The following is a 144,179-nucleotide window of genomic DNA, read 5'->3' as shown; positions in this document are numbered from 1 at the left end:
CTAATGACTGTATTCACAGAGTAAATATGATCTAAACAGGACCTGTGTTTTCTGAATCCGTTCTGCTCCTCCACAAGTATATTTTCAGTCTCTAGAAACTGAGACAGCCTGGTGTTTAAGATGTTAGAGTACAACTCACTGGTGAAAGTGGGCCGGAACCGTCCGGTGTGCAGTTCCGGTAAGACTTTCGGTGCCTGAACGCCGTTGGGGGAAGACATCCAGCTGCCTGTCAATCAAAATCCGATTGTTGCAGAGTGCAGTCGATCCATAATTTCCAACAAGGAAATGCATGGCTGACGTTATGTCATTACTAATAAACAACAGTCTCTCTCATAAATTGCTTCTAAATTGTTGTTAGAACTGTTTTAGACCTGGCTGTCAGTGGTTTTTAATCCGTGCTGTGTGTGTAGGCTGATTTGCGCTTCCAGCATGTAGCTCCTGAATGCCGCTGCTGCTGCCTGCACTGGGCTGTGTCAAGTCTAGTCTCGCTTGCGGCTTACCTCCGCTCCGCAAACAAAAACAGTTCCACCAGGATTGCGCGAGTGTAGTTCCCACTGGTGAAAGTGGGCTGGAACCGTCCGGCCCACATAAATTCTGTGCCTGAACGGCGTTCCTGGAAGACACGCAGCTGTTGTCAATCAAAATCCGATTGCGCTGCTGCTCGGCTGTCTGTCCATACTGCGTTATTTCGAAACCCACATAGGTTAAGCCAAAACCACGCCCTGTGCCCGCCTACGCAGCAGTCAAGCGCTGGGATTGGCCAGGAGCGAGTCTTTTGTCTTCTTTTGACAGCTGGAATCTCCCACACCACAACCACTGCACAGCACGCAGCCCAGCGATTTCATGAACCAACTGAATTGCTCTTGAGAGCGGACATTGAAATGAATGATGGTCACATACCTTCCTTAGTGTATTAACGCTATTGAAAACGTAATACAAGCTTTTAACACATTTCCCACACCACAAACACTGCGCCCAGCCCAGCGATTTTACTAGGCCTAACCAAATTGCTCTTGCGCGGACATTGAAAATAAATTACTGTAATATATTAACGCTAATGAAAACGTAGCACAAGCTTTTAACACACAAATGATTTTTAAACATATTTATTTCAAAACATCATTGTAAAATTCAGGGCTTTAGCCAAAGCTTCAATAACAGAGCTCAGCTGACAGTTGAACTTGCAAATGAAAAATATAAAAAAATATAAAATTAAAAATACAATAGGCTACAGCACATAGGCCTAGCTTCTTCTTTTTTTGGCACAGCTATTCATTCCCCCCAGTCCAGCAGTTTGTTCCAGGCCAGTGAAGTCCCAACAATCTACAAAAACATGCAATAATATAAAATCATAGATACAAAGTTGAATCATACACAATCAATAAAGCCAAAAGTAAATGGTTAGCCTTCCCAATGGCATCTGTTATTCTGGCCTCATAATAAGCACTGAGGCGGTGGTCAGAAAGTCAAATAACCGCAACAACACCAACTACAGCAAGGCTGCAATGAGGATATTATTATTGAAAGACAAAATCCTACATCGCACCAAAGCATACAATGTAGCCTACCGCGGTTATTCATAATAGTTCACACAGGAGAGAAACAATTTAATTGTTCAATGTGTGGTAAATGTTTTGGTCAAAAAGGAGAGTTGAAATCACACATGATAGTCCACATAGGATAGTCTGTTGTTGTAATGTTTAAACAGGCCTAAATAATTCACTATAGCCTACATATTGTCAAGTGTTTCTAATTTCTACACCATAGGCTACAGGCATTCAAAAAATTGATGTGTGTGTTCAGGGATGCATGAAGCTGGGGGCGGGAGGAGGGCAATATGAAAGGTTGGGGTAGTATAGTTCCTGTAAGAAATTCAAACCACTTTCACCCCTGGTACAACTTATAAACAGTACTTAAAAGGCTAATGCCCCTGTAGTTAAGTGGGACTCTGGGGTCATTTTTGGATGATTTAGGGATTGGTTTAATGATTGATTTATACCAATCCGATGGAACAATACCACTGTCAAAACATGCTTGGAAGAGACAAGTCAAAAACGGCAACAACTTGGGAGCTTTTAAAACTTCATTAGAAACACCCTCAATACCAGTTGCTTTACGAAATTTAGCATTTTTCACAGCCTCTCGAACTTCCTCTAAGGTAATCTCAGAATTCAAAAAAGGGTTTGGAACATAATTTGCCTGGTCAGACTTCTCTTCCAATGTATTTTTTATTTCACATGTTTGTTTAAAAAAGATTTCATCAAATACATCTGGGATATTGTTCCTTGAAAATAAATCCGCAAAATCATGTTCCCATGTATTCAGCACGAGGGCAGTTTTATGCTCAAGTTCTCCATTTTCTAAGACAATTTCCATGGGGATTTTAGAATCTTTCCTAGAGCCCAATTTATTTATCTCCCTCCAGAAGATTTGAGGGTTATTAGTTTGTAAATGCTCCAAATTAAGTGCATAACCTCGATCAAATCTCCTTTTAAAAAACCGCAATTTTTTATCAAAAAGCGCCTGGCATTGCTTAAATTCTTTTTTAGAGCTTAATCTTTGGGAATGGGACTTGCTCTTAAGAAACCGCTTCTCTGCAGATTTAAGATGTTTCCATAATTTATCTAGTTCACCATTCCAATAGGGTTTATTTTCCTTACATTTCTTACATCTAGACATATTGTTTTTTACAATCAGGTGAGTGTCCATTTCTTTATATAACATATCACAAAACAAACCATATAGTCTATCAATATTAACCTGATTTTTTTGACATGATAAAAGATTATCAATAAGCTGTATCAGAGCGAGACAACACATATCAGAGGATAAAAAGTTTTCTGGGAAATTCCTATGTCTACTTTTCGTTTGATTAGCATGCAATTCCAAAGGAGAGGTAGGCTCATCAGAGTGATAACTGTCAACAGAAAATTTTAAAGAAAGCAAAGAATGATCTGGCAATCTACATTTATCACCAATTAGACCTGTACACTCAGGCCCTATATTTTCCGCCAGTTCAAGAGATGTAAGGTGTTTACATCATGTAAACACCTTAAAATCAACACAATTCCTAAAGCAATCATGGGGTGTTATGATGTAGTCCACAACTGCTTTTCCCTTAGGTGAGACAGAAGTGAAGTTATCATTTGATGGGGATAATCTGCCATTTAGAATACAGCATTTGGAATCTTTTAAGAATTCAAGCAGACTTTCCCCATGTTTATTCATCACAGTGTCTAGAGCAGTTCTAGGTTCAATACCATCGATGTCCGGGATGCAATCTTCCCTGTTCGAGATGCGGCTGTTGAAATCACCGCACAGGTAGACCGCATCATAGTTTATCGAATACAACTGCGCCAGCAGGTGGCAGAAGAATGCCACCGAATCACGACCCCTTGTCGACCCCTCTGGTGACAGATAACACGAAAATATAACAAATACATATTCAGAGTGGCGATGCTCGAAACGCAATCCAATCACGCCGTCAGTGGATTTATCCACAATATTTACTTTATAGTCTTCAAACACAGCGTTCTTAACAAAAATGCCAACTCCCCCTGAAGCTCTCGGGGCTTTAACATGGATGTTCCTATTATATCCAAACCACGTATAACCCTCCAGGTAAATTGTTGGGCATGAGAGGTGCGTTTCATTTAAGGAAATAAAATCGGGGTCTAGTGATCTCAATATCAGTGATCTTAACAGACAATTAGTAGCTGTCCACCCATTTATATTCCAGTGAACAAGTGAAAAGTTAGAGTCGTTTACAGACTGGGTCGAGAATCTTCAATGCTGCCCTCCACGTGCACCCCCAGCCGGGGACATGGACATCTCTCCAGAGGGTGTGCGTTTTATCATTTTGCCATTACTGGCTATAGAAATCCTTACCCACCGCCGGGATCTCACGCAGAAACGCCGGGATTGCACTGGTTGCATTGCGTTGCGTTGCGGCTGAGCTCCGGTTTTGCTCCGTGCTCTGTGCTGCGGCAACACGCCTACATTCCACTAGGTCCGTGTTCGGTCCGTCTGCGCTGCGGTACGGCATCGGAGCCGATACGTTTCCACTCTAATCATTGTGTCAATTCCCACCTACTCCGCTGCGTTGCGTGTCTACTCCGTCCCAGCTCCGATGATCCGGAGCTCTCCGAAAAAGATACGCAAGGGTTCTATTTTTCACGGAGCAGAGCTGCAGCAAGTTGGGCGGAGCCAGGCATGAAATCAACAGGGCAGAGGTGTTTACAGCATTCAATATCAAGCCAGAGGACAAACATGTATGAGGAAAAGTTCATCATTGAAGTGGAAAACCACAAAATAATTTATGACACGACCCATCCTTTTTACAAGGACAACACCAAGCAAGTCCACCCCTCCTCTGCTTCTCCAGTTGGGAACAATGATCTTCTGCCTGTTTGTCGTTGTATTTATCCCACATACAAATTGATTTTACCATGAGAACCTGTCGGTCTCGTCACTCTAGCTGTCTGACGGAGCAGAGCCGTGACGTGCTCTGCACGCAGCCGCAGCAGCACAGAGCACGGAGCAAAACCGGAGCTCAGCCGCAACGCAACGCAATGCAACCAGCGCAATCCCGGCGAGAGCCGATCTTATGTAGACTTTCTCAAAGCTCTGGCTCTTCCGCAGTAGATGTTTCAGCCGAAGAACGGCAACCTTTTCCTGCACGGATCCCAGCTTCACCTTGATCAGACCAGGCCCCCGGACCTCGCGACTTCAGACGCTCCGGGCCACCAGCGCTGGCATCGGGTCACATCGTTCCACTGCAAGCAGCTCCTTTATTTTCCCAGCCGTATCCTCATTCCTTTCAGATGGTAGCCCGGAGACTATAATGGAAACGTCTGGCTCAAATCTGATTTTCTTGGAGGTTTTGGCATTCTCAATCTTTAATTCAATGTTGTCCATCCTTGAGCTCAAAATTCCGATTTCCAGATCAATATTTTCTCTGATTTCCTTCGCATTTCTTTCCATCTCTTTTTTCATTGATACCATGTTGTCATTAGCGAGCTTGGTCATCTGGTCACGTAGACTGTCCATTTTTTTATTAATCTGCTTTTCAAGCGCAGTCTGCATAGTGGTCATTCTCCCGTTGATCGCTTTTAATTCCTCCAGAATGTCTACATCAGGAGATGATCTTGTAACACGAGCATTACCAGGTGCACCATTTGTCCCCATGGTCCCACAGGCTTTGTAGTTGAAGATATAGGTCTTCCGATACTTTCTTCTTGAAAAGCTTATCTTATATAAATCAATTTCATTTACCATTAATATTGTTCATGGTTTTTCGTAGTTTTGTTGTATTTTGCAGCCTTTTCTTGTAGTTTGTTTGAATTGTTTGGAGAGCTGCAGCCGAGCTGTCTGCTTGGTAGGAACACAGCTGCAGTCAATCAGCTATTGTCAGAGCGCGCACGTTACTCCAGGAGTAACGTTAGATATATAGTTAGCGAGTTGCTCAGTGCAGCTTGGACTAGCTTGTAGCACTCCAGCTATCTGGCGTCCCCAGACAGGGTAATGCACCCAGTTGTGGCAGATAGCTAGCGTGCACACGTGCAGTTAGTGTCTGTGTGCTAAGTACTTTAGGCGCCAGCTACCTCTGTGTAGGGCGCGCGTTAAGCGAGAGTAGTACCTAGAAGCCATGCTCTTCAGTTAGCTAGATAGCTAGCTTGCTCCCGTTGTTGGAAAAGCTGAACTTTGGATGAACTTTTGCTCCACCACCTGCGAGGGGGCAAAGCCGACTGGAGGAGAGGAGACTCCTATTTAATCAAAATGCTATTCACCAACGTTTTTCTATATCCTGTGTGCACTGAAGTCACAATGTTATAACCATATGTCACGTGAAACATGGATTGTATTATATCGTTGAAATGCATTGTGTTGACTGAGGGATGTGAACACGTGTCTATGGACTTCCAAGTGGAAAATGTAATCTCAATATGAATGGATTTTAATTGTATGCTGAAATAGTCTGTGTTACATGCACAAAGTTTGAAATGACAATTGTATTAATGCATTGTTGTGTGCTGAAGTAAGCCTGTTACATAACATGTTTTCAGATGAGAGTGGGAAGAGAGTGTCATTGAGTTCAAGACAATAGGAGGTGTCCCAGTAGATGGGCAGGGCCAACATTAGGAGAGGGATCATGTTGGATCCAATCAGAATTGAAGTCATTGAGTCAGCAAAAATATAGACACACCCTCGACAATGACAGATAAAAGAACCGGACCTCAGAGCCTTGGTGCTCTCCTGCATAGGCAGGGAGTCAGACGGGAGACCGTCACTTAGATGCTCTCGAATCCACCAGGGAGAGAGCAGAGATTCTGTAGGCAGGCCATTAGATTAAGAGAAGTTCTGGAATTAGGGAAAAAGAAGCACTGACTGAGTGCCCGTGCAGGAGATCCCCCATGAACATAGCACTACTGTTGGAGCACGAAGAGCAGAGGTCTGTAGGCAGGCCATTAGATTAACACATTGAGTGCCACAGCGCTTCAGTAAAATTGTCTGGAGCCTGTGCCAGATTCACTTCCATTCAGTTGAAAACAGCTATAGAATTGTTTCTATTAGGGCTATATTGAGAGGGCTGGACTCTAATGAAACATTGAACACTCCTGCTTCTTCCAAAGAAGAAATTTTGTTTCTAGACAGTTCCATTATGAAATGACAGCCTCTGTAACAAGTGCACTTTCAAGGGTTTTCTGCCGTTTTTTTTTTACTTTTCAAGATATAGTGACTTTTATGAATACTTTTTGCACTCTAATTTCGAGCACATTCACTGACTCTGGCTGGTGTTTTCTGATGTGGTGGCGTGGTGTGGTTTCTGTGCAGCCTGCTCCCCCCCCCCCCCCCCTCCCCCCTCTCCACCTCTGAGCTGCGGGCTCCTCCCCACACGCACAGAGTCTGTTTTCTCTCACAGACTCCGTTTTTGCCCCGGACGGATCCTAGCGCAACAAGGAAATGCCAAACGCGACTGAACGAAAAGGGCTTGGCCGTTCGGCTTCGGGTGCTGGCTTTCTGGCAGGGAATCGTGTGGAGAAACAGATAGATAGAAGATAGATATAAGCAGAAGAGCTCAGTTGTGGGCACGGATGCAGCCGAGCCAACTGTCCGCTCCGCTGCAGACAGAGCAATCTATACGGCTCTGGCTGAAGCATGCATCGGTTTGCCCTTTGATCACGTCTTTCCCTGCTGTCTCCTGCACAAAGTAAAGGATCTGAGGTGGGTGGCGCAGCTCCCGTGTCGATGTTTAAGGTGGCGCCGTGTGATCCCTTGAAGGGATTCATGCTCACTGGCTAGGTACGACCTTAAACAGCAGAATTATGGAATAATATGAATTATGATTCCTGCGGTCACGCTTGCTTCCCCGTGTTACTCAGGGTAGAGACTCGCTGCACCGGCTTGTGCGCAGGCTTGTGTTAGCGCACGCTTGTCTCTCAGTGCTTACGCTAGCTTAGCTAGTGGCTTGTTCACGCCATGTTCTCGCGGGTTAACAGGTTGTGGGTATTGTTGCCTCCCCTTCGGGCTGGGCCGCTTACGTTACCGTTGCACGCGCACGTTCGCTAGCCTCCGGGTTGCTTACTGTCTAGCCTGTGCTTCTTGCTAGCCTGCTAGCTTGCTTAAACGGTACTCCCGCTAACAGGGTGCGGCCCGTGGGAGCTTGCTATTAGTGATTAGCTTCCGGCTTTCTCTTGCTACTAGCAGGGAAAGTCAGCCAGGGGATGGGCCGTGTGTATCGCTACATTGGCCGAGTATGAACCGGCACGATAAGTGCGTGTTCTGCCTTGGGCATGAGCACGCTGCACAGGCACCTTGAACCCTCGGTCTTGCAGCTGCTGGGCTATCTTCACGAGCGAGCCCTCCAAGGGAGCAGTTCGTGGGGCGATGCCCAGGGCCGCTCTCAAAGGAGTGTGAAAGCTAGCTTGCATACGTGCAGATAGCATTAGTACTGTTTAGCACAGAACGACAGTATTGTTGCAGATAGCTGGCGTGCACCCGTGCAGTTAGTATCTGTGTGCTAAGTACATTGGGCGCGAGCTACCTCCGCTACAATAGAAGTACCGCCCCTTGCTGGCGCTACGCGTCCAGCAGGGGTTACAGCTCGCCAAGGTCTGGGCTCAGTGCCAGCCTTTGGCTTGTAGCTCTAAGGACAAGCCCACCGCCCTTGGTGCCCAAGGCCTGGGGTGGTTGGGAGCTCTCCATGGGTCGCACTCCCTTGTTGGAGCGCCCCCTGCAAGCGCAGGGAGCCTGGCAGGGGGCACAGCGCACCTTGGTCCATGGCCATGGCCTGGCCTCGGTTGGCAGCGCTCAGGTCAAGCCCTCCGGTTGGCTCACCAAGGCTGGGCTCAGTTCCAGCCTGCGGCTTGTAGCTTTAGACCCACCGTCCTCGGTGCCCAAGGCCCGAGTTCGGTCGGGAGCTCGCCCAGGGTCTCATACCCATCATCAAGGCTCGCCTTGGTCCATGGCTACGGCTTGGCCTCGGCTAGAGGCTCCTAGGACAGCCCACCATCAATGGCACCGAGGGCCCATTGCTGGTCGGGAGCTCGCCTGGGGGCCGCACTGTCGGACAAGTCCACATGCGGCCGGTCTCGAGAGAGACCGTTACCTCCGCAGTCCCCCCAGCCTGCGAAAGTCGCACGGCAGGGGGGGGTTACTTCGATACAACACACCCACGGGGCGCGTCAGTGGGCGGAGCTTGCATAATAAATTCTCCCCCAGCATGCACAGCTACTACGGAACTGACCATGCGGCAGGGGGGCGTAGCCTCTCACGTCCCGCCCCCCCCATCAGGGTACCGGATCAAAAGGTCCCGGTGCCCAACAATATGCTCATGACGGGTGCCGCTCCTTTGGCCACAAGAGACCATCTTGTCCAACAGGCTCGATGCCTGGGAGCATCTATGTTCCCCGTCCCCATTACGGCGCACCCTCCAGGAAGGGATACGCTCTACAGTTTGCCAGGCCCACACCCACGCTCGACGGGACCCCCGATCTGGCCGTGGAGGGGGGAGGCCATGGACATACTCCACAAGGAGGTTATTCGTTCCTCGCCAAAGGGGCGATTCGTTCGGTTCCCAAGGCAGATGTGCGCTTGGGTTTTCTGCCACAGGTACTTTGTCGTGCCCAAGAAGGACGGCTCCATGCGTCCAAAATTGGACCTTCGGCGTCTCAACAAGACGCTGAGGAAGTCCCGTTCCGAATGCTCTCTTCCCCGCCTGTTCAACGAGTTGAGACAGGGGGATTTCTTACTTCCGGGGATCTGAAAGATGCGTTCTTCCATGTCCACGTGGTCAGGAGACACAGGAAATACCTGAGTTTCTCCTTCCTGGGGAAGGCTTACGAGTTCTGTGTCTTGCCTTTCGGCATGTCTTTGAGCCCGCGAACCCTCACGGTGTGCGTGGAGACAGCCTTGGCTCCCCTCCGCGCGAGGGGGATCCGCGCCTTCCTATATCTCGACGACGTTCTCTTAGCGGCCAACTCGAGGGTCCGGGCCACGGAACATACCAAGCTAGACTTCCTGCGAACCTTTCGCCAGAGCGACAGGTTCGCACGGTGCGGACAGCAAGCCAAGGACATTAGGTCTGTGCCCTCGGTGTCAGTGCATCAGTGCACAGTGATGTTGGGCCTGATGGCCTCAGCACTGCATGTGCTCCCGCTGGGGAGGCTACACATGCTCCCGTGGTGCAAATCTGGTTTCTCAGGCTTCGCCTGGACTCGGCCGGGGACCGTCATCGCAGGGTTTCTCTGACAGGTCAGGCCTGGCAGGTGCTGGCCATATGGGCGGACCCCCGTTACCTCTCGAGAGGTACTCTGTTGGGCCCTGTCCCGCTCAGGATGGTGATTCGCACAGACGCCCTCCCTTTGGGGAGGGGGTGCGTTTTGCGGGCATTTTTCGGCGAACGGCCGGTGGGACGCTCAGGAGCTTCGCCACATAAACGTGCTAGAGCTGAAGGCGATTCGCCGGGCTCTGCTTCAGGACAAGCCCACCATCAATGGCGCCGTGGGCCCATTGTTGGTTGGGAGCTCTCCTGGGGACCGCACTGCCGGACAAGTCCGCGTGCGGCCAGACTCGGAAGAGAACGTTGCCTCCGCAGTCCCCCCGGCCTGCGGAGGTAACACTTCCAGCGGCTCACACATGGGCACCATGTTCTGATTCGCTCGGACAATATGGCAGCGATCGCCCACCTGAACAAACAGGGCGGTGTGCGGTCGGGGGTGCTGAACCATAGCGGGGATTCACCTGTGGGTGTATCCCCGTCTCCTTTCAGTGTCAGCGGTCTATCTGCCGGGACGGCTGAGTTACGACCGACCTGCTGTCTCGAGGCAATCCCCGTTATACGGAGTGGTGCCTCCACCCTCGCGTGATGGAACAGGTTTGGGCCAGGTTTGGTCGCACCCGCGTCGATCTCTTGCATCGCGGCGCGCGACACACTGCCCACTGTGGTGCTCGATCCAGGAGGACAGCCCCCGTTAGGTCATGACGCGCTAGCGCACGCGTGGCCGAGGGAGGGGCTCTATGCGTTTCCCCCGACCCCCCTGATCCGTCAGGTGTTGGACAGGGTGAGGGAACAGCGCCTCCGGCTCGTTTTAGTCCGTTTTGGCCCAGGCAGACATGGTTTGCGGACCTGGTCTCCCTGGCGCAAGATCCGCCCTGGGCGTTGCCGGTACGGGCCGATCTCCTATCCCAGGCGGAGGGGGAGGTGGCAGGTGGAAGCTAGCAGTCTGGCTCCTGAATGGGACCAGTTGCTAGCCCAGGGCTTGCCTGATAATGTGGTATGCACTATGCAGCAAGTAGGGCGTGGATCCAGTGAACTGCAGTGTGCGACCAGTTCTCTGTTTCCTTCAGAGCCTGCTTGACGCGGGTCAGTCCCCGCGGTCGCTTAAGGTGTACGTAGCCGCGATTTCGGCTTGCCACATGGGGATTGAAGGGACCCCCGTGGGGGCGTACCCTTTGGTCTCGCGCTTCATGAAGGGGGCGCGTAAACTGCGCCCGCCGTTGCGGTGCGTTTTTCCCAAATGGGACCTGGTTACGGTGCTGGACGGGCTAACGGGTCATCCGTTTGAGCCCTTGGACTCCGCCGATTTAAAGGTTCTGTCCTTAAAGACCGCGCTGCTGCTGGCCTTGTCGTCAGGAAAGAGAGTCGGTGACCTGATTGCCCTCTCGGTACAGCAGGCCTGTATGGTTTTTGGGGACGATGGGCGCAGGGTTACGTTGCGACCTAACCCGGCGTACCAGCCCAAGAATATTAATGCCAGCTATAGGTCTATGGTAATAGACTTATCGGCATTCTGTCCCCCGCCGTTCAGTTCGGGTGAGGAGAGACGTTTGCACATGCTGTGCCCCGTAAGGGCGCTCTCGGCCTATGTGGCCAGGACGCGTTCATTACGCATTACAGATCAGCTGTTGGTTTGCTTTGGGCAAAGGGCCCAGGGCGGACCCCTTTCCAAGGATCGCTTATCACACTGGATAGTGGAGGCGATCGCGTTGGCATACTCTGCCGTGGGCAAGGTTCCCCCGGAGGGTATCAAGGCGCATTCTACGCGAGGTGTTGCGACATCCTCTGCGTTGTTGCGTGGTGTGTCGGTGGAGGACATGTGTGCCGCGGCCTCATGGTCCTCTCATCACACTTTCGTCAGGTACTACAGTCTCGACGTGTCCGGTTCGCAGTTCGCGCACGCGGTGCTGTCGGTGGCAAGAAAGTAGTATCGTTGCCACTCTAATATGTCAGACGGTTAGGCATAAACGTTGCCATATGGCCGTGGTTCACCGGTGCCTTTCGGGTCGCCCTGTGGGGTGCTCCCGGCAGCAAGGTCGGTTGAATGGAGGCACTAGTGAGAGCTTGAGTTCGAAACGAAGTAAAACATTAGGGTTGTCCTACAACCCAGGTTTTACGAGTGAGAACGAGAGCTCTCACTACCCAGCCTTGCTGCGTCGATGCGTCTCTGGGTGCGTCGGATCTCAGCTGGCTGGAAGAAATGAGTGGCGGCCCCTGGGCTGACTGGCCGTGACGTAGTCACGGGGGCGAGGTGGGAGGCCCAGTCAGCCCCAGGGGGGCACCACGTCACCTAAAGGGGCGTGGTCAGGTTTTAATGTAAAGTAATTTTTGGAGCAAAAATGACAGTCTTCCATAATGCTGCGTACGCAGCGAAGTAGGCACTAGTGAGAGCTCTCGTTCTCACTCGTAAAACCTGGGTTGTAGGACAACCCTAATGTTTACTGTCTGTAGTAGACCACTTCATCTCTGGTCTGAGCCTCCTACAGTAGGCTACCTGCTGGTTTACTGTCTGTAGTAGACCACTTCATCTCTGGTCCGAGCCTCCTAGCTACCTGCTGGTTTACTGTGTGTAGACCACTTCATCTCTGGTCTGAGCCTCCTACAGTAGGCTACCTGCTGGTTTACTGCCTGTAGACCACTTCATCTCTGGTCTGAGCCTCCTACAGGAGGCTACCTGCTGGTTTACTGTCTGTAGACCACTTCATCTCTGGTCTGAGCCTCCTAGCTACCTGCTGGTTTACTGTGTGTAGACCACTTCATCTCTGGTCTGAGCCTCCTACAGTAGGCTACCTGCTGGTTTACTGTGTGTAGACCACTTCATCTCTGGTCTGAGCCTCCTACAGTAGGCTACCTGCTGGTTTACTGTGTGTAGACCACTTCATCTCTGGTCTGAGCCTCCTACAGGAGGCTACCTGCTGGTTTACTGCCTGTAGACCACTTCATCTCTGGTCTGAGCCTCCTACAGTAGGCTACCTGCTGGTTTACTGCCTGTAGACCACTTCATCTCTGGTCTGAGCCTCCTATAGGAGGCTACCTGCTGGTTTACTGCCTGTAGGACTTCAGACCAGCTGTGGCAGCAACAGGAAAATGGATAATTATTAGGCTCAACTGCCACATTTCATATTGCATTCACCTGGGGGGACATTTCACGTGCACACTGGTGGTCTATGAGTGTGTGAGGGGCACTTTAACAACATGCATGATTTTTAGTTGTGAGAAGTGCCTGACTGTGTCTTGAGTCACATGGACCAGCTTCAACACATTTAAGATGCAGAACCTGGAACAGTCTCAAATATGTTTGCAATGCTTTTGGAACATTGTTTGGTTGCAGTAACAGATTAGGTCACTGGGTGGTGCTGCTTGTTTATACTGAGACTGTGTTACAGCAACAGGTTGAGTCAGTAATTCATGCATTTTACCACAAAATGCAACCCAGTCTCCATTTTTTTTTAAGTAGAAACATTTGTCCACAGCCTAAAAACATTTCTATTTCACAATTTCGGCTCTAAAATTGTTAACACGTTAACTGCCAACGACGTACTGATACGTCAAGCAGAATCCAACCGTTAACTGCCAGCGACGTATGGATACGTCAAAAAAATCGTTTTTTTTTTTTGACGGTGGATCGTTGATCTGGCCCTTTTGCATCTTCTATTATACTGTTAGAGCCGCCGGGCGTGTGCAATCCATTCCGCCGACCCACTGAGTGGCGACGGTGCTCAGACTATTGAGTGTTGTTTGGCCAGAAACGCACGCATTCCAGCTGAGCTCAACCGAGGACCCAGAAGCGAACGAGCCTCATTCTCATACTGTAGGCGAAAACCTTTCACACGGGCGCACGGCGGTGGGGGCTTCCAAAGGTGGACTGGGTGGAAAGCACACTTTGAAGCGCGCAGCATGAGCCTAGAGTCACACAAGGCTTCGTCAAAGCTCTCAACCGAAAATCCAAGAACGGATTAAGCCACATCCACGCTCGCCGACGAGGGGCCGCCAGAGAGAGAGGCTGCTGCTCACTGCTCAGACAGGCAGGAGAGACTGGCTTGTGACTGACAAACACGGAGACACGCCCACGGAGGGAGGAGTTGTAAGGAGAGGGGGTGCGGGTGCTGCTATGGAGGAAATTACTGTTCAGAACTATATTGTTTATGTCTGATGTCTCACTGATGCCAAAAATAAATGGTTAAAGTGACTGTTTGATATTGAATTTCACAAAACTGCGATTATCTCAGCTTTTTGTCTCAGACGCTGAAACCATGCTGTACTCAACGGCTAATATCTACATAACTACTAACTCTACAAACTAACTCTTTTAGACAGAGAAAGCACACATTCTATTAGTACTTTTGTGAACTTTGTGTTGACAAACTCCAAGCAGAAAATGATCCTTGGCTCTTGTAAAATGAGCCAGAATCCTCAAAAAAACCCTCTGGCAAAAGCTACCTACAGTAAAAAAAAAAAAGGCTGGCAGTGAATGTGTTAAATGGAATATGGTTTTTGTGTGGATTTTTGGTTAAGTTTAGAGGGTCTGAGGTGGTCGGCTCAGGGGGAGTCGAGGACCCCTCCCCCACGCCCCACGCCTAACCCTAAACCTAACCTCTCCCACCCCTCTCAAAACTCCCACCCCTCCAAAAACGGGAGCATGTCTATGTTCCCACAGCCCTATGTTCCCACAGCCCAGTCTCCATTTTTTTTTAACTCATTGAGTGCCAGCCACTTTTGGAGAACGGACGCTCCCAGTGCCAGAGTTTCAGAGCTTTTTTCAGTGATTTCTCGAGGCCCACAGAATATTGTGTGATATTACTATGTAAACAATGAACACGCAAAAAGAACAATGAGACTCTTTTCTATCATCAGCAAAAACAGGTTTATTGATATCATTTTCCGTTCTTTAGTTATCAGCCGGAGAAGATAGCTTGATTTAACAAAAAAGAGCAGTTTTTTTCTAGAAGCTGAGATAATGGCCCTTTTGTGAAATTAAACATTTCAAACACATCACTGACTCTGAAGCTAATTTTCTGATGTAGTCACACCTCAAAAATAATTTCCTTCAATAAAACAGTGAAGGCCAGGGAATTTTGTTTTATTTTTAGCTGCAACCAGCAGCGCTGGCCCCTGCGTGCTCTGCTGGTTGCAGCTTCTTGCTGATCTTGATTTGCTGCTGGTGGGCATCGGATATTCTGGCTTGCGTTTGCCAACCCTGTCCTGCTGCCTGGGTCTGTCTGGGTCAGTGTTGTGTGCTGCTCTGCGTGGGAGGTGGCTCTCTGCTGAGTTTGCTCTGCACTGTGAAGGGTGCGCGTCGGCGACATCCAGCTTTTTCCGCGTGTGTTTGTCACCGGCTACTACTGTATGCTTCCAGTTGAGAATAATAACGGCTGATCATGCGAATGGGCTGTCGGCGACAGCCTGTCGCAGCGGACATGGAGGAGCTCAATTGTGGGAGCAGATTGGCTGCTGCCTGCTGCAGGCACATCTAACGTTAAAACGCTTCATGCATATCGATGCATACGGATGCGATGCGATTTCCGTTTCCCCAACGACTTATTCTCTGTTTTTCTCTGCCTTTCTGTTAACCTGGAGAGCACTGTCGCCACCTAAGGGTTCTGTAAAATAGGTTATAGACCTCCAATAGCTACAATAGTTGTACAGGAGCTGCGGAAGGCTTTGATCGACGTCCCACCGTCAAAAAACGCATTGGACGTCGAAAGACGTCCGTGGCACTCTACGTCACTATTTAATTGGACGTCCAAAGACGTCCATGGCACTCAATGAGTTAAGTACAAACATTTGTCCACAGCCTAAAAACATTTATATTTCACAATTTCGACTCTAAAATTGTTAAATGGAAAATGGTTTTTGTGTGGATTTTTGGTTAGGTTTAAGGTTAGGGTCTGGATTAGGGTTAGGGTTAGAGGGTCTGAGGTGGTCGGGTCAGGGGGAGTCGAGGACCCCTCCCCCACGCCCCACGCCTAACCCTAAACCTAACCTCTCCCACCCCCCACGCCTAACCCTAACCTCTCCCACCCACTGGTGAAAGTGGGCCGGAACCGTCCGGTGCGCAGTTCCGGTAAGACTTTTGGTGCCTGAACGCCGTTGGGGGAAGACATGCAGCTGCCTGTAGGGATGGGAATCGAGAACCGGTTCTTGTTGAGAACCGGGTCCCATTGGATCGATTCCTTGGAATCGTTAGCCAACGTCCTGAACGATTCCACTATCGATTCCATGCGCGATGACATCACACGCTGCGACACGCACGCAACGCAGCCTTGTTTTGTTTCCAGCCACGGTCTAGGCAGAAGCAAAACGATGACCACAGTGCCACTTGCTTGCAAACCCTCTATTTCGTCAAAGGGGGGAAATACTAGCAATATCCAGAAACATTTGTCCACACAGCATGCAATAATTTTGGAGGAATGTCACGTTTTTGATGTGCTACGGAGTGACGATAAGTGGCTAACAGCAGCGCGGCTAACAGCATCTGTTAATATGGAGAGTAAACTCCTCCAGACCCTGTCTATCGTGTAAACCAGATTTCACCAATACTCCATTTCCATCCATTTATTTTAGAGGATGATGACGTTCAGAGTCAGACTGGTTCAGGGGCTGGTAGTCGCTTTGGGTCAGAGGCTGCTGCGAGTACTTCTTGTGCAGCTCTAGCCCCTCCATTCACCCAGGCAGCAGGGAAGAGTAAAATGACCGAGGCGAGGGTAAACGAATGTCCCCGAGCAGTAAGTTTGTCTGACATGCCAGCTAAAGTAAAATGTCCAAAGTTGCATGTTGTCATTCTAACCACTAGTTCTGTTTCATTCATTCCCACTATATATTTTCTATAGGGAGATGACAAAGATGCTCAACCCAAAATACAAACCCCCAAACAGAGCCAGTTTAACAGACACACTGATCCCTGCTTGGTATGGGATTGAAAAGAGCAATCTGATCTCAGAGCTGAATAATAATACATAATTATAATAATAATAATCTAAAAGAAAATTAATGTTAATTAACCTGTTTGTACTCTTCTTTTTTTTTCCTTGCCCAATGAGAATCGATAAGAGAATCGATAAGGAATCGGATCGATAAGCAGAATCGAAAATGGAATCGGAATCGCTAAAATCTTATCAATTCCCATCCCTAGCTGCCTGTCAATCAAAATCCGATTGCTGCAGAGTGCAGTCGATCCATAATTTCCAACAAGGAAATGCATGGCTGACGTTATGTCATTAGGGTAATAAACAACAGTCTCTCTCATAAATTGCTTCTAAATTGTTCTGTGTTTTAGACCTGGCAGTCAGTGGTTTTTAATCCGTGCTGTGTAGGCTGATTTGCGCTTCCAGCACGCAGCTCCTGAATGCCGCTGAGGCTGCTGCACTGGGCTATGTCAAGTCTAGTCTCGCTTGCAGCTTGCCTCCGCTCCGCCAAACAGTTCCCCCAGGATTGCACGAGTGTAGTTCCCAAGCAAGCAGAAACGGTAATATTTCCAACCACTGAGAGGCAGCGATGTGCCGCAAGGCATGGGTTTACTTTGTGGCAATTGTGGGGCGAGTAACAGCAGCTAACCATGCAGCTAACAGGCTGGAGGAGGCGCACGCAGTGAAATGGAGTGATACACACACAGTCGGCCGGAACTAACTGTTGTATAAAGGTGCGTTTGATTTATTGTTCCCGGACATTTTGCGACCAAATGCACCTACTTTATTAATGCAATTTGCACCGGGCAGCGGGCAAGGATGGATAATAAACGATTCACAATTCAAAGACAGAGACTGTTTGACTGTTGATGAATTTAGTTGTAAATGTTATTCTAATTTAATTAAAACAGTTGAGGGCCAGAGGGAGGAAGAGGAGACTCAACAAGAAGCAGCAGGTCCCTCCTCAGAAGAAAGAACAGGCGATGGGGGTGGGAGGAGAACAATATGAAACGATGAAGGTTGGGGTAGTAGCCTATACAGGCGCGGTTCTACGGGGGTGCAAAAGCATGCATTGCACCCTTATTTTAATTGTCTGCATGCTCAGTTGAAAAGTAAAAAAAATAAATAAAAAAAAATGCTACAGCTGCACACTTACTGTTTAACTCATTCACTGCCAACAACGTATGAACACGTTTTCAGAATCCAGCTGTTCCCTGCCAACAACGTGTTTACACGTTTTTGGCATCGATTTTTTTTTTTTGACGGTGGGTTGTGCATCTAAGCCTTTTACATCTCTTATATAATTATTGGAGCCACCGAACGTTTACAACCCATTCCACCGACCCACTAAGTGGCAACAGTGCTCTCCTTGCTAGAGGAAGGAAAGCATTTTTTTAACTTGTCAAGCCATTCTCAGCCCAGCCATTCTCCTTTTCGCGCTGATTGCTGGCGATGCGGGATTGCAAATTTACATAATAGATTCAGCCGATCTACTATGATCGGGTGATAGATTATAGGTGGAGGAACACACTTTGAAACACGCAGCATAAATATGACCAGAATCGCAAACGCTTCTCTCAACCAAAACTCCAAACGAGCCATCCCGACTTCCTCAAACAGCGGCCCAGACATGCAGGCACAGCAGAGCAGCAAAGCACTGACTGGTGACAAGCTTGTCCGCCCACGGAGGGCGGAGTTGAAGCAACTCGAGAGGGAGGGAGAGAGAGAGAGAGAGAGAGAGAGAGAGAGAGGGAGGGAGAGCGAGAGGGAGGGAGAGAGAGAGAGAGAGCGAGAGGGGGAGGGAGAGAGAGAGAGAGAGAGCCAAAAATGAATGGTTAAAGTGACAGTTCCATCCAATTTCACAAAAAGCCGTTTATCTCTGAATATTCTTTTTCACGCTAAAACCATGCTGTATTCAACTGCTAATGCTTACATAACTACTAACTCTACAAACTAACTCTTTTAGACAGAGAAAGTACACATTCTATTAGTACTTTTGAGATATTGTATGTTCACAAACTCCAAGCTGAAACGAATCCTCGGCTCTTATAAAATGAGCCATAATCCTCAAAAAACGGCTTGGCAGAAGCTACCTACAGCAAAAAAAAACGTCTGGCAGTCAATGTGTTAAACTTGAATTATAGTTGTTGTTTTTCTTTGTTCTTTGATGTGATTTTATGGCTTTTTGGCACCTATATGTAACCTTTTAAGGTTGAGATAATTGAATTATCATTATATGGTCCAAATATTTCAGTAAAGCACTTGAAACACTTGAAATATTCTTGCTTGGGTGGTATCATTCTACTTGAAATGATGGTCAAATGCATTATTTTTAGTAAAATAACATGTCAAAGTTTTTCGGGCGGCCGGCCGAAGGGCCCGGCCTTCGGCCAGGCATCTGCACCCTTTCCTATCTAGACTAGGATGCACCCCTAGTCATCTTGTTCTGGAACCGGCCCTGAGCCTATAGTTCCTGCAAGAAATTCAAACCACTTTCACCCCTGCTCCCACCCCTCTAAAAAGGGGAGCGTGTCTATGTTCCCACAATTTTGAGCCTGAGCCAATATTCAAATTTCTGTTTTGGAAATATATGCAAATTTGTGTATATTTATGCCTCATTTGCACAATTAAACATACAATTTCAAAAAACGGTAGTGTCTGTTTTGGTAGGATCATTAGATCATTTTCAAAGCTTTCCCTCATAGGATTCCTTACTCTCTCATTTAGAACATATTGAGCACACAAAATCCATTGAGTTTGGTTTTGTTGCAATTAGTGAGAGGTTGACCCAAACGTTTGTGGTCAAATGCCTACAGAACCACGCCCAGTCTGTGTCCAGACAAGTAGGTCCTCTCTTCAGTAACGACTTGGTACATGTTAAACAATTATGGACAAGAGAAAAGCCAGCACTCCAAATGTCTTTTTTGTTGATTTATTTCCTCCTCAGTACACCTGGGCAGCAGCAACGAACGTTTCAGTCAGAGACCTTCCTCAGCGTTGTGCTGTGTCAGGCAAAAAAAGACAGCTATATACAGTCATGCCGGAAGTACAATCAATTAGGAAAATAAAACATTTTGTAATGTGCCTTGTCCCGAGTAGAGGCAAGGAACTATTTAGTAACACATTGAAAATAATACATTTAGAATAATACATAGAAAAGTTAAAATTACAAGTATTGTATAAAGACCTCCAACCGGAAGTGCTTCACAATAAGGCTCTGTATATAATGAGCATGATTATACCAGAACTTACAACGGGGGCTCTAGTGACAAGCTACTGTAAGAGGTTGGCTAGCCACACATGGAGCAAACAGGCACAGGGGTCCCAATGTTCTCAGCACAATCGCAACCACATACTTGAGAATACACCAATAGAAAACAAGAAAAAATATGAAAAAATATTAAAGAAAACAGCTAAGAAGTAGCTCCTCGTTTAGGCCTTTAGGGTGTTCTGTGTGTAGGGAATGAATCCAAAATGCCTCCCTTTGTAGTAAGGCCCTGTCTCTGTCACCGCCCCTCTTTAAGGGACCAACAGACTCAATCCCCTGGAACCTAAGAGAACACACATCGTGTCCAAATGAATTAAAATGTCTGGCTACAGACGACTTTTCCTCTTTATTTCTAATATTGCTTTTATGTTCAGAAATGCGAACTTTAAGTTCTCTCGTGGTTTTCCCCACATAACAAAGGCCACAGGGACATTTCAAAAGATACACCACAAATTTAGTTTTACAGGAAATCCTACTTTTGATAAAGAATTTCTTCCCTGAGTGTGGGTGTAAAAAGGTAGCACCCTTAATCATAGCGTTACAGTGAATACAATTGGAACAAGGAAAATTACCGTTAGGCAAATTAGATAAAAAATGGAGGGGGGGTGTGTAACAGTCCGCTTTAACTAGTACATCTCTCAGATTTTTAGCTCGTTTATGAGCAAACAGAGGAGGTTTAACAAAGGCGTGGCCCACCTGGGGGTCACTACGTAATATGTGCCAGTGTTTTAACACACAGGATTTGATGTCATGGGACACCGGAGAGAAGGTTGTGGCGCAAACCATATTAAAGCTCTGGGCAGAGGGGGTTTTGGGCACCAATAAGTCCTCTCTATTCAAGTTTTTAACCCGCTGGAGGCTGTTATCCAGAACACTGTTACTATAGCCTTTCGCTCTAAAGCGAGCACACAGTTCAGCAGCTTGTTCATCGAAATCAATATCTCGATTACAAATTCTTCTGACCCTTAAGAGCTGACTATAAGGTAAACCTCTTTTAAGACTGGGAGGATGATAACTAGTAAAGTCTAAAAAACTATTTCTGTCTGTCTTTTTCCTGTAGACCTTGGTCAAGAGGAGATCAGATTTTTTCACACAAACATCCAGAAAGGACACTGAATCAAGGCTATATTCAAGTCTGTCTAACAGACCCCTGTCTCCAAAAGAAGTCTCCATCCTCTCAAAAGGTTTATCTTTTGTTCCCTTTACTAGAGCGGACCCATTTAAAACTAGAATAGAACTGTTTAAATTCTTAAGAAATGTCAAGCTTCGTGCTTTTTTTGACAAGGGCGCTCCCCACTCACTTTCTCCTCCTTCACAGACTGTCAGCAGTGTACCTGCACCACCCTCCATACCCTCGTTTGGATTGAGGGCTAAAAGTACTTTTGTCCCACCTGCGTTGAACCATTCTGTCGCTACCTTCTGCAGGTTGGTTGAGCAGGACGCGATGGAAACGGTACTGTCAAACAATAAAAAGAGACATTTTTCGAACATTGAACTTGAAGAAAGTAATTCGTTAGTCACACTGTCAAAAGATTCTACCATTGTGATCAGAAATGCTGACAAAGGTGGTGCTGTAGTTATTCAAAACATTGTGTCTTACAGAACTGAGATTCTGAGACAACTTGGGGCATCTGAATTTTACACTCCTTTAATGGGGGACCCTACTGTGAAATTCCTTCAGGAAGTAGAGGCTTTTTTGAGCACTGCATTAACTAATTCTTTTATTAATCAGGATGAACATAAATTTATGCTTCAGAAACATCCTATACGTCCAGTTTTTTACACTCTTCCTAAAATACATAAGAGTTGTGTGGAACCAGTACCTGGCAGGCCCATTGTAGCGGGCACTCAGTCTCTTACAGAACCGATTTCACAATACCTAGATAAACATATTAAATCACTGGTATACCTACTTCCGTCTTATCTGAAAGACACTACAGATTTTCTTAACAAATTGAATTCTATACAAAACATCACTGAAGGCAGTTTTTTGTGCACCATGGATGTGAACAGTCTGTATACTAATGTACCCCATACGGAGGGTTTGGAAGCTCTTACACACTATTTGGACACAAGACAGAACCCTACACCCCCTACTGGTTTTCTAGTGGACCTGTGCAAATTGATCCTGAACAGAAACTACTTTAAGTTTGAAAAAGCGTACTACTTACAATGCCAGGGGGTTAGTATGGGGAGCCCGTGCTCACCAAACTATGCAAACCTTTTTATGGGCAAATTTGAAGATAACTTTGTTCATCAGAATAACCCCTTTGGTGCCTTTTTTGAGTGTTGGTTCCGTTTTATTGATGATGTATTCTTTATTTTCACTGGGTCTCTCATCCAATTAGAAGAGTTCAAGTTATATATTGATTCCAGATTACCTTCTATAAAATTTTCGCTTGAATATAGCCTTGATTCAGTGTCCTTTCTGGATGTTTGTGTGAAAAAATCTGATCTCCTCTTGACCAAGGTCTACAGGAAAAAGACAGACAGAAATAGTTTTTTAGACTTTACTAGTTATCATCCTCCCAGTCTTAAAAGAGGTTTACCTTATAGTCAGCTCTTAAGGGTCAGAAGAATTTGTAATCGAGATATTGATTTCGATGAACAAGCTGCTGAACTGTGTGCTCGCTTTAGAGCGAAAGGCTATAGTAACAGTGTTCTGGATAACAGCCTCCAGCGGGTTAAAAACTTGAATAGAGAGGACTTATTGGTGCCCAAAACCCCCTCTGCCCAGAGCTTTAATATGGTTTGCGCCACAACCTTCTCTCCGGTGTCCCATGACATCAAATCCTGTGTGTTAAAACACTGGCACATATTACGTAGTGACCCCCAGGTGGGCCACGCCTTTGTTAAACCTCCTCTGTTTGCTCATAAACGAGCTAAAAATCTGAGAGATGTACTAGTTAAAGCGGACTGTTACACACCCCCCCTCCATTTTTTATCTAATTTGCCTAACGGTAATTTTCCTTGTTCCAATTGTATTCACTGTAACGCTATGATTAAGGGTGCTACCTTTTTACACCCACACTCAGGGAAGAAATTCTTTATCAAAAGTAGGATTTCCTGTAAAACTAAATTTGTGGTGTATCTTTTGAAATGTCCCTGTGGCCTTTGTTATGTGGGGAAAACCACGAGAGAACTTAAAGTTCGCATTTCTGAACATAAAAGCAATATTAGAAATAAAGAGGAAAAGTCGTCTGTAGCCAGACATTTTAATTCATTTGGACACGATGTGTGTTCTCTTAGGTTCCAGGGGATTGAGTCTGTTGGTCCCTTAAAGAGGGGCGGTGACAGAGACAGGGCCTTACTACAAAGGGAGGCATTTTGGATTCATTCCCTACACACAGAACACCCTAAAGGCCTAAACGAGGAGCTACTTCTTAGCTGTTTTCTTTAATATTTTTTCATATTTTTTCTTGTTTTCTATTGGTGTATTCTCAAGTATGTGGTTGCGATTGTGCTGAGAACATTGGGACCCCTGTGCTTGTTTGCTCCATGTGTGGCTAGCCAACCTCTTACAGTAGCTTGTCACTAGAGCCCCCGTTGTAAGTTCTGGTATAATCATGCTCATTATATACAGAGCCTTATTGTGAAGCACTTCCGGTTGGAGGTCTTTATACAATACTTGTAATTTTAACTTTTCTATGTATTATTCTAAATGTATTATTTTCAATGTGTTACTAAATAGTTCCTTGCCTCTACTCGGGACAAGGCACATTACAAAATGTTTTATTTTCCTAATTGATTGTACTTCCGGCATGACTGTATATAGCTGTCTTTTTTTGCCTGACACAGCACAACGCTGAGGAAGGTCTCTGACTGAAACGTTCGTTGCTGCTGCCCAGGTGTACTGAGGAGGAAATAAATCAACAAAAAAGACATTTGGAGTGCTGGCTTTTCTCTTGTCCATAATTCGTGCTTGCCTTGCACCCAGTGAGTTTTTTATTATATTCGAGTGTGCTTGCAACCTGACTTTCTACATGTTAAACAATTAACAGTCTACATGTATGTTGAGAGATTATAGTGCTGTAGAGACCAGGCACTACTGTATATTGACTTGGTACATGTTAAACCATATGAGTCTACATGTATGTTGAGAGATTATAGTGCTGTAGGGACCAGGTACTACTGTATATTGACTTGGTACATGTTAAACCATATCAGTCTACATGTATGTTGAGAGATTATAGTGCGGTAGAGACCAGGCACTACTGTATATTGACTTGGTACATGTTAAACCATATCAGTCTACATGTATGTTGAGAGATTATAGTGCTGTAGAGACCAGGCACTACTGTATATCGACTTGGTACGTGTTAAACCATATCAGTCTACATGTATGTTAAGAGATTATAGTGCTGTAGAGACCAGGCAGCACTACTCTATATTGACTTGGTACGTGTTAAACCATATCAGTCTACATGTATGTTGAGAGATTATAGTGCTGTAGAGACCAGGCACTACTGTATATTGACTTGGTACGTGTTAAACCATATCAGTCTACATGTATGTTGAGAGATTATAGTGATAGAGACCAGGCACTACTGTATATCGACTTGGTACGTGTTAAACCATATCAGTCTACATGTATGTTAAGAGATTATAGTGCTGTAGAGACCAGGCAGCACTACTCTATATTGACTTGGTACATGTTAAATCATATCAGTCTACATGTATGTTGCGAGATTATAGTGCTGTAGAGACCAGGCACTACTGTATATTGACTTGGTACGTGTTAAACCATATCAGTCTACATGTATGTTGAGAGATTATAGTGCTGTAGAGGCAGGCAGCACTACTACTCTATATCGGCATATTGGCTCCAGAGAGAAATAACACAATGTCAAAGCCTCAACCCTGAAGTCCTGAGGTGGCAGCACAACGTCTATAAATAATGACTCGCTCAAAGAATCTAGTATCTGCAAATGTCTCAAACCAACACAGAAATAAATCTTGATCAAATTAAATAGCCTGTCATGTTGGTCTTTACTGAAATCATCCCCACCACCATATGGATTTACCAAGATCATTATGTCAGAATTATGTCAGAATTCTTGCATATTTGCAGAATTATGACATAATTGTCATAATTCTAAAATATTTTCAGAATTACGAGATCTATTGGCAGGAGTCTTTAATTTATAAAATAAATTCCCAGTGAATTCAATATGCTTCTGTTCAGTTTATACCCTTTATGTGAAAAATAAATAAATAATAATAATAATAATAATAATAATAATAATAATAATAATAATAATAATAATAATAATAATAATAATAATAATAAATAATAATAATAATAAATATAGCCGCAAGCGGCGATGCGGGGTCCAAGCTTCCGGTGACTTGGGGGGTATATGTCAGATAGTGCACATTTATTCAGACTTGGTATGTGCACAAGTAAACAAAGTTTGGTTGAGATCCGGTGACCTGACGGTTTCCAAGCAGTACTAGTAGTAGTAGTAGTAGCAGTAGTAGTAATAGTAGTAGTAGTAGTGTTGGTAGTAGTGGGAGTGGTAGCAATAGTAGCAGCAGAAGTATTAAGAATAGTAGTAGTAGTAGTAGTGGTGGTTGGATGTTATAGCGCCACCATCTGGTGGATTGGTGTAATTTTTTCCTCTGAGTAGTGGGTGATGTCTTGAAACTATGTAGAAAGGTGGGTGATGTGGGGCGTATGGTTTCTGAGATCCACACACTTTTAGGGCAGGAAAAGAACAAAAGCAAATACACACAAGTTTAGACATTTATCATTTCAAAACGGTTTCACGTATCCAAAATCCTTTAATAACTTTAGGTCGGGGTAGTCCATAGATAACCCAGAAAAAGTTTTGTGTGATTTGGCCAAACAATCTAGGAGGAGCTCGCAAAAGTAGGTTTTTGATAAAATTCAAAATGGCGGAAAATCTACCACACAGAAATGGGCGTGGCCTAGTGGGTTAGATACATGATGCTCCAGGGAAACCAGTAGATGTGGAATTTTGATTCTACAGCTCGCAGTTCAGAAGTTATGGACCGACAAACGTGAAATTGGCTGTTATAGCGCCACCATCTGGTGGATTGGTGTAATTTTTTTACTCTGAGTAGTGGGTGATGTCGTGAACCTGTGTGGAAAGTTTGGGTGATGGGGGGTGTATGGTTTCTGAGATCCACACACTTTTAGGGCAGGAAAAGAACAAAAGTAAATACACAAAAGTTTAAACATTTATCATTTCAAGACGGTTTCACGTATCCAAATTCTTTCTAAGTTTTTTAATCAGGGAAGTCCAGAGATGACACACAAAAAGTTTGGGCTCATTCGGGCAAATGGCCTAGGACAAGTTCGTTTTTTTTTTTTTTGAGAAAGTCCAAGATGGCGGAACATCTAGGCACACGCAAATGGGCGTGGCCTATATGGATAGATGCGTATTGATCCAGGGAATACAGCCGAAGTGGAATTTTGATTCTACGCCTCACGGTTCAGAAGATATGGAGCATAACGCGAAATGGTCTGTTATAGCGCCACCATCTGGCCGATATGGGTAATTTTTTGTTTCTGAGTAGTGAGGCACATTTACAATCTATGTGCCCAGTCTGGCTACGCTGAGCATTACAGTTTCTGCTGTACATACAGTTTTACCGGAGAAGAAGAAAAAAAATAATCGGAACAGATACAATAGGGATCCACGCACTTCGTGCTTGGACCCCTAATAATCAGTGTTCAGCTAAGCCTGTAAAATCAATCCAAACTTACGGGACTCGTGGCTCTCTGCAGCCTGCAGGCAGACCCACAGCAACCAAGTCAGAATGACAGAAGGCGACATCCTCTTCTCTGTAACCTAAAGTATATTACAGTACAGTATATCAGTATTGTATAAAACAGTATATATTTTATTATAAAACGGCTCTCTCAAATCAAGCAATCTGATTGGTTCACAGCCATTGTATAAATCCAATAACCCACTCCAATAACCCATGGCCATGGGTTATTGGAGTGGGTTATTGGTTGCCATGGCAACTCTCTTAACTACCTGGTTACCTAAAAAAAAACAAATGGCGGAGACAGCTGTCAGATCCTTGTGAATCGATCTTCGCTTATATCTTTACTAATACTTCGCAGAAAATTATGTTTTGTACAAGAATAAATGCGGGCTAATGTCTTCTTTGCAAAAAAAAGGCTGTTAACCCCGCATTTAACCCCGCATTTAACGCCGTAACGTTAGTTGGTGTCGGGCTTTGCAGAAAGCACTCAGCTTCTCAGCAAGCGCTGAGAATGCAGCGCTGCGCTCGAGCTGCCTGTCGGCTTTCCAGAAAGCTCTCAGCTTCTCAGCAAGCGCCAGGATTGGCCAATGTCAACTTCAGTCTCCAGAACGATCCAATCAAATCACCCGCACGTTCTTGCGCTCCCGCCTTACAGTAGTGTTTCAACTGACTCTATCAGAATACCATGCCAGTCGGACTTATAGTATTATTATTATTATATTATTATACTTGGAAACCGTTTTATAAAAGCAATATAGCACTCGAGCTGCGTGGTGTTGTGGAATATATCCCGCTGATAAGCTGTTATCCCACTCGGCCTGCGGCCTCGTGGGATAACAGCTTATCAGCGGGATATATTCGCCACAACACACTTGCTCTCATGCTATATTGCTTAAGTATATAAGTAGTGTACAGTATACAGTATATATTACACTAAATCAGTACTGTATATAACTATATATTACAGTATGGAGGAAACGTGAAGTATTTAAAAGTTTAAGGATTATAATGATTAGATGCCATCCCTTCAGGACCTGCACACTACCAGGATGCTGAAGCGGTATTGGAAAACCATGGCCAACCCCTCCCACCCAGGACATAAACTCTTTGAGGCCCTCCCCCCTGGCAGGAGACTGAGGTCTCCTGGCAGTAGGCCAGATTAGAACCTGTCGTCACAGGGACAGCTTCTTCATAATGTTACTTTAAAATACTGCACTTTAAATTTGAGTGATTGTTTTCTAAATTATATAGCTTTGTCCTCTCCTATTGATGCATACTTGGACTAAGTAATCTGATTACTTACTGTGGCTATTAAAGTGAATCTTACTGTGGCTATTAAAGTGAATCTTGAATCTTGAAAACAAACAAAGAACACAAAGCTATGTTCTTCCTATCCAATCTCATTTTCTCAGCACACAAAAAAGAAACAGTTATTCGGTCTTCTCTTAAAATTTGGTATCAATTCTGGTGCCGTTTTAAATTTTCCTCTGCATTGGGGCCATAACTCTCAATCACCTATCCCCCCTTCATCTTTAGACTCTACCTTTTCTTTGTGGAAATCTACTTTTGTGATCTATACCAGGACAATATATTTTCTACTTTTTCTACTTCTACTTCTACTTTAAGTACATATGATTTGCCATGCTCACATCTCTTCAATTATCTTCAGATATGACAATGTGTAACCTCTCAGTTTCCTTCTTTCCCTTCTATGCCAATTTTACTTCCATGGGAGGAATTATTTAAACTTTCACTCGATCAGAGATCACTTATATCTCAGATTTACTCCTTCATTATGTCATTTAATAACAAATCTGTTTTGAAAGCTAATTCAGTGTGACAAGAGGAAATGGGTGTTGAGTTCTCCAAAGATGTTCAGTGTGACAGGAGAGACCACATAACATTTCACTCGGACCAAAACGTAAAAAAATTGTGTATTTAAAGAAACTTTTTTTTTTTTTTTTTTTTTTTGTCAGAGTGAAACGTTCTATGGTCTCTCTCGATTCTAAATATATCTCAACCGGTTTGACGAAGTAAAACTATTTTTATAAGCCTTTTACAAAATGTCCATGGGAAAAAAGTGGCAGATGAAAATCTCTACAGTGCTGTTGTGATCGACACATTATGGACTGTACTGTATTACTGATATATTTGAATGTAAGACATTTGAGTGTATAGTAGAGACAGTGAGGGGGATTCTCCCCCTACCTTCCAAACACTGTACCATTTGGTTGGCTGGGTCACACCCTACAGATACCAGCACAGCTGGGGGCCGAGCCTCAAAGAGTTGCCATTGTTTTATCTCCCAACCTAATCAAAGACAATTGTTCCCCCGCAGCCAAAAGGGACAGCACCCTTTAAGTTGAACTTACAGAGTGGGTGTGCACAGCCCAACTCACCGAACGTTGTGATTGGCCCACCATGCATGCTCATTTTAATATGTGATCTCCAACAAAACTGTTGGGAAACAGTTTTAACTTGGAGTCTCAACTAAGCTTTTGATCCCGTCAGACCTTGATGTGGAAAGGGCTGGAGGAGCCAGGAAGCCGGCTCCCCTCCCCCGCTCTCTGTACCCTCTCTGAAACACAGGCCTGCACCAAAGGCCTGACCAGGGCCCAGAGGACTCCGAGCCCACAGCAGCACCAGAAATCGGCTGAAAGGCCAGCCGTAAGTCCCACGAGAAATAGCATGCGTAAACTGAGATAGTTCTACTTAATCTCAGTTTAATTTAAGTCGTTTTAGTGTTATAAGTCGCAAGGGAAAGCCCTTCCTGTGCTTTCAAACTTGCGCGTAGAGCAGCCGCTCTCCTTGCCCAGAGAAGCCCAACTGGACCGCAAGCCCGACAACAAGAACGTACCGCGAGCAGACCGCTCAGCAGACCAAGAGAAGCCGGCAAAACAGCCACAGACCGACAACCCTCCCAGCGCACGGCACATGCAGGAGAAGAAGCAGAAGAGCCACACCGCAGCAGGGGCAACCAACTGCTGCAGGAAGGACGCAAAAGACACACCGTGGTGCCAGCCACAGAGCGCAGCCAACCACTGCTCTGCAACCAACAGAGAGAACTGCACGTCAGCCCTGACGTCAACTCAGCCAACCTCGAACCTCCTCCTCACCGCAGCCAAACCCACAGCGCACAGGACAGCCTAACCAACAGGATCCCGCTCAACGGAGTGGACCCCACGTGAGAGTTCATTCATGGTTTAATGGTCTGGGCAGAGTTAGGGGTTAAAATGCATTATCATGTATGTGACTGTTAGCGATCTGTGAGAATTTGAGGCCACCAGCGTGTTCTCTCTCTCCCCTGCTCTCTCTCTCTCTCTCTCCCCGTCGCTCTCCCTCTCGCTCCTCCACCAAAATTGGCAAAACCGCCATTTTGAAAAGGAGGCGGTCTTAACACGACCAGAACGCCCCTCAGCCAATCCTGGGGCAGTGGTGTATAAAGTACTCGAAAACCATACTTAAGTAAAAGTAAAGATATCTTCCCAGAAAAATACTTTGGTAAAAGTCAAAGTCACTCATTAGAATATTACTTGAGTAAAAGTCTTAAAGTACTTGATATTTTCTGTACTTAAGTATCAAAAGTAATTTTCTGATATTAAATGTACTTAAGTATTGAAAGTAAAAAGTACAAGTAAATGCTGCAAAAAAAATCAAGCAAAAGACATGCCTGGGCTTGAGTGGAAGTCTATTTCTTCTTGACTTTTATAGCCACTGGCAAACAACGTTATGTTGTATTAATACAGCCACCAAATGGAATGGCGTGTGGATCGTGATTAACGTAACTTGCAAACTAGGAGCACTGATTCACTAAACCTGATTGTTTGCAGGCAATTTATTTCTTGTGATTTTACTTTGTAACTAAGATGCTTGGGGGAAATGTAGTGGAGTAAAAGTATCCATTTTATTTGGGAAATGTAGTGGAGTAAAAGTAAAAGTTGACAGAAATATAAATACTCAAGTAAAGTACAGATACTCATAAAAAATACTTAAGTACAGTACTTAAGTATTTATACTTAGTTACATTACACCACTGTCCTGGGGTGACATAAGACACTCCACCTTCTCCTCCCTCCTCCTCTCTCTCTCACACACACCCACACACACACACACACACACACACACCCACAAGTGCTAATTAACACCGACATACCCACACACACATTCAAGCCTGCTTCTGACCTGCAGACTTAAGACACACACACACAGACACACACACAGTGATACTATGTTATTCATATTAGGGGTTAGCTATAGATGTGATAGATTATTAGTTGTAAAGTAAATGTGATGAACTGATATTTTAATCATTATGTTAATGTCAATTGATATTGTGATTTATTCAATATTTTTATTACATAATGCTATGAATCTTGGTTGTTATTCATGAGGTATTTTATCTGTGGAAATCTGTGACAGAAGCTTACGAACTTTGACCCTTCAATTAACTGTACAATGTACATTATATCATTATGAGACTGATATGACAATTTGGTTTGGTGTCTAAACAAGTCATAACTTGACTTTAGACAGGTCTGTAGCCTTAACTACAGTGGTGCCCCGAATCTTACAGAGAATACAATATTTTCTGTCAAATCTAATACATTTATGAATATTAATAATTCATAATTATTAATAATCATATTTCATAACCAAACCAGCTCCTGCGAGCACAACAGTGCTGAAGCAGGAAGTAGGCGGTCACTTTGCCTCTCTATACCGTGCAACCCTAATCTATTGATTTCACCACTTTTGCCTTAAAATAAAGTTACTCAACAATCTATTTCATGAATGGGAGGCCCTGAAGAAAAAGAAAATGGTTTTGTTCTAACTCTGGTAGGGGTACCTCACAATCTGAAGGCCCCTCCTGCATGCTAGACTATTGTATCTCTATGTTTTAAGAGAGGGGCAAAAAACCAGCACTCAAAATAATTCCTTTTGGTTGTTTTATTTACCTTCAAGCAAGATGACAATGTACGTTTCGGCGTGGAGCCTTCCTCAGCATTGTGCTGACAGAAGACGGACATGACGTATAAATAGTGTCAAACCGGAAATACAATCAATTACATTATCAAGTACTAGGAAATATCTCACAACATAAAATAACAATGAATATAATATCAAAAACATCAGAGAATATCAAAAAAGAGATAAAGGTACAATTTTAAACAGTATACTTGTATATAAGTCTGTATATATTACACAGCAGGAATGCAATAATGTTTTGCAGACGAGAAGAATGAGGCTGGATGGCCACACTTGTGTTAAATAAGCACAGATGAAAAGTCAACATATTAGAATAACAAAAATCAGTAAGAAAATATTTAAAATAGAATTAGAAAAATACATAATAAAATGCATATAAGTGAATGCATCGGATAGAGATACTGCAGGTCCACACATGACGCTCCCACACTGCCTTACAGTGCAAGAGCATCATGCGCGAACCCACAGCACATCCACCCGACGCACCCCTTAAAGAAAACAACCAAGCAAAAGTTCTTCATTCAAGCCCTTGGGGTGTTCTGTCTGTAAGGTATGTATCCAAAATGCCTCTCTTTGTAACAAGGCCTTGTCTCTGTCACCCCCCCTCTTCAGTGGACTGACCTGTTCTATACCCTGGAACCTGAGGGAACACACGTCGTGACCAAACTCATTAAAATGCCTGGCGACAGAGGATTTTATATCTCTGTTTCTAATGCTACTCTTGTGTTCTGAAATGCGAGTTTTCAACTCTCTGATAGTTTTTCCAATGTATACTAGCCCACATGGACACTTCAATAGATACACAACAAATTTAGTTTTACACGAGATCCTACTCTTAATTGAGTACTTTCTTCCAGAGTGAGGATGGAAGAATGTCTCTCCTCTGATCATAGCATTGCATTGAATACAGTTAAAGCAAGGAAAATTACCATTCTGTACATCAGACAAAAAATGGGAGGGGCCAGGGGGGCGTGTGTAACAGTCAGCTCTAACGATCATATCTCGTACATTTCTTGCCCGTTTTTGAGCAAACAAGGGAGGCTCGCCAAATAAATGGCCCACTTGGGGGTCACTTTGTAAGATATTCCAGTGACTTAAAACACATTTTTTTATTTCCTGAGAAGCAGGTGAAAAAGTAGCAGCACACACTATTCTAGACCCTCGGGCAGGGGTGGACTTCGGGACCAACAGGTCCTCACGTTTCAACCCCCTAACTCTCTGTAGGCTGTTCTCAAGGATTGTGTTGTTGAAACCTTTTACCCTGAACCTTGTACATAGTTCAGCAGCCTGCTCTTCAAACATGTGGTCAGAACTGCAAATCCTCCTAATCCTCAAAAGTTGACTGTATGGCAAACCTCTTTTGAGGCTGGGGGGATGATAGCTAGAGTAGTCCAAGAAACTATTCCTGTCTGTCTGTTTTCTATACACCTTTGTCCGTAGTTGTTCAGATATCTATGTTTTAGAGGCTTGTCATTTTGGATTTTAAACTTTACTTTATTGGTTTACTCACATTCTGACTATGGGGCCCTATCGTCGCAAAAGCAGTAATTTAGACATAGGACATTTGGACATAGGCGTGACACATGCCAAAACAGGCGTTTCGGCGCAAAAATCTATTGATAGATGGCATTATCCTATCGTCAGCAGTGCGCAATTACTTTGCGCTAAGAGCTTTTAAAGGCACCTCTTATGTGCTAAATACCCCGCTGCACTTGAGCGCACCATAATCTCCGTGCTGCGCCGCACAGTGCAGAGTAAAATTCCTTTTGGATATGTCATTATGCACAGAAGTGCCATGCCAGGACATCAAATTCTGCTGCTAAAACTAGCAGGTAATTCAGGGAGGCAATCAACTATAACTCACTGAGAAACTTTGATCATATCGCAAAGAGGGAAATGAATTGAGAAAACTTGTTGGACAATGGACATTAGCCTACTTGCAATACGCTATTCACCTTCACCTATCCCATAACCCGGAGGGTCGTTGGCACCATAGACGATCTGTCAACAAGCTCTATCCATCTCTCTGTCCTCGGCATGAGTGAGTCCACTCTATTACGCATGTAGAGAATTACAGCATATTGCATGCCTCGCGCAAACACAACGATTGCGAGACAGGAATCTGATTGGTTTGATTGATGTAACGCCCAGGCATTGCCTGGCCACACCTGTGAATAATTCTGGTGCTTAAGACCGCCCAAATGATGCAGATGATTTGGCACAGCTCTAATTTTGCGGCAGGTCCTGCAAACGTTTCCGCATCCCCGCCGAGAATTGCATCACCACCATATTTCGGGACTGTTTTAACTTAGAAAACAGGGAGGTCACGTCTACCCAGACAATTAAATCACTTTTAAACAGTTACATTTATGTAGAAATCATTACAACATGCTCCCGTGAGGTGGGGATACGTTTTTGCTGATGCCGGGCGGGGGTGCAAAACTCGGCATAACACCTGGACACTTGCGCAAGGCGGACTGCTATCGTTAAGGCACGCAAACAGGTGCGCAAGCGCAAATAGCAGATATCGCCTGTACCAAGATAGGGCCCCTGGTCTTTACCTACCCAAATATGATGACCAGCAGAGTGAGCATTAACTTAACTTAACTAATAGGATATTCTGCCACCTATACCCTTAACACGTTCACTGCCAACAACGAGTTGAGTCGTCAAACAGAATCCAACCGTTCACTGCCAACGACGAGTTGAGTCGTCAAAAAATAAAAAATAAATTTTTGACGCGGCTACGTGGATCAATGCCCCCCGCGTCTCCTATGGAGATATTGGAAGTATTGAATGTGTATAATCTATTTTACCGAACAGCTAGGTGGCGACGGTGCTCTCTCGACAGAGAGAAAGTCAACCAAAAGCAGCCGCCTCCCGCGGCTGCTTCCTCCATTCTCAAGGAAATGCCAGAAACGAACGAGCCTCATTCTCATACTGTAGGCGGGGACGCTTTCGCGCTGCTGCGGTGGGGGGTTCCAGAAATGGACTGGGTGGGCAGCATAAAGCCTAGAGTCGCACGGGGCTTCATCGGGGCTCTCAAACCCAAGAGACGAGTGAGCCCACACTCGCTGCCAGGGAGGGAGGCTGCTCAAACTCGCTGCCAGGGAGGGAGGCTGCTCAAACTCGCAGCAGCAGCAGCAGCAGCAGAGCACTCGCTTGTGACAAACGCAGGCTGAAAGCCACTAGACACGCCCACGGAGGGAGGAGTTGAAGGAGAGGGCGTTCGGAACTATATTGTTTGGATGTCTGATCTCTCACTGATGCCAAAAATAAATGGTTAAAGTGACTGTTCTGCCTGTTTGATTGAATTTCACAAAACTGCGATTATCTCAGCTTTCACTCTCAGACGCTAAAACCATGTTGTACTCAACGGCTAATATCTACATAACTACTAACTCTACAAACTAACTCTTTTAGACAGAGAAAGCACACATTCTATTAGTACTAGGGGTGTCACAATATATCGTCCCACGAAATTTCGCGATAGTAAAACGTCACGATATGTATCGTTGAGATGAAATCTCATATCGCAAAAAAGAAAAAATAAAAATAAAAATTCAAAAATAGACTAAGAAACGTCTTTGTTTGTTGAAGTTCAATGTGTGAAACAAGTCTCTGAAGAGACACATGAGAAGTTATACAGGAGAGAAACCATTCAATTGAGTTTCTGGCAAAACTGTTTACTTGACAGGAAAAACTGAAGATGCATAAAAAATAGACTAAGAAAAGTCTTGTTGCTTGAGTTTGAAGAAAAACTGAAGATGCATAATGAGAATTTATACTACTGATAAACATTTTAGTTCAAAGTAAATCTAAGTGACGGTGTAACTCATTCTATTTCAAGATAAGCCTTATCTCCAATCTCGTTTTTTCTAGTTGTTATTGTAATAACAATTTCCCACAACAGCATGTTTTGTATCTGTGCATTTCAAATAAAATACTACTTTTCCAGTCATATATTGTTATTATTCAAGTTTAAAAAAATATTGTTAAAATCGTATCGTATCGTATCGTTATCGTGAACCCAGTATCGTGATACGTATCGTATCGTGAACTGAGTGTATCGTGACACCCCTAATTAGTACTTTTGTGAACTTTGTGTTCACAAACTCCAAGCAGAAAAGAATCCTCTGCTCTTGTAAAATTAGCCAGAATCCTCAAAAAACGGCTTGGCAGAAGCTACCTACAGCAAAAAAAAAACGGCTGGCAGTCAATGTGTTAATTCAGAATGACCTAATTTGGCTGTTTCAGATAAGGGGTGTGTCTAAAGAAACCCTATTTGCAATAAAACTGTATCAGATATCTCCATACACCCATTGTTCAATAGCATCACAGGCAGTTCAGTAACAATGTATTTCGCAGGATTTCATGTTTTTCTGATAAAAAAGGGAAAAGTAAATTTGTCCTTTTTTCCTATCACCACAAAAGTATACAATTTCCACCTAAACTAAAGCTAAGTTTGTAGGACTATATTTCAATATTTTTTCAGGTAAATTACATTGACTCTTTGCTGATGTAAGGCAGACACCTGGTTCATACTTCAGCACATTTGATGAAGATAAGAGTGAGCATTCTCAAGTTATGGGCTTTTTTATCACCTTTCCCCTATTCGGACTGGCCTAGTTTGGCTCTTTTTCAGAGATTGGTGTAGTTCTAAAGAATTTTTTAAAATATATAAGTTGGCATCAAAGGAAAATTTCATTACAAACAGTAATGGGATATGGAAAAAGCACTGTTGTGTTTTGTTCTCGAAAACTAAAGCCTTCTTTGACGACTTGCTGCTAGACTATTACTGTAAGCTGAAACTAAGAGAGAGAGAGAGAGAGAGAGAGAGGGAGAGAGAGAGAAAGAGAGAGAGAGAGAGGGGAGGGGTGGACTAATTTGACCCAGGAAATGTCTCTGTACCTGTTTTAAATTTAAAGCTCTGAGCAGGTATTGCCTCAACTGCAGAGGAAGCAGAAAACTAACACCACTCTCCTTCCTCAATGCTGCCTGTCTGTTCGAAGGGTGCGGTCAATTCCTCTTAAGGCAGGAAGTCAAGCCGCCTGCAACCAGCCTGGGGTGAGTTCAGTCCCGACAACATAGCAAACCGTTTATTTAAACGGAAACGGCGGTGCTTTTAACACCCTGTTGTGTGACACAGGCATTGGAGCCATCTGTTGGATCCACTGTGCACACTGCCTCTTTAAACAGTAAGGTTTATATACACATCACTGCTGCTGACTGGTAACACCTCTGACACGGCCAAGAAACAAGAGACAACATCCCTCAAAGCCTGTTGCAAACCGTTTGGAGGAAACATGAGGTTCAACTCAGAAAACGTAGCATATGATGCACACCGTTTAGCAGATTGAACACACCCCTGGTAATGTAACGCCGCTGTCGGGCGGAAGAAACCTTGCATCTAAAAAATAGCAATTTTTCAAAAGGAGGAAAGAACTGGTTTAAAGTACCTCAGCTTTCACAGGTTATTTTTGGGTACCCATAAAATCCATTTATGAAAAAGAAAGAAAGAAAAGGCTGAATTTGGAGATAGGTTTCCGCCTGACAGCGAGTAAATGCAATACAAATACAAGACATGAAAAGAGTTTGTTTCCACAACATCACTAATGTTAAAGTAGATCTGCTGATAGAGTCAGGAAAGTAAAATAGAATGGAAACTGTATAGAAACTGATGGCACAATACCTTCAGCTGGAGACAGTTATCTGTGAGACGACGAAGATACAAACAAATGAGGAAGAGAGAGAAGGAGGGGGAGTGTGCAGGCTAGAGGGAGGAGCAAGAGAGAGAGAGAGAGAGAGAGAGAGAGAGAGAGAGAGTTCAGTTCAGTTGTGTCATGTTAATAGCCCTTTATCACACAAGCATGTCTCAAAGGGCTTTACATAGCATCATCACTGTCATAATTATACAACATCATATATCTACACTCAACATAGGTTACATACATCATATATCTACACTCAACATAGGTTACATACATCATATATCTACACTCAACATAGGTTACATACATCATATATCTACACTCAACATAGGTTACATACATCATATATCTACACTCAACATAGGTTACATACATCATATATCTACACTCAACATAGGTTACATACATCATATATCTACACTCAACATAGGTTACTGTGGAGGAAAAATCCACTGCAATGTCCTGCTGATTCATCAATAATTAGATATCCGTTTTAAATGTTCATAGGAGGTTTTTTATTTCCACAATCATCTCTCCGTGCACGGAGGTCTCCTCTCATCTACATTTGACGATACAAGAGCCCCGAATTATTGTTTACATCACATCTTATACTGAAACTATCGCACCCGCCCTCCAGCTTGGAGGGCAGTTCATTCTCTCCAACTCAGTACTTCTCCATGACGTCCATAGTTAATCTGATGTTCACCAGAATACATAACAAATCCAGTCTATAGTCACAACAAGACACAGGTTCCCACAGGAACCTCTATTCCCATAGACACTTCCCAAAACAAGACATATGTTCTCACAGAAACTATTCTGTACAGCAATCTCCTGCAATGACTGAAGAACACAGTTCACTAAATACAGCATGGAATTGCCATAGCTAATAACTAATCAATCAATAAGCATTTGATCAATAATTTTCCATGACAACTTAGTGAACATCAGATTAACTATGGACGTCATGGAGAAGTACTGAGTTGGAGGGAGGTTGAATGAACGGATCCAGAAGAGGGCGGGCGATAGTTTCAGTATATGATGTGAAGTAAACAATAATGCGGGGCTCTTGCATTGTCAAATGTAGACAAGAGGAGACCTCCGTGCACGGAGAGATGATTGTGGAAATAAAGAAAACCTCATATGAAAAGTTGTGGAGGAAAAAATATCCACTGCAAAGCGTTTTGGAGTCATAGGAGACAGGGGAGTGTGAACACAGTGTGAATGAGTGAAGCCTTGGAACGGTGAAAGGTGTGTGATTGTTGAAGGCAATGTTATTGTACACCAGTTAGACAGGAGACAGGGGACTCCAGTGTGACTAGAGAGCGGAGATGAGGACAAAGACTTGAGACATGACTTGGACTTGTAAGATGACTTGTGAGCTGATAGGTTGCGGGTTTGTTTCCCGGCTTTTGGGCGGAGTACATGCCAAAGTCGACTTGGGATGTATGTCTGCCGGATGCTTGGAAGGGAACCCAAAACAAAGAGGTTAATCTGACTATGTGCTCTGTAGGTTGAGTAAATTGTGTATTGTAGTAGGGTTGGGGGTAATTAATCAAATTGTGTGTTAAATGAATATAAACATATTCTAAACTACCAAGTAGGGCTTAATTTGAATGTTTTTATATGAAATGTGAATAGCGGCTTGCTGATATGAGTGGATGGTGGGGGACGAAGTGGGAGGCGGGCCAAAACGATTTAGTGGAGGGGCCGCCTCTGACTTCGACTACCAGGATCCGACACCAGTGAACAGGAGCCAATTATCAGAAATGTGTAAACTGTGTGTTTACGCTTTTTAATACACATGATCACAGTTTTTAGTACGACTCTCTGCATCCGATTCGTCATGGGGAAACCGTCTGTGGTCCAGCTCACGCATGTGTGTGTGTGTGTGCAAAGCCTAAGCTAATTGCACTGGTGAAGGATATGGGGGGGGGGGGGGGGGGGGCTGGATCTCAGCATCTGGCATTGGAGATCCGATTGTCCCATGGTGATTGTCCAATCTGCTTATCTCAGTCTGCTTGTCCAATCTGATTGTCTCAGTCACACAGGCACACAAACACATACAAAACAACAACAAAAACTTAAAAACAAAACAAAAACAGACAGAAAAACAAAAGCTGCTTATAGGTGCCGCGCTTCAAGGCTTCAGGCCGAGAAGCGGGGGGGGGGGGAGAGAAATCTCAGTGTGTTCACAAACATTTACATTTTCGCTTGGCAATTAGGGTTTTCCAGGCTAAATAATCCCTTTTCCTAAAAAAAACATAACTTCTATCCAACAGTATTGTAATACTGCAAAAAAGTACTTTTGCTCTGTGTGCATTGCATGTACATAATGTATACAGTGTGTGATTCTCTTACTAAAACAATGGTTTGTCAAACAGCTGTAACATGCAAATGTTCATGTGTGTCATTACTTATCTGCTCATAATTGGTGTCTTTGGAGGAAGTTCTGCTGTGAACCCTCCACCCTCAACTGGCTTGCGTCTCCGGCCGTGTCAGTCTCTCGCCTGCTATTGACCAGCGCCTCACACCCTCTCCGCTCCGTCTTGATTCGCTTCGTTGAGTCCTCTCCGCTGTTACTGTCCAGGTGGCGTCAACCTCCGGGCCAAGCCTATGAATCGAAAACTCCACGGCAGTCATATATTCTTTTACAGCAAGCAAACCACTCATATTGCATTTCTGTAGCCCGTTTACACCGGTGTGGTGAAACACTTACACGGGAGGGAGAGATTTTACTCTCTCCCATTGCTGGCCGCTAGCTGCGGTGTTCAGGGCTGGTGGCTGCGGTACGGATGCTGCTGCCGGTTCCCTGGCTGTAGCCTGCCCGGAGTGCTGATGGTCTCCGCTGGAGCCTGGACCGCTGGCGGTCTTCAGTGTAATTGAGCCTGGCGCTGACTCTCAGTCTGCTACATGATGGTGGTGAGGCACGGGTCAATTTCCAGGTTGAGACCTTTTTAAGACACATTAAGAGACACTAGCGAAAGATTAAACTCCTCACATGATAATTGAAAGTGTATGTATGTATGGTATGTAATATGTATTGCTTCTGGCAGACATACTTTCTTTTCCCCCTTATAATAAATGTGTTGCTCTTGTTTTTCTGTGGTTTTTCAAAACCACCTAGGCCATAACTTTTATACAGTCTATATTTCCCTCTAAATGTGGCGTGTAGGTCTGCTTGAGATAAATGTGCTTTCCTGGTGTGTATTTCGACCTCTGCAAATACAAACCCATAGCTCCTCGTGAGCTTTCTCTAAACAGCTGTGGTTTTGTTTGTGTGTGCGAAATCAAAACCAATACCTTGTGATATTACCAATAAAAACAAAATAACAACCAATCCCTCTTTTGTAGGCAAGTATGGGTTAAAATAAAAACACACTGTGGATTCACATAACAAAATAAACAACCCTGTTTGTCCCCTGCCGGCCGGCTTATCTACACACATGTGAACGTTTAAGCCCCAAAAGAATCAGTTTAATTTGAACGTTTAGCCCCTGTTTAACGCTTGCATCCCAAAACAAAAAGTTCAATTTGAACGTTTAGCCCCACAACAAAAAGTTTAGTTTGTGATTTTTCTTCCTCTCATTTTTCTCATTCAGAAATTTCTCATTCATATCTCAGTCATTTCCCATTCATTTCCCATTCATTTTTTTTTCTTCCTCAATGAGCCTCACTGCTCAGTTTCACCCACACTCTCCCCTTTTTTTTTTTTTTTTTCATTTTTTTGTTCAAAGGAAAGAGACCTTTTGAAAACAACTTTTCTTTTTTCTCTTTTTGCAAATGAATGGTAAGAATTTTCCCAATGCTTTGAATTTGTAATTGTATCCCTTTTATTATAACTACATATACTTTATACCTCCTTTCGCAAAACTCAGGTCCGGGTATGTGTTTTTTTTCCACTTACTGCAGTTTTTAGACGCTAAGTATACCTTTCAACTTACGTCGACGCCAAGTGTACCTTTCAACCTGCGTCTTTACTGTTTGCCCGTCGACAAACAGGCCGATTTTTTCTTCTCTAAATCTTGCCCAAATATGAGTCGGCTCATAGTAAGCTCCTCTTACACGTGCGTTCTAACCTAACGCACGCCTCACCCTCTTCTGGATCCGTTATCCAAGGCGGTGAGTATACTCCGAAACGGCAATAGTGAGTTTTATCTAATATTATCTCACGCAGGCATCACCATGACCCCGCACCACTCTCTTCTAGACAAATCCTATTTTGACTAAGGCAGTGGTTACATCCGTTTTACACGCACACACATCCCCCAGACCTGTAGCTTTTAGCAGTAGTTACAATTGTCTATTTTTAGAACCAATTGTATAACATTATTCTAAATTTCACAGCTACTCAATTTGACATAAAACTGATCAATCAACATTGCATTCAGTGTGTATTTGCCTCACCAGGTTCCGCAGATCACAGCGCTGGGCTACATTCCTTGTATGAATGTATGCATGTCGACTCCTGCTCTCTTAGAATTAAGCGAGCTTTCAGGTCCAACTTTGACAGGAGGTTATCACCAGTCGACATGCCAGAGGTCCGCATCCCAGTCGTGAGATCCCGGACGAGCCCCCAAGTTGTGGAGGAAAAATCCACTGCAATGTCCTGCTGATTCATCAATAATTAGATATCCGTTTTAAATGTTCATAGGAGGTTTTTTATTTCCACAATCATCTCTCCGTGCACGGAGGTCTCCTCTCATCTACATTTGACGATACAAGAGCCCCGAATTATTGTTTACATCACATCTTATACTGAAACTATCGCACCCGCCCTCCAGCTTGGAGGGCAGTTCATTCTCTCCAACTCAGTACTTCTCCATGACGTCCATAGTTAATCTGATGTTCACCAGAATACATAACAAATCCAGTCTATAGTCACAACAAGACACAGGTTCCCACAGGAACCTCTATTCCCATAGACACTTCCCAAAACAAGACATATGTTCTCACAGAAACTATTCTGTACAGCAATCTCCTGCAATGACTGAAGAACACAGTTCACTAAATACAGCATGGAATTGCCATAGCTAATAACTAATCAATCAATAAGCATTTGATCAATAATTTTCCATGACATTACATACATCATATATCTACACTCAACATAGGTTACATACATCATATATCTACACTCAACATATAGGTTACATACATCATATATCTACACTCAACATAGGTTACATACATCATATATCTACACTCAACATATAGGTTACATACATCATATATCTACACTCAACTTATAGGTTACATACATCATATATCTACACTCAACATAGGTTACATACATCATATATCTACACTCAACATATAGGTTACATACATCATATATCTACACTCAACATAGGTTACATACATCATATATCTACACTCAACATATAGGTTACATACATCATATATCTACACTCAACATATAGGTTACATACATCATATATCTACACTCAACATAGGTTACATACATCATATATCTACACTCAACATAGGTTACATACATCATATATCTACACTCAACATATAGGTTACATACATCATATATCTACACTCAACATAGGTTACATACATCATATATCTACACTCAACATATAGGTTACATACATCATATATCTACACTCAACATAGGTTACATACATCATATATCTACACTCAACATAGGTTACATACATCATATATCTACACTCAACATAGGTTACATACATCATATATCTACACTCAATATAGGTTACATACATCATATATCTACACTCAATATATAGGTTACATACATCATATATCTACACTCAACATAGGTTACATACATCATATATCTACACTCAACATAGGTTACATACATCATATATCTACACTCAACATAGGTTACATACATCATATATCTACACTCAACATAGGTTACATACATCATATATCTACACTCAACATATAGGTTACATACATCATATATCTACACTCAACATAGGTTACATACATCATATATCTACACTCAACATATAGGTTACATACATCATATATCTACACTCAACATATAGGTTACATACATCATATATCTACACTCAACATATAGGTTACATACATCATATATCTACACTCAACATAGGTTACATACATCATATATCTACACTCAATGTAGGTTACATACATCATATATCTACACTCAACATAGGTTACATACATCATATATCTACACTCAACATATAGGTTACATACATCATATATCTACACTCAACATATAGGTTACATACATCATATATCTACACTCAACATAGGTTACATACATCATATATCTACACTCAACATATAGGTTACATACATCATATATCTACACTCAACATATAGGTTACATACATCATATATCTACACTCAACATAGGTTACATACATCATATATCTACACTCAACATATAGGTTACATACATCATATATCTACACTCAACATAGGTTACATACATCATATATCTACACTCAACATATAGGTTACATACATCATATATCTACACTCAACATATAGGTTACATACATCATATATCTACACTCAATATAGGTTACATACATCATACTGTATATCTACACTCAACATATAGGTTACATACATCATATATCTACACTCAACATAGGTTACATACATCATATATCCAGGGGTGAAAGTGGTTTGAATTTCTTACAGGAACTATAGGCCTACTACCCCAACCTTCATCGTTTCATATTGTTCTCCTCCCGCCCCCAGCTTCATGCATCCCTGAACACACACATCCATTTTTTTAATGCCTGTATGGTGTAGAAATTAGAAACACTTGACAATATGTATAGTGAATGATTTAAACATTACAACAACAGACTCTCCTATATGTGGACTATCATGTGTGATTTCAACTCTCCTTTTTGACCAAAACATTTACCACACACTGAACAATTAAATTGTTTCTCTCCTGTGTGAACTATCGTGTCTCTTCAAGTCTCCTTTATGGCAAAACATTTACCACTCACTGAACAATTAACTTGTTTCTTTCCTGTGTGAACTATTGTTTCTCTTCAAGTCTCCTTTGCCAACCGCCATTAAACAACAGAAGAAGACATTTCACGACCACTGACACTTCACTCACTGTATTATCACTCCGCTTCACAGCTGCTCTATCATCATCATCCAGCCTGTTAGCTGCTAGGCTCAGCTCTCAGTCTTAATCCATTTCACTACCTTTGGTGGTTAGGTGGCGCTGTTGGCGCCGCTCACCAAACGTCTGGAAACCGAGACTAGTTAGCTGCTGATTTACTTCACAAAGTAAAACCGTTTTCAAAATATGCGTTATTTTGATAAACAGACCTCACAACGGGGCTCTATAGAGTTACGTGTGTCTAGTACCATTATTAATACATCATAAAGATAATGCTGTTTCTGGTAGTTTGCCAAAATACTAGTGCTAATCTGTTAGCGAGCTATCGGGCAAGCTTCTTCTTCTTCTGCTACTTCTAATAGCTCTGCAGCAGACAGATGCCTTGAGGCACATCGCTGCCTCTCACTGGTTGGAAATATTACTGTTTCTGCTTGCTTGGGAACACTAGTGCAATCCTGGGTGGAACTGTTTTTGTTGGCGGAGGCAAGCGAGACTAGTACAGACCAGAGTCCTGCGCGGGTCTGATTTTCAAGACCCGGTTCCGCGACGTGCAGTACCGACCCCGCTCTGCGAACCCGCTCATATGATCAGTCAGTACCGCAACCCACCCCGCCCCGCAGACATGAGACCCGCGCCCCGCTCCGCTTCCGCATAATATATATTTTTTTAAAGTGAACATAACCAAAGTAACTGCGATCGTTTCACAATTAACACAGGAAGCGAATAGCGGTCTTTTCTGGCCGAGTCACTGACGAGAGCCAACAACGGTGGTCGGTGCAGTCACACTCGGCAGGCATTGCATAACGTTATTTACAATTAAGCACATTGACGGTGTTTTGTCACTGGTGCCAGTATCAGCAGGCCAGCCAGGGCCAGGCAGCAGCTAAAGGAAACATGCTAGCCTTGCTGGCGCTAGCTGTCATGCAATGCAACAAGCTAGCTAGCATAGGTCTAGGTCTAAGATACTGAACGAAATGTACTAACGCTACTGAACTGAAGTCAGTCAGTGACCTACCTGTCTCTTGTGCCTGCCCTGCCCTGAGTGACGACCTGACCACTGACCCCCCCCCTCCAATAAACAAGCCAATACTGCCACTTAGCCGCCAGGATTTGCAACTGCAGTATTTTCTCTGGGTCTGACTGATTGTGACAAAGACGTCAGGTCGTCAGACTCAGACAAAACATGAAGTTACACACTGACTGAATTATTATCGTTATATAAAAAGTAAATAAAACACCCGCGACCCGGGCCGCATGTTGTTTATTCTACCCAGATCCGAGCCCGCAAATAAAATGAAGACAAAATAACACCCGCCCCCCGCATTTTTTTGCGGGTACCCGGCGGGGCCCCGCGGAACCCCGACCCGATGCAGGAGAAGCTGCGTGCTTATAGCCTACACACAGCACGGATTAAAACCACAGGTCTAAAACACTGCATTTGAACAATTTAGAAGCAATTTATGAGAGAGACTACATGTTGTTTATGTTAACCTAATGACATAACGTCAGCCATGTGTTTCCTGGTTGGAAATTATGCAGCAATCAGATTTTGATTGACAGGCAGCGGCATGTCTTCCCCCAACGGCGTTCAGGCACGGAAAGTCTTACAGGAACTGCGCACCGGACGGTTCCGGCCCACTTTCACCAGTGCATATATCTACACTCAACATAGGTTACATACATTATCTACACTCAACATAGGTTACATACATCATATATCTACACTCAACATATAGGTTACATACATCATATATCTACACTCAACATAGGTTACATACATCATATATCTACACTGAACATAGGTTACATACATTATCTACACTCAACATATAGGTTACATACATCATATATCTACACTCAACATAGGTTACATACTGTACATCATATATCTACACTCAACATATAGGTTACATATATCATATATCTACACTCAACATAGGTTACATACATTATCTACACTCAACATATAGGTTACATACATCATATATCTACACTCAACATATAGGTTACATACATCATATATCTACACTCAACATATAGGTTACATACATCATATATCTACACTCAACATATAGGTTACATACATTATATATCTACACTCAACATATAGGTTACATACATCATATATCTACACTCAACATATAGGTTACATACATCATATATCTACACTCAACATATAGGTTACATACATCTTCACTAGCAAGGACCACGCCACAACAAGAGTATCATTAAGGTTCTTTACTGAAGTAAATGAATTGTGTATGGTGTAGTGTGGGTGCAAGATGAGCCGTCTGTTCCAGGAGGTCACCGGGGGAACGTCCTGATGACCGGGGCAGAGGGAGACTCAGGGTGGGGGTTCCGTCTCAGACTTGGTCTGCCCGAGCGGGTCTGGCGTTGGCGTGTTTTCAGCCCGAGCAGATTTCAGTCCCCCCCCGGATGGATCCTAGAACGAGACAATAGAGAGGCATGCACCGTACCTAGTGAGAGGGAATGAGGATGTTTAGGGTTGAGGGGTGCGGGAAGGGATGGGGGATGGAGGGATGAGATATACAAGGGAGGGAGGGTGGGTCGAGAGATTGAGACAAACAGGGTGTTGGCTGGTTAACCAGGATATAAGTAACGCTGCCATGTAATTAGAGGAGTGGTTAGGAAGTTGGGGGAGTGGTTGAGGCGTGGCCCAGCTCCCGAACTTAAGTTAAACGTTAACTTTCATTTCACTAGCAAGGACCACGCCACAACAAGAGTATCATTAAGGTTCTTTACTGAAGTAAATGAATTGTGTATGGTGTAGTGTGGGTGCAAGATGAGCTGTCTGTTCCAGGAGGTCACCGGGGGAACGTCCTGATGACCGGGGCAGAGGGAGACTCAGGGTGGGGGTTCCGTCTCAGACTTGGTCTGCCCGAGCGGGTCTGGCGTTGGCGTGTTTTCAGCCCGAGCAGATTTCAGGCCCCCAAAATAAGTCGGTTTCTTCCTCTCTTCTTCTCTTCCTCTTCTTTCCTTCTTCTTTATTAAGTTGAGCTGAGTTGCACGTGAGCTTGACGGAGATCATTGAGATTATTGCGAATGTAGGAACGGTATGCTTGTGAAGACCAGCGGCCGAGGACCTGGATGGTTTGATCTGAGATACCTAGCCGGGCAGCCGTGGACGCTGCGCCGATGCGGAATGAATGACAGGAGTAATGTTCGGATGAAATGCCAGACATGAGCAGGACTCCGTGGAGATGTTTTTGAAACCAGAATCGGGTGGCCATTGTTCCGGTTTCGGTGAGGAAGAGCGGATCTCTAGGGGATGCCTGAGCGGCGTATCTGGAGCTGATATAACTGATCAGCGGTTCGTATGGACTGAGATAGGAGTCCAGGCGGAAGAGATGAATAGGACAGGACGTCCCCAGCTGATCCGTTTTGCTTCTGCGGAGCGTGAATATCAGAGAGTCGGAGGAGTGGATGACGACGTCTGATAGACTGGGATGATAGGAAGGATTAAAGACTGATGAAGTCGGGGCGAATTCAGAACACCTCAGGAACCCGAAGAAAGCTAAGAGGAACATGGCTTCTAGAGTTGAATCGATGACGGGTGAAATGTAACCTGAGCGTAGGGTACGGATGCAGAGGGCGAGGAGGTCGGAGGTGAGTGGCAAGCGTCTGGCGGGAGTCGCCGGTTCCTGTTTACGCAGATTTTTTATCAGCATTGTGACGTGTGGATGAGAGGTAGAGGAACATGGGAGGCCAGTGACTAATTTAATGAAGAAGTTGATTCCTGCCAGGTAGGTCTGAATAGTGGAAGAGCGGATTTTCCTGATGGAATGTGAGTGAGTGACGAAGTTGCAGACGGACCAGGCGTCCAGAGAGGGAAAAGGCAGATGGTAGGTGACGTGGAATGCTTTAAAGCTGTTCCAGCCTGTCAGGTAGGCAGACAGGGTGCTTGGGGCGAAGCCGTTTAGGATGCCTTCTTGGGAAGCGGCGGTGAGGTTAGCTAGCGGGACGGTTAGTTGTAGGTCGTGGCTGAAAACGGTGGGATTGGTGTGGGGTTGATTTCCGATTCTGGGGCCAAGCGTCTGAATTTCTGAAAAGCAAAGCGGGACAGTGAATCAGCTATGCTGTTGTGATGACCAGGAACGTGAGCGGCTCTGAGGATGAATTGGTGGCGAGCGGACGTCAGAGTGAGTCTTCGCATGAACTGCATGACGGCTGGAGAACGGGAATGACCTTTGTTCAGTATTTCCACGACTGCGGTGCTGTCGGAGTGGATCAGGATGGACTTCTTACGCCACTCATGCCCCCAAAGAATTGCGGCTATGATAATCGGATAGATTTCATACAGCGTGGACGAAGGAGATTGGGACTCTGGGTTGAGAGATCTGATCTCTGGGGGCCAAGCGGAGGCGAACCATCTCCCGCCGTAGTAGCCTCCAAAACCGATAGAGGGAGCTGCGTCCGTGTACAGTTGGATATCTTCTGGGTGAGTGACGAATTCGTCGTAGAAGAATGAGATCCCATTCCACGAGGACAAGAAATGTTGCCACATACTCATTTCCATCTTACACGCCTCGTCGAGAATGACTCTGTCGTGAAGAGAGGGGGCGGCTGCGGCTTTGAACAGAAGACTTGATAAGAATGATTTTGCTTGAGGAATTATGCGTATAGCATAATTTAGGTGTCCGAGGAGGGAGAGTAGCTGCCGTTTTGTGCATCGGTCTGCCAGAAGGTAATTTGATAAGAGCAGCGTGATGCGCTGAATCTTCTCTGCGGGCAGAGATGCTTGGAAAGCGACTGAGTCCAGGGTGATACCTAAGAACTCGATGGCAGTGCTAGGCCCTGAGGTCTTCTCTTCAGACAGCGGAACGCCAAGATCGGAGAAGACGTTAGTCAGGGTAATGAGCCCGTGACGAGGGGGAGAGGCTGGTGGAGTGACTATGAGAAAGTCGTCGAGAAGATGGATGAGATACGGGAGTCTGTGGTTATTTAGCAAGATCCAGCATAGGGCTTCTGAGTGAGAGTCGAAGATCTTCGGACTGCTCTTGCATCCGAAGGTGAGACGCACAGAAAAATAATATGCATCTTTCCAGCGGACGCCGAAGAAGCGCCAGAAATCTGGGTGGATTGGCAGGACTTTGAAAGCGCTAGTTATGTCCGCTTTGGTGAGCCAAGCGCCGCGCCCTGCCAATCGGATGAGAGTGATGGCGTGATCGATGGTTGCATACTGCATAGAAAAGTCCGGGCTAGGCACGACACTGTTGATGCTGGGAATGCAGGACCCATGTGGGGAGGACAGGTCGATAATAAGCCTCTTTTTTCCTGAGTATTTCCTGGTGGCCACACCTATTGGGCTGATGCGGAACACAGGAAACAGAGGATTAGTGAATGGCCCAATCATAAATCCTTCTTTGACTTCCTTAGCCAGTAAGGAGTCGACGGTGTCTGGTTCCGCAAGGGCGGACTGAAGATTGTGACAGATGTGAGAATTCTCTGGGAGAGTGTCTATGCCGGGGTGGAAACCATTTGTGAATCCGTCGATAAGAAAATCAACAAATTCTCTGTCTGGATGATGTTGAAGAGCTGTGGCAAGTGCATTTACCTTGATAGGTGTGCCGAGGTGGCGTGCTAGTCAGCTGTCAGGTTTCTCAGGTGGGAGGTCGGTTGGGTTATGGGGGCAGGTAGTTCTGGCATGAGCACCACCACAGTAGGAGCAGACGTGGAGGATGCGGCAGTTGGAAGCCCTGCAACCCAGGTGATTAAAGTTGTTGCAGACCATGCGGCCTGCCTGGTAGAGGATCGTTCTCCCCCGACTATCGATTCCCCTTGGCACGGGGACGTTCGCTTTGGAACCTATCTCTAGAGGCTTAGGTATAATGGAAGGTGGGGGTGCGGCTAATGACAGACGGTTAAATACTGTAGGTTTGGTGACAGTGGAAGAAGGACGTGAACGTGGTGGTGGTGGTGGTGGTGGTGATGGTGGTGGTGCGCAGATTGTGCATGCTGTGGCAGGGTGGGAAGGAGCACCACATAGATCACAGGAAAGAGATGCACGAGCTGCGAATAACCGACAGTACAATTCGAAATCAAGGGCACCCCAGTAAGTGCCCATGTTAAACTGCAGAATGCGGCCGGCGGCTTGGGTAGCAAAGTGAATGTGGTAGGTATAGAAACCTACACCTCCAAAGCGTAAGGCCATATCTAATAGAATGGAGAGATAGTCGTCCAGCTCGACTCTCCTAGAGGGATATGCAGCGCATATGACGTCCCGGTAGAGAGAGAAAGCCAGAGCAAATTCGACTGGAGTGAGATCCTTTGATCTGGAGGGAAGTGGCTCACGGAGCTGCACGGGACCTAAGATGGTTTGTAGTTCCCTAGTTTGGCCAGAATTTACAGAAGATGGTTGGATGAGCTGAGCTAAGTCAACGTAATTACCGGAAAGTATCTGTTGGCGTAATATGGCAGAGATGGGAGAGGGGCGGTCAATTGAGGAACCTGGTTGAGTGGGTGGTACTGCTGTGGCTAGAGTGTAATTAGTGGCACAGGGCAAAAACACATTTGGGTAATGGGGAAGGGAGGGGGGGTTAAGGGGGGGGAGGGGAGGGGCGACAAAGGACAGACCAGTTGGGAAAAGAGGAGGGTTGGGCTGATTAGCCGAAGCCGTGTTGGCTGAGACAGTAAAAGTGGGGGTAGTAGCCATGTTGCTGTTATTGGCTGAATGTAGAGAAGATGAAGGGATGAAGGGATGAAGGGATGCTTGTGTACAGGTGGTTTGTGCAGCCTGCGGGGACTGGGATGTAAGGAATGCTGAGATCAGCTGAGAGAGATGGGAGACAGAGGAAGCAGGCACAGGGGGACATACGACCTGTCCCCCTCTAGGGGGAGCTGCAGGCTGCGGCGGCAGGAGATGCTGTGTGACGTCACTCCTGGCGAAGGCGGAAGCCGGCAGCGCTGAGCTTGTTGTTGTTGTCGGAGGCACTGGAGTGGCGTTGGTGCAGGCTAAATATAGCTTAAACAGCGTAACTTTGTTATCTCCATGGAGGAAAGGGATATTTCTTCCCTTCAGGAAACGTTGGAGTCTGGCGACTGTCCAGTATTGGGAGTTAGACTGCTGTTGTGCGCGAGGAGACCGCTGGGCCTGGGTGGCCTGCGGGCGCGGCCTACGTGTACGGCGTAGTGGGGAGCGGGAGCGGGGACTTCGCTGCCGATGCTGGTGTGGAGGAGAGCCGGGTTGGGGTGGCCTTCGACGAGTGTTGCTGCGTCCGTGGCGTTGTTCACTCGGAGCAGCAGCGGGGGAAGCCTCGGGGCTTGGAGAAACCTCATTCCTGAAGCGACGAACGCTGCCGCGTCCGCGGCGTTGTTCGCTCGAAGCAGCAGCGGGGGAAGCCTCGGGGCTTGGAGAAATGTCATGCCGGAAGCGGCGATGCCGCAGAGGAATAGTCACCACCGAGCGCACGACGGTCTGCTGAGATCTTTGGCTGAGATCGGACCCGGACTGTGACATTGCTGGAGCTGCTTCTGGAGTTTGCTGAACAAAATCCGCATTGAAAAGGTCGTCCGAATCGCCGTCGGAGAGTACCGGATTGATCAGCAGCTCGGGATAAAGATCCATGATGGTGAGTAGCCTACTGAACGAACCTGTTAGCTTGCTAGTTGCTATGAACGTTTGAGCGTAGGTGCATGTACTGTCTGTGTCGAGAGATTGAGACAAACAGGGTGTTGGCTGGTTAACCAGGATATAAGTAACGCTGCCATGTAATTAGAGGAGTGGTTAGGAAGTTGGGGGAGTGGTTGAGGCGTGGCCCAGCTCCCGAACTTAAGTTAAACGTTAACTTTCATATATATCTACACTCAACATATAGGTTACATACATCATATATCTACACTCAACATATAGGTTACATACATCATATATCTACACTCAACATATAGGTTACATACATCATATATCTACACTCAACATAGGTTACATACATCATATATCTACACTCAACATAGGTTACATACATTATCTACACTCAACATATAGGTTACATACATCATATATCTACACTCAACATATAGGTTACATACATCATATATCTACACTCAACATAGGTTACATACATCATATATCTACACTCAACATAGGTTACATACATCATATATCTACACTCAACATATAGGTTACATACATCATATATCTACACGGTAACACTTTACAATAAGGGTACATTAATTAAGGGTTAATTAATGCTTAGTTAATGCTTAATAAGCATGAATTAACATGAATTAACAGGGTTAGTAAAGCTTAGTAAGCCTTAATTAACCCTTAATTAACATTAACTAATGTGCATTAAGTAAGGGTTGGTTAATGCTTAATAAGCATTAATTAACACACCGTAATTAACATGACTAGTAGTGCTTAATAAGCATCCATTAACCCTTAATTAACGTTAATTTGAGGTTTGCTGGTTCCGTTTCTTCATGTGGCCCTAATTTATATGCATGTTCTATAAGCATTACTTAACTGTAATTAACCATATATTAATGCTGTTTGCGACCCTTATTGTAAAGTTGCAAACATATATCCCTTAAGTAACACTTAATAAAAGCTTGAGTGTGCCTAATAAGCATTACTTACCTGTAATAAACCATGTATTAATGCTCTTTGTGACCCTTATTGTAAAGTTGAAAACATGTATGCCTTACCTAACACTTCATTAATGCATTAATGTGCTGAATAAACATTACTTATCTGTAATTAACCATTTATTAATGCTCTTTGTGACCCTTATTGTAAAGTTGAAAACATGTATGCCTTAACTAACACTTCATTAATGCATTAAAGTGCTGAATAAACATTACTTATCTGTAATTAACCATTTATTAATGCTCTTTGTGACCCTTATTGTAAAGTTGAAAACATGTATGCCTTAACTAACACTTCATTAATGCATTAAAGTGCTGAATAAACATTACTTATCTGTAATTAACCATTTATTAATGCTCTTTGTGACCCTTATTGTAAAGTTGAAAACATGTATGCCTTAACTAACACTTCATTAACACATTAAAGTGCTGAAAAAACATTACTTATCTGTAATTAACCATTTACTAATGCTCTTTGTGACCCTTATTGTAAAGTTGAAAACATGTCTGCCTTAACTAACACTTCATTAACAGATTAAAGTGCTGAAAAAACATTACTTATCCGTAATTAAGCATTTATTAATGTTCTTTGTGACCCTTATTGTAAAGTTGAAAACATATATGCCTTAACTAACAGTTCATAAACTTATTAAAGTGCTGAAAAACATTACTTATCCGTAATTAACCATTTATTAATGCTCTGTGTGACCCTTATTGTAAAGTTGAAAACATCCCTTGAATAACAACAAGCGTAAGAGTGCTGAATAAGCATTACTTACCTGTAATAAACCATTTATTAATGTTCTTTGTGACACTTGTAAAGCTGAAAACATGTATCACTTAAGGAACATTTCATAAAAGCACAAGAGTGCTGAATAAGCATTACTTAACCGTAAATAACCATCTATTAATGCTCTTTAACAATAACAGCGCCCTGGAAGCCGAATCAACAGCCCTCGGAGCAGAGCTTCCGCAATTCCGTTATGATGCGTTGTGATGTGAAAAGCGTCACAGCTGAATGTTTTGCCAGAGGATGAACTGGGAGCTCTCAGTCTGGAAAACATGTAGCAAAGGTAAACATTGCCCATCTGCTTATATCAACAAGCATTATAATGATACAAAGTGAGTTGATAATCGGTAAATGAATGCTCTTTGATGACTGTAGCATATGTACTGTAATTCTGAATAATAATAATAATAATAATAGAATATTAATATAAATGAGCATGGACAAGTACCAGATTTTCAGAATGACCAGAGCCCTTAAAAATGTATGACAGCAATGAAATTAGACAACACAGAGTTTTGGCTTTTAGCAAGATTATCTTAGTAAGAGTTAGATGAATTTAAAGCCTTTTGTTTGTAAACATGAATTCAGTACTTCAGCTTTTCACAGTTGACAATTTATAATTCCCCAAAAATAATAAAGTGCGCCCACAAATAAAATATGTTGTCCCTTCAGTCCAAAAAATAAAATAAAAAATTGTTTGGGGCTAAAAGTCGATGGGTGTCTGTACGCGTCCCGATGAAGTTCATCTGCTGGACTGTGTGTGTAACGACCGCTCCAGTCGTACAGCAGGGTAGTCCTTGATGCTACTGCAGTGAATGTGTGGATTGCTCTTCTAGATGCTCAGTGGTGGCTCGCCATCCCAGTCGACTGGGAGATCTGTAGTCTCGCTGTATTCCCCTGGATCCTGGGATTCATCCTGGAAGTCCCCGTCTACAAAAATCTGACAAGGTCACACCATTTCTCTCAATTACTATTCTGTAATCAAATCAATTGGTACAGGCTACAATATTTATAAAATGTGTGTAATATCCCAGTAAACCAATAGTAATTCAATCTACAAGCTACAGTGTAGGGATGTTCATCAATAATCGATAATTGATAGTTGAGGAATGAATTCGATCACGTGGAATTTTTATCGATTTTTGTTATTTGCGGACTAGGTTTGGGTGGAATTTGTTGCTCCTCGCCCCACTCCATTGCACAGCCGACTAACGTGAGGTGGAGCTTCATATAGCCTTTAGTTTAAAACAAAACTGTTTTAAACATGGGGAATTCACAACGGCATGCGCCGCGGACACAAACAAACGCACCCAGTGGTCTGTGGACCTCAGCGAGGCTGTTATAACTATGACATTTCGCACACTTCTCTCCTAATTTTCAACAAAGTGTGAGTAGCGGTACACGTGTTTAAGTGAATTCAAGTCATTTTATTTGTTTATAATGTTATGAACTATGAAGTAGCAGCAGTCAGCATGGACTCAGCTAGCCTTTAGCTGCTAACGCCCACCTGAATCAATTAACACACATCTCGGCAAATAATAATATCCACGCGTCGGACTCTGAGAGCAGCTGGATGGAACTCGACCATCAGGACAGATGAGGTTTTTGTCACGAGTTTATACGCCTGGAAGCCGCGGCCGGTGAGCTGCCTGAGTTCTACTTTCAAAATGTGAGTACAGTAGCCTAGCTAGCTAGTGTAAAGCTTCTGGCATACTCTTCGCGCACGCGCTGGAGGCGGGGCTCCACGGAGGGCGCTCGCACTCTGCGCAGGCCAAAACAGAACATAGTGAGTGCTCCAGAAATGGCGGCGATCAATGCCAGGCAGTCTGAATGAAATTGAATGTAGCGTTCCCAATTCTATATATTAAATACTAAAAAACGACCCTCAACATTTGGGAAGGCTTAGCCACACAACTAGTTCGTTATAATCGAACATCATGCTTTGAAGGTGACTGTACGACGGTGAGGACTCAATCACAGCAGATATCCGCTGATAGCCTACCACGGAGTAGATCTCACAGGCACAGGCAGCAAAACCCGACGCGCTGATAGAAAAATCTCCATGGTCGCGCCGCGCTGCGCTCAGGCCTCGCCCCCCGATACGCCCCGTGCGATGACGTCATAATCGCCGCGCGCCCTATGCGCTTGGCTGGGCGCAAAGTGTATGCGAGAAACTTAAAGCTTGTGGCATACTCTTCGCGCCCAGCCAAGCGCATAGGGCACACGGCGATTATGACGTCATCGCACGGGGCGTGTCGGGGGGCGAGGCCTGAGCGCAGCGCGGCGCGTCCATGGAGATTTTTCTATCAGCGCGTCGGGTTTTGCTGCCTGTGCCTGTGAGATCTCCGTGGTAGGCTATCAGCGGATATCTGCTGTGATTGAGTCCTCAGCGTCGTAAAGTTGCCTTTGAAGCATGGCGTTCGATTATAACAAACTAGTTGTGTGGCTTAGCCTTCCCAAATGTTGAGGGTCGTTTTTTAGAATTTAATACATAGAATTTGGAACGTTACATTCAATTTCATTCAGACTGCCTGGAGGAGCGAGCTGAGTATGTTCTGTTTTGGCCCGCGCAGAGTGCGCGCCCCCTCCTCGGAGCTCCGCCTCCAGCGCGTGCGCGAAGAGTATGCCAGAAGCTTAAAGCTTGTGGCATACTCTTCGCGCCCAGCCAAGCGCATAGGGCGCACGGCGATTATGACGTCATCGCACGGGGCGTGTCGGGGGGCGAGGCCTGAGCGCAGCGCGGCGCGTCCATGGAGATTTTTCTATCAGCGCGCCGGGTTTTGCTGCCTGTGCCTGTGAGATCTCCGTGGTAGGCTATAAGCGGATATCTGCTGTGATTCGAGTCCTCAGCGTCGTAAAGTTGCCTTTGAAGCATGGCGTTCGATTATAACGAACTAGTTGTGTGGCTTAGCCTTCCCAAATGTTGAGGGTCGTTTTTTAGAATTTAATACATAGAATTGGGAACGTTACATTCAATTTCATTCAGACTGCCTGGAGGAGCGAGCTGAGCACTGAGTATGTTCTGTTTTGGCCCGCGCAGAGTGCGCGCGCCCTCCTCGGAGCCCCGCCTCCAGCACGTGCGCTAAGAGTATGCCAGAAGCTTAAGGCTGTGTGACTGTGGTTGTCAACGTTACCGCAGGCGCACTCATGACGTAAGGACGCGCCGAGCTCAGGCCTGTTGATTTGACTCTTGTGCGGTCAGCTAAGCTGGAAGACGCCGATTGCCTTACATCATGTAACATGTTTGTTTACCTGGCCACAGCGCTAGTGTCTGATATTCTTACTACACAGTGGCAATGCCATTATACCTGGCTGAGAACGCGCAACAGACTAGAGTAAAAAAAACAAAAAAAAAACATTATTATTATTATTACGCTATCGATAATCAATCGTTTATTTTCCCGAATTTCGATTATGGAAATTGATTCAAAATGAACATCCCTACTACAGTGACAATAAAAGGAATGTATTATTGCAGTAAACCTACATATAACTTACATTTGAATCTCATTTTAGTTGTACAACAATGTGTGGATCTATACTTTCAGGTATCAAAAGTGCAGTTACATTAATTCATAATTTAATCAAACAAAATGTAAATTGTGTAAATGTAATTCAAGTATCAGGAACTGCAGATACAGAGTAACTTTATAAACAAAATATACGCATTAGATAATGTGCTTAGTCACAGAACCATAGTTACTGTAACTAGTAACTCATATAAACAAAACAGATGCATTAGCTAGCAATGTGCTTAATCACTCCTTGTACCACCACAACAAGAGGAAATACGCCAAAAATTAGCCTCAAACAATCACCACAACCAGTGACAGCTATACCAACATTAGCATGCTAGCTAGCACATTAGCACAACACAGAACACATGTATCAAACAGAAACGAATTTAAAACTCTAAACGTACCTGGTAGGCTGCTTGTTACTAAAGGGTATAAAATGTCTTGCTTCTAGGTCATCCTTCCTCTAGGCTGCAGGTTCAGAGTTTAATCTTTTATTTGTTTTCTTTGGTGAGCTCTTGGCTCCGTGGCGCTCAGCTTGCAATGTGGTCTGTGTGTGTGTTACGTTCTCAATTGTCCGATAAACACGGGTGCGTCAGATTAGTTCCGCCTCTAGACTACGAGATTAACGGTAGCACACACACACCACATTGCAAACTGAGCGCCACGGAGCCAAGAGCTCACCAAAGAAAGCAAATAAAAGATTAAACTCCGAACCTGCAGCCTAGAGGAAGGAGGACCTAGAAGCAAGACGTTTTATCCCCTTTAGTAACAAGCAGCCTACCAGGTACGTTTAGAGTTTTAAGTTAGTTTCTGTCTGATACATGTGTGTGTTGTGCTAATGTGCTAGCTAGCTAGCATGCTAATGTTGGTATAGCTGTCACTGTTTGTGGTGATTGTTTGAGGCTAATTTTTGGTGTATTTCCTCTTGTTGTGGTGGTACAAGGAGTGATTAAGCACATTGATGCCTCTGTTTTGTTTATATGAGTTACTAGTTACAGTACTAACTATGGTTCTGTGACTAAGCACATTATCTAATGCTTATATTTTGTTTATAAAGTTACTCTGTATCTACAGTTCCTGATACTTTAATTACATTTACACAATTTACATTTTGTTTTATAAAATTATGAATTAATGTAAGTGCACTTTTGATACCTGAGAGTATAGATCCACACATTGTTGTACAACTAAAATGAGATTCAAATGTAAGTTATATGTAGGTTTACTGCAATAATACATTCCTTTTATTGTCACTGTAGTAGGGATGTTCATTTTGAATCAATTTCCATAATCGAAATTCGGGAAAATAAACGATCAATTATCGATTATCGATAGCATAATAATAATAATAATAATAATGTTTTTTTTTTTTGTTTTTTTTTAAATTCTGGTCTGGTAATAACTTTGCGCGTTCTCAGCCAGGTATAATGGCGATGCCGCTGTGTAGTAAGAATATCAGACACTAGCGCTGTGGCCAGGTAAACAAACATGTTACATGTCAGGTTACATCAGCGATCCTAGTCCGGACTCCGGTCCGCATCCGGACCCAGACGCCGTCCTATCCGGACCGAGCCCTATAACGCTTAGTTCACACAGACAACCTACGCCTTGCCTTGCCTCAACCCACGCCTACGCCGAGCTGGGCGTGAACCTGTTACACGCTTTTGCGATCACACCGCACGCCTTTTGCACGCCGAACCTGGAGCCGAGTCTCAAGCGCCTCTCCTCTCTCCCGACTGTATTTTTTCACGTGTTGTCCAGAATTGTCATGGGTAGCCTAGGTAAAATAAATCTGATATATTTAATGTTCTATTGATGCTGGATATGTATAACCAGGTCTGACTATAGTGAGACATTTTAGAGAGGTGATCTTGCAAGAATATGTGCTGGCACAACAACATTGTCCATCTTGCTTCTTCGGTCGCTATTCTCTCTCATGAAGATTTGTTTGCAAAAAAAGGGAGAAAGCCCCACGTGATAGCCACACGTCAATCTCTCTTTCTCTCTCTCTCTCTGCTCAACACGGTTGTAGTAACTCCATTTTATTTTGAAATTCAGTTGACTTTGCCATTTCCCACGGATATTGTCGCGTTTTTCTTTCATGGCTTGACAGAAGAAGCTTGACAGAAGAAGCCTGCCTGCACGCGCCTAGTCGGCTTGAAAATAGAACTCACGCCTAAACGATAAAATCGGCAAGGCACAGGCAAGGCGTGGGTACACGCAGGGTTCACGCTGAGGCGCCCCGTGTACACAGCCTCGTTGCCAAAAACGGACGCCTATTTAAAAGCGTGGGTAAAGGCAAGGCATAGGCAAGGCTTGGGTCGCTGGTGTGAACCCAGCCTAACCTATAAATCATTGAGAATTGTTACATTTCACGGAGCTTTTCTTTTTTAACCGGCACATGCTTTTCTACCCTTTACGGTACTGGTTTATCTGCCAGGAAGCTCACAGACCAATGCATGCGCTGTAAATCATCACACGTGATGCTACTCAGCCAATCAAATATCCGATTCGATATTGCCTGTTCCAGTCGGTTCCAGTGCTGCAGGTGAGAGAGTGTCAGTGACACATGGACGAAGTAGAGACGAGAGACTCGGAGATATGCGAGAGATATAAGTCATTTCACATGGCGTGCTCGAGTAGACCGCAAAAACAAAGATTTTGTTTTAATCCGGAGCAGGCAGACTCTTAGATGTTCATTCATTGTTCTCACGGGCAGCTCAAAACCAGGCAGTATGTCTCATTATGAAGTGCGATGCGATCCTAACCTGTCTATGAAAGCGTCACACGAGCAAACACACTCAAATCCAGACTGAGGGCACACTCACACATTCACTGCCCAACGGCATGTGACGTTTGCATTGCGAACGATCGATAGACAGACAGGCAGACAGACAGATACATAGAGACAGACAGACCGATAGATACATAGAGACAGACATTGAGACAGACAGATAGATAGATAGATAGATAGATAGATAGATAGATAGATAGATAGATAGATAGATAGATAGATAGATAGATAGATAGATAGGGAGCTCACTTCTCTCAAGAGAAAAGGTGGAGTTGAGGGAAGAAAATATTTTCTTTCTCAAATTAAAGCACTTTTAAGATGCACATTTTCCCAAAGCACTCTGTTGTATGTTATTTTTAAATGCAGCCATTATTTTACTTGAAATGAGAAAATAACATGTATTTATTATTAGTGTAGGCTAGTTATTTATAATTAATCCAGTTAAATATGAAAACTACTGTAAATAAACATTGTTGATGTTTATTTTGATTTAACATAGTTGTTGACTACATACAGACATTGTACCATTAGGCTACTGCAATCAGGACATTTTCTCTAACTGGACCTCTATGAATTTTAATTGAGTGCCCCTGGGTTACATGATGTAAGGCAGGGGTGGCCAAACTACGGCCCGCGGGCCAACTGCGGCCCGCTGCCCGTTTTTAAGTGGCCCGCCATGAATTTAGAAGAAAAAAAAAAACGTTTTTTATTTTATTTTTTATTTTTTGCTAAAAACGTTTTTCCGTTTTTCTGTTTCAAAGTTTAAAACGGAAAACGAAAACGAAAACGGGAGAAAAAACGGAAAAACAAAAACATTAAGAAAAAGAAACTGAAAAACAAAAACAAAAAAACTGATTCCCCCCATTTCGTTTTTTCAATTTAAAACCATTGAAAATGGGTTATACTTGGGCACCCTGACCTGGTCTATTTATTAAAAATATTTATATATACTGAATTCATGTTTAACCCTGTAAGACCCACGGTTGTAATATTACAACATTTGTATTTTATAAAAAAAAGGGTATAAATCATTTGTTTTCTTGTTCTTTTTTCACATAAACATCATCATTGGATCCTATTGTTTAGTCTTGCAATGCTATTGGCCAGGATATTTGCATATAAGTACCCCCCACAGGGCCAGGACACATCACAACTTCAAAATTGTTGACGGAGCAACAACTCTCTTTTTCACTGGACGGAATTCCTCACAAAGAAGTAAGTAAAATGCCTGTAATATTTTTTTGGGTGATCATTAGAATGTCTAGAACATGTACATATGTTATTATTGTGAAACATATCCCCCAAATGTAAATTAGAGCATGTTTTATAGAGGTTGCTATTTTACAACGGTGGGGCAGTGTGGTAGCAAATATCCAGGTGGTACTGTTAGTTTACATACCTGGCTAAGGGGAGTCTTATAGTTTTCACAATACATTTATACAGTTATATGTGTATTTTCCCCACATTGCATACCTAAATATATATATAGTGTAGGCTATATGTGCATTTTTACTTTAATTTCTAATTTCCAATAATATTTGTAACCAATTGTACTCAAAGACAAATATACTGCATAAAATGTAATTGCTTACAATGTTTTAGTAATCACTTTCAACAGATCAGTTCCTACTTCTGTTTCTAATCATGTTTTAGTTGGTTTAAGTTAGTTCCTGGAGGATTCCATGTGGTAATTGTTCATGTGGGGGTTGCACACATAGGACCATCATCATTGTTCATGTGAGGGCTGGTGGGGGTTGCCCACTTAGGACCATCATCCCTTTGTGAGGATAAGCAAAGCACAATAGGTTGGCCAGACAGTATTGTGTGACTTGTGAAATGTGTACTGCAGTGAGATGTGTAAACACTACTAATGTACTAAAGTTATTTCTTTATTTTCATTTCAGAATGCCACAAGCAAGGAGAGAGCCTCGCTTCATTGCAAGATACAAGATGCACTGGATATGGTACTGAATGTAGAGAGTGATGTGGATATCGACTTCACTGAAACTGATGAAGAGTCAGATGAAGAGGCCTGTGGAGAGGAGTCAAAAGAAAACCAACCACCCAGTGAACCCACTAACTGCCCAGTAGATGCAGACATTCAGCCGCCCCAACCGGCCAAACATTTCAGCTCAGAAGAGACAACTGGAAGAGAGTCCAAACCGCGCTCCACCCAAGGCACCACGTCAACACCTGCCATCGGATGTGCGCCAGGACCAAGTTGGCCATCTCCCACGAAAGACACAGAGAGGGCGCTGCAGGAATGGTGGCTGTTCAGGGTACACCAACTTACTATGCCACAAGTGTGATGTTCGTCTGTGTATTTCAGGTCACAGGAACTGTTTCTGGGACTATCACTGCAAATAAGCGTAAACAATTGTTTGTAAATGGTGTTCAAAGTGATTTGCAGTCACTTGGAGTATGAGAGGGGGGTGCCTGTTACATGTTGCGGAGTAATTAGGTAATTAGGTTTCTTTAGTACATTTATTGTATGTATTGTTTTCATTTTGTTGTTCTTTTAATAAAATCACAATTCTTAAAAATATGGCTTACATTGATGTTATTATTCATAATGTATACTGTTCTGAGGCCAAATATTATTCATAATGTATACTGTTCTGAGGCCAAATAATAAACCATAACCATATAAATTAACCCTTAAGTTGTTTTAATGAAGTATATATACATTTGCCATGTTATTCTGACAATGAGTAAAAATGGCCTATAGGAAATTCTGCTACCTGATTGACCCTACGTTGTGATATTACAACATTTGCATAAAACCTTACAAAAACCTTTTTTTTTTTTAAACACTATATTTTCTTCTCCAAAGTACTCCTACAACACCATCAGAAAGGTTGAATAATTTTTTTTGCAAGTAGAAATATATCCGGGTCTTACAGGGTTAATACTAATGTTATGTTAAATTATCTCTGTCTTAACCTGTTGGCACAGGAAAATAAAATTTGATAACATACAGAAATACCCATTGTAATAGGTGAGCGCATCAATAAACTATGTGTCATATATTTATTTAGGTAGAAATAAAAATTTTGAAGGGTTTTCTGGTCCAATTTTTTTGCCGCGAAAACTGACGCGCTTAATAGTGTTTGGCCCGCGACTCCTTATATTTTTCTGTATGCGGCCCACAACCAAAAAAGTTTGGCCACCCCTGATGTAAGGCAATCGGCGTCTTCCAGCTTAGCTGACAGCACAAGAGTCAATTCAACAGGCCTGAGCTCGGCGCGTCCTTACGTCATGAGTGCGCCTGCGGTAACGTTGACAACCACAGTCACACAGCCTTACACTAGCTAGCTAGGCTACTGTACTCACATTTTGAAAGTAGAACTCAGGCAGCTCACTGGCTGCGGCTTCCAGGCTTATAAACTCGCGACAAAAACCTCATCTGTCCTGATGGTCGAGTTCCATCCAGCTGCTCTCAGAGTCCGACGCGTGGATATTATTATTTGCCGAGATGTGTGTGAATTGATTCAGGTGGGCGTTAGCAGCTAAAGGCTAGCTGAGTCCATGCTGACTGCTGCTACTTCATAGTTCATAACATTATAAACAAATAAAACGACTTGAATTCACTTAAACACGTGTACCGCTACTCACACTTTGTTGAAAATTAGGAGAGAAGTGTGCGAAGTGTCATAGTTATAACAGCCTCGCTGAGGTCCACAGACCACTGGGTGCGTTTGTTTGTGTCCGTGGCGCATGCCGTTGTGAATTCCCCATGTTTAAAACAGTTTTGTTTTAAACTAGAGGCTATATGAAGCTCCACCTCACGTTAGTCGGCTGTGCAATGGAGTGGGGCGAGGAGGAACGAATTCCACCCAAACCTAGTCCGCAAAAAACAAAAAACAAAACAAAAATCGATAAAAATTCCACGTGATCGAATTCATTCCTCAACTATCAATTATCGATTATTGATGAACATCCCTACACTGTAGCTTGTAGATTGAATTACTATTGGTTTACTGGGATATTACACACATTTTATAAATATTGTAGCCTGTACCAATTGATTTGATTACAGAATAGTAATTGAGAGAAATGGTGTGACCTTGTCAGATTTTTGTAGACGGGGACTTCCAGGATGAATCCCAGGATCCAGGGGAATACAGCGAGACTACAGATCTCCCAGTCGACTGGGATGGCGAGCCACCACTGAGCATCTAGAAGAGCAATCCACACATTCACTGCAGTAGCATCAAGGACTACCCTGCTGTATGACTGGAGCGGTCGTTACACACACAGTCCAGCGGATTAACTTCATCGGGACGCGTACAGACACCCATCGACTTTTGGCCCCAAACAATTTTTTATTTTATTTTTTGGACTGAAAGGACAACATATTTTATTTGTGGGCGCACTTTATTATTTTTGGGGAATTATAAATTGTCAACTGTGAAAAGCTGAAGTACTGAATTCATGTTTACAAACAAAAGGCTTTAAATTCATCTAACTCTTACTAAGATAATCTTGCTAAAAGCCAAAACTCTGTGTTGTCTAATTTCATTGCTGTCATACATTTTTAAGGGCTCTGGTCATTCTGAAAATCTGTTACTTGTCCATGCTCATTTATATTAATATTCTATTATTATTATTATTATTATTCAGAATTACAGTACATATGCTACAGTCATCAAAGAGCATTCATTTACCGATTATCAACTCACTTTGTATCATTATAATGCTTGTTGATATAAGCAGATGGGCAATGTTTACCTTTGCTACATGTTTTCAAGACTGAGAGCTCCCAGTTCATCCTCTGGCAAAACGTTCAGCTGTGACGCTTTTCACATCACAACGCATCATAACGGAATTGCGGAAGCTCTGCTCCGAGGGCTGTTGATTCGGCTTCCAGGGCGCTGTTATTGTTAAAGAGCATTAATAGATGGTTATTTACGGTTAAGTAATGCTTGATCAGCACTCTTGTGCTTTTATGAAATGTTCCTTAAGTGATACATGTTTTCAGCTTTACAAGTGTCACATTAATGAACATTAATAAATGGTTTATTACAGTTAAGTAATGCTTATTCAGCACTCTTACGCTTGTTGTTATTCAAGGGATGTTTTCAACTTTACAATAAGGGTCACACAGAGCATTAATAAATAGTTAATTACGGATAAGTAATGTTTTTCAGCACTTTAATAAGTTTATGAACTGTTAGTTAAGGCATATATGTTTTCAACTTTACAATAAGGGTCTCAAAGAACATTAATAAATGCTTAATTACGGATAAGTAATGTTTTTTCAGCACTTTAATCTGTTAATGAAGTGTTAGTTAAGGCAGACATGTTTTCAACTTTACAATAAGGGTCACAAAGAGCATTAGTAAATGGTTAATTACACATAAGTAATGTTTTTTCAGCACTTTAATGTGTTAATGAAGTGTTAGTTAAGGCATACATGTTTTCAACTTTACAATAAGGGTCACAAAGAGCATTAATAAATGGTTAATTACAGATAAGTAATGTTTATTCAGCACTTTAATGCATTAATGAAGTGTTAGTTAAGGCATACATGTTTTCAACTTTACAATAAGGGTCACAAAGAGCATTAATAAATGGTTAATTACAGATAAGTAATGTTTATTCAGCACATTAATGCATTAATGAAGTGTTAGTTAAGGCATACATGTTTTCAACTTTACAATAAGGGTCACAAAGAGCATTAATACATGGTTTATTACAGGTAAGTAATGCTTATTAGGCACACTCAAGCTTTTATTAAGTGTTACTTAAGGGATATATGTTTGCAACTTTACAATAAGGGTCGCAAACAGCATTAATATATGGTTAATTACAGTTGAGTAATGCTTATAGAACATGCATATAAATTAGGGCCACATGAAGAAACGGAACCAGCAAACCTCAAATTAATGTTAATTAAGGGTTAATGGATGCTTATTAAGCACTACTAGTCATGTTAATTACGGTGTGTTAATTAATGCTTATTAAGCATTAACCAACCCTTACTTAATGCACATTAGTTAATGTTAATTAAGGGTTAATTAAGGCTTACTAAGCTTTACTAACCCTGTTAATTCATGTTAATTCATGCTTATTAAGCATTAACTAAGCATTAATTAACCCTTAATTAATGTACCCTTATTGTAAAGTGTTACCATCTACACTCAACATAGGTTACATACATCATATATCTACACTCAACATATAGGTTACATACATTATATATCTACACTCAACATATAGGTTACATACATCATATATCTACACTCAACATATAGGTTACATACATCATATATCTACACTCAACATATAGGTTACATACATCATATATCTACACTCAACATATAGGTTACATACATCATATATCTACACTCAACATATAGGTTACATACATCATATATCTACACTCAACATATAGGTTACATAGATCATATATCTACACTCAACATAGGTTACATACATCATATATCTACACTCAACATAGGTTACATACATTATCTACACTCAACATATAGGTTACATACATCATATATCTACACTCAACATAGGTTACATACTGTACATCATATATCTACACTCAACATATAGGTTACATACATCATATATCTACACTCAACATAGGTTACATACATTATCTACACTCAACATATAGGTTACATACATCATATATCTACACTCAACATATAGGTTACATACATCATATATCTACACTCAACATATAGGTTACATACATCATATATCTACACTCAACATATAGGTTACATACATCATATATCTACACTCAACATATAGGTTACATACATTATATATCTACGCTCAACATATAGGTTACATACATCATATATCTACACTCAACATATAGGTTACATACATCATATATCTACACTCAACATATAGGTTACATACATCATATATCTACACTCAACATATAGGTTACATACATCATATATCTACACTCAACATATAGGTTACATACATCATATATCTACACTCAACATATAGGTTACATACATCATATATCTACACTCAACATAGGTTACATACATCATATATCTACACTCAACATAGGTTACATACATGATCTACACTCAACATATAGGTTACATACATCATATATCTACACTCAACATATAGGTTACATACATCATATATCTACACTCAACATATAGGTTACATACATCATATATCTACACTCAACATATAGGTTACATACATCATATATCTACACTCAACATAGGTAACATACATCATATATCTACACTCAACATAGGTTACATACATTATCTACACTCAACATATAGGTTACATACATCATATATCTACACTCAACATAGGTTACATACTGTACATCATATATCTACACTCAACATATAGGTTACATACATCATATATCTACACTCAACATAGGTTACATACATTATCTACACTCAACATATAGGTTACATACATCATATATCTACACTCAACATATAGGTTACATACATCATATATCTACACTCAACATATAGGTTACATACATCATATATCTACACTCAACATATAGGTTACCTACATCATATATCTACACTCAACATATAGGTTACATACATTATATATCTACACTCAACATATAGGTTACATACATCATATATCTACACTCAACATATAGGTTACATACATCATATATCTACACTCAACATATAGGTTACATACATCATATATCTACACTCAACATATAGGTTACATACATCATATATCTACACTCAACATATAGGTTACATACATCATATATCTACACTCAACATAGGTTACATACATCATATATCTACACTCAACATAGGTTACATACATAGGTTATGTCCATATGAAATGTGTTTTTCAGATCAGAATGATTTGGAAATCATCTCCAAAGCGCTTAAAATGCACACAGACACAGCATGGAGCATTTTTTGTTTTGTTTTGGTTTTCCCCTGGCATCGCGCAGCACAGGTCAGGACGTAATGGTCAGATGGACGCTAGCCAGCTAGTTTTGTCTGTTGTTGATTGTTCGCACAGTAAACATGAAAGCCAGATTATTGGCAATTCTGGCAGCAACGGAGTTTGAAGATCCCCCTGGAGGGAGAAAGGGTAGGAGTGACAATGACGAGCAACGCACTTTTCCTCCAAATATTCAACTTTTTTCAGCTTGAGACGCCCAGAGCGCTCTGCCCAAAAACACTGGTGCTGGTTTGGCACGTCTGCTGCGCTCATCTCCTTATGTATATTTGTATACATTTGGGCTTTTCATCATCATACATAAAATTGAGTAAGTGGGCTCTGTCTGTGTGATTTTTGTCACCTTTTTGGTCCCACAATTGTGAGCTTTGTGATGATTTTGGTCAGTAATGATGTCACTGATGATGTCACAATATATGACATCATATACTCAATGATGTCATCAATGATGTCATCAGCAATGGTCACTCGAGCAATTGTGATGTCACTGATTATTCGTGCGTTCCTTTATCGCAAAATAACTGGGATGTGTAGGCTAAATGACATCACATCCGTTTTGTTAGCGTTCCATTTGCAGAAAACTTGCTGGGAAGTTCACTGTTCATTGGTCAGATCCAGTCGCTAGCCAGGCTAGCCATTGTTAGCAATAACAATTGACAACATGGCAACATGGCATGTCCACACAGATATAAGTTAGGCAGTGCTGTGTGTACAGCTGATTTAATGAGACACAAACAAAACAGAAGTGCTAAACAATATTACTACGATTACTACTACTGTTGTTGCGCGGCACAGCCATCTTGGATTTTTTAGGTTGGGGCTGCTGAGGCTCCTACGAGTTTGGAATGGGAAATACCAGCTCTGATGACGTCACCGCCCAGCTCATGACCTTTGAAGTCGTAAGATTACCAGTCCCCATTTATAAAGGAATGCACGATATGTCACAATGTCTACGACATCATCAGTGATGTCACTCGAGCAATTGTGATGTCATCATGTCTATAGAGCCGAGCTGCATCCAGAAGGAGGCGGTAATGCAACATAAAGCATGTCAACTGCCATAAAACACCACAGAAGAAGAAGAGGCCATTGTTTGTTTGCCTCAGCATCCTGGTTGAGTGGAGCCTGTCGTGCTTAGCACCTGTTTGACTCGAAGGTCTAAATACCATCCAGCCAGGAAACTAGAAACTAGAGGTTATCTCACAAAGTGAGAAATTCACATGGATGTGCATTGCTAAGACGGCGTAAAGACCGGGCATCAGCCCTGTTGGTGCAGCCGACATTAAGTCCACTCTAAAGACCGGTCTTAACAAAGACCAACTTAGGAGTTAAGACCAGGCATACTGACATAGTAAAGAGCAGGTGATGCAACCCAGCCCAGGATTTGAGTTGACCCACTTAAAAATGTGCAGGGATACGTACGAATATAACTTTGTGACAGAACTTTGTCTTCAGTGATTTTGTTTCACAAAGACCTCCACCATTCACAATTCACCCTCCCTGTGTGTGTGTGTGTGTGTGTGTGTGTGTGTGTGTGTGTGTGTGTGTGTGTGTGTGTGTGTGTGTGTGTGTGTGTGTGTGTGTGTTTGCTCTGCCAAGAAACCTTAGTTTAGTTAGTCGGCCGCCCGACACAGTATAGATCAGGGATGGGCAACTTTTATGATAGAGAGAGCCACAAGAAGGGCCAGATTGTGACCGTGCACTTCCACCAGTAGCCTACTGTAACGCCATCATTCCCAATTATATCTACTAATTTGATGAAAAGGACTGGTAATCAAAGTTTATTATACCAACATTTATATTTTTCCTATTCAAATTTAGTAATTCTTCCATTCAGATGACACCAGAAACTTTGCTCTAGCTTTAAAACAGCCCACTACAGTAATTTGATGGGGTACATCACCCAAATATGTCTAATCAGATTAGTAATGTTGCATGTGCAATGTGCATCCTGAATATAGTTTGTTACAATAGCGTTAGCTCAAATGCTAACGTTAAACAGTACGTGGATGGACAATGCTAACGCCATTAGCGTCATGTTCTGGGTTGTACAGTAAAATAAAAACACAGATTTTGTTGGTTGCTAACCTAACCTAACCAAAAACGTCCGCCTTGTAAAAAAAGAAAGAAGAGAAAATCGACTCAGGGGCCACACTGAGTAAGGTCGAGGGCCCGCATGCTGCCAGTTGCCCACCCCTGGGCTAGATTTAGCTTGAAGCTTTATTGCTGTTCCTTGTTTGTTTATTCTTTTGTCCAAGTCTCAGTAAAAGATGTTTACCTGATTCCTGCCTCTGTCGTCTCTGCTCATGGGTTCACACACACTCACAGCACAACAGAAAACAGGATAGAAAACCATAGAAAACACTATAGATGGTCATATTGACATTATATCACTGAAGCACAAATATAAATGACCAACTTTGGGTCTTCACTGTTGATGCACTGATGCACACTATGATAAGTGTCTGGTTTTTAATGATCACTTGCCTCAAATCAAAATCTAAATGTTTGCTATTGAATTAGCACAAAAGTAAAGAAGGACGTATTTTTAGGTTTGTTTATTTATAGGCTACTTAATTTGTCAATGTCATTATTTAGAGAGAGAGAGAGAGAGAGAGAGAGAAAGAGACATATCTAGGTCCCCTACAGGCCAGTGATTCTCAACTTTTTTTATTTTTATATCAAGGACCCCTATTTAGTCCGCATAGAGACACTGCAAGAAATAGGCCACGCCCATCACGGGGGAAATCGGTCCGTTCACTCCCATTCACCAGCGTCATTTTCCTTGAATTAAACATAGCTAAAAGCTGTTGTGTGGTGGGGCTGCGCACACAACAAATGTAAAAAATCGCAAATTAAAGTTTTTTTGTACTCCTGAGCAAAACAAGGAAGCCATTGAGAATTGGTGAGAAGAAAATGTGGATTTAGCTGTCAAGGAAGTAAGTTGGAGTGTTCATCTTCTGTATATAAGATCTTTGTGTGCAACACGCAACCATGCACGTGACATAGGGGAACGCCAGGATTGGAGGGGGGCTTTCTGTTTTCCCCCGTCTTGGGCGTGGTTTCTGAATGATGACGCGTTACGCAGTGTCTCTATGGGCCCCTTTGATGATATTTTGTCTCTCAAACCAAAATCTGAGGATATTTCTGGATATGATTTTGTCGAGAGTTCCATGACTGTATTGTAGCTGTACTGTAACAGAGAAACTATGATCACAACAACCCTCCACCCCCACGGAAACAAATGTCACTCAAAGCTGAAACTTGCACTATAACCACTACAATAAACTAGACTACAGCACAGATTGTAGCCTGTCTCTATTTTAACTCTTAACAACCTTGTGAATAAGCACAAACTCCTCAACAAGAGTTAACAGTTATCAACAGCAAAAATAATAATAATATATATATGCATAAATCTAAATAAATTCAACAGATGATATTCTCTCTCTCTGCATCTATCTCTATCTCTCGGTCTCTGCCTTGCAGGGCTCAGTACTTGTTATTTTCCTGTAACAGGGCTAGTTTCCTGTTGTGGTTTTGATGTGTGCTATGTTCTTTCAGTGTGTCTGTGCCAGTTTAAACCAAGCAGTGTTTGTTACCACATAGAAGAAATGCAAGCTCAATACAAAATAAACTAGCCTACACACAAGCAGTTGACTTCGGGGAAAACCAGGAGTCGTGCAGGCCCTAGTATCTGCATGATATGCGGACAGAACCTTATAGCAGGCAAGGATCCACAGCACGCCTGCATAGATAGACATCTATAACCCCGGTTCGTGCGCGCAATGTTCCCAGTATTGGATGAAAGAATTATGGAAATGCCTCTTCAAGGTGATTCATTCACCTGTGAGATGAGGTTCACCCTCACACCCCCTCCCCACTGTCACTGCGTGGGCACGATGACGGGGGACGGGAGCGAGGCGAAGGCCCCTCCAGCCCGCGAGGCTGGGGCTCACAGTCCGAGCTGAATAACCCGCTCCCCGGTGGCATCATGGATGACGTTTTGGAATTGGAACTAAGCGCTGACGGTCTCTCCTGCGCTCGTTCGTCTGAGGACAAAAGCGATGAGGATGAGGGTGGCTTCGGCATGCTCGTTGACAGCAATTCCGTGACTGATTCCACTTCCATGGAAGGACCACCCCTCACCAGGCGCTCCCCATGACATCCTATGTAGGTCATGTGATGCACAAGGATTAGCCTGGCCCGAGCCCACACAGGTCACAAGCGGCGGGAGATACAATGTCTTCCCCGCCCTAGTGTCTACGGCCCCGAGGAGGTTGTATGTGCTTGTCACAAGCTCTGCTACAAATTGACATTTTAGAGCCTGCACACTTACTCCAAGCCGTAGTTTACTGAGGACAAAAGATAAATGGACAACTTCGATCCTACATTGGATCTTCGTCAGGTCCAAGGTCGTAGTTAGGGTTCCGAAACTATAGGGACATCCAGATTGCGGCGCACGCCAAGGACTGCCAGTGCGCAAGCAAGGCTTTGACAATAATTCATTATAACATAGCCTGGAAAGAGAAAATTGTTATTGTCAAAGTTCAAATTTCTTCCTATTAACATCTGCAGCAGGGCTTTACAGTTGGTATTAATACATTTTTGTGCGACATGAACCAAACCACTGCTCTAGTCCAAAACCAATTTTTGTCTTGATGCTTTCCTTTGATTGGCTGATTAAAAACTGTGGTCTTCTGCTTTATGAAAAACAACAACAACAAAACCTGTTGTTTGTTTTGCCAATTCTGCTGTATTTATTTGAGCTGGGCGTACATTGTTATACCCAAACCATGGTGTGGTTTGAAGTAACAAAGTATTTGAGGCAGTCGCACACATCCAAACAAATGTAAAGCAGGTGCAGAACCCAAAACACAGTATCCTACAGTATGAAAAAAGGGAAGGTCCGCACACTGAAGCTCCAATTTACCCTTTATTTAGCCATCCAGCAAGTGACGTTTCGAGCTATCGCTCTTCCTTAGACATGAAAAAAGTTAGCAAGACCCCATGTTTAAATACACCAATGACCTGGTCACGTGATAGTCACATGACTCCAGGCAGGATACATCAAAGTTACAAACAAGCCACAGATGTACAACAACAGACACATATAGTAGACAAAAATGTTACATAACCATCAAGTATAAATACAAGGTAAAAATACAATTTCGAAAGATGTTCTGTTTTACATAAAAACCCATCCATATGTGGCAGCAGCGAGAGTGAGCAGAAAAGTCTCAATATATGTTTAGAGTAATAAGGTTACATGAGATTCCTAAGTTGCCAGACAACGCCACCCTGGGAATTTCACCCAGGGAATTATGTACTTTTTAACACAGTAAGACACACAGGTTCATTACTCAAATAGGCCAGAGACGTGGTTCCACAAATTAACAGTCTTTATTTTAAATTAAGTTGAAGATTCTTTTTAAAACTCAGTCACACCGGGAAGGGGGAGGGATACCTTTCAGAAGCTGAGGCTTAGTGGCTAGGTAGGGGCAAGTGACAAGGGAGAGGAATCCACCAAAATAATACAAAATCACCCCAGGCACACGTGACGCACACTCTGTAGTGAAGAAACTCAAATCCCAGGGGAACACAGCACACGAAGAGGGGACACCACCCGGATCACCAGCACCACCACCACCGGCCTTCAGCAACTGAAAGGGATAAAACACATTAGTGGGGTAGGAAATTAGGAAATAAACAAACAAAACAAAATATGCAAGATAATAACTAAAATGAAACCAAACAAAACAATCTTAATACGAGAAAACAAAACAAACTGTGTCCACAAAGACACAGGTAAAACAAACAAATTAACCGAAATCAAATTATAAACCTAAATGAGCACTTAAGGTGATTAAATCAAAGTAATCAACAGAAGTAAACTCAAAATAATCAACAAAAGAAATAAACGTATACCATTCACCCAAACTAATAAGAAACTAAAGTAATCTACTCCACCATTCAGTCATCCATAAAAAGAGGCAAGGGGTAAAACCCAGGTCACACGTATGGTCACGTGTGTATCTACAGCCAACATTCAGTCGTTTTGGCAGCAGTTAGCCTTTTAGCCAACAATCAGTCTCTTTGCGGTGGCGGCGGCCAGCCAGACGCAGCCGTGCAAAGCAGACAAAGCAGCGAGACAAAACAGGCGAAGCCAAATGGAAACAAAGCAGCAGCGGTCTCAGTCACGGTGTGATGACGTCACACATAGCCGCGTCGGGTATCAGCTGACCCACTTCACCTATTGAAAAATAACATTAACGTTACTAAATAACGGTGAAAGCGTCACTAATGATGTAGATGCAACGACATTAATACATACTGTACATACCTAGAGGCTGCAGTGGACATTTACGTCAGGGAGGGGGGAGAGACCCATGCAGCTACCGGCGTCTTTACCTGTGACCACACTAGCATTAGCAAGCTAATAGCATACACACCGACGCCAAGAGAGAAAGCGAGAGTACACCTACCACAACAAGCGGGGCGGGTGGCACACACACACAGGCCAGGGAGACGCACACCAGTCGCTCTGCAGCGCAAAGTAAATGCCGTGAGCACATCATCAATGAAACCGCACAACTAGTGAGTTGAAGCAGACATACCTGTCGAGGGCAACACGACCCGAAAGTGGACGCAGGAAGGAGCGTAAGAGGAGGAAGTAGGCGAAGCGCCGCAGCTTAAATAGTCGGCTCCAGTTCAATGATTGGCCCCCAGTGGCACTCCATTAAATGACACAACAGTACATAGAGAAACCTCTATGCTGCTACACATAAATAATGTAGATTATAGTCTAGCTTCCAAATCCAGGCCTAAACATATTAGACATACCAAACACATAAACATCGAAAACATTACTATAGGCTTGTAAATGTAACCATGTAAATGTAAGGTTAATGCCTGATTACGCTTCAACTGCAAACACTTCGGCCACAACTTATTCAGTGAATACAACAGAGGCTAAAGTCTCACAATAAGCCTTTGCTATTACCACGGACATAAAGTGTTCAACGTTCATCATAAGGTGCAAACCTTATGATTGTTTGAACCAGATAAAGGCAGCTGTAGCCTAATGTGGTCATAAATGTCATAAATGTGACCGTGGCATATGGCTCGCTCGCTCCAGGCCAATCCCGGTGCTTCCCGGTCTAGTGAACAGCGAATGTACCCTACATTTTCGCCGGTATACCACAATGCAATGCGGTTGTCTTTACTGAAGGAGAAGAAGAAAGTCGTCAGCTCGCGAGCTAACAAGCTTGTGAGCTACTTGACCAGCAAAGCTTGCTATTAGGAGATAGCACCATAGTTGACAAAACCACACATGCACTTAATTATAATTTCAATTATTTATTTAGGATTTAGCAGTCAAAACATGCAACATCAATACTACCTGAGGACATCTCAATCTGCTCGTGAGCTCAGTTGTTTATGTGATAGTGAGCGTGGATTGCTTGCGTCACATGATTACCCGGCGCATCTGGTGACGCAATCTCCAGGAAAAAGATCTATGTAGTGTTCTGAACTCATTTTGATCATTCCCCATATAGTTCACTATATGATCAACACTATATGGGGAATAGTGAGTGAGTGAATGAGTGAACCATTCCGAACGTGGCTAATGTCAGTCATGTCATGCATAATCAGCACTTACTTACTTACTTACATAGTTGGACCCCAGAAAGACGAGTCTGTTGCTTGTGTCATCTAATGGGGATCCACAATAAAGAATAAACTGACAAACACAAACACATTCCAGTGTGGTTTTAGTTTACGGATCAAATATAAAAAAACAACGAAAAAGGAAACATTAGAATGACAATCAATCAATCAATCAATCCTAATTGATATTCAGAGAGGTGGTGCTGCAACACGATGCCAAATGAGTTGATTGTAAGTGACGAAGCAAGTCTGTGTTTGGAGAGATTAGCCGGTGTCAACAGCTGTTACAGAGCTTCCTGCATGGAGCTGATGTGGATAGCAGTCCTCGGGGTCAGGTCATCCTGTCACGGGACGCCGTGTGGGGAGACCTGACCCCCCATTCCACCAGCTGACAAAGCCCTGCCCTCCTCACTCTGTTTGGTCTCAGGGACACACTGGTGGTCCACAGAGGAGAGACAAGGTGGGAATTTAGCCATAGTATCAAACTCAACCTCTGAAATTACATCACTTACTGGCAACTTTCAGTCTCATCTTACGTGTTGGAACAAACAGTGAATGGGCAGTGTTGGGCAAGTTACTCTGTAAATGTAATTAGTTATTGATTACTGATTACTCCTTAAAAAAGTATGAAATTACTGATGACTTAGTATCAAAGGTAATTAGCTACGTTACTATTTACTTTCATTTTTTTAGCGTTGTGCCAGCGCTGGAGAAAGTAATACAGTAACTTGAAGTTACTTGGATTAGAAGCATAATTACTTTTTACTGGGAAAGTAATCAAATTACAGCAATGCATTACTTTACTTACTTTACTGCCCAACACTGTAAATGGGACATCTCCTACGCTCAGTGCCTGCTTGTATCAAAGGCATAACTGATAAACATAATGCACAAGGACTCAAGGGCATTATAGAGGCATACAACAGAGACTTGACTTTGCCTATGTAACCAGTTTAGAATGATACCTTTATTTTTGTGTTTGAAACATCACCAAATCCTGATCTATGTTGAATAACATCTGTTTTGTTATGTTCAAGTTGTATTTCATAGTTTTATCCAATGGTGTGCTCAAACCTGTACTGTCACTTTAAGACGTCCGTTGGTTTTGACGTCACTGCTGCGACTCCCTCAGTCCGCGCTAAACGTTCTGAGAGGAGGTATGTATTATTTTCTGTGTCAGGAATAAGCATTTATTTTGGTTTTTGGACAATACAAACGTATCAGTATGCACTTGTCAATGATAACCTTAAGGTTGTCAACATGTAGAGCTCTGTGTCATTAGAATCTGAACTTTGTAAATTCGTTTTGCAAGTTTATAGTGACATGTGTTTCCAAGTACTACAGGGTTTCCCGTGTGTTTTATTGCTAACGGGCCGGTGAATCCGTGTCGACTGCATGTTACAGCCTTTGTTTATATTGTATTATTTCATACAGGTATGTGCACTTTGTTTATTTTCATACATGTCCATTGTTACTGCTAATGTTTAGCATCATTAGAGTAATGTGTAAATGAAAGCAGTCCGCGCTAAACGTTCTGAGAGGAGGGGCCGGTGAATCCGTGTCGTGTGGAGACTGCATGTTACAGCCTTTGTTTATATTGTATTATTTCATACAGATCCCGTTTCCACTAAACGTCTTCCAGTCGCAGCTTGTGTCAGAGTCCTTCCTTCCACCTGCACAGCCACAGAACACAACGCAGATCATACTAACGTTAACGGATGCGCAGCCAGCCAGACTGAAGTGGCAGGCCAGGCACGCCCGTTACAATGGTGCCGTGACCTTTCAAGGATTGGTCTGAAGATCGACGCCAGCTCGTTCGCCGGGGGGAGTCTGTGATCCCTCGCCTATACCAGGTATTTCCTTGGACTGTGCCCAGGTGTGTCAGAGGACACTTCCTTTAATTCTATGGGCTGAGCTGATGAACAAGAGGATAGGAAGAGAGAACCAAGAACCCCACGGACTGGTTGTTTGATATTTTTACAGAACGGGTATATAAAAAAAAAAAAAAAAAAACTTTATTTAGTGTTCTCTCAGACTGGTCAACAAAAGAAGAGGAAAAAGAAAAAACGTTATAGACTTTTTATTCAGTGTTCTCTAGGACTGGTCAACAAAAGAAGAAAAAAAGAAGATGCTTTATGGACTTTTTATTTAATGTTTTCTCGCAAGTTGGTGAAAAAAAAAGTGAAGGACAAAGAACTTTGCAGGCTTTTTGTTTAATGTTTTCTTGGTAAAAAAAAAAAAAAAAAAAAAAAAAATAGAAAGCTGAAATAAGAGCTTCACGGATTTGATTTTTTTTATGGACTGGGTTTAAAAAAAAAAAGAATGAACGATAAACTCAAGAGACTGTGTTGATATGCAGTAGCGTCTAAGTTTCTGATTTGCTGATGTACAGCCGAATACCGATTGATGTGATTGTACAAATCTGTATAGTGATCTTGAATTAATCATTCAGATTTTATTTTAAATTTTCTCTAAATTGTTTTATTTTTTTTTCTCTGTGTGTATAGAGTGACAGAAGCATGGCAAGGGGTGGGACATATTTTGTCGGGTTAGAGGGTGACAGTGCTGACCGTGACTCTATTGAGTCCCAGTTTGGTGTGGGGAGGGGATTTTCGGATCGACCCTTAGAGACCAGGACACCAGGGCATACAGTCACAGCATTTAGTACTCCACAGCTTACCTCGACACGTTATGTAGATCGCGCCATGCAAAGCCAAGTTGAGCAGAATCCAGACTTAGGCTCACTCATCACACAGTTAGCTGAGAAGCTGGGCGACTCCATTACAGCTCGGCTGCAATCAGATAGGAGCACACACAGTGCTAGAGCTCCTGAACAGCCCTCAGACATGACACTGCCTAACGTCAAGTTTGTCATGCAATCAGATGCAAGGGAGCCTCCTATATTCAGGGGAGATGGCTCAGATAAATTCACAGTTCACGAGTGGAGAATCTCATGACTTTGTACTTAAGGAAGAGGGCCATTCCAGTTCATGAGCACTCACAAGAGGTCCTAGCAAGGCTTATGGGTAAAGCGGGGGATGTGGTGAGGATAAAGTTGCGTAACAACACATCTATCAACCACACTGCCAATCCCCATTTGATTTTTGATATTCTGAAACAACACTTTAGCGAGCTGACATACTCAAGCATGCCGTTAGCAGATTTCTATACATACTATAAATACACTGCCCATACCAGGTGAGGATGCGATGGAGTATTGGATCAGGCTAAATAAGACAGTAGATGTGGCAGGTGAATGTCTGAAAAGGCAGGGCCGTAGCATCGATGACCCTGGTCATGAGGTCAGTATGATGTTTATCAAACACTGCCCAGACCAACCTCTTGCAAGTGTTTTCAAGTTCAAATCTGCAGAGAAGTGGTCAGCTTGCGAGATCCAAGAGAGGCTAGATGAGCACATGCAGGAGAAGAAAACTCGAGCAGCAGCGGTTAGGCCACTTAAGCTAAGCACAGCAGAGCACAAAGTCCATTCTCATTGTCATGTGCCCTTCATTGGTGATGCACCTGTCTTGAATGCCACTGTGGCATCTGTGCCGTCTCCGGCACCCTCGACTACTGCTGGTATTGACAGTGACTGCATGAGGAGCTTAGTGAGCTTGTTGGACCGGCTGGTCACACAGCAGACACAAGTGCCTGCTACTTTCGACAGCAGCGCCGCAGTGCCTAATTCTTTCCAGAAGGTGTGCAGGGTTTGTAGGAGCCCTGATCATTCCACATTGGCTCACTGCAGGCGTGAGAACAGATGTTTGAAGTGCTTATTTCCTGGTCACTGGAAGAGGGACTGTCCTCAGCAGACAGGCCAGCGCCGCTCTCAGCCGAACAAGAGCGCGGGTGGACAGAACGAGCCGTTAAACTAGAAAACCCACACCTGGAGGGGGGCGGTGTGGGTAACTTAGATGAATCCCTCTTTGAAGCGGGTGACCTAGCTCAGTTATATGAGGACAGCTGCAGCGCAGCGCCTAGGGGAACTCGAATAGTTATTCAAGCCACTCAGAAGATCGAAGCTTTCGGAGAGCTGTCTTATGCTCCTGTTCTTGTCAACCACACCGTGCAGCTTGAAGGGATGTGGGACTCTGGCTCTATGGCATGTAGCATCAGCGAACAGGCAGTGGGGAAACTCAGCTCTGCTGGTGTTTTGCCTGAGAGGCAGCACCCCAAAGAGAACATTGTCTTGGTGGGCTGTGGTGGTCTGCAGGCTCGTCCCGAGGGCTTTTATGACTTGGAGATGCAACTTTATGGTGTTCGCTGCATCGTGCCCACTTTAATCGTGCCCGGTCAGCATGACAATCTCATCTTGGGCTCAAATATCATCAAACGCGTGATTCATGTCCTGAAGGGTGGAAGCGACTACTGGGACATCGCGTCCAGACATGAACATCAGTCTGACCCCGACATTGAGCATTTTCTGTCGATGTTCACCAATGTTGAGCGCTGGAAAGGGAGCGAGGTCCCAGACAAAATAGGCACTGTCAAGCTCACCCAAGCAGTGACCCTCCTACCCCAGCACGAGCACCTAGTTTGGGGCAGACTTCTGGCTAATGTGCCTATGTCACCTGGCAGCACTGTTGTCGTGGAGCCGACCAGCTCCAGAGCCATGCCACGAGGTGTTCTAGTGGGACGTCTTGTCACACCTCTCTGGGGAGATAGGTGGGTGCCAATGACAGTTGTGAACCCAACTGACAAAGCCATCACACTAAAAAGAAATAGCAAATTGGCTGACGTGTGTCCCTGCTTGGCAATCGAGGATCTTGATGCCTTCCAGGGTCTGCGAGCGGCTTCAGAGAAACCGCAACCTGACACGCAGGTACAACAGTCTCATGCAGAGCGGCAGGAACCTGACAAAGGGCAACCGCAGCCTGGTGCCTCATCCAGTGCCTGTCCTGCTCAGTTCGCTGAGAGTCTGTCAGAGTTGGGCCTGAGTGACATAGAGATAGACTCGTGTGAGGTTAGCGAAGCCTGTAAGTCTCGGCTCGCGGGGCTGCTAGCTGAATATCAGGACATCTTCTCCAAGCACTCGCTGGACTGTGGTGAAGCCATAGGTTACACGCATCGCATACGTCTCACTGACGACCGCCCTTTTCGCCTACCATACAGGAGAGTTCCCCCAGCCCACTATCAAAAGTTGAGGCAGGTTTTCACTGATATGGAGGAGAAGGGGATTATCAGGAAGTCGTCGAGTGAATATGCTTCGCCTTTGGTGATGGTATGGAAGAAAGACGGTGGGTTGCGGATTTGCAACGACTTCAGGTGGCTGAACGCCCGAACCTTGAAGGACGCCCATCCCTTGCCTCACCAGTCCGACTGTCTGGCTGCTCTTGGTGGCAACTGCCTCTTTAGCACAATGGATCTCACCTCTGGCTTTTTCAACATCTCAATGCATGAAGACGACAAAAGGTACACAGCTTTCACGACTCCCCTTGGACTGCATGAATACAATCGCATGCCACAGGGTCTGTGTAATAGTCCAGCGTCCTTTATGAGGATGATGATCGGGATCTTTGGGGACATGAACTTCACAAAACTTCTGTGTTATCTTGACGATCTTCTTGTCTTTGCGCCGACGGAGGAAGAGGCTCTATGCAGACTCCAGACAGTGTTTCAGAGGTTGCGGGAAAACAACTTGAAACTGGCTCCTAAAAAGTGCCATCTGCTACAAAGACAAGTCGGATTCCTTGGCCATGTCATCGATGGTCATGGTGTGTCCGTCAATCCTGCCAAAGTGGAGGTTATCACCAACATGACGGTCCAAGACCTGATGGAGAATGATGGGTGCACGTCTTCTGTTCGAAGACTCAAATCATTTCTTGGCATGGTGTTTTATTATCAGCACTACCTCCCGAACTGTTCCTCTGTTGCAAAGCCCTTGTTCGCACTTACAGCTGGGCAAAAGAGGCGGGGAAAGGCAGCTAAGGATAGGAAGTCTCAAGGCACTTATCGAAAGCTTACCCCTGCAGATTGGACGGTGGAGTGTGAGAGTGCTTTTGACCGGCTGAAAGCCATGCTGCTGGAATGTGTCGTGCTCGCCCATCCAGACTTTGAGGAGCCGTTCATCTTGACGGTTGATGCATCGTTGGATGGACTTGGAGCGGTACTCTCTCAAGTGCCCCAAGGAGAATCCAAGGCCAGACCTATTGCTTTTGCGAGCAAGACTCTCAGTGCGTCACAGCGTAGGTATCCAGCTCATAGGCTGGAGTTCTTGGCACTGAAGTGGAGTGTATGTGAAAAGTTCAGCCACTGGTTGAAGGGCCGTAGCTTCACTATCTGGACGGATAATAATCCGCTTACATACCTTCTAACGAAGCCAAAGCTTGACGCTTATGAGATTCGCTGGGTGTCTAAGCTTGCAGCTTACTCCTTTGATCTCAAACATCTGCCTGGGAAGAAAAATGTGGTGGCAGATGCCTTGAGTCTAGAGCTGCAACTATCGATTCTTTTAGTAATCGAGTATTCTACCGAATAATCCATCGATTAATCGAGTAATCGGATAAGAACCCTTTTTTGTGTTTTCAAAGGCTTATCGTAAATATACACCAAAAAATAAGATAAATCTCTTCAAATAAACAACTACATTAGTTGCTTTCTTAGAAAAAACAACATTTTGATTTTTAAATTGCATAGAACTGGCAGTGGCACCATTCATCTTTTCAACCTGACGTTTGAGTTCTTCCAGTGTACAGCAACTGTTAAATAATATGAATGAATGGCTTACTAGCTAGTTTACATCCTTCATTTACCTTACAGCTGCATGACACACACACTCTTTCTCTCTCACACATACTCACTCTCTCTTTCTCTCTCACACACCAACAGGCTAGTGTGATCACACACACACACACACACACACACAAAACGCTGTTAAATTAGCCGCTAACGTTAATGTTAGGTTGAGCTTTGTATTTCTCACAGAAAACGGTCCAAACTTCTCAGAGAGAGCGGTCGGTATTCACTAAAGCCTTCATATCTCAGGCTCTGTAGTACATAGAAACATAAAAATAAAAAGCATTTGAGAGCTTAACCCTTTGGCTTTTCGTATTATATTTGCTCTAATGTTCATTAAAAAAAATCTTAAAAATCTTTAACCCCAAAAAATAAAAAATAAAAAGATTCTAATGCATTTTAAGACATGTTAATAAAGATTACGGCAAATGTAACCCTTCCAAATAAAAAGCCACGGGTTTAAGCTGTCAAATGCTTTTTATTTCATGTTGATAGCTACTATACAGGCTGAGGAAATACGTTATGTTGAACCCTTGACAATTACTGCAGCAACGTTAGCGTTAACGCTAACGTTAACGTTAGCGATCTCTGTTTTGCAGTCGTTGTGAAGACAGTGAAAAGCCCCGTTATCTAACAACTACAACTGCAGTGAAACAACTTATCCAGCTAACGCTAGCTAATTAAATAACGTTATCTGATGTTGTAGTCGATGCCTCTCTCAACGTTACAGCTCAAGGCGGTGGAGGTGCTGCTAACATTAGCTGCGGTGCGCTGCCTGCTTCATTCACCCTCAGCCTATCTAGTAATACGTTACAGTCTTCAGCATTTAGCTACTGTAAATATATCTTGTGTTTGACCATGCTTCCTCAAGTTTGAGGTGTTTCCCTGGCCAGCTTTGCAATTCACATCACAAATGTTGCAACCAGTGTTGTCTGAGTCTATCTTGGGAAAGTGTAGCCACATTTTCGGCTGCTCCCGTTTGTTGACGTTTCAGGTAGAGTGACGGACTGACGTAACGCGCTCTCACGTGTTGCCTTAAGGTTCCGTCGGAATTTCTATTTTACCCACTCTCTTCTATTACTCAGATGCGTGTCGAGGCGAATCATTTTGGCCTCGATCAATTTAATTATTCGAGTTATTCGAGGTACTCGAGGAATCGTGACAGCTCTACTTGAGTCGCGACCCATTTGCGAAACCCATCAGCCAGAGGCTGTTGAGGGAATCATATTCCACTCTGACTCAGGAAGCCAATGGGGTGGGAGAGGATTTGGTGCAGGATGTTTTTAGGGTCAGCTGCCAGTCTCAAGCCCACAGATCAGCGAACCACCCAATACCGAACATTGTGTGTGATGCAGCTGAGATGAGGGCTCTTTGTCAGGGCCACTGTGCCTGGGCTGACGCAGCGGAGACCAGAACACTCTATCTGGCCCAACATGTCCAACAGCTATCAGCTGGTCAAGATGTGTTGCCCATGTTCTCTGCCCAGGAGCTACAGCTGAGTCAAGAGCAGGACCCCTGCATCTCTGCCGTGTTACCCTTTGTTGCTGCCAGGAAGCGTCCTTCTAGGCGAGAGAGGCATGGTGCAGACTCAAAGGTCCTCAGGTTGTTCAAGCAATGGGACAAGCTGGAGGTCCATGGTGGCATACTGTACAGGGCAACACGAGATCCTGTGTCCAAGCAGAAAAGGTGCCAATATGTGCTGCCTCAGAGTCTAAAAGACAAGGCGTTAGCAGGCATCCACAATCTGGCGGGTCATCAGGGTCAGGACCGTACTCTCTCGCTTGCAAGGCAGCGTTTTTATTGGCCCGATATGGAGAGGGATGTAAGGGCACATGTCAAATGCTGTCAGAGGTGTGTCTTAGGGAAGTCACCGGAGCCAGCTGCCCGTGCGCCCCTTGAAAGTATCAAGAGCTCTGCTCCAATGGAGTTAGTCTGCATGGATTTTTGGTCTGCAGAGGACAGCAAGCAGCGGTCGGTGGACGTGCTCGTGGTCACCGATCACTTCACCAAACTCGCTCACGCTTTTCCTTGTGCCAATCAGACAGCGAAGCAGGTCGCCAAGAAGCTCTGGGATAATGTGTTCTGCGTTTATGGTTTCCCAGAGCGGATACATTCAGATCAGGGCACTAATTTCGAGAGCAACTTGATTGCAGAGCTCCTCAGGTTGGCTGGCGTTGCAAAATCCCACACCACAGCCTACCATCCAATGGGCAATGGCGGAACAGAGCGTTTTAATCGCACCTTGGGGAATATGCTTCGTGCTCTCCCCCTTAGAGAGAAACACCAGTGGCCACAGCAGATCCAGACTCTCACGTTTGCTTATAACACCACCGCCCACGAGACTACAGGCTATGCGCCATTCTTTCTTATGTTTGGGCGTGTCCCTCGACTGCCCGTGGATGTCATGTTCAAGCAGGTTTTGAATGACCCTGCAGTGGCTGATTACGACTCATATGCCAAGTCCCTGCTTTCTTGCTTGAAGAGTGCTATGGAAATAGCACAGAAACATTCTTCCACTGAGCAGCAACACCAAGCCCGACAGTACAACAAACGCGTCAAGGGCACCTACTTGTCCGTCGGGGATCGTGTGTTGGTCGCAAATAAGGGGGAACGGGGTAAAAGAAAGTTGGCCGACAAATGGGAGGATGGAGTGTACACAGTTGTTGGTGTGAATCCCGGCATTCATGTCTACAAGATACAGGATGCCGAGGGACACACAAGAGTAGTGCACAGGAATCTCTTACTGGAGGTCAATTTCTTGCCACTCCCTGGGGTGGATCATGGCGATCTGACCCATGCAACTGATCAGTCCTTGATCAGCGAGGAGTCTGATCAGGAGGACTGTGATGACACAGCCTCAATGTCTGAAGTACTGATTCCAGGTGATGATGCACGGGAGTTGTCAAATCCCGGAGATGGAGAGCAGTCTGCAGTCTCATCTCTTGAAGACTCGCAAGAGTCCAACTTAGCTGAGTCAGAAGAGCCAGTGCAGCCTAGTCCAGTAGTCAGTCCTGCCGCTGCCATTGCTGACTATCCATCCTTCTCACCTGCAACACAGACAGACACTTCACACTCACCTCACACTGACACCTTAGCTTCCACTGACACACATGCACACACTGAGGCTGATAGCCAGGTTAGAACGCGTGCAGGGAGGTTGGTGAAGTCAGTGAACAGACTGATAGAGTCTATGGTTCAGAAACCATTTCTGAAGGGTCCAAACAGCTTATTTAGTAGCCGTCCTCAGTCTCTCCTTGCTGGTTTCGAGAGGTGAGCTGTAATAAGTGTTGGAGGTATTTAGGAGAGACAGTTTTGTTTTTTTGTTTTTGTTTTGAAAAGAATATACATGTGCAAGTGTCTATAGAACAAGTTTTTAGGCCAAGTGCTGTGTGGCGTATCAGGCGTCGCAATTATCTAAGGGGATTCAGAGATCTGATCAACCTCTTTCTCCCTTGAACCTTGTAAGTGAGGTAACTTCTGAGTTGACTGTAAAGACTAGGTCTTTCTTTTCACTTGTGCCAGATTGGGTCAGTAGTAGACATTGTGCTTGCAGTCTTGATAATGCATCCTATAATCAGGATGTTGGTAAATTTCAGGAGGGGTGAATGTAACCAGTTTAGAATGATACCTTTATTTTTGTGTTTGAAACATCACCAAATCCTGATCTATGTTGAATAACATCTGTTTTGTTATGTTCAAGTTGTATTTCATAGTTTTATCCAATGGTGTGCTCAAACCTGTACTGTCACTTTAAGACGTCCGTTGGTTTTGACGTCACTGCTGCGACTCCCTCAGTCCGCGCTAAACGTTCTGAGAGGAGGTATGTATTATTTTCTGTGTCAGGAGTAAGCATTTATTTTGGTTTTTGGACAATACAAACATATCAGTATGCACTTGTCAATGATAACCTTAAGGTTGTGAACATGTAGAGCTCTGTGTCATTAGAATCTGAACTTTGTAAATTCGTTTTGCAAGTTTATAGTGACATGTGTTTCCAAGTACTACAGGGTTTCCCGTGTGTTTTATTGCTAACGGGCCGGTGAATCCGTGTCGTGTGGAGACTGCATGTTACAGCCTTTGTTTATATTGTATTATTTCATACAGGTATGTGCACTTTGTTTATTTTCATACATGTCCATTGTTACTGCTAATGTTTAGCATCATTAGAGTAATGTGTAAATGAACGTGGACCTTGTCACCAGTTATAAATATCTAGGCACGATAATTGACGACAAGCTCAAATTCGACCTGAACACTGACATGTTGTGTAAAAAAGGTCAACAACGTCTACATTGCCTGAGGAAGCTTGCAAAGTTCCAAATTGATAAGACTCTGATGAAACTGTTTTATAGTGCCTATATCGAGTCAGTCATTTCCTTTTCCATTGCCTGTTGGTATGGTAACCTGTGTATTAAGGATAAGAATTCCCTCGGAAAAATTGTGAAGGTGGCATCTAAAGTAGCCGGTATCCATCTGGACAGCCTCGACCATGTCTTTAACAGACAAGTACTTAAGAAGGCTTTGTCCATCCGTTCAGACGCAGCCCACCCTCTAAGATCGGAGTACAGGCTCCTTCCTTCAGGTCGTCGACTGTGTGCCCCACGGGCCACAAAAAATAGGCACAAGTTCTCCTTTGTCCCTTTCTCCATTCGAGCATTGAACGCTGCTGAGGGAAGGCAGTGATGGTTTAGTGTTTTATTATAATTTTTTACTTTCAGCCTCCGCCGCTGTTTGTATTGTTTTATTGCTTCTATTGATTTTATGGTTTATATTATTTTATTGTTTTTAACTATTGATTTATCTTTCCTTACTTTGTGCACTTTACTGGCCATTCGTGCACTTTATTCTACTACCTCACTTTACCGGTCGCTGCGTGTCTGCACTTTACTGATCGCTGTGCACTTTACGGATCGCTGTGCACCTTACTGATCGCTGGGCACTTTACGGATCGCTGTGCACTTTACGGATCGCTGTGCACTTTACGGATCGCTGTGCACTTTACCGATCGCTGTGCACTTTACCGATTGCTGTGCACTTTAATGCTACCTTGCACATTATCGGTCATTGTGTGCCACAAACAAGGTCCTTGATGTTTATTTAGCCTTTTATTTATTTTAACCATAGGCATGTAACATTTAACATGCTACTTGTGTTGTTTCTTGTCAATGTTCTTATTTGTATGTCTATATGCTGCAACTCAATTTGCCCTTTGGGACACTAATAAACTTGAACTTGAAACTTGAACTTGAACTTAAAAGCAGTCCGGGCTAAACGTTCTGAGAGGAGGGGCCGGTGAATCCGTGTCGTGTGGAGACTGCATGTTACAGCCTTTGTTTATATTGTATTATTTCATACAGATCCCGTTTCCACTAAACGTCTTCCAGTCGCAGCTTGTGTCAGAGTCCTTCCTTCCACCTGCACAGCCACAGAACACAACGCAGATCATACTAACGTTAACGGATGCGCAGCCAGCCAGACTGAAGTGGCAGGCCAGGCACGCCCGTTACACCTAGATTTGAATGAAAAAATGACTAGAAAAACGCATTTTTATTTCTAAATAAAAGGGAAAAAATGCGATTGAAAACATCTTTAACCCCATGCAATCCTGCTTTTGAGAGACAATTTCTTCTACACTTTGAAATGAGACACAGATGAAGACCTGTGTGATGATTTGATCTTCTGAGGCAGCTCAGTGTTTTTATATGTTGAGAAGATCTGATTCCAGCTGACAACCAGAACATTGAGATACTGTAGGATGTGACTGACAGTGTCAGCAGCACCATCATCAGGGACCCATTTTCAACCAGTGTGACAATGACAAACAAACAGTGGCATTGCTGCTGGTGTGTTCTTGTTCTTGTGTGCATCGTGAGTTTTAAATCACTCGTGTTCTGTGTGTGTGTGTGTGTGTGTGTGTGTGTGTGTGTGTTCTGTGTGTGTGTGTATGGCGGGTCGGGTGTAGTTTCAACGCTGACATGGAAAAACGGGGTCATTTGAACCGACACTTCCTCAAAACCCCGACACGAAGGAAATGATTTCAGCTTTTGTCCAACAGCAGCGAGTTCCCCTCCACCGGATTCTCCTGGGTCAAGAAAGATTTGTTGTTCCAAGCTTTGGGACTAAACTTCCTATAGAGTCTTGGTGGTCCACTAAGTGTAATCACAGATGTCTCTCTCTCTCTCTCTCTCTCTCTCTCTCTCTCTCTCTCTCTCTCTCTCTCTCTCTCTCTCTCTCTCTCTCTCTCTCTCTCTCTCTCTCTCTCTCTCTCTCTCTCTCTCCAAAGAATCATTTGAATTCAGATATCACCATCTGAAAGTACCATTGTTCTTCTTGCCTTTGACGATGACGTTAACAGCTAACCGGGAAAAGCCAGGGAGAATATAGGTTTTTATGATTGTGATGCTTGGCTGTGAGTTCAGTAATACGTCTTTATAGCGTCTGTGATGAGGAGAACAGTTGTGGTGGGACAAAACATTCCCCAGCTAAGGGATTTGCTTGTGATGTGAAGTGTCACAGGATTGATTCAAGCTGTGCACAAACAGTGCAGCAGCACTCGAATGTGACAGGACACGTTTGTGGATTGTGACAGCAACGTTCTCCTCCGCAGAGCAACGTTCTCCTCCGCAGAGCAACATTCTCCTCCACAGAGCAAAGGACATGCAGTGAATGAAAAGTCCTGGTGGGACTCAGCATCTTTGACTTGAACCCACAGACTCTGTTCTAAGTACTGTATGGTGATGTTATCATTGATACTATTACATTGGGCATCTAGTATTTTCACATGAAGGACCCCTAAACTGACAAAGATTAGACCACGGACCCCCATTTGATAGGATTTTGTCCCACGGTCCCCCATATGATAATAAGATTGATGCTTTTAGACATTTTATTACAGAAAGTGTATAAAACGTATGACCAAAATAGTCATTGTGTTACTTATGAATGGAATTATAGCGAAAATAAAGTACCCCCTTTTGGCTGGGGACCCCCTGGAACCCCCTCAAGGACCATTTGAGAACCTGATCTACAGCATCTGTCATGACGGTGTAACCCCTCCTTCTGGTTCACCCACAGCAGACCGAAGGACCACGCTACAACTTCTCTCAGGTTCACGGCATTTATTTTCCAGCCGAGCTGTAAACAAACACACGATTGTGGATGGTGGTGACTGTGACATTTACACACACAGCTCCATGCCCCATAGGTGAAGACGTCAGCTAGCAAAGGGGGTACAACTCTCTCACATAGTGATCGTATAGTTTTTCCTCTTACAAAATAAAATAAAACATCTTCAAATAAAACATACAAAATATGTATTTTGTGTTCTCACATAAACTACCATGAACCCATTTTTTCTATATTTATATGCAAAATTAAATAACAAAATAATTCTATGCAGTTTTTACAGTGTTCATAAAATAGTGCAAAACATACCTGTAAACAAACACACGATTGTGGATGGTGGTGACTGACATTTACACACACAGCTCCATGCCCCTGCACACCAGAATAGGAATACATTCAACACACTGAAGCAGTCGCAATGTTGCATTAGTTGCGCAATACTTCGTTAGAACGATAGGGCATGACACAGTAGCAGCTAACCACTACACAAGCTAACACACTTCACTGATCAAAACAACAGCATTGACGGTGGAACTACAACTTACAGACAGTCACATATAGCGTGACCAGACTAGTCATGTCACTTCCTATACACTTTGATCTGAGTGAAGTTAGATTTATAACTTAGCATTTGACAAAAGTCACGGAGCTGTTTCAGTACGTACCATAGGTGAAGACGTCAGCTAGCAACGACGACGACTTCCGGGTTGCTATGTTTACCACCATCCACCACAAGCCACAAGAGTGCAACAAATAAAAAGAGAAACCTTGCATAGATTAACAAAATGTAAAACCAAAGAAAGTAATAAACCTGCAAGACTAGCTTGCCAGATAAAAAATAATAAAGAATTTTGTCGAACTTCAACAAACTATAACAACCCTGTTACATTCTCCTCCCCTGAATTCGTCAAAATTCCAAAACACCTTCAAATGCATCCCTCCATACCTCACAACCAACACTTTGAATGAACAACACACAACAATGTGTCCCGTCAAGCCATAAAGCTGTTCAGTAAAGAACTCAGGAGGGCAGTGCAGCGCTTATCACAAACCCTTCACAGATGACATAAAAAGTGCCAGTACACTTCTCACATTCAATTCAAACTCAGATTAGCCATCTACAATGGCGTGGCACAGAGGTATGGAAGAAAGCAACGGTGAATTGGAAAAAAAACGGAAAGGAATCTAACACACTGTGTTCACACTAAACAAGGAACTAGCCCATGGTCTCAGCTTATCAGTCTGTGTGTGCAGTTTCTGACCGTTCATAGTCTGGATAAGCCTACTGACAGGTCTAACGACACGGCCAGCCCTGCTCTTGACAGTTGTTACACTTTCAGGGCATAGATCAGATGCAACTGTTTTAGTGTCAGGCCCAACTCGCTCTGTGTTACTCTGGCAGCTCTGCCCATTATTAGAGTCTGAAACACTTAAAGGAACGCCTCCAGCCGGAGACGAACCCGCCAGACACACATCTACATGGACATCATCCACGACCTGACTCTCTGACGGTGGCACAAGAACTTTGAGCGTGTGATCAGTGCCTTCCATAGGAATCTGAGAAACCCAATGTTGGGTACGGGCGGTATGATCTGCTGCACCGTCAGGCTGTGCAAGGCGTTCAGTGGAGAGATCCAGAGCTTCATTCCCATCTGAAGCACGGGAAGAGATCAGAGAGGGACAGTCAGGTTGTGTAGGCTGCCCAGTGGAGAGATCCACAGACTCATCATCCGAAACACAGGAAGAAACTAGGGAGTCACACTCATCAGCTTCGGGCAAGGCTGGCAAGAAATTCACACAGAGCATCAAGTTACGGTGGACAACCTGAGATGGGATGACGAACCTCAAAGGTGTGGGTTCTGGGGTTGCTGTTGACCACGGTGTAAACCACATCACCCCATCGGTCCGCCAACTTTTTGCGCCCTCTCTCTCCCTTGTTTGCTAGGAGAACTCTGTCACCGGGCTCGATCTCCACCCCCTTGACCCTCCGGTTGTATATGTCGGCCTGTCGCCTCTGCTCATTACCGGCATGCTTCTCCGCCAGCACCATGGCCTCTCGCAGATCTTTCTTCAGCCCCTCAACGTACTGTGGGAACGAGACCTCACCATCATCTCTCAGAGCAGACTTGAACAGAACATCGACTGGCAAACGAGGTACCCGACCAAACATAAGGTAGAATGGAGGGAAACCAGTAGTCTCATGGGTGGTGCTGTTGTACATAAACGTCAAGGTGTGTAACATCTGAGGCCAGCTCTGCTTTGCACGTGGTGGGAGCGTCCTAATCATATTCCCCAATGTACGATTGAAACGCTCAGCTGACCCGTTCCCCATCGGGTGATAAGCCGTGGTGTGGGACTTCTTAACGCCTGAGACCTGAAGAAGGGCCGCTATCAACTCGCTCTCGAAGTTGGCGCCCTGGTCAGAGTGTATTCGCTGGGGGAAGCCGTAGTAGCAGAAGAAATTATCCCACAATTTCCTTGCCACCTGCTTGGCTGTCTGGTCAGGGCAGTGGAATGCGTGCGCCAGTTTGGTGAAGTGGTCCGTCACGACCAAGACATCAACACTGCGGTTCTTGGAATCCTCTGCTGTCCAGAAGTCTATGCATACTAATTCCAAGGGCGCTGTCGTTTTGATGCTCTCAAGCGGCGCACGGCCATCCGGCTCTGGCGTCTTTCCCATCACACACCTCGCACAGTGCTTCACGTGGTCTCTAACATCCCGCTCCATAGAGCTCCAGTAGAACCTCTGCTTCACAAGGGAGAAGGTCCTGTCTTGACCCTGGTGACCCGCGTCTTCATGACACCCACACACAGCAGCCTCCCTCAGTGACAAAGGAACGACATACTGGTGTCTCTTCTTCCTGGTGATGGGATCTTTGGACACACGATACAGGATGCCATCCTCTAGCACCAACTTCTCCCACTGCCTCATCAGTCTCAAAGCACTCACAGCCTCGTTGGGTCTCTCCCTCCTTGAAGGTCTGCGATGCCGCTCGACATAGAACATCACTCTCGTTAAGTCGGCATCTTCCCGCTGCTTGTCTCTGAGATCTTGCTTCGAGATAGACGGCAATGCATCTTGGCCAACAGACATGACACTCTGGACGTGGCCAACCAGGACTGTGGATCTGATTCTTGCAGCTGTGTCCCAGTTATTATGAGAGTCTAGGAGAGCCGACACTTCAGCTCCAGACAGGGAGCCAACTGAGTGTGCTGCTGCAACAGGCGCTGCCTTCTTGCCTCTTCTCTCAGCTTTCTGAGTAGATTGGCGGACATTCGACCACCTGAAGGCCTCCTGAACATCACCTCCAGACAGCCCCTCTGACTCCTCCAGTAGACACCCATATGGCTCACTGATCAGACGTTCACCGATCCTCTTCCCCGCAAAAGGCTTTCTACTGAGGGCGTCTGCAACAACATTCTTCGGCCCAGGCACGTATTTGATGTCAAACTCGTAAGCAGCCAACTTTGCAACCCAGCGTTGCTCGCACGCATCTAGCTTTGGCTTGGTGAGAATATGGGCGAGTTGTCTGTCCAAGCGGTGAAAACATGACCTTTGAGCCAGTGGCTGAATTTCTCGCAGACCGCCCATCTTAGCGCCAGAAACTCCAAGCGGTGAGCGGGATAATTGCTCTGGGCCTTGTTCAAGGACTTACTAGCAAACGCTATAGGCCGAGCCCGCTCATCACCTGGAGCTACCTGGGACAGGACAGCACCTAAGCCGTCAGATGACGCGTCAGTGGAAAGGACGAAGGGCTTGGAGAAATCGGGGTGAGCCAGTATGACATTATTGAGCAGGGCGTCTTTCAGGTTCTGCAGTGCCTGGTCGCACTCTGGGGTCCAGTCCGCAGCTGTCAGCTTCCTGTAAGCTGTCACGCGCTTTCGCCCCTTCCCTTTCTTTGAATTGTTGACCTTTGACTCAGCTGTCAACCGGTTGAGAGGTTTCGCCACAGCAGAGCAGCCTGGGATAAAGCGTTGGTACCACATGACTAACCCCAAGAATGACTTGACCTTTTTGGGGCATGGGGTCTGACCATCTGGAAGCATCAAGTCTGACTTAGACACTTTATGTATGGCTTCCACCTTATCGGGATCTGTCGATACACCACTACTGTCTACAATGTGGCCCAGGAAGCGGACTGATCGGCGCAGAAGATGACACTTCTTGGGGGCCAACTTAAGGTTGTGCACCCGCAACCGCTCAAAGACCATCTCGAGCCTCCTCACTGCCTCCTCTTCACTTGGCGCAAAGACCAGTAGGTCATCAAGATAACAGAGCAAGTTCATGAAGTTTTGATCACCAAAAATTATCATCATCATACGCATGAAACTTGCCGGGCTGTTACACAGACCTTGCGGGAGTCTGTTATACTCATGAAGGCCAACAGGTGAGGAAAAGGCAGTGAACTTCTTGTGGTCTTCGTGAAGAGGGACATTGTAAAATCCGGACGTGAGGTCCATGGTACTGAACAGCGCGTTACCCCCCAGAGCAGCAAGGCTTGATGTGGAAGGGGGTAAGCGTCCTTCACCGTCCAGGCGTTGAGCCAACGGAAGTCAGTGCAGATGCGTAGGTCACCGTTCCTCTTCCAGACTAAGACGAGTGGCGAGGCAAACTCACTGGTTGACTTTCTGATGATTCCTTTCTCCTCCATTTCATTCAGCGTCACTCTGAGTATCTGGTAGTGAGCAGGTGGCACACGTCTGTAAGGGAGCTTGAAAGGTCTTTCATCCACTAGATGGATCTTGTGAACAAAGTCTTTCACCTCGCCACAGTCAAGTCTGTGCTTGGAGAAGATGTCAGAGTATTTGAGGGCGAGCTCGCACATCTTTGTCTTGCATTGATCTGAGACCTCGCACGAGTCGAGATCCAAGTCACTCAAGCCATGTTCCCTCAAGGCTTCTGCCACGTCAGGCAACTCTGAGGCTCGTTCAGCTGTGACATGTTGGCTGTTGGACTTGACACACGAACCCTCAGCAGGCTGGATTTCCTCAACAGCTAGGCATGGGTACCCATCCGCCAATTTAGCATTCCTCTTGATCGTTATTGGCCTGTTTGTGGGGTTTATGACCTTCATAGGATCCATCCATCTCCCCACAAGGGAGTCACCACCCTGCCAACAAGAACATTTCTTGGGATGGAATGAGACTGTGTTGGCTCAACCACCACGGTGCAGCCTGGGGATCCGCGTGATTTCCCCGGGAGCTTTCCCCACACCAGGTGTTCATGTCCAGGCAAGAGTGTTACAGCACTGTTGAGTTTGACTGTCCCTACGATGTCGGGAACATCCTTGCCTCTCCACCGGTGGATACCAGCAAGCATGGCAAGGAAGTCATCACGCCCTCCAATGTCAGGACCAGCCGTCTCAGAAACCATCTTCCAGTATTTGTCTGATTCTTTGAATCTGCGTGTCAGATGCTTGATTACATTTGTCCCTATGATGAGGTCATCCACCTGACCGGGAACAACCAGTGTGGGCACACTCACTGTACATCCATATACTTCAAGCTGCAGATCGCAAACTCTCTTTGGATTGACCCCCCACATCCGATCAGGACGATATCTAAGTCTTGCTGAACATCACTGTTCAGGACGCCAGCAGCGATGAGATTCTCTTCTACAGCCTCACTCACAGAACATGCCATAGAACCTGTGTCTAGCATGGCGTTTACTGTTTCACACCCATTGACAACTACAGGCGTGTAAAACAAACTATCGCTGCCTCTCAAACGCTGTGTGTTCTGTAGCACGACTGGTGACTGGGGAGACTCTCACGTACTGATTCGTATACTGACTGTAGATCATCACTGAGGGAGTTATCACTAAAGCCCACACCGCCCCTCTCAAAATGCGGGCTGTCTAGTTTCCCTGATGCGAAGGGGAGACAGGGGCAGGCGGTGGTGTATGAGAGGACGCGTTTGGGCACTGAAGCTTCATGTGGCCTGGCTGGTGACACAGGAAACACAGGTTGTGCAACTGACAGTGGGCAATGGTAGAATGGGAGCTGTCACTGCAAATGCTGCAGCTTCTAGACCCAGACACCCTGCCCTTTCTGAATGACAGGTTGTGGCTCCGGAAGGCAGGATGTCTTGCAGGGGCAGCTAAACTACTCAACACCTCGCCAAGCATCTCGGCCATCTTGTCCATGCTGTTTTGTATCGAAGCGAGATCCACGCCTTGCTGGGGCTGGCTTGCACTCTGCTTGTGGCAATGCAACACACTAACCTCAGGCTCAGGTCTGCCTACCTCCTGTGTATCCCTACCCACCACAGCAACAGCCTGTCGGGTAGAGCGTTCTGCTGTAGGTTTGCCGGGTCTGGACTTTGACTCTCTGTGGTATTCGTCAATCCTCTCTTGGACCTCTTTTGCTGTCCAGCTGTCAGCTAATTTGCTTTTGAATACAACAGACAAGGAAGGCTCATTACAGTGTCTCACAAACATCATAGCCACCTCTTTGTTAAGGTTCCCCATGCTTTTCCCCTGGCACTCAAGACATTCTTCTGCAACATCAGCTACCTTATTCAGACGCACCCAGTAGTCAATGGGACTCTCATGAGCCCTGGGAAGTGTGCTATAGAAATCAGCAAGTGGCATGCATGAGTAGGACAGGTCACTGAAATGTTGCTTTAGGATAGCATAGATTGTGTCAGGTTGTTGCTCAACGCTAAGTGATGGGTCACTGCGTATGCCTATCCTCACCACATCCCTGGCCCTCCCCATAAGCTTGCCCATAATCTCATCAGCCTGGTCTGCAACGCTAACCCTCTTCTTTTTCAGGTACATCGACATTAGATCAACCCACTCATGGACAGAGCATTTGTCGGTTGCCTCACCGCGGAAGACGGAGGGCTCTTTACCGTCTGACTTAAGAACCCTGTTGAGCTGTGAAAGGTCCACTGTGGTGCCACAAGCCTGTGAACACCTGCCATCCCTACCCTGGCTACTTGTACTCTCCCGATCTGACAGCAACCTAGCTGTGACCGAATCTCCTATGTGTTTCCCCAGCTCTGTGATTAAAACACTCAAATGTCTGAGTGTACTGTCTGTCTCACTAGACTGGGGATGAGCAGGGGTAGAGTGGAGGTGAATAGGAGTAGAGTGGGGGTGAATAGGGGTAGAGTGGGGGTGAATAGGGGTAGAGTGGGGGTGAATAGGAGTAGAGTGGGGGTGAATAGGGGTAGAGTGGGGGTGAATAGGAGTAGAGTGGGGGTGAATAGGAGTAGAGTGGGGGTGAATAGGAGTAGAGTGGGGGTGAATAGGAGTAGAGTGGGGGTGAATAGGGGTAGAGTGGGGGTGAATAGGGGTAGAGTGGGGGTGAATAGGGGTAGAGTGGGGGTGAATAGGAGTAGAGTGGGGGTGAATAGGGGTAGAGTGGGGGTGAATAGGGGTAGAGTGGGGGTGAATAGGAGTAGAGTGGGGGTGAATAGGGGTAGAGTGGGGGTGAATAGGAGTAGAGTGGGGGTGAATAGGAGTAGAGTGGGGGTGAATATGAGTAGAGTGGGGGTGAATAGGGGTAGAGTGGGGGTGAATAGGGGTAGGGTGGGGGTGAATAGGGGTAGAGTGGGGGTGAATAGGGGTAGAGTGGGGGTGAATAGGGGTAGAGTGGGGGTGAATAGGGGTAGAGTGGGGGTGAATAGGAGTAGAGTAGGGGTGATAGGAGTAGAGTGGGGGTGAATAGGGGTAGAGTGGGGGTGAATAGGAGTAGAGTAGGGGTGAATAGGAGTAGAGTGGGGGTGAATAGGAGTAGAGTGGGGGTGAATAGGAGTAGAGTGGGGGTGAATAGGGGTAGAGTGGGGGTGAATAGGGGTAGAGTAGGGGTGAATAGGGGTAGAGTGGGGGTGAATAGGAGTAGAGTAGGGGTGAATAGGGGTAGAGTGGGGGTGAATAGGAGTAGAGTGGGGGTGAATAGGAGTAGAGTGGGGGTGAATAGGGGTAGAGTGGGGGTGAATAGGGGTAGAGTGGGGGTGAATAGGAGTAGAGTGGGGGTGAATAGGGGTAGAAGCGTAAGGGGACTGGGCACCCTGGTGAACCAATAGACTAGCCCCACACTCGTCAGCGTTAGCAGGAATGCCCCTACCATAACCCGGGGAACCCTGGCAAGGGTACTGAGCTACTGGGCTAGTATGTAAAGACATCCCTCTACCAAAACTTTTAGGACGCACATCCATGTTCCCTGGTTGCATACTGTCAAACTGCATGCTTGTTCCCTCTGCCATCTGCTCATCCGTATGGCCAATTCAATCAGTGAAAGATGACCATCAAAAACATGAAAAGAAAGAAAAAAACAAATCACCCAAGTGCAGAAAACAACAAGCTGCACAAACGCATGCTATATATATATATATTTTTTTTTTTGGTTAACATCAGTGGCTGATAACTGACGATCAACTCAAAAGCCACTTCTACTGCTATATGGCCAAATACAATTTAGAATGGAGCAGGGTCACCAAATACCTTCCAAATTGGCTTGAGTGGCAGACAAACTTAAAACAGCCACAAACAAAACAAACGGCTCTAGGCCAATATTAATTCCTGCTCCACTATTTTTCTCCTCCTACTGCTAGTGAAACCTTAGTGTCTGTGCAAAACTGAGTCGTAATGCAGTCCACTGTAGGCTGGATCGGCGGTAGGCTGATCTTCTGTAGTCACGAGGTCACGGCACCAGGTGTAACCCCTCCTTCTGGTTCACCCACAGCAGACTGAAGGACCACGCTACAACTTCTCTCAGGTTCACGGCATTTATTTTCCAGCCGAGCTGTAAACAAACACACGATTGTGGATGGTGGTGACTGACATTTACACACACAGCTCCATGCCCCATTGGTGAAGACGTCAGCTAGCAAAGGGGGTACAACTCTCTCACATAGTGATCGTATAGTTTTTCCTCTTACAAAATAAAATAAAACATCTTCAAATAAAACATACAAAATATGTATTTTGTGTTCTCACATAAACTACCATGAACCCATTTTTTCTATATATGCAAAATTAAATAACAAAATAATTCTATGCAGTTTTTACAGTGTTCATAAAATAGTGCAAAACATACAGTACCTGTAAACAAACACACGATTGTGGATGGTGGTGACTGACATTTACACACACAGCTCCATGCCCCTGCACACCAGAATAGGAATACATTCAACACACTGAAGCAGTCGCAATGTTGCATTAGTTGCGCAATACTTCGTTAGAACGATAGGGCATGACACAGTAGCAGCTAACCACTACACAAGCTAACACACTTCACTGATCAAAACAACAGCATTGACGGTGGAACTACAACTTACAGACAGTCACATAGCGTGACCAGACTAGTCATGTCACTTCCTATACACTTTGATCTGAGTGAAGTTAGATTTATAACTTAGCATTTGACAAAAGTCACGGAGCTGTTTCAGTACGTACCATAGGTGAAGACGTCAGCTAGCAAAGGGGGCGAGCTGACGACTTCCGGGTTGCTATGTTTACCACCATCCACCACTAGCCACAAGAGGGCGCTAAGTGCAACAAATAAAAAGAGAAACCTTGCATAGATTAACAAAATGTAAAACCAAAGAAAGTAATAAACCTGCAAGACTAGCTTGCCAGATAAAAAATAATAAAGAATTTTGTCGAACTTCAACAAACTATAACAACCCTGTTACAACGGCAAAATGGCAAAACAGATGATCACATATCAGACAGAGGCACATATTGAGCTTTGATGATGTCATGTGCATGATGCGTGAGGTTGTCCAAATATTGAAAATAAATTGCTTTTTGGTTTATTGAACTGACAATTTGCTGGAAACATTAGGCTATATTTAGACTAATGGCTATATATAGACTAATGGCTATATATAGACTAGTGTAAATCAAAGCAAAAACCCAATCTATATTTTTGTACAGCCTGGAAAAGGATGAAATCTCTTTTTCTTTGGGCTGATTAATAACGAGCACTGAAAACGAGCCCTCTGACTGCTCTTTACTCATACTAGAGCGCTCGTTTCCTAGTCACCAGCTCGGCAAGCTGCGAGCACCTGCAGCTTGCCTGCTGCGCGGGCTCGCATACACAGCTCAGTCGCTGCGCGGCCTCGCCCGCAGCTCGGCTGCTACGTGGCCTCGCCTGCTCTATTGGCACAATTGCTCAACTTCGCATCACCGATGACAATGTGGGACCAAAAACGCAGACAGACAGAAACACAGACAGACGCCACTTTGGCAATTTTATATAGGAAGATTCCTCTAACGAGCCCTCTATCGAGCTCTTTCCTCATTCCTCTGCTCACCATGGACTTTGTGTGTGACAGACAGATCCATCATCAGGATACCAATATTTGTACTGCTGATAAACAGATAAACACATTATGTCACATCACTTCCAGTTAATTGTAAGCTGGTCACTAACAGACGTTTGACATCACTTACAGTTAATTGTAAGCTGGTCACTAACAGACGTTTGACAAAAATAAATATTGTACAAACTCAAATCCAGATTGTCTTTTTGGGTCTCAACAGTTAAAATCAGGATCTAGCCTGATCAGAACCTGGCCCATTGGACCGTAGCTATTCGATTCTTTTCTGAGGTATTGGATCAGCATAAGACACATCTCTGTGGTCAGATGAATCAAGTCAAGCTCATTTCTATTCAGCGGTGTGCCGCTTTTAGGCATCGTGACTATTCCAGGAAAGCTCTTGTCCTGATCTGCTCTCCAAGAAGCATCACGCTCCAAATATGGAAGTGAGGAGAATTGTCTTTCAAACGTGTCAAAGGCCTGTTTGTTTGTGTCTGTGTGTTTATGTGGGTGTCGCACTGAATGCAGGCGCACATCCATTCACAAAAGTGTATACCTGCTGTGGTCTCTCTCTCTCTCTCTCTGTCTCTCCCTCCCTCCCTCTCTCTCTCTCGCCCTCCCTCTCTCTTTCTCTGTCTCTCTGTCTCTCTTTATCTCTCTCTCTCTCTCTCTCTCTGTCTTTCTATCTCTCTCTCTCTCTCTCTCTCTCTCTCTCTCTCTAGGGGCGATGCTAGACATTCCTAAGGTAAGGGAACTTGGGAAGCAGGGCCCTGTAGGCAGTGAGGTCACGGCCCTGTGCTAAATGAGCTGTATCTGCTTCAAATGGACACTGATGACTGAGGCTGGAGGAGTTGCCATGGTGACGTGTCATGGTTAAGGAGGCTGCATAGCAGTGTAGGAAATTTAAAACATATTTTGGGGGCAACTTTTGCCCCCACTCTCTAAAAACTGGGGGCATTTACAAAATTGTGTGGGCACTTTAAAAAATAGTCATTGGTGTATAAAGTTGCTAAAGCGTAGTTGGTTGTGCTGGTTGTCTGAGTTTGTTCTTCATCGTCATCTTCTGTCAGCCAGCTTGCAGGTGTTGAGTGTGTGTTAGAGATGGAAATTAAATTAATTGAATGGAAATAAAATTATCAAAATCTTGGGGGCAATTTTTGCCCCTGGATCATGGTTTTTAGGGGCATTCTGAGATTTCTTTGGGGCATTTTTGCCCTTGCCCCTGGCTAAATTCCCACACTGCTGTATGGTAGCTGAAAGGTTGCCATTTACACCTGGCATTAACGTGCGTTTTCTGCCATCAGATTGCAATCAGATTGTGCTTGACCACATTAGCCTGATTTCATTTAAACCTGGCGTTAACATGCATTTTTCCTTATCCAGATAACATATTAACACCCAAAATGGGTGTCCTCTCAATCCGCATACAGTTGCTGTATCCAGATTTGAGAGGACACATTGCATTTACACTTGTGTTCAATGTGTACTACACAATGCATCCCTGACCACCTCCGGAGGTGGTTTGACCGATCAGATTGCAATCCGTCTTCAATGTGTTTTGGGGGGGCGTTTACACCTGTACTTTCAAGTGGTCAAGCACAATCGGATTGCAATCTGATGGCAGAAAACGCATGTTAATGCCAGGTGTAAATGGCCTCTATGTGTCAGTCTGCTACAAAGATGATCATGGGGGTATTGAAAATAACTTTTTAACATAACTTTCCAAACTTTGGTGCAATCTTACATTAAAGTGTTCGCCTACTGAATTATCAACCAAGGGCCTTAGCAGCAGACAAAAAGTCAACTAGAATGGACAATAGACCTATAAAAATAACAGTAGAACACTAAAGCAGTCTTGAGGGATGTAGAGTGTTACTGTAAGTTAAAACATGTTGGAAGGAGTGAAAATCTCATCTGTCAGGACTGTTTCATTAGCAACCACTAGCAAGGGAAAGTCATTTTTTATGTCAAAAGACATGAGCATGGTAAAATGTGACATATCAACAATTCCTGAACTTTCCGAGGTACCTGAGGGTTTGTGGGCTAGAGGCAATTGTGATGTTGGTCTGATTAAAAGCATGGAACCAGTGGTGATCACCCCAAAATCTTGCTATCGACCGAAAGCGAAACAATATCCGCTTAAACAGGAGGCTATCGATGGCATTACACCGGTTTTCAACTCTTTGTTGAAGGCGGGGGTAATTATACCCTGTGAGGGGTCTCCTGTGCAGACACGTTGAAACTGATGCGACATCTTTATGACAGTGGCCACAAAGCGAGCGCTTCGAAATTGCAGTACTGTCAGACAGAAGTTGTGTTTCTAGGACATGTGATCACTCAAAATGGCAAATCTTTATCGCCAAAGTGAATAGAAGCCATACAGGCCATAAAAAACCAGTGACAGTAAAACAGCTGAAATCATTTTTAGGTATGACATCCTACTGTAGGACTTTCATTATTGACTACTCTTGTTTGGAAGCTCCGTTGAGTCCCATCGCACATGGACCAGGACTGACTGCAGGTACTAGGGTGACATGGACACCTGAGGCAGAGGCCTCCAGACAATTGTCCAAGTCCCTCTGATCCGAGTCCCAAGCGAGTCTCAAGTCAATTGGTCCCGAGTCTCAAGCAAGTCCCAAGTCTTTCCTTTTGTCGGCAAGTCAAGTCAAGTCACAATGTTATTTCAAGTCAAGTCTCGAGTCGAGTCACAGGTTATGTCAAGTCGAGTCACAGGTTAGAAAAAATGACAAGGCAGAGATTATTTAGGCTGCAGACGTGCGCGTTCACGTTAATACGTGCTTGTTGCCAAGCAACACACTTCTCTCAGACGAGCTCGAGACAGCTGACAGACAGCTCCAACTCAGCTCAAACTTATAGAGTTGTATTCAAAGCATAGAAACGTTCTCACAGCTCAATTTAACAGCGCCAAGTCAACACAAGCAGTTTGATCACAAGTGCAATCAGTACTGAATGCGATGGCAGACTGCGCACTGCGGGCAGTTGACGAAGTCAGGAAGAAATGGAAAGATCTTCCGACGCATCAGCTTATTTACAGCACATATCGATCGATATTTTTGGAAAAGATTCCGGCCACATCACGCGCAGATCAAGATGAGACAGCTGTCAGTGAGTAGCTACGCATTTGGGTGTAACTTTTACGCCTGCTCCATACACAGACGCAGCGCATACAGGGTGCACTAGTCATAAAATTAAGTTAGTCGTAACTTTGAGTTCTACATCGGACGTAGCGTGTAAACCTAGGCGTACGCCCAGCTGGTGCACTCGGCTGATCAAGTCCGAGTCGAGTTTCGAGTCATTTTCTTCCAAGTCCGAGTCGAGTTTCGAGTCATTTTCTTCCAAGTCCGAGTCGAGTTTCAAGTATTTACCTTCCAAGTCCGAGTCGAGTCGGAAGTCGTCAAATTTGCGACTCGAGTCGACTCGAGTCCGAGTCCCTATGACTCGAGTCCAATTGTCTGGAGGCCTCATTTGAAAAGTAAAAAATGGCTTTGCAAAGCACCCCCACACTTGGACTACTTGACCCAGTGGCAGCTAGACTGCCAACATGTCTTCACACCGTGGCCGCTGCCGAGAAAGCCGTTCATGCGTCACGTGACTATGTAGGCTATTCTAGTCTCACTTTACTAGTGCCGCATGCGGTGGCAATGCTACTGCTTGAACAAAAGGCTAGTCATTTGTCAACCAGCCGTGGGTTGCGATATAATCATTGCCTCTTGGACATGCCAAACATTACAGTTAAAAGGTGCTTAACCCAGCCACTCTGCTCCTTACGTCAGAGGATGGGGAGCCACATGACTGCTGTAACCACAACTGTTACAGCAGTGTGTTCACCTAGGCCTGATTAGTTCCTCTCATTAATCCGGACCTAGAGCTATTTGTTCATGGCTCTGCCTCCCATAACAAGGTCACAGGTATTAACACATTCACTGCCAGCCTTTTTTTTTTTACTGTAGGTAGCTTTTGCCAGAGGGTTTTTTTGAGGATTCTGGCTCATTTTACAAGAGCCAAGGATAATTTTCTGCTTGGAGTTTGTCAACACAAAGTTCACAAAAGTACTAATAGAATGTGTGCTTTCTCTGTCTAAAAGAGTTAGTTTGTAGAGTTAGTAGTTATGTAGATATTAGCCGTTGAGTACAGCATGGTTTCAGCGTCTGAGACAAAAAGCTGAGATAATCGCAGTTTTGTGAAATTCAATATCAAACAGTCACTTTAACCATTTATTTTTGGCATCAGTGAGACATCAGACATAAACAATATAGTTCTGAACAGTAATTTCCTCCATAGCAGCACCCGCACCCCCTCTCCTTACAACTCCTCCCTCCGTGGGCGTGTCTGGTGGATTTCAGCAGCGTTTGTCAGTCACAAGCCAGTCTCTCCTGCCTGTCTGAGCAGTGAGCAGCAGCCTCTCTCTGGCGGCCCCTCGTCGGCGAGCGTGGATGTGGCTTAATCCGTTCTTGGATTTTCGGTTGAGAGCTTTGACGAAGCCTTGTGTGACTCTGGCTTTATGCTGCGCGCTTCAAAGTGTGCTTTCCACCCAGTCCACCTTTGGAAGCCCCCACCGCCGTGCGCCCGTGTGAAAGGTTTTCGCCTACAGTATGAGAATGAGGCTCGTTCGCTTCTGGGTCCTCGGTTGAGCTCAGCTGGAATGCGTGCGTTTCTGGCCAAACAACACTCAATAGTCTGAGCACCGTCGCCACTCAGTGGGTCGGCGGAATGGATTGCACACGCCCGGCGGCTCTAACAGTATAATAGAAGATGCAAAAGGGCCAGATCAACGATCCACCGTCAAAAAAAAAAAAACGATTTTTTTGACGTATCCATACGTCGCTGGCAGGCAACGGTTGGATTCTGCTTGACGTATCAGTACGTCGTTGGCAGTTAACGTGTTAATGAGGTGGGTTTCACAGTGGTCTCACACCATGACATTCTGTATGCTTCCTCAGTGCCAGCTAACTGCTCTGCCCAGGCCGCCGAACTCGCGGCTCTGATCAAAGCTTGTGAATTGGCAGAGGGCCGCTCCGTTACAATCCATACAGATAGCAGGTATGGCTGGGGCGTGGTGCATGACTTTGGCACTTTGTGGAAGCAGAGGGGGTTTTTGACATCCACTGGCAAACCGTGCATGCATCACAAATTAATTGCCATGTTGCTTGATGCTATTTTGACGCAGCAGCAAAGGACGCCGTCCATTTACCCCAGCATTTCTCTTTGCTAAGTGAAGAGAGCATTATCCCACACACATGCACGCCACCGCCCCTCTCTGAGCTGCAGGCTAGAGCTTCCCCTGAGGAAGTTTCACTATGGCGTAAGCATGGATGTGTACGAAGGGATGGAGTGTGGGAGGGCCCTGATGGTAAATTATTTCTTCCAAAATGGCTCTTTCCACACTATGCGAAATTGACACACGGGTTCACACGTGTCAAAGGGAGGAATGCAGGCAGCTGTGGGGCAGCATTGGTTTACGAAAGGATTCACAATTTACTCTCAAAAGTTTTGTGAGAAATGTGTGATCTGTGCACAACACAATGTGGGCAGAGCAATTTTGAGACAGGCTTCCCATGGAGAAAAGTCCTGCCAATTGTGTTATTTCAAATAAGGACAGGAGATGTGGCCTTAGCCCATTTGAAATTCTCTATGGCAGACCTGCCAATACTGGCGTAGGTCCAGCAAAAGGGATCTCGTTGTCAACGGATCTCTTCGATCATGACATGTTGACTTACTGTGTGAACTTAACCAAAAGCCTTTCACAGGTGCACAGACAGGTGAAATAAGCACTACCCAAACCTGCAACAGGACCACTGCATAATCTGGTCCCAGGAGACTGCAAGAGAAAATCGTGGAAGACGATTGCTGTCTGACCCATACCAGGTTCTCCTAACCACACACACAGAGAGGGACAACGTGGGTCCACACACAGCACTGCAAGAGAGCACCGCCGCCAGATGCTGAAGCTCAGCCTGCTGAAAGTCAATAGGCCTCATCATCGCTGAGAGTGGGGCCCTGCAGCTGAATGTGAGGAGGAGAGTGAGATGTTCTGAGCCCACTGCGGGCGGCCTCTGGGATCACTATTTCCCTTCCTGGTGAGAGGTTTTGAGCGTTTGCGGCCTCTCGGAGCATTTATCAGCTTTGTCTCTTTTACACAATACACACGAGGAGGTTTGAGGCTCTGTGCTGCCTCCTCTACATGCACATACATACATACATACATGAACTTTGAAGACAACCGGTACACACTAGAGCTGGGCTACCCGGCCCGTCGGACTCGGAACCCTGTCCGAACCCTGTCCGAACCCGGCCCGAAAGTCGGGCCGGGTTCGGACAGAAACATTGAAGTCGCGTTCGGGCTCAGGCCGGGCTCGGTCACGTAATCAGTCACTTGTTTTTTACTTCAAATATATCTATCATCTGCTCCTGAGCTAATTTACCACGTTAATGAAAGCACCTGAACAGACATCGATTCACGAATGAAACACGCCCAGACATGCACTCTGCTCTGCCCCCCTGCCAGTGCCAGCCTACTTTATTTGTCAAACTCACGCGCGCTAAGATGGAGGATGAGCTAAAACAGGTGCGTGAAAACCTGACTTCAGGATCATACAAAGCGATAAACCACGCAGGCAAGTCAGCAGTGTGGAACAAATTCCAGTTAATAGTTAAGGAGGAGGACAACTCTGCAGTTGGATTTGTGAAATGCAAAGCGTGTGGAGTTATTATGCGCTATGACAGCAAGCGGACGGGAAGTTCTGCTTTGCAGCGACACACCGAAAAAGCTTGCAGGATGCCGCCGGCTGGCGGGCCACAGCAGACAGCGATGACTGCCTTCGCTGTCGCTGCTAATAAGACAATTTCACAGCAGTCGAAAGGCAAGATAATGGAAGGCTGCGTTGCATACTGTTGCAAGGATATACGTCCATTTCGCTCCATTGAAGGGGAGGGTTTCCTTGAGTTGGCTCAAGAGCTTGTCAATGTCGGCGCTGCTTATGGACGGGTGTCAGCCAAGGATGTGTTGCCTGATCGCACAACAGTTTCTCGACGGTGCCAAGCATTTGCCACAGAGGCACGCAAGAAGTTGATCCAGCAACTTAATAACATTTTGAGTAAAGTAAACACGATTGGAATGACCACCGACATGTGGACAGAAGATTTCCACAAGTCAAGCTACATGGCGATCACTTGCCATTTCGTGACAGAGTCATTCAAACTGGTCAGCAAAGTGTTAACAACAGCAGAATTTCCACCTGAAGAGATTAAAAGTGGCGATAACATTAGGAGAGAAATAATCCGGCTGCTAATCACAGAATATGGGCTAGACGTCAGTGCGCTCAACAAGGTGGTGTGGGTGACGGATCAGGGCTCTAACATCAAAAAAGCCCTCAGCCCATACAGACGCCTTGACTGCCAGGATCATATCTACAACACGGTGCTGCGTCATGCGCTCGACCCCACGGAGCTGGAACAGGCCGCACCAGAGGTTGCAGACACTCTGCTAGCTGCCAAGTCACTGGTGAAGTATGTGAAGAAGACTGGCATGGCTGCAACACTGTCCAAAACAGTGTTGCAAATGGGAGACACACGCTTCAGCAGCGTCTATCTCACGTTAAAGTCTGTGCGTGACGTGTATGATGAGCTGCGTGTCAAGCTGGAAGCCCGTGGAGAAACTGATCGGATTGATGCCATCTCCCGAGATGTGGTCACTTTTCTTGTTGATTGTCTGCAACCCTTCTATGATGCCCAGCGTGAACTTGAAGGAGACCAGTACACAACGCTAAACCTTGTGTTCCTCTGGGCCGAGCGGCTGAAGCGTCACTGTATGAGAACAGCAACCGACACTCCTTACCAGGCTATCATCCGTGCGAGGCATCTCAAATGGATTAAAGAAAAGGTTGAGATAAAGATCCAGCACAAAATCGCCACGTTTCTTTGGCCAAAATACAGCCAGCTCAGGATGTTACCTGGCTCTGAGAGAGATGCGCTACACCTGGAGGTCCGGAGTCAGCTGCGTGACATCACCGCCACCGAACCAGATGCAAATGCTGCAGCCGCAGCCGCAGATGACAGGCCGGGGCCGAGTGCACCCAAGAGAGCTGCATTGGACTTTGGAGACTGGGATAATCTCCCAGCGGATGATCATGTCGATGAAGTTGAACTTTATTCAACACAGAATCATGTCATGCAGAACGAGAAGGATCTTTTGGGCTGGTGGCAACATCATCATTCCACCTACCCAAAGCTTGGTGTACTTGCCCGGGGCATCCTAGCCATCCCAGCGAGCAGCAGCAGCAGTGAACGTAATTTCAGCGCTGCTGGAAGAACCATCGACCAGAGGAGGACAGCCCTGGACCCGTCCACGGTGGACGCGATCCTCTTCCTCCATGACCACTCCAAATAAGATGTTTGGATTTTGTAAATAGTTCTTCAATTGTTTCAGCGGTTCGAGCTGAGTTTCCAGTTTGTTGGAATAAGTCGCCAATCATCAAAGGTAAGAGACTGCAACTTTTATTATAATTTATTACAACTGCTGAGTGCATATAATGTGTGTACTGTGTGTGACTGTAGTCTACGTGGCCGCTGTGCGTAATGTGGCGTGCGTAAAATGCATTTAGCTGCTGCTCAGTGCTCTTCCTCGCCCGCCGCGGTGGGGATTTGGTTAGTGCTGCTCACTCACCCGCCGTGGTGGTTGATTGGTGCTTTTGAATGTATGTTTATTGTTTGATGCATTGATAAAGCTGCATATTATAGCCTAGGCTACTTGTTGTAACTTTGGCTGGTGTCGCCGACACCGTGCAGTACTGATGTGGGATTGTGGCAGTGCACGCCACGCACGCACAGGCCTAATATTAGGCTATAGCGTTATTTTGCGAGTGCGCTGTTTGCTGTCAGTGGTGCCAAGTTAAACTCCCTCAATGTGCCATCTATCTATTAATTTTCTAAAGCCTTGTAAGTGCGCCTTTATGGTGCCAAATTCATTATTTTCCTATTATTCACTGTGACAGACTCACTTAATTATGCGCTCGCTGCGCTCCGGGAAAAAAAAAAAAATCAGTGAGGGGTTCGGGCCGGGCTCGGACAGATTATCAATTGACACCTGTCGGGCCGGGCCGGGCTCGGCCAATAATGTGTCGGGCTCGGTCGGGCTCGGTAAGGAAAATTCAGCCCGAGCCCAGCTCTAACACACACACACACACACACACACACACACACACACACACACACACACACCTGCCAACATTAGGCTGTGAAAGATAGTACCCCTTTGAAAAGGTTTTTTCCCCTCACAAAAATGTTGCCTAACTTTGGAGTGTTATGTACCGGTAGCTACATTCCTGACAAGCCAGCATGACATGGTTGGTACAAATCCATTCCTGAAGTCTTCTAGTTTCATATGATACCAGAAACTTCACTCTGGCTTTAAAACTGAGCCTGCTGCAGCCTCTGAAAGTAAATGTTTTCCCAAATATCACAATATTTCTGAAAATATCCAGCTAGTTCTCAGGGTTCATGTTTATGTAAAAACTGTTGTGTGTAAAAAAAGAAAAAAAAAAGGCAATTCTCTGGCGGACCATCAGGCGGAACGACTGAATGTTTGGGAACCAATGCTCTAAGACCTTCCTATTCTTTCCCCTAGCCCCACCCCCTTCCCCCACCACAGCCCTTCGCACCACCCACCAGAGTCCCATATCCACTCCCTCTACCCACTCCTCGAACCCTGAGTCTCTACGTCCTTCCTATCCGTAGCTATGGCCCATTTTCCCTTACTGATCACGCCGCCCTCCCACATCCCCCTCGCCCTTCCCCCAACCCTCCCCTCGAATCCCGACTCTCTACGACCTCCATATCTCTAGCTAAAGCCCCATTCCCTGGCCCCACCCCCATTCTTTGACCCCCACACCCCCCTAGCCACCCCTCAAACCCTGACCCTCTATGACCTTCCTATCACTAGCTATGGCCTTTTCCCTAGCCCCTCCCCTTTCCCTCACCACACCCCTTCCCACCACCCCCACCGCTCGAACCCCCGACTCTCTACAACCTTCCAAGCCCTATAGCAACCAAGCCCCCAGGAATAGCGCTGGGCTGTGAATTGCGCATTGATCTCACACAGCGCCTCAAAGCCTATGCTCAAAGCACCATGGAAACCACTGTAAACAGCGCACTGCGCCTGCGTATCAGTAGTCGAGGATAAAAGTTTTGGACGACAACAAAGAGTTTAAATTAGTTGCCTAATAAATAGGCTATATAACCAAACTATCATGGAAGTAGCCTATTAGCCAATGATAGCCTACATGTTCGTTTATACATGATGAAGAGACCATTTGTTATACAGCTGAACGAGGTAATACCCAGCACTATGTGCCCCATACATGCAAAAAAGTACATTATTATGGTCACTTACTCGATGGATAACTGTCCATTAGGTCCAGCCGGCATGGGGCGTTTTTTCCAGTTGATTTTGGGGACATGGAAAAAGGTTTCCACAACCGCAGGATTAGACAGAGCTGAAAAATCTTCGTTGATTGTGACACATTCTCTTTGTTCACTGTCCTCTTCGCCAGATAAATCTAGTCTTTCCATCAAGTGTACTGGCTCGGGGAACGGTCCGGCCCCCGGTCCCTTAGGTTTCTGACAATGTGGCCCCCTGAACAATTTAGTTGAATAGCCCTGCTGTAAAACCCAGTCGCACTCATATTCTGGTTTATTTCAAGAAAAACATTTTGGCTAGTTGAAATTAATTGGCTCGTAACTTTAAAATCTAGCAGCCATATTGGCTGGTGATAAAAAAAAGTTGAATCTCAAACCCTGCAGTGAGAGCAGGTGGTGACATAGGAGTGAGTGAGAAAAGGAGCAAATATATGATTGTTAAGACTGAATACTGACATCACAACCGTCTAATCCTAATGTTAATTTAAAATGAGATATTCCCTATATGAATCTGGCTTCAAACGACCAAAATCTTTATATGATGATAATAATAATAATCAATGATGGTGGTTCACAGACGTGTGTGTGTGTGTGTGTGTGGGTGTGTGTGTGGGGGGGGGGGCGACATGCCCCCCGGCTCCCCCAAGTTCAGATGCGTTCCGCTATCCCTGAGTGCCACTCAGTACAACAGAAACACTCTATTTCTGTCGGCATCGGCTGGCATGCTCCACATCGACACCACCAGTCCATCCCGGTTCGTTCTCTCCCCTCGGCCGCCGGCTGTTCGGCTGCCTCAGCCTCTCGTCTTGCCCGCTCTGCGTCTAAAGCCTGTAGTTCTTCCTCAGTATATTCTGGTTCAAATAGATAAGGTTCGGGGTCTTGGTTTGTCCAGTAGTAATCGTCATCATCCTCTCTCACGAAGTCGGCCATGATTAGTAGTTATCTCTGTGTCCTTTGTTTTGGTTTACATTTGGTTTCCATGGTGCCTGAGGCGCTGTGTGAGATCAGTGCCCCTCCACCGTGTTAAGTAGTGCCGTCTGGCTATTTTCCTTCTAAGACACCGCTATGTGCATTTTGGATTGATATTTCTTCGTGAGGTGACTCCCTGAAGCACATGTATTTTAGCGCTGTGAGATGTGTGTTTTAGCGGATTTTTAACAGCGATACCATTGGCCTCCATTCTAAGACGAAAATGACTAACTTGGAAATGTAGCTCACTGAATAGTGCATGGACAATGCCGGTAAAGGCAGGGGGTTTATTGGCGATGTGGGGGGATGTGAGAAATGAGCTAAACTTCAAAAAAAGTGGTGTATCCCTTTAAGGCCTACGGGGTGGCCCTTCAGCCAGAGGCAGAACTCGCCATCTTCGGCTGCTCAGAGTCCTCTCTGAACTTTCCTACAGCTGTGCAACAGTCTCTGACACTGGGGACAACTGTCCACCCTCTTTCCAATTGTGGCTGATGGACATGACCTCTGTTATACGCATGGAGAGACTTAGGTTCCTGAGAACCAATACACTTAGAAAGTTTGTGACTATCTGGGACCCGTTTTTGGTCTACCTCAACGAGGCTAGGGGTGACGGGTGACTCACCCGGCTGGCTTCTCATAGACCCCTTGAGTGAAATCCCAAGTATACAGATGCAGCCACTCCCGTCGTGACAGATTTTTTTCATTACCTTGTGCTTGACGATGCGGTGACGTTTTTGAGATGGTTTGAGATGTGAATAATGGCATTCAACCACTAGGGGCCCTCATAGTACCATAATGTGTCTCTCACTGTTGCAGCAGTTTCAAGCTGCGGGGTCACAGTCCACGCAAACGTATTTGTTCTTCCGGTTCAGCGCTAGTAGTTGTCCTATGTGGCTTACTAACATAGCTGCTAGTTATGTTATATGGCAGTAAAATGCTACAGAATGACCAAATTGATATAACTTTTAACCATTTCGAGTAACAATGTTTCCATACGGATCACCAGCGTTAGTTTGTTTATAACGTGGCTATATTCATAACGTTTATATCTCGGATGCGTTATATACTGTCTGGTTAACGCCAACCTACAGTATGTGCCCTATCGTTACGTTACGTTCGTTACGTTATTGTACAGTACACTAAACAAAACAACATGATAGCTGCAGCTGCGTCACTATACGTGTGGGCGTTAAGTTTTAATTTGGTTCAAGCATATTGTATGGTGACATTGAATCAGTGTTAGCTTAGCGCTAGCTAGCTAGCAAACACTACGATCTGTGAATAGAATCTAGAATTGGCCTGCAGCCATTTCTAACTACTGTACAGTAGCTAGTTTTTCTCGAATTGATATAACGTTACAGTAGCATGGACCCATCTCGTTATGACAGTGGGGAGATGTTAGCTTTTAGGTTGATATACATTCAGATCTTTACTACCTAACATCCGAAAAGCTAGTCACAATACTGTATTAATACCGACTAGTCACCTTTAGCTGACAGCCAAACTTTTCACCCTGAAATAGGAGGATTTACTGTATGAGTAGCCTAGTTTGATTTCTCCCCTGGTATCTATTCATTGTCACTAGCCTATGCATACAGTACATGAACCACCATCATTCAGTCAGTCAATCAATTGATCAACAACTTTATTAATCCAACTCAGGGAAATAGGTCAAATGTGAAAGAGAATCTATACTGTAAATGTTGGTCTGTAGATAAATGAAGATAAAATAATTATAGAGTTTAAGTAAACTTCTGTGGGCACTGGGCAGGGCTCTGCTAAACACTGCAGTGTATGAGATTATCCAGGCTGTTAGAGGATTATAGATTATCTAACATCAGCCATTGATAGATATTCCAATGTCTTTAAAGCTCTGTCATTGTTACTTAACCCTTAGTTAATATGGAACAATAAATGAGCTTGAATCGTCACAACTCTTATGACATCTGTATATCAAATGCTTTGTCACAGAAGAAGCTTTCTAAACCCAGAAAAAGTGCCATAAATTCACACACACAGTGCTAAAACATGCATCATCACACCAAGTTCTGTCAAAACGGTCACATTTGTACAATCAAAAGGATCTGTGGGTTGATTTCCTGCCCACTACCATCTGATATTGTCAGTGTTCCTGCAAAAAAAAATCATACACAATTCATTTAAACAGATGGACATTGGTTTGACGTACAGCACACGGTCGTTATACGTGAAAATGTTTGCTGGGATGCAAAGCCACTTTTGCCTGCTCCTTGGTTGACCCATTCAGGAAGCGCTCAAAGTTCATGTTTCCAAGACAACAAGCAACAAGCACCACAGCTGTTTGTTTGCGGAAGCCGAAAAATCCATTGAGCAAATCAGCGCAGCGTATTTAGACCACGTGCATGCACATTGTGACATCAACTGGGTTGACAAGTGACAAGTGGTTACATGGACACATGGACAGTTTCAATCCTCTTTAACTCAGAATTCGATCCCAATCCTCTTTAAATGTATCTTGTAAACACCTAAAGCAGAATGAAAACGGCCAATTCGATGTGAAGTCAAATTCGATGTAAGGGGGTGGTGTAGTTCGTTTCTCAATGCGATTGAAGTATTTTTCTATACAGTACATGCGCACATTTAGGCTACATAAAAGTCAACATCACAGTGTCTTTTCTTTAATCTAGAGGCATCATTTTTCAGTCAAAAGTGAAACGGGCATGCGCAGAAAGACTGCAGTGAGTTAGAGGATTGAGATTGGATACTATTTTCTCTTGTAAACTCGCAGGAAATAACGATCAATGCGAATGATTTCATTCGAATGATTTCATTTCGAATTAAAAGGCCTCATGTAACCGCAGCCTCAAGAATGAAATTTGTGGGGGGAAGCAGGAACGTGTTACTGTTACCTTTCAGAACCGGTTTGACTGCTATTCTGCACACAGCACACAGCATACAGTGATCAGCTAATTAGATGCATCACTCACCCCCCCTCCCCCCCCCGCACAAAGGACACGCACACACAGTAGGCTACATAAATCGAAATCGTTTTGATAGCATGCCATGCAGTGATCTCTTGCATTTGACAAGCATGATATAAAATGAACATAAAAGTCCCATTTTCAAAAGGCTAATAGCCTATTGTGTCATTGTATTATGTAGTTATTATGATATGTGTGTGTGTGTGTGTGTGTGCAGTTAATACAAATCTGTATGTACATTGCTCGTACACACTACTAGACATTAATACACATTATGCAGTTAGAATAAATAACGAGGAACACATTTGCTATGTTACTAAAGTTTTATTAAAACGTAAGAGAAAAAAAAATGTAGTACAGTACAGTACAATTGAGTACAGTAGGCCTATCACAAAAAAAATGTCTCTCTGTACCTGTTTAGGCCTAAAAAAAAAATGCCATGTGAAAAGGCTATCAGAAAAGTATCAGGCTGTACAGTATAGGCAACAGTAAAACAGTCAGTCTGTTTAGCGGAGGGGGTCGTGACGTGCCCTCGGATCTACGTTTCTCGGGTTACGGAGACGTTCATTGATCCGATCACGAATATGTTTTACAACATAAGTCGCGTATTTCGCCTTCACCATGTCAAGCACCTTTGCCTTGAGGTTCTTCGGCAATGCGTGTTTGCCGTGACCTCCCTTCCAGTTCACTTTGTGAACGAAATCCTGATGGTACACGTTGAAGTCGACCAGTAGCATGAATATGTTTGCTGCATATGCGTCCGGGTTCTGTGGGTACTGATTGAACAATGCCGACTCCTCATCCACTGTAATACTCTGCAACGTGATGTCAGGCATTGTTTCAATAGCCGCATGTCGAGTGTTTCTCCTCGTGGGCGTGGGCGTCGGCGTCGGCGACAGTGCCAAATGGAAAGTGTCTCTCACAGGTGACAGAAGCTCAGTTCTCACAGGTGACAGAAGCTCAGTTCTCACAGCGGGTGACAGAAGCTCAGTGTAACTGAGCTGTAATGGGCTATTGAAAAGCTCGCGTGAACTTGCTGAACTTGCTGAGGGCCGGTGAGCCTGTACAGTACAGTTGTCTCTGCGGGCCTCGAGCTGCTTAGTCAAGTCTTCTAGCCGCCCGTGTTGCAAATCAAGCTGTGTCTGTTGCTTGCTGGACGTGACTTTCAAGTCAGCTATATCCTTGCGGAGATCTTCTGTAGTTTTGGTGGACGTGACTTTGAAGTCCTCCAACTGTTTGCGGAAACCATCTGTTGCTCGCCCAATTGCTTGTTGAATTTTCAGATCCACTCCCATCATGGCGTTGTTGCGGCTCTGTCCAAGAGCCGCATCCTGTTCATTCAGATGGCTAGGGGGTAGGTTCTCGGTATTCTGCACTACGACAGCCTGTAGGAAAAACATGAACATATGTATACATGAATATTCAAAACAAAAAAGCCTATAATTTTTGTGCAGTGTTGGGCCAGTTACTTTCAAAATGTGATACTGTACTAGCCTATTAGATACTTTCATTTGAAAGTAATGAACTAGCCTACTTTACAATATTACTGTCTGTGTAGAGTAACTCATTAGGCCTACTTATTACACTACTTTGTGTGTGTGTGTGTGTGTGTCAGTAGCGAAGGGACACGCCGCCAACATCTTCACTGTGCGTGGCGTGCATTAGAAAGTGCGTTTCACAGTGATACATGGGGGCTAATACTGTTAACGCTAGTTAGATAGTACAGTAGTGTGGCAGTCTCTAATATGCTACCGCCGTTCATTCCCCCAAAAGCACACACAACAGCGCTAGAAACAATCACATACATGTTGTGACTTGTGTACTCACCATGCGATCATCAAATAATAATCCAAAGTACGCGAAACTGTCATTTTCATTTTCAGTAAATCCATAGCGAGAGGAACCAGCAAGAGTGGTTCGAAGAGGGTTACCTCTCTGCAACGAAAATCACTTCCTTGTTTGCCTGAGCGCATGGGTACACATGCGTCTCAGGCAAACAAGGAAGTAATTTTCGTTGCAGATGGGAACGCTCTTTGCTACTTATTTTCTCTATGGATTTACTTGCAGGCGGACAGTTTTGTGTGTGTGTGTGTGTGTGTGTGTGTGTGTGTGTGTGTGTGTGTGTGTGTGTGTGTGTGCGCATGTGTGTGAAAGGAAAACTGTACTTACAGCTTTTTTCTTTACAAGACGGGTGGTGATCTTTGGTTTTTTGGCTGCGGCAGCCGGACTCAGCCCTGGACGATCCACACTGCACAAAGCTCTCTGTAAACAAAAAACAACAAAAAATACTGTAGAATAAACAATCAGCGACTGTTGTAAGCAGGGTTTGTGCTTTTAAGAGTACAATTCAAGCACTTTCAAGGTACTTAAACCAGGCCCTCGAAGCCTTTATTATCACATCTAAATATATTGAAAATGTGAAAACAAATAGCATTGTAAATATGCATTTACACCTAGACGTGAAAATGTCACAGTGTAAAATAGGAAAATGCGTGACGTTCGCCGGGCGCTGCTAATGCGCTCGTATGAGCCAGAAGCGCCCGGCTAGCGGGGTAATGTAAATATATACGAAAACATACCTTATTGGTTGCTGGTTGGCTGGTGTAAAAGCTCTTTGTCGCTGGCATCTTCAAAAGTGTTAGTAACAGATCTTGAAGGATGCGTGGCAATGACGAATGCTGCTTATTTATAAGGCTACTGTACCTGGCGCTGAAAACCACGCCCCATGCCCACGCCCCCCCCCCAAACAAATAAACTGAGAAAGTGAAGATAATCTTGCACATTTAATTTCATTGTTTATTCTAGGTGAAAAGAAAAAATAGAAAAGGAACAGTTTGAGTTTTGTTTTTCACTAAACAGTTAACATTGACAGCTAATGTTCATAATGACATGTTTACTTGATGTTATTAGTCACAGTTAACCCACAATGACACCAAACATTGATCCAAAGAAAGAGACAATCGTGTCACTTTATTTGAACAGAACATGTGATAGAAAATAATCAAGAATTCTAACTTTCATTTATTTAACCAATGATCTTTATCATCACCACTATCACAAATATAATATGGTGGAGCAGCAACCAGGATAAATAAATTAAATTAGCACTAATGGGGGATAAAAATGGAATAAAAAAAATCGGGGGGGGGGGAGAGAAAAAAAAAAGGGATGGAAAAATGGATGTTGTTGACAATTTGAAGAGCCCATGTGACCTCTATGTTTATTAGACAAACTCACAACTGTGCTTAAAATAACCTATGAGTCTACCCTTTAAAATTAGACCAAACATACCTTCATAAAACATGAGTAAAGGTCCTGAAAATGAGCCTAAAGTAGGATATGCACCAGCGCCTAGATACCAATTTATTGTAGGGGGTGGTTAACTTGATGTGCTGATAACTGTGACAACTGGATATGAGCCGTTTTTTCGCAGTAGCATCTATCAAAAACAGCTTTAGCAAATTTGTAACCAAACAAAAACAAATCAAGTCATATCTGACTAGTTTTAAATTTATTTAATTTTCTCCCCACAAAAGTGAAATGTAGCAGGCACTCATGGAAGGACATTGAGACATTGACTGTTGAGTGGTTAATTTACATGGACAATCATGGCCTTTGAGAAGGAAAACACCTGGCTGGGTGGGGCTGACGAGTGTACATTCCGTACATACCGTGTGGCCCTTCACTTACTTGATGTAAGTCAGTATGGCCCCCTGGGAAATAATGTTGTAATCTGAAATAAAGTTTTCTCTAAACCCACATTCATTTATTTATTTTTTTACAGTTGTTTCATCATCAAGAAAGGATCAGCAAATCAAGTTCAAAAGTCAAGCTTTATTCACAGCAAATAGCCACCTCACACTAAGGAGACAGGAGTCATACTGTACAAGTTTCCATAAAAATGACATTGGCTGTTACTGTAGATTGGCTGTTAGATATAATAAGAAAGCCAACATCTTAAGTGCCTTTTAATCATGAATTCTGGATCATGTCCTGCTAGAGAGAACAGGATATTTTCAGGTTTTGCCTCTCTAAACATGAGGGGTCTTTGTTAAGAAACAACTGGATATGAGCCGTTTTTTCGCAGTAGCATCTATCAAAAACAGCTTTAGCGAATTTGTAACCAAACAAAAACAAATCAAGTCATATCTGACTAGTTTTAAATTTATTTAATTTTCTCCCCACAAAAGTGAAATGTAGCAGGCACTCAAGGAAGGACATAGAGACATTGACTGTTGAGTGGTTAATTTACATGGACAATCATGGCCTTTGAGAAGGAAAACACCTGGCTGGGTGGGGCTGACGAGTGTACATTCCGTACATACCGTGTGGCCCTTCACTTACTTGATGTAAGTCAGTATGGCCCCCTGGGAAATAATGTTGTAATCTGAAATAAAGTTTTCTCTAAACCCACATTCATTTATTTATTTTTTTACAGTTGTTTCATCATCAAGAAAGGATCAGCAAATCAAGTTCAAAAGTCAAGCTTTATTCACAGTCATATCTGACTAGTTTTAAATTTATTTAATTTTCTCCCCACAAAAGTGAAATGTGTGGGAGGCGTAACCGACCATATGGAGTGGGGCGTGGTTTCAGACAGTAGGCCTACAGTATATAGCAGGGGTAAAATGATTCACTGGTACCAAGATTACTACTACTACTACACTGATCCTATCCAAAACCAAAACCAAAATACAATGAGGGTTTGTAAGCAGCATAGCGTGGACATCCGCTATCTTCGTGCGTCAGGAAAAACCACAGCCCAGATACGGCAACATCTTGCTGCGGTTGGAGTCAATGTAAGCCGCCAGACAATAATACGCCATTTCATAGTCAAGGCACCTTCGCGTCCACGGAAGCGGAAAATGTTTGAGTAAGTAGCCTATATACAGTTTATGTTGCTATAGGGAACTATAACACTTTAACACATTTGAATCTTGTGAAATTATTATCGGTTCATTGCATTAATTTTGTTATCTTTTCTGTTCTTCAGCAATGTGCTAGTTGCCATTGACAACATCACAGACGAGAATGACGAGCTGGTAGCGAGACAAGTCCACGACAAACTCGACGAAGATCTGGGGATCTGCATCAGCGCATCGTCCATACGCAGAGCTCGGCAGCAACTGAAATGGAACTATAACCCCACCTGCTTCACCCCAATGATTAGAGAGAAAAACAAAGAGTTGAGACTCGCCCAGGCTCTGCGATGGATCGACACAAATGAGGTCTGGGATGACGTCATATTCACTGACGAGACGACTGTGGCCTTGGAACACTTTGCAAGGTTCACTTTTACCAAGAAGGGCCGCTTCGCTCCCAAACCCACCCCTAAGCACCCTATCAAGCTTCACTGCTGGGGTGCAATTTCACGGCATGGGCCCGGGCCGTTGGTCATCTTCGAGGGAATAATGGACAGAATTTTCTTCGAGGAGTCCATCATCAAGGCGAGTGCAGGGCCATACATTCGAAAAAACTTTGGCCCATACCATCGTTTTTTCCAGGACAACGATCCGAAGCACTCCGCCGCTCGAGCCTGTATCCAAGCAGAGGGAATCAACTGGATCCGAACCCCCCCAGAATCTCCTGATTTGAATCCAATCGAAATCGTTTGGCATCTTCTGAAAGATCACATACGAAGAGTGATCAAACCGAAGAGCAAAGACGCGCTGATTTCTGGCATCAACGACTTTTGGTACAACAAACTGTCCCAACAAACATGCGACAATCTGATTAATGGTTTAGCTAAAGTTCTCCCCCTGATTGTCAAGAACAATGGATGCCACAGTGGGAAGTGATCCTGGCAGAGGGGACATACAGTATACTGTACTGTAGTTTTTTTTTTTATGTTTTTTTATACAGCCTGAGAAGACTTTTGATAGCCTTTTACACATGGCATTTTTTAGAGGCCAAACAGGTAGGCCTACAGAGAGACAATTTTTTGGTGATACTGTAGGCCTACTGTACTCAATTGTACTGTACTACAATTTTATTCTCTTACATTTTAATAAAACTTACTACATAGCAACATAGCAAATGTGTTCCTCGTTCTTTGTTCTAACTGCATAATGTGTATTAATGTCTTAGTCGTGTACGAGCAATGTACATACAGATTTTCATTAACTATACACACACACACACACGTGCACCCGTGACATAATAAATAATAAGAATAATCATAACTATACAGAATACAATGACAATAGGCTATTAGCCTTTTGAAAATGGGATTTTCGTGTATTTAATTATTAGATAATTAATAATAACAATAATGACAAAGCAACACTATTCATTCATGTTCAAATATTTATTAAAATAATGTGGAACAAGTGGAACACTCGTTGGCATTTTCAGTTGTAAAGGCGCAATGCTGATCATCTTGACATTAATTACAACATTAATGTCACATGTTTGTTGAACTTGTTCTCTACATCCATCCAGTGACTTTGAACAGTAGGATGTTTAACATTTCTTTGTTCCCTGATTATGAGTCTACCAGCTTTTAGAGGACAAGTGGCGATGGTCAAATCAGAATGAGGGGGTCCCTGGCCTGACCTCTGGCCTAAAGAACATAACATTGTTTCACTCTAAGGTGGCGTTCACACCCAACGCACTTTTTCCAGTAAGAACGCTATGGCAAGTGGTCACACTGTAATCAGTCTTGTAGAAAACATCATATTGGAACATCGGTCAGCAGTTCAGAATGAGTGTACAGTATGTATGTGTAAAAGATCAAAAGAAGGCCCACTTGAAGTCCGAAAGCTTCTTGATGAGCGTACACACAATTGCAGTTGTTGATGCCGCTTTGAGACCATCTTGCCACTCTTCTTGCTTTGGACGACACTGCTTACAGGCAGGCTCTGAAAAACAATGTAGAAACACAAAAATATTCTTCTTTCAGGTGACATAAATTTATGAATGTGACATACTGTATCCAAAGCGTCTTATGTTGACTATTTGTGAAGTCCCTCGGCGTGACTATACTGTATGTGAAAAGTAAATGCAGTCCATTTTACCATTCCATTTTACATGCTGGATATGGGTTTGTCCACTGAGTTATTAATTTGGAGACTGATCAACAGCGTTTCTATTGCCCTAGGGGATTTGATATTTTCGAGAGCTTCGTGGCTATATAGGAAGTGTCTTATTTGTAAAAACCTAAAATAGTCTGGTTATGTTTAGACAAGTAAAACAATTTGGTTAAGGTGACAGTCCACCAAAAAACAATGCTGATTTATTTGGCTGTAAACAGTTTTGCAGACATTCAGTTAGTTTGACAGTTATTGAGAGTTGATTCTGAGTTCATGTGGAATGTGTGTAATTAGTGCATGTTTACAGTTCTCAGATATGTGTCAGATTACAGTATGTGCAAAAGAAATCAGTAGTTTTTTGGGTGAGTTCTTCTTTAAGGTTAAGGTTAAGGGTTATGGTTTGGGTTAGCAATTAGGTTAGGCTTAAAACAATGAAAATGTTGTACAGTACATTTCACATGGCGTGTGAAAGGTAAAGACAACCCTGTCACTCTTAAGGCCTAAACATGGTCGTCCGTCAGAGCCTCGCCACGTGCTCCCCGTATGACGGCGGGTGGAGCGCCGTCCTACGGGGAGGGGGCGCCGTCGGCTGACGGGGGCTGCTCGAAAATGTGACTCAGCGTTGCCTTGGCTCATCGTCGTAAAGTCGCCTTTCAAAGCATGACGTTAGATTATAACGAGCTAGTTGTGTGGCTTAGCCTTCCCAAATTTTGAGGGTCGTTTTTTTTAATTTAATACATAGAATTGGGAACGTTACATTCAATTTCATTCAGACTGCTGTGCCAATGTTCTTGTGTCAGAGGAAGAAGAAGGTCCTACTGTACCTCTCTCCAGAATGCATGCTCCATCATGTTGGTACTGCAGGTTGAAGTTATAGTAGGAGGAGAAGACTACAGCCAGCCCAAGCACAAAGGCCGTTCAACCAGCACCTGTTTTTCGATGGACATCATCCAGCGTGGGTTTGTCTGTGTTATTGGACCTGGTGTGTGTGTGTGTGTGGGGGGGGGGGGGGGGGGATAACAGAGTAGAAATATATCAGTCTTTTTCAAACTGGAAAAGACTGACACACATATTAGAATTTAATATATAGAATTGGGAACGTTACATGTACATTCAATTTCAAGATGCTGCCGAGTACGGGTGTCGAATCCCACAGTAAGAAAACTGCAATACTGTGATTGCAGAATGCAGATTAACGTAACTTGTGGCTTTATTGCAGGAACTCCCGACTAGACAGACAGTGACACTATACAGTATCAAGGTGAGGTACTCACACAGACTGGGACGTGGCTGTGGACGTGTCCTCCACGCCCGGGCGGGGTCCGACCAGCCGCCCACAGTACCGCAGCAGCGTTCAGGCGATCCGCTGACCCACAGCGCTCTGGCTCCGTCTCCGCTCCGCCGCCGTCCGCTCCCTCAGAGCTTTGAGACCATCTTGCCACTCTTTTTGCTTTGGACGACACTGCTTACAGGCAGGCTCTGAAAAACAATGTAGAAACACAAAAATATTCTTCTTTCAGGTGACATAAATTTATGAATGTGACATATCCAAAGCGTCTTATGTTGACTATTTGTGAAGTCCCTCGGCGTGACTATACTGTATGTGAAAAGTAACAAGAGTTTGTCTGTTCCATTGTTAAAAACGACGTGTACATGCAGGGGCGGCTGTGGCTCAGGCGGTAGAGCAGAAAAATAGACTCTGGGACAGCCCTACCATTTTCCCCAGCTTCCTGTACAACAAAAGCACTCTATCTCTAGTTCCACCTCCAATGCCTCCAATGCCTACTGTTCTAGAGAAAGCCTCACGTCTTTTTCTGCCTCCCCTTTCCTTCAGTTTTATCCCAATTTAGAAATGCTTCTTTCTCTACACTTTTGTCTGTCTCTCACAGATCTTTGTTGTCACTCGACACTATTATTTGGTGTTGCTTAGCTGGAAACGATCATATTTTCACGCACGCACACTGTGACGAGAGAGGGACCATGAGTGTAGCCTATAGGCTACTACTGTATGCCCTGTCTGACAGCTTGCCCGCCGGGCGGAGTTGCCTCCTCCCGCTGGGTGAGACAGCTGTCTCGGTATGAACGGGCGTGCAGTGGGGGATGAGAGGAGCGCGAGCCGTGTGAAAACAGACGCGGGCACCAGCATTCAGGCGATCCGCTGACCCACAGCGCTCTGGCTCCGTCTCCGCTCCGCCGCCGTCCGCTCCCTCAGAGGCGGCCTTTAAAAAGAGAAAGGCTGGTGAGTACGGGTGTCGAATCCCACAGTAAGAAAACTGCAATACTGTGATTGCAGAATGCAGATTAACGTAACAAGGCTCCAGCCTTTCCCAGTAACGGCAATGAGGCCAGTAGATATAGTGTGTGTCGGTTCACTGCTCCTCCTCTGCTGTCGGCGGGGACGTGGCTTTCGGCGGCTTGCTCTGGCTTCTCTCCGTCTCTGAGACATCAGAGTGAAATCCTGCTCAATCTGCAGACAAGATATACCTGTTAACATGGGGGCCAAAATTAAAAACAGTTCTGCAGCGCACACGCACTGCTCACGCAGACACTGTTTCAGCTGTTAGAATAAGAGCTTATATCCGGCTTCTCCAGCTGGGGGGAATGCATTCAAAATATTATGTTTGAATCAATCTGGGAACCGAGAGTCTATTTGTATTTGAAAAATAGACTCTGGGACAGCCCTACCATTTTTCCCAGCTTCCTGTACAGCGTGCCTTCCTGCCACTTCTGGCGCTCTTGGAACTTCTCTCGTACAGCCTGCATCCTTGATGGCAAATAAATTAATAAATGATCATTTCAATTGCATTATCACAAATATACACAGCAATTTAGTCATTTTAACAGTTACTAGTTCACATACAGTACTGTACCTACTAGGGGTACTTGAGCAGCTTGCAGGGGGTACTTGGAATGATTGGGGAATACATTTTACCTCCAAAATGATAAATAAATAAATATATATTCCAAGTCATTTCATAAGCCCATTGTTAAAATGTGATGTGTGTGCCGCAACTAGTTCTGCTGGCAAGTGTCAACTGCTACACTGTTCTGCTACTGATAATGGCAAAAAACAACAACTAAAAAGCCCAAACACCGGCAGTTCAGTGAAACATATATTTTGTATAGATTTACTTGTATGTAATCATCAACACGCATGAGTGAGGGGTACTATTGTCATGGAAAAACAGCTCAAGGGGTACATAAGACAAAAAAGGTTGGGAACCACAGTGCTGTGTACACCATGCAATACACGCTTCTGCAGTGGGTTGCACCAGCTGTGCAAAGTTGAAACGTAAGCTAGTTTGAACGTAGCAGTTAGTGTGGACTTTACACCCTAACTTAAGACACAGCTGCAGTGGGCATTAACGTTAGTAAAACGTTAGTCAACCCAGTGCAGTTCTCCGTTCAGGCGTTGGACCGACCAGTGTGTCAAATTAACGTTTATGTCCATCTGCCGCTAGTAAAACTGTCACCCTACAGTCCTCTGTAATAGACTCAGTCAACCACACGTGACAAAACTGCAACAAAAGTCGCCTACCCACGCTCTGTTCAGAGCAAAACACACGTGTCTCAAAGTCCGCTAGCAATTTAATACTCGTGTTGCACCGACCCACCTGGCGTTAATAACTTACTGTCGATAAACCACTACAAAGAGGTTTAATTAGTCAGTCCGATGCTAACGTAGCGTTAGCATGCTAACGTAGCGTTAGCATGTTATCAGCCCAGCCTGTTCAACAGATGGCTAGCATTACATGTAGGTAACTACTACTACCTGTAATGTTGCAAATCAGTTTAACCTGACACATGTTAATCAATAGTAATAAACTTACCTGGCATTTGATCCATCAAGTGAAGAAAAGGGCTTCCCAACTGCTTAATTATGTCCGTCATATTAACGCTACTGTAGGCTATAGGGGGAGAAAAATGGCGACCGAATCGGAAATAAAGTGGGCGTTAGTAGGCGTGACCATGCTGTTTACTCCAATATAATTTTGTCTGGAACTTTGCGCTCACTCTATTGCCTGCAGGTAATAATTATGCTCCAAAAGGATTAAATATTACTATTTGAGAGGAAAATAATATTTACTCTGGGAAAAATACCCTCCAGTTTTTCCTGTGTACTAGGCTACTGACGGTGGACTGCTCTGAGAGGCAGGCGAATCACAGGGCGAAGTCAGTCTTTCAGAAAGCTAATCAGACGGTGTGTTTTTGCGCCTCCTGGTGGGTGAAAACAGAAGTGGACTTACAGGTGAAAAAAAAATATTCCCACCGCAGCACTGCCGCACCTTGCGCGCAGGACAGTCGCGGGGGAGTGGTCTCAGTTTGGCTGGCTGCATCTGTATCGTTTACAAGAACATAAGCATTTGTCTTGTTGGTGTTCTATAAAAATTTTAAATATGAAAATAAAATATATTAAAAAAAAAAGTCGCATTCCAGGAATATTATTTAATGCAATGGCGATAATGGCGCGCGCCTCGCCGCCTCCCAGAGAGCCTGGTTGTCAGGAGTTGCCCCTCGGAGATTCCAGGCCGACGTGCTGCACTCTCCGCTCGGCAACACGAAGGCAGCTGGCTGCCTGCGGCTCGCTGAGCTCCGCTCAGCAACTAACCTCGCGTCAGTCAGCAGGCTCTTCCCGAGGGGAGCGCCACAACACACTGAATCCCACTCGATTTGGAGGCGGAACACGCCAGGATTGGCCAAAGCCCAATCCAGTCCCCAGAATTGTCAAATAAAATCATCGACATGATACTATGACCCGCCTCTCAACTTGTCATCATGTTTGTTTTGTCAGACAAATTATGTTTTCAGTCTGAAACGGACTCAGACGCACGTGATGAATGGGTTCAGCTTGACTTTAACAACATTATAATGATCCAAAGTGGGTTGATAATCGGTAAAGCCATCCTTTAAGCATCGCAATGGACAATGTCATAGTTGTTAGTGGGGGGACTCCGGTGTGCGTTCTCGGGGAACAAGTACTGTGTGCGGCTTGAATTTCATACAGTGGACAGGCTGCTGCAGCAGGCTTCTCTCATAACAGGAGCTACTTCATAGAAACAAACATGTCCTCACATTGGGTTGAAAATAGGAAAGAATGTGTCGTTTCTTCTTTAGCGACATTTATTTTTCAACCTCTCAGCAACCTCTCCGCGAGGCTCAGAGTAAACTGTGTTTTTCCTTTGAAGGTTTGTTTGTCACCCGGCGCACCCTGGAAGTGTGGATTATAAGGTCAAATGTATCCATAGCGCATATATTATATATATGTTATTAAGTAACGCGTTACAGTAACTAAGTTACTTTTTGCGGTAACGAGTACTGTAACGAATTACTTCATCAGTAACGTAACATACTTACAATTATTGCGGTTTAAACAGGCTCGTTACTCGTTACTTCACTTTTTTTAAGTCGAACTGCACCGACATTTGTGCGTGAGCCCCTTAATCACTGAGTATTTCCAGGTAAAATGATTGTGCGGGACCTACAGCAGCGAGGGTAGAGAGGAAAACGCCTGGAGTCTGACGGCGGTCTGATGAGGAAGTAATCGTGCGGCACTTCTATACTTTCTAATGTTACTGGACCAAATTCTGATAGTGAAATGGGTCATTTTGTGCGAGCTGTGTTGTGTACGGTAGCGGTGTTCACTTCACACTGCTCAGGCAGCTCGGCGAGTCAGCAGCATGGAGCCCTCTCCTCCTCGCTCCTCTCAGGCTGTCTGTCACCAGTGCCCTGCTGCACCAGGCAAGCACTCGTCTCTCACTCACAGATTCCCCTCGCGTTGGAGGGTGTTCACGGTGTGTTTCGTGTTGTTTGGTCATGAAATGGAAAAAAAATGCCTGCAAGTCTGCTGCCTTTTGGAGATGAACTGCTATTAAAGGCAGCCGCGACGAGCGGCTGCTTTGGGGCTCTGCTCTGTCCCTATCAGTAGTAGGGATGTTCATCAGTTATCGAAAATCGATAATTGATTGTTAAGGAATGGAATCGATCATGTGGAATTCTTATCGATTTTGTTATTATAAAAAAAAAAAAAAAAAAAAATTGGACTAGGTTTGGGTGGAATTCGTTCCTCCTCGCCCCACTCCATTGCACAGCCAACTAACGTGAGGTGGAGCTTCATATAGTCTCTAGTTTTCTGGCTGGGCACGGGCCTTTGTGCCAACAAAACTGTTTTAAACATGGGGAATTCACACCGGCACGCGCCGGGGACAGCAGTGTTGGAGAGGAGACACATTGAAATAAAGAGTTCATTGAGGAGAACACGTTGTCTTTCTCATTTTCTGCCATATGCATTCATTTTGTAATTTTGTTTTTATATATATATATATACATATATATATATGTATATATATATATTTAAAAAATATTATTATTAATATGATCGATAATCGATCGATCGATTGATCGTTAATTTTCCCCGATTTTCGATTATGGAAATTTTTCAAAATGAACATCCCTAATCAATAGTCCCTATCTGCAGCGCTGGGCTCTGCTGCTCACTGTCAGTGACTGATACAGTTGTTAATTATACACTGCCAAAAGTGTGCTGGCTACTTTTTGAAGGCTTGTTTTGAAGGCAACAATAAATATGCCTCAATGCCTAAATGTTGTGTTTTCTTGTTCCACTACTTTTCATTGTAGTGGCAAATTTGACAGTTGTCTTGTCCCACACTGTGCTACAGCAACCCCAAAATAATGTGTGCGCATTAATAAGAGAATTGAGAGTTTTAAAAAAAAGTAACTCAAAAGTAACTTTCCTACCTGGAAAGTAACGAGTAACTTAAAGTAACTAAGTTACTTTTCAGAGCAGTAACTAGTAACTGTAACTAAGTTACTAATTTAAAGTAACTTGCCCAACACTGATTATATATACATTCCATCCCTATGCTGTTTGAACTCAGCCTAATCAAGGTTACAGCTGTGAAGCGGAGTGACATACACACAGTGATGGTATAATGAAATATCGGCACAACTGGATTGCCTCTTGTCCAATCAAATTGCTCGGCGGGAACTAATTGTTGTGGCCATGTCTATTGCGGGCTCTCTCTCTGGTGTCACACCTAAAGCCCGCCCCCAGCTGCCTCATAGGATGCTGATTGGTGTGAAACCACCAGTGGTTCAGATTCAAACCAATAGATTGGAGCGTGGCAAGATTTCTTTGTTGTGGGAGCGGGTCGTCCACTAATCAGAAGGTCGGTGGTTCGATCCCCGGCTCCTCCAGGCCGCATGTCCAAGTGTCCTTGGGCACAACGCTGAACCCCAAATTGCTCCGGATGGCTGTGCCAGCACCCCCAATCTAGCTGCCTCACAAGATGACATGACCCAGTAGTTGAGAAACACTGTGTTACAGTATGCAGGGGAAGGCTTTCTTACCTGGCTGGCATATGACTGGCATGTGATTGGCTTAGCAGGATTGTCTTGTTGCTTGGCGGAGTAGTGAGTGAGCCACTTGGTGTAGTCTGATAGGCCCTGAGATGTCAAGAGGAAACCAGTTGCCCTTTATTTATTTAAAAAGGGTGTGATATTAAATTTCACAGCAAAAAAATTTTTTGGGAATCTCAATAAATTAATATTTACTTCTCCAGAAGCTGAGATTTCTGACTTTGAAAAGTCACTTTACCACTGAACTAGGTACGAGCGAGGCACCGACGCTGGAAGGCATTTCAGCTACAAAGCCTAAGACACCTACTCAAGTCAAATAAAAGTAGATGACAACACAGTATTATATTTTGCATCCCAATATTGCTAGACATTTCTGTTTCTAAGTAGTTAGCTTAACCTAATAAAACGGCAGAGCTTTTGGAACGATCGCCCTGCTGAGATAAGAAAAGCAAATTCTAGATATCTTTAAATTCAGGCTTAAATAATTCTGGTCATTTTCAACCTGCGCCTAAATTTACTAGTTTTTGCCATCGTGATGATTGTGTTCATAATTTCATCACTTACTTCACTGTAGAGCTTTACGTACCTCTCAGCTGCAGGCAGTGCTGCTCTCCACTACACACCCACAGGGACACGCCCACAGGGACACGCCCACAGGGACACACCCACAGGGACACGCCCACAGGGACACGCCCACAGGGCCAACGCAAACTGTCGAACCCAAAAAGTGATTAAAACATGCCCTTCCAACACAAGAACACTCACACTGCAGTTACACATGTCTTAATACTGTAGCTGTGATTGAACAATTATCACACAACATTTCAGTTGTAATACTTTAGTTGAGACTTTTTGGCATTGCTCACACACTTCAATCATTTCTATTCATGAATTTAAAATTAACCACAAACAAACTGAAGCAAATATACCTTATAGGTATGACTGATACTTTTATTTAATTAGCTTGAACTGCTGGCATCAGTGGATTCACACCTCCACAATTTGTGATGCCAGGTTGGAGATATCAGAGCTTTTTTTTTTTTAACTTGGTGTACAGTACTTGTAAAGTAGCTAACACTAGTTAAAATAAATTCTAATACCGCAATACTGTATACTAAGTTTCAAGCCATGGATAATCAGAAAATCGGCTGCAGGCAGGTTTCATTGCAGTGTGAGTGTCACTGTGTTGACAAGACGTGTTTTAATCAGGTTTTAACACACCCTGTGGGTGTGTATTGGACAGCAGCGTTCCCTGTAAACTGAGACACACTCAATTTTGAACACAAACAATCAGCATGATGGCAAAAACTAGGACAACATGGCCCAGGAGCAAAACATCTGGAATGATCCTTTAACAACACCTATTTATTTTCCCTATGATCGAACCTTACTGTATCAACTGTAGGTTGATATACAGAAGGAAAGCGATTATCATACTTCTTTAAGACCTTTGCTCACAAAGCAGAAACATTTCACATAATATCAGTTGCATGTGGGAATGACATTCTCACATTTCACTGTGAAGGCGTTGGCTTGATCACAGTGTCACTGAAAACTCTATGGCTCTCACTAACGCAGTGATGAAGTCGTCGTCTTATTTTAGCCCTACGGCTTAAACAAGTTGCAAATGATCGTGTCATCTGCGAGTGTTTTACAAACTGCCGCGTCAGTGGAGCGCGTGAAAACATTTATCGGGTCAAGTTTCATTGGTAAATCAGACGGTGCGCCATCGATGGCGGCTGCCTCAAGCTCTCATGCTCATGCGGGAGTGGCTGCCTGCCCGGTTAGGGCGCGGGCAGCCTCGCCTGGCACGCCGCCTGGTCGCCGTGCTGACTCACCCGTAGCAGCTCCTGGTTCTTCTCTTCCAGCTGGCCTTCCAGGTGCCTCATTCGCTCCTCAATACTTCCATGGCGTTCCTCCGCCTACAGACGCATCACAGCGTAGACAGGAGAGAGGAGGGGAAGGGGGAAGGCACGGTGACCTGAGGGCTTAAACAGCCAGAGGGCGACAAAGGCAAAGCAGTGGCGACGAGAACCAATAGCCAAAAGCCTCTACCCCAAACGCAAAGATAGAGATCTATTCATTGAAGTCAAGTCAAGTTTATTTGTATAGCCCTAATTCACAAGCATGTCTCAGAGGACTTTACAGAGAATGTGTCTAGCTAGGTCTAGCTAAGCACAATCAACCAAATTGAACAACTTATATAAGGCATACAACAACAAAAAACAGGCATAGCAAGGGAAGAGGAGAGCAAGGAGAAGGGCAAAGGAGAAGAGAGAGAAGAGAGTGAATAGGGGGAGAAGAGAAGAGAGAACTGCAGAGGCGTGAACGAGGGAGAGACGGTTCAAACAAAGAGCGATGGATGGAGGAGGAAGATAGAGAGAAGGAGGCCACCAAAGGACAGAATACGAGAGGAGAAAATCTGCTCCAGCACTGCCAAGTATGAGCTCCAGCCAGAAGTTGCCATGCAGCTGTCCTACAGTGGTAGAACAGCCAGAGCAGAACACCAGTAAACACGGCCCGCCACAAAAGGCTAATAAGACAAATGAATGAAATGTGCTCTCTACAGTAGTTGGGAATAGCTGTGAGGCCCTGTGGGACTACCTTCCTAAGAATGGAGTTCATGTCTTGGAGTTTAGCTTCCATAACAAAGTGATAATCATCAGGGGAGGAAGAAGAGCTGGAGTCAGACTATGTGGCCAAGGAAGAGGAGAGGGACATGTTGAAACGTCATGAGAAGAGGACATGCACAAATACATAGGTAGAGCGCCAAAGTCACGTCCTCTTGTGGGTTCTGCATACTGTAGGACCTAAGGGATTACATCCGCCATACATTTTTCCATACACATTTTGAAACATCTTTATGAAAATAGCTTTACTTGGTCAAACCAAGCGATTCAGCTACAGTATATTCAGAATCAGGAGAGACCATATAGAACATTTCACTCAACAAAAATAAAATAAAATAAACAGCTTTTTTTTATGTTTTTCTTTCCGAAACCTCTATGGAAGAATGAATGGTGGATGAAATCCATTAGGTCATATGCAGAACCCGGAAGAGGGTGTGACTTTGGCACCCTATGCAGTGTTTCTCAACTGGTAGGTCACGACCCACGAAGCCGTTTTGAGTGGGTTGCGGATAATGTGCATGGAAAAAAAAGTTATTCTAATCCTTGAGGATGCTGGCATCCATGGCTGATATTACTGTAATTCAGAGGCTCAAATAGTGCTATAGCTAGAGTGACGATTCTGGTATCATATGAAACTAGAGAAGACCGAAGGCATCCATTGGTTGCAAACATTTCATGCTAGCTTTTTGGGAAGGGGACTAAATAATGCTCAAATTTAGGGAAAATTTTGACCAGGGAAAAACTGGCATGGCCATTTTCAAAGGGGTGAAAATCTGAAATTTGGGTTGCGACTTACATGTAATGACTAAGGAAAAATGTCGGCCGTGAGGTTCGACCAGTTGAGAACCACTGCTCTATAGAAACATGTGAAGATAAGGGCACCTGGTAGAAAGTGTCAACAGTGTGTGTGTGTGTGTGTGTGTGTGTGTGTGTGTGTGTGTGTGTGTGTGTGTGTGTGTGTGTGTGTGTGTGTGTGTGTGTGTATGTGTGTGTGTGTGTGTGTTTGTGTCTTCTTACCTTGGTGAGGGCTGCTATCCTCTGAGCCAGCTCAGCCTCCACCTCGGGCAGGGTCTCGCCATTTGCACTATGGGCAGTGAATACGCCACTGTCTGTGGCGTGTCTTACTGCTTTATTGCTTGTTGCCTCTTGTTTTTATTTATTTATCTTTTATTTTTTGCACTATGTTGTAACGGAGCCTACAGCACAATAATTTCACACGTGATACTTGTACTACGGAGTGACAATAAAAATCTTGAATCTTCATAAAGAGGTCCTGCACTGAACTAAAAGATGAGACAGAAATATCCATTTCCATAAAGTAGTCTTGTATTCACTGATAAAATGTTATAGCCTGGTAAAACTGATCATGTGAACTCACATTCTGTTTCGTTCTGTGGATCAGTCTGGCCTCCAGCCCGCCCCCAGCCATTTCCAGAAATTACAAAGTGCACGGGCCAATCAGTGACCTGCCTCATAGTTGACAAGGTAACCGGCCAATCAGGGACACCGCTGGCAAAACAGTATGGCGACTCCCGAAGCGCCGAGCGTTTGTAGAGTAAACTAGGCCATACAGGGAGGGTAGGTTTTAAACGGAAACTTAGATCCCATCTGCACTCACTAACACCAGCAAACACACTTTGAAACACACAACTTTACTTCCCATTATGTCTTTCTTTTAATAGTATGTCTTAGAATAGTGTATTTTAGATCAGCTGATCTAATGTAGCTGACCAGCTACATAACTAGCTGACCAAAGTATTGTTGTTGTTTTGTTTTGTTTTATATACTGCTCTTTACACTGTGATTCTCCTGTATTGCACTGCATTTTACTATTTCTTATTATTGTGCTTGCAGATAGGCAAGCACAATCTTAGAATCTCTCATACTTATTATTATTATTGTGCTTGCAGATAGGCAAGCACAATCTTAGAATCTCTCATACTTAATTTTATTATTTCTTTATTCTGTTTTCTTCTGGTCAAAAGTTTGGTTCGCCATTTCTCCTACAGTTTTCACACTACACAGACATGGGAGACATCAAAACGTGCGGCTCATTGAGGAATCGTGTGCATTTGGATTGCTAAGGGTTTCGTTCGCCGGTTTTCGCGATATTGGCGTTAACGTACAATTTTTTTTCCCATTCACTTGAATGGGGTTTCGAAATCGTTGGCATTAAATTAGCTCAAGCTCAGACACCGTATGACCTGCTATTACCAAACTTTGTAGGTAGGTTTACAGAGTCACCTTTTACTCTGTGCGGGAAAATTCCACTATTTGACCAGATGGTGGCGCTATAACAGCCGTCCTTACGTTTTGGTCCATAACTTTTGAACCGTAAGGGCTACATTCAAAATTCTTTTTTCCCTGGATTCCTTGGGTCATTCCGCATCTGCTGATATAGGCCCCGCCCATTTCCGTCTAACTAGATTTTCCGCCATTTTGAATTTTGTCGAAAAGCGTTTTTTCGCTATTTCTCCTTCAAATTTTGCCCGATCTTCACCAAACCACATCACAGAGCGTGTGTGGACTGTCCCGCACAAAACTTATTTTGCGTATTTTTGAAATTCCGCACCGTTGCGATATAATCGACTTCCAAAGTTCTGTGGGTGGGGCCTATTTCACAAAGATCGTCCGATGCGAACCAAACTTGGTCCAGGTGTGGAAGAATGTACTCTGAGCCTATAGGACAAATATTTTGTCATTTCGCCTCTAGGGGGCGCTATAGCAGCATTCCTTACGTTTTGGTCCATAACTTTTGAACCGTAAGGGCTACATTCGAAATTCTTTTTTCCCTGGATTCCTTGGGTCATTCCGCATCTGCTGATATAGGCCCCGCCCATTTCCGTCTAACTAGATATTCCGCCATTTTGAATTTTGTCGAAAAGCGTTTTTTCGCTATTTCTCCTTCAAATTTTGCCCGATCTTCACCAAACCACATCACAGAGCGTGTGTGGACTGTCCCGCACAAAACTTATTTTGCGTATTTTTGAAATTCCGCACCGTTGCGATATAATCGACTTCCAAAGTTCTGTGGGTGGGGCCTATTTCACAAAGATCGTCCGATGCTAACCAAACTTGGTACAGGTGTGGACGGATGTACCCTGAGCCTATAGGACAAATATTGTGTCATTTCGCCTCTAGGGGGCGCTATAGCAGCATTCAGTACCTGTAACACCATAGCATCCAGTTAATACACCCTTGCAACGGCCTAAACACGTCCTAGCTACACATTGCCGATTGGGGCTGTATTGATACTGGATGGGAGGGCGGGGTCTAAGGCATAGTATTTATTTACTATCTCTATATTTTCTTCTCTCCAAAAGTTTGGTTCGCCATTTCTCCTACAGTTTTCACACTACACAGACATGGAAGACATCAAAACGTGCGGCTCATTGAGGAATCGTGTGCATTTGGATTGCTAAGAGTTTTGTTTGCCGGTTTTCGCGATATTGGCGTTAACTACGATTTTTTTTCCCATTCACTTGAATGGGGTTTCGAAATCGTTGGCATTAAATTAGCTCTAGCTCAGACACCGTATGACCTGCTATTACCAAACTTTGTAGGTAGGTTTACAGAGTCACCTTTTACTCTGTGTGGGAAAATTCCACTATTTGACCAGATGGTGGCGCTATAACAGCCGTCCTTACGTTTTGGTCCATAACTTTTGAACCGTAAAGGCTACATTCAAAATTATTTTTTCCCTGGATTCCTTGGGTCATTCCGCATCTGCTGATATAGGCCCCGCCCATTTCCGTCTAACTAGATTTTCCGCCATTTTGAATTTTGTCGAAAAGCGTTTTTTTCGCTATTTCTCCTTCAAATTTTGCCCGATCTTCACCAAACCACATCACACAGCGTGTGTGGACTGTCCCGCACAAAACTTATTTTGCATTTTTTTGAAATTCCGCACCGTTGCGATATAATCGACTTCCAAAGTTCTGTGGGTGGGGCCTATTTCACAAAGATCGTCCGATGCTAACCAAACTTGGTACAGGTGTGGACGGATGTACTCTGAGCCTATAGGACAAATATTGTGCCATTTCGCCTTTAGGGGGCGCTATAGCAGCATTCAGTACCTGTTCCTTCTAAATTGTTTTATTTTGAAGGGCGGCAGGAAGTGCTGATTCATTGGAATTATGGCCAGCCTTCCTTCTTGTATTGACACTTGACACTTCTGAGCTGATTTCAGAAAATAAAGTGTCATTTGGCCTGTAGGGGGCGGGGGTGGGTGGGGCCTACTTCACAAAAACCGCCATAACTCCGGACCACATTGTCCGATCCGAACCAAACTTGGTCCAGGTATGCACATATGTACTCTGAGCTGATAAAAATAAAATTGTGTCATTTTGCCTATAGGGGGCGCTATAGCAGCATTCAGTAGCTGTATCTCACAAACCGTAAGAGCGACTGTTCCCAAATTGTGTACATAGGTTCATAGAGTACTCTTCTACTCTGGCCTAAACAATTATACCGATTAACCTCACGGTGGCGCTATAGCTGCCCTCTTTACGTTTTGGTTGGTAAGTTTGGAACCGTAGCTTATATGATCAAAATTCTTTCTGCCCTGGTTTCCATGGCTCCTCCCGCTTGTACTCACAAAGGCCCGCCCATTTCCCACCCACAAATACTTAGTACACCCTAGCAACGATCTACGAATGCCCTATACCGATGAGCCGAAAACACCATAGCATCCAGTTAATACACCCTTGCAACGGCCTAAACACGTCCTAGCTACACATTGCCGATTGGGGCTGTATTGATACTGGATGGGAGGGCGGGGTCTAAGGCAGGGGTGGTGCAAGGGGGGCGGAGCGTCACGCGGGAGCAAGCACAATCAAATTTGCTTCAGCAAATTTAGCCCGTTCTAGTTCTTTTTATTATTTTTCTTCTATCCAAAAGTTTGCTTCACCATTTCTCCTACAGTTTTCACACTACACAGACATGGGAGACATCAAAACGTGCGGCTCATTGAGGAATCGTGTGCATTTGGATTGCTAAGGGTTTCGTTCGCCGGTTTTCGCGATATTGGCGTTAACGTACGATTTTTTTCCCCATTCACTTGAATGGGGTTTCGAAATCGTTGGCATTAAATTAGCTCTAGCTCAGACACCGTATGACCTGCTATTACCAAACTTTGTAGGTAGGTTTACAGAGTCACCTTTTACTCTGTGCGGGAAAATTCCACTATTTGACCAGATGGTGGCGCTATAACAGCCGTCCTTACGTTTTGGTCCATAACTTTTGAACCGTAAAGGCTACATTCAAAATTCTTTTTTCCCTGGATTCCTTGGGTCATTCCGCATCTGCTGATATAGGCCCCGCCCATTTCCGTCTAACTAGATTTTCCGCCATTTTGAATTTTGTCGAAAAGCGTTTTTTCGCTATTTCTCCTTCAAATTTTGCCCGATCTTCACCAAACCACATCACAGAGCGTGTGTGGACTGTCCCGCACAAAACTTATTTTGCGTTTTTTTTAAATTCCGCACCGTTGCGATATAATCGACCTCCAAAGTTCTGTGGGTGGGGCCTATTTCACAAAGATCGTCCGATGCTAACCAAACTTGGTACAGGTGTGGACGGATGTACTCTGAGCCTATAGGACAAATATTTTGTCATTTCGCCTCTAGGGGGCGCTATAGCAGCATTCAGTACCTGTACCTTCTAAATTGGTTTATTTTGAAGGGCGGCAGGAAGTGCTGATTCATTGGAATTATGGCCAGCCTTCTTTCTTGTATGACACTTGACACTTCTGAGCTGATTTCAGAAAAGAAAGTGTCATTTGGCCTGTAGGGGGCGGGGGTGGGTGGGGCCTACTTCACAAAAACCACCATAACTCCGGACCACATTGTCCGATCCGAACCAAACTTGGTCCAGGTATGCACATATGTACTCTGAGCTGATAAAAATAAAATTGTGTTATTTCACCTATAGGGGGCGCTATAGCAGCATTCAGTAGCTGTATCTCACAAACTGTAAGAGTGACTGTTCCCAAATTGGGTACATAGGTTCATAGAGTACTCTTCTAATCTGGCCTAAAAAATTATACCAATTGACCTCACGGTGGCGCTATAGCTGCCCTCTTTATGTTTTGGTTTGTAAGTTTGGAACCATAGCTTCTACGATCAAAATTCTTTCTGCCCTGGTTTCCTTGGCTCCTCCCGCTTGTACTCACAAAGGCCCGCCCATTTCCCGCCCACAACTACTTAGTACACCCTAGCAACGATCTACGAATGCCCTATACCGATGAGCCGAAAACACCATAGCATCCAGTTAATACACCCTTGCAACGGCCTAAACACGTCCTAGCTACACATTGCCGATTGGGGCTGTATTGATACTGGATGGGAGGCCGGGGTCTAAGGCAGGGGCGGTGCAAGGGGGGCGGAGTGTCACGGGGGAGCAAGCACAATCAAATTTGCTTCAGCAAATTTAGCCCGTTCTAGTTTTTACTATGTTATTTTACTACTGAACTTTACTGTCTACAGTTACAATTGCTGTAATGTATTGTGTATTGTGTTTGGACCCCAGGAAGACTAGCGGTTGTTTTGGCGGCAGCTAATGGGGATCCTTTTTAAATAAACAAATAAACAGTTATTGCAGAAATAGACTCAATAACAACAATTAAACAAGAACAAGAGTATGCACCAGCAGAGTTTCTTGGCGGAAAAAACATTTTGCCGTTCTTCCGAGTGGATTGGGCGACGCTGATTGGCTGAATGAGTTGTCTGTCAAGGCAAGTACTCCCATCCACTGAAATCGCTGTTGGAGGCCAGACTAATCCGGAGAACGAAACAGAATGTGAGTTCACGTGGTCAGTATGGTCTTACCAGGCTAACAAATGTATACTTTTTACAAACAAAAGAAAAATGAACCAGTGACCTAATCCCAGTTGTTTCAATGCAGGTTCACTTTTTCATAGACTTTCTAGGAACAAATGCATTTTGTATCATATATTTATATTTCTATATTTAGTACTGGACTTTTATTTTGCAGTGTAGCGGCCAAGCTGAAGGTAATTCCGTTGAATGATGTAACCTGTTCACACTCCAAAGCTGTGGATGTTGTGCATGTGTAGAGTGGGCTGTTGGTAGGAGTGGGACACAGGCGCGTGCGTACCAGTGTCATGACCCCCATGCGCTCCATGTCCAAGCGGGGGTCCAGCTTGGGCGTGGAGTGTCCGCTGGGCGGGGAGGAGGATGCCAGGGAAGAGGCGGTGGCTGAGGCAGTGATGCAGGCTCCGTGGTGGGTCATGCGGGCCAGGTTGAGCCCCTCCAGGCTGACGCTGGCCACCCGGTTCTCGATCTCCTCTGCCCGCAGCTCCGTCGACTCCTTCTCCTCCTGTATCAGCCTGGGGAGAGGAGGGAGGAGCAGGGAAGTCAGTGTAGGGATGGATGGAGTAGATGTGTTTCTTCATCTGCTAACTCCTTTGATGATAACTGCCAGCTTGGCTGCAATAAAAATTAAGTACAGTATACACATTTGCTGTTAAGCGTTGCATCTCTCAGAGGAGTCAGGAGGCAAGATAAGGAAATATATTGGTAGCATATGTTCTGTTGAAAACCCCCACAAGGCAAACTAATTACAGGCCAAGGCGAAGAGCTAAAAAGGCTAAAAGTCAGTTTAATTAGCTTTAACCCTACCCACCGTCTCACTCACTAATTAGATGAGAGCTCAACTCCTAGGGCTAGGATCACTATCTGCCATCAAGAGTGCAATTTAATTTTGCAGTTGGTGTGCACTTTCTTGAAAAATAAATAAATAAATGAAATAAAATAAAATAAAATTAAGAAAGAGACACCGTCTCTATGGATTGTGGTGAAAATGAGCAAAGATGACCATAAGGCACATTAACAGCCCCAGGAAAGAATAAACTAAGTAAATTTGCACTTGGGGTTATGAATACTAATCAGCACAAGTTAATTGTGGCATTAACAAGCAAGTGGCAGATCACATTTCCTGAACCCTCTAATGCATACAAGAAAATTGTTTGGCACATAGAGGAGCAGCAAACCAGTGACATGCAGACCACTGATACTTTAAGCAGCTCGAGCTGGAAATACTGTAGGGCAGATATTAAGACACTTTGGGGACCACAATGGAAATAAGCCTTCGGGCTTTGTTGTGTTTTTATCCTCGGTGATATGTTGTCTTATGTCCTGTTTTTATCACCAAATAAAGTCAATCAATCAATTAGGGAAAGCAATGGAGTCAGTTAAATATAGCCTGATCCAACAAGATAATTAGTATTTCACACCAAAGTCAGCACAATCTTTCAAAAAAATCTGCAAAAATGAGGCAAAATAGCTGTGAACAGGCCCATCCTGCACATGAGCTTAAAATAGAGCTGAACAGTCATGTGACATCTCTTGCCCTGGAAGTGAGTTTCCCAGCAGGCATTTTCTCCATAGACATTTCAAAAAATCCTTACAGTATATAACCAGTTTTAAGGCTGGATCCCAGCCAACCCGTGACCTTCTGAATCGTGAGTGACCATGAAACATTTCAGTTGGAGCATAAACATTCCTCCGATAAGCTATACTGCTTAGAGCTGCATGCATTGCATATTAAGGGCACATCAATTGACACGGAGCCGCCCCGTGAAGTACGTGTTTGAGCGGATGACAGCCCAGGCTGCAGGGCGCACTGACGAAGCGTGTGTCACTACAGTACAGTATCTTCTCCTTTTAGCAATAGTCTCACTAATCCCACAGTGGTTTACCTGTTTTTGAGATCTGCAAAAAAAATTTGCTTCTCTCTCACCACTTCTCCCTCTGTCTTCACACACGCGACGAGGGCTATGCTCTCTGTGTGTCTTGCAGGGCTCCACAACATTATGAAGACGAGTATAGCGGCCAGTCCGCACGCAGCTGTCAGTGTCAATGCAGTCTACAAACAATCCGTCTCTCGTTGTGAAACCATTTTTCAGAACTGCCATGTGTTGGACAGTAAAGTCTAACGTTAATTGATACTTTGCAATCGTCAATTAGACCGCTTCATGTCTGCATATTTGGAACACGGTAAAAACGACTGTTTCATCATTGAGTGCGCACGTATGCATACGTGTGCATGATGAACATGCAGAGAGGGAGGGAGAGAGAGTGAGACCGAATGAGCCAGTGAAGAAAAAGTTATGTGCACGTTTTATATTCCATCATGTTTTACTCCAGACACAGACGTGCTGTGAGGTGAGCAAGGTGTCGGGTTTCAGGCCATGCGCTCCTGTCCTGACCAAACTGAAAACCCATTCAAACCACTCTCTCTCTCTCTCTCACTCTCTCTCTGTTAGTATTGTATTAGCTGTAGTTAACGTTAGTAGCCTACCGTATTATGGTAGGCTGTCAGTGTTGATAGTAGAATTAACTTCTTAAAGACAAAATGTATAATGCAAATTTGATGCCCTCTCTCTCCCTCCCTCCCTCTCTCTCTCTCCCTCTCTCTCTCGCTGTCTCTCTCAAGTAAAACCTACTCACATGTTTAGGGGACGTGCACATTTGTTTTTTACCGTTTAACTGATAGTATTAATCGGTTAATGTTGAAACGGTCGATTATCGGTTATCCCTAATTATCACGTAATGATGTTGCAATATTGTAGGCTATATCATACAGAAGCAGATACAGTACGGACCACTAAATTGAATAAAAATACTCAGTGTGAGTCAAAAACAGAAGAAAAACAGCTATAAAAGAACTAGAACCCTATTGGTGAGATGTACCTTCATGCTACCCAAGAAGAATAAGTCACTAACAAAAACAGATTATACAAATGATGTTTCTCCATCTTTTTTCATATTGCAATATATATCGCAGAAACAAAATATATTGCAATGTCAGTTTTTTCAATATCGTGCAGCCCTAATTTGGAGTAAAACAGATGAAGTAAACAAGAACGCATGTAAGTAAAGCAAGCAAATCAATATGTCTGGGGGTCTGGCCGTTATCCAATTAAAGGGTGTATGTCAGGTACCGGATCTCCTTGTTGATGGCATCCAGCTGCTCCTGCAGCATCATGGCCAGGGTCTGTGCGTCGGAGTGGCCGCCGGGGGAGAGCAGGTCCATGGAGCTGAACATCGTCTCCCGGTCATCGTCGTCGATGTCCGACATCTCTGTGTCGCTCTCGAAGGGGTGGCCTCCCAGGACACCCAGCTGCTGGGAGCGCCATTCATGCTCCCCAAGTGATTTGGCCTAGGAAAATAGAGGAAAAGAGATAGAGAGAGAGAGACTATAGCCGTTTTCACACATGCGTACAGGAACATTGCCTGTAAATCAATATCGGCCATTTCCCGGAATTTCTCTTCACACCTGAGGGCTCACATGTGTGAATACAGCAGCGAAATTGCCTGTATTTGAGGGGGGGGCACTGCAGAGCGGGTGGGGAGTGACGTGTGAACTTGGATGGGGAATCCTCCTTATTTTGGGGGTCGGCAAAACTCTGATGGTGAAATAAGTTTGCTTGTCACGCAATAAATCACACTCGTTTGACTTAAGAGGGCATGTATGTTGTATCCTTCACATTCGCTAACCAGTCTTTGAACTGAAATCTTTGAAGAAGTAGGGATCACTGTCGGAGAGAAATAGCCTGGCTGGTTCGATGTTTATCCGTTCACCTGCGTCGCGTTGAAGCACTTTTTACAGACTTGCTTCATTTGATGTGTCCAGGGGGCTTGCCTTCGCTGTCAGCAACGTAAGCAAAATACTTCCACATTTCGCTTCGTGCATTTGCTTTCTCAACAAGCGTTGGGCGGCTTGCAAGACTCAAGCCGCTGCCATTTTCGCTGTCTGTGTCCCTGTCGGGCTGGACTGAAGGACTCTGGCCAGAGTGCGAGCAGAGAGGGGAGGGGGGGGGGGAGCACGCCCACACATGAAGCAGCCATACCGCTCTTCTGACAACCTAGGAACTGGTGAAATGTCCGTGACGACGGGGTCGCGCTTATACCGGAAAACAACTTTCACACATGAAGGCATTAGACTGCTTTTCGGTCATTTACCGGTAAAAAGCGCATGTGTGAAAACGGCTTATGACTGAGACAAACCTCTTAAAATCATTTTCACTGCTACAGTATAACTTTTTCCATTCCTGCCTCAGTCAAACATCCCTCTCATGTCTCATGAAGTTTTTTACATACAGCAATGCAGCAGTTAAGATACTTATGGGAACAAAAATACAAATCAAAAGCCACAATTGCCTATCAGTTTCAGAACTGATTTTAAGATGTTAGAAATTACTTTTAACACATTCACTGCCAACAGTTTTTTTTTACTGTAGGTAGCTTCTGCCAAGGTTTTTTTTGAGGATTCTGGCTCATCTTTCAAGAGCCGAGGATTATTTTCTGCTAGGAATTTGTGAACACAAAATATCTCAAAAGAACTAATAGAATGTGTGCTTTCTCTGTCTAAAAGAGTTAGTTTGTAGAGTTAGTAGTTATGTAGGCATTAGCAGTTGAATACAGCATGGTTTCAGCGTCTGAGAAGAAAAGCTGAGAAAAATGCATTTTTGTGAAATTCGATAGAACAGTCACTTTAACTATTTATTTTTGGCATCAGTGAGACATCAGACATCTAAACAATAGTTCTTTGAACAGTAATTTCCTCCATAACAGCACCCTCACCCCCCTCTCCTCCAAACTCCTCCCTCCGTGGGTGTGTCTCTCGTGGCTTTGCAGCGTTTGTCACAAGCGAGTCTCTCCTGCCTGTCTGTGCTGCCTGGCTGCTGGCGGCCGCTCTTTGGGCGAGTCTGGATGGGGCTCGTTTTTCGGTTGTGAGCTCAGCTGGAATGAAGCTGCTTGCGATTCTGGGCTTTCTGCCGGTGTTTCAAAGTGTGTTTCACCCGTAATCTATTATGCAAATTTGCAATCCCCCACCGCCAGCTCCCTGCGCGAAAGCGAAAGCGTTTTCGCCAATCCATTTTCATGAGAATGGCTTCCTCACGCTGCTGTTTTTGCTTGGCTTCGTCTAGTCTGGAGAGCACTGTCGCCACTTAGTGGGTCGGTAAAATAGATTATACACATTCAATACCTCCCATATTTTTATAGGAGATGTAAAAGGGTTTGATCGACGTCCCACCGTCAAAATTTTTTTTTTTTTTTTTGACGAGATATCTCGTCCACGGCAGTCAACCGTTGGTTTCTGCTTGACGAGATATCTCGTCCACGGCAGTGAACGTGTTAATGCCCAGATCTGGGCTTGGTCTGGCACCAAGCCATGTCACAGACCATTTAACCCCATATGATCCACATCACAGCGGCCTATTGGCTGTGTTAATGAGCTTGAAAATGGCGTTTGTGAGGTCAGTGACCTTGACCTTTGACCACATCAGTTCATCCTTGAGTCCAAGTGGAATGGCGTTCGTGAGGTCACAGTGACGTTGTTTGACCTTTAACCACCAAAATCTAATCACTTCCTCCTTGAGTCCAAGTGGAGGTTTGAGGCCAATTTGATTAAATTCCGTCAAGGCATTCCTGAGATATCACATTAACAAGCATGTAACAAGCGGTCGTGAGGTCACAGTGATCTTGAACTTTGACCTTTGACCACCAAAAGCCAATCAGTTCACCCTTGAGTCCAAGTGAACGTTTGAGGCAAATTCTACGAAATTCCATCAAGGCGTTCGTGAGATATTGCGTTAATAAGCTTGAAAACAGCGTTCGAAACGTCACAGTGACCTTGGCCTTTGACCACCAAAATCTAATCAGTTCATCCTTGCATGCAAGTCGACGACATTTGTGCCAAATTGGAAGAAATGTAATCAAGGCCTTCCTGAGATATCGCGTTAACGAACTTGGGAATGGCGTTCGTGAGGTCACAGTGACCTTGAACTTT

This window comes from Poromitra crassiceps, assembly GCF_964638095.1.
Source record: "Poromitra crassiceps genome assembly, chromosome: 3".
NCBI lineage: Eukaryota > Metazoa > Chordata > Actinopteri > Beryciformes > Melamphaidae > Poromitra > Poromitra crassiceps.
The sequence above is the reverse complement of the archived record's forward strand: the minus strand, read 5'-3'. Positions refer to the sequence as shown.